Genomic DNA, 119044 nt, shown 5'->3' with positions numbered 1-119044 from the left:
AGATTCTATGGCTACCAAGATGTCATATTAAGCCAGATGACTGGAAATTTTGGTTTTAATTCTCTTCAGTCACACTCTTCTCCAATAACTAACTCCTTACTCCTCTAGTTTCAGTGCATGGCAGTATATATGTGAAACAAGTAGCAAAACCAACCAGAAGATAGTCTAATGACCAAATAGCAATTTGTTATTAGGTTTCATATTTGTGACTCAGCCTATGTATTTGGTACTAAAACATCACCTAGCTGGGTGTGGTGGTGCAAACCTGTAATCCCAGTGACTCAGAAGGCTGAGACAGGAGGATCACGAATTCAAAGCCAGCCTCAGCAATGGTGAGGCACTAAACAATTCAGTGAAACCTTGTCTCTAAATAAAATAAAAAATAGGGCTGAGGATGTGGCTCAGTGGTTGAGTGCCCCTGAGTTCAATCCCCAGTACCAAAAAAAAAAAAAAAAAGAAAAAGAAAAAAATCAACCTTAGGGGCTGGGGAGGTGGCTCAAGCGGTAGCGCGCTCGCCTAGCATGCGTGCGGCCCGGGTTCGATCCTCAGCAGCACCATATACCAACAAAGATGTTGTGTCCGCCGAGAACTAAGAAAAAATAAATAAATGTTAAAATTCTCTCTCTCTCTCTCTCTGTCCCTCTCTCTCACTCTCTCTTTAAAAAAAAAAAAATCAACCTTAATCTGATTTTCAGAATTATAGCTCCTTCAACAAATAATAGAGCTATCCTATGTGTTAGGAGCCAATTTGGACACTGGGGACAGCAGACTCAAGTTAATGAAACTAAACTGTCTTTATTAAGTGTTCTAGTTGGGAAATATATACAATGTACAAAGACAGATTATGTCAGGAAGCATATCACTTAGATTTCAACATATCTCTAAGATGTAATAATAATCCCCCAAATCTTAGTGACTTTCAACTACATCTACTTCTTGCTCATGTAATTTGAGGGTGTCAGAATGAATGACTCAGCACCATATGCCTTCTGGCTCCAGACTTATCCAGTTCATTGCCACTATAAAAGCTTCTGCTCAGATGTGTTCTTTAGTTTCACTAGCCAAAGCAGGGTTCAGGATGGGATGCAATATCCTTTGTAGGGAACAGTCAATGATTGGGAACAGTAATAACCAACTACAAGATTAGGTGACATGGAGAAAATGAAGGAGGGAAGGAGAATAAGGGGAACGTGGTATGTGAGGGCAATGGGGGTGGAGAAACAGGGAAAATGACAGGCTTAAAGGAGGAATTTGTGGGTTCTATTTTGCTATTGGAGCATGATGCATAGTCAAGAGTGCTAGCTATTTACCAAAGACCCATTATTACCTCATCTTTTTAGGTACGTTTCCCTGCCACTGTTAAAATGAACAGTGGCTATGCAACTGAATTCCAGCCAATGGAATGAGAACACAAGTGGTAAGTGCCATGCCACCTGGAATGGAACTAGATTCTTGGGCACAAAATGAAGTTAGCCTCATAGGGAAAAGGGACATCTGTTTAGGACTGTTAGTATACCTAGGACACATTGCACTTTGGGTCTATCATTAACAGCAGTTTAGAATCTCATACATCATGCTTCCTCCAAAAATATCCTTACCTGGCAAATTTATTTACAGAAATTTAACAAGAGGAAAAGTTAGAATGGTGACTGGATATGCTCAGGATTTCCAATTCCCAAACTGCTTATCAAGTAACAGTGATGTTAACTGCTAAAAATGTATCATGGACAGATTAGGACAACTAAGGCCAAGGCCATACTCTTATAATAAAAGTGGGTGAAGTGCCAAAGTGAGGGCCAGGGTTTTATGATATGTACTTACCTGGTAGCAACATCATTTATGGTGATGTTGATTTTAGTGCACTCACCTGGGAGAGACATGTGGACACGAGGAACAGGATATGTTAGCAAATATGAATTATGAGGGTGTTTTCAGGCATGTGTAAGATTATATGGGGGAAAATAATAAGGAAATCCTCATTAGAAAAGCAAATGGACTGAAATAATCAGAGCGGTGATAAGTTTGCAACAACCAGGCCTGTATTTAGAATTTACCAGATGAGAGAAGTGAAGAGACAGATTTTGAGGGTAGTGTGTGGATAGGTAGTAGGGAAGAAATGGTTTTCCCCTTCTGACAGAAAGCACCCTCAGATTCCATGTTTTTGAAATGTTTGCATTTTTTTCAACAAGACAGCAGACTTGCCACATAGTAATTTGTTCTAGTATTTTTTTTCTCCAATTCTTTTTTTTTCCTTCCAGTACTGGGGATGGAACCCAGGGCTCTGCACATTCCCAGCCCTTTTTATTTTCTAACAGCGTCTCACTAAGTTATTTAAGCTGGCCTGCCATAACCTCCCAAGTCGCTGAGATTACAGGCGTGCACCACTATACTCAGTTCGTTTCTCCAATTCTTTTTGATGTTTTCACATGATTTGTGAGACTATTTGCTAACAAAAGAATGTATTTTGGGTTGGGGTTATGGCTCAGCGGTAGAGCACTCGCCTTGCACATGCAAGGCCCTGGGTTTGATCCTCAGCACCACATAAAATACATAAATATAATAAAGTTAAAAAAATGTATTTACACTTTATAGCATGACATTTTACATCTATTCAACCTGTTTCCTTTTGTACTTATTGTTGTAAAATATATGGGAAATTTACTATTTTTAAACAGTATTAAGTATATTCACAATGTTGTGCAAGCATTATAACTATCCATAGCCAGAACTTTTTATCAATCCATACTAAACTGTTTCATCCTCCCTACAAATTCCTGGTAACCTCTATTTCCTGTCTCTATGAATTAGGCTAAGTACCTCATGTAAGTAGTTTCATACACTATTTATCCTTGTGTCTGGCTTATTTAATTTCACTGACTTTAATATGGGGGAAAGTGTACACTCATACATTGTTGATGGGACTACAAATGAGTGCAATGACTCTGAAAAGCAGTATGAAGATTCCTCAAAAAACTAGGAATGGAAGCACCATAAGACCCAGCTTGGATATATACCACTTCTTAGTTTATAACCAAAAGATGTAAAATTGTATGTTACGGGGGATGCAGCCATTTCAATGTTTATAGCAACACAATTCACAGTAACTGAGCTATGGCCAACCTAGGTTCTCTTCAACACATGAATGAATAAAGAATACGTGATATATATACACAATGGAGTATTACTCGGCCATAAAAAATGAAATTATGGCATTTTCTGATAAATGGATAGCTAAGAAAAATAAACCAGACCCAAAAAGTCAAAGGTCCAATGTTTTCCCTGATATATAGAAGTTAGTCCAAACTCAGGGGGCGGGGGAGAAAATGAGGGGGGGGAGATTCCATCAAAAGAGGATTAGTGGAATAGAGGAAGAGGACTGAAGGGGAGGAAAGAGGGACTTGATAAGGGAAGAACAATGGAATGAATCTGACCTAACTTTCTTGTGTACACATATGAACATACCACAGTGAATCTCACAATTATGTATACCAAGGACCCTAATTTAAAAAATCATAGCAGAAAGATCACTAGAGGGAAGGGAATGGGTAGGGAGGACAGAGAGAGGCAAGTACTGGAGACTAAATTAGAGCAAATTCTATTCCATATTCTTATAAATGAATCCTAATGTTAAAAAAAAAAGAACCAATATAAAAGTGAAAATAACTGAAAAAAAAAGAATTGCATCCCTTTTAAAGACTAAATATTCCATTGTATGTATGTATAATAGTTTTTATTTGCTGACAGACATACCTTTTGACTTTTATATGAGTTATGATGTACTGAACACTGGTGTCCAAGTATGAGATTCTCTTTTAATTCTTCCGGGAATATATACCCAAAGTGGAATAGGTATAGCATATAATAATTTGTACTGTTCTCCACAGAAGCTGCACCATATTACAGTCCCAACAGCAATGTGCAAGGTTTCTAGTTTCTCCATATCCTCACTGTTTTCCTTTTTTTAAAAAAACTAGCCATCCTTATGGGTATGAAGTAGTGTTTTCTTCTATAACTACATCAGGTGTTTCTCAATGCTAAATACCTTAACTACTAATATTAAGAAATCTCTAGGTGTCTAAATTGTTTACTATTAACATACAGAAATTCTGAAATAACAGGAATGTAGAGCAAAGAAAACTGCTATGTATTCCAAGGAGGGTGTCCTTTTGTCTCTATGTCCCGTTTACAATATAGCCTCTCTTGTTGCCTGGAATGGCCTTTGGGACTTTGTTAAGAGAGAGAAAGAGAAAATTTTTTAATATTTATTTTTTTTGTTTTCGGTGGACACAACATCTTTATTTTTTATGTGGTGCTGAAGATTGAACCCAGTGCCCTGTGCATGCCAGGCGAGCGCGCTACCGCTTGAGCCACATCCCCAGCCCCACCTTAAGAACTTTGTAAGCACACCCCAACATCAGGTTGTAGAAAAAGCCCCAGAAATTTAAACCTCCCTTATTTACTGAGAAAAGTGTAAGTGCAATCCTTCCATACCTTAAAAAAATCAGTAGTTTTCATCCCAATAACAATATTAATAATTGTAGGGGCTCTTTTTCAAGTCTAACAAGTTCACAGATTAATGGAATGCAATGCGTTAAGTAAAATAAAATTTGAGGCTTTGACAGTAATCGCTGCAGTTATTTAACTTTATTTTAAATACGAAAACTGTAAAACATAGTATTTATGCAAACACCTGAGGACTGTTCAAATGAGCACAGAATCTTCATACAAACAATTTGAAAGAAGATCAAGTTTAAGGAAGAATCTAGTCTTATAAGGAGTAACAGATGAAACAATCCTTTAAATAAGTGCATTCTTATCTGAAGTAGATTTGGTTTTCTAAAAAGAAAATGTACATTCTTGCCCTGGTGAATATTTTATTGGCATTTATAGGAAATACTTCTATAACTGATTCTCATAGCTTATAAACATTATACCAAAATTATGCAAAAAATAATAATAAACATATAGCACCATTTCCCTTTGAAAGTTCTAACTGATAAAATAAAGTCCAAAACAATAAGTCAGTACTAATGTATCTTTCAAAATGTAGCAGAATGGCTCAGAACTAATCAAATTAATTAGAAACATTGCATAGGATTGAAAACTTCCCTGTATGGAAACCAATCTATGGATTGTTTCTTATCACCTGAAGAGTAAGCTAGGAGGTACTGGTGATAGAAAATGATGCACATATTTTTTAAGGAATAAAAACATCTAACTATATACATAATTCATAATAACTCTGTGGCAGTGCAAAGTGCCATATTAAATTCAAAAAGAAAACATTTACTTATGTATACCTATAGGCATACAATAGTATATAAATATGGTAAAGTATCCACGAGGAATAAACACATACAATAAAATATATATCTTTTAACATTTGGACACAGGTATTTTGATAAAGAGATGTGAGAAATGAATGAGTACTTAATGTCCAAGCTTAGCAAAAATATAGAAAGTTTTAAAATAACAGGTATTTATTGAAAGAAATTTAATCTGACTCCATTTAAACCACACTTGTAGTATAAATATCTGCACAAAATGATCATTCTATCTGTCCTACTGTTATTATCAAAAACTGATAAGAACACTTTATGAAGCTTATAAGCTTTTTTTAATCTTTAAATATGAAGAAGTACCACACTGAGAGAGCTAATAACAGAAAGGAAAATAATTTATATGGCTATTCCCTTTCTAGAAACTGATAAAACATGAACAGAACACTGTAGAATCAGACCAAAATATTGAGAAAGATATGATAGCTACAAGTACATCTCTTCTGAGAAAAAATTCTTATGGATTTAATCTATGACATTTTCCCCTTTGGGATTTAGCTGTTTTGGTTCTACATATAAAGATTAAACAAAATCAAAGGTTTTTCTCTGTTTACTGAATGGAGTATATTTGTAAACTACACAAAGAAAGTAATAAAAATACAAAGAATGAGCTGCCAATTTGGGTATGTTAATACTCTCATGTTAAATGGTTTTTAAAATAGACTGGACTGTTAATGTAATTCTGAAAGAACATTTTGAAGAAATTTCTACAAAACAAAACTGCTCAAAGAATACTTTTTTTTTTTTTTTTTTTTTTTTTAAAGAGAGAGTGAGAGAGAGAGGGGGACAGAGAGAGAGAGAATTTTAACATTTATTTATTTTTTCTTAGTTCTCGGCGGACACAACATCTTTGTTGGTATGTGGTGCTGCTGAGGATCGAACCCGGGCCGCACGCATGCTAGGCGAGCGCGCTACCGCTTGAGCCACATCCCCAGCCCCCTCAAAGAATACTTTTAAAATTAAAATGTTAAATCAGTACACCTGAGAAATTTTGTCAATACACATTTTTTTCAATCATATTTTCCTTCTTTAAGTTTTTCAATGTAGTAACATAGCTTTAATGCTGGTCCCAGCTTCAGCCCCATATACTTCATCATCACATCACTCTTCAGTAGCAGCAGAGCCTTCCCATCAATTTCCTACAGAGAGAAAAAAATGATAAAATTAATTTTTTCATATTTTGTTGTTATTTATACATATGAACATGTAAAACAGAGAGCAGCTGTACGTTCCAGATATATATTCTCTGAATATGCATTTCCTGAAAACTATTAAAAATAGAATTTGTACAGTGAAACGTTATTTGATGATTTGTAAATTTACTTCAAATTTTAAGAAAAAAGAAATTTACCCTAGTATCTTTGGTTAGTGTCCTAAACATCAAACTATCTGATTTTAAATACTGTGCTGAGTAAAATACGACTATGACAAAGGGTCAAAAATTATAAATGGTAATTTCAGACAGTCATTAACTTTCTGAGAAGAGCTAGGAATACGTCAACATCAATGCAAACTGTAAATGTGCCATACATTATTATCTTTAGGTCGAATGCTAACCACTTAGTTGTCTAAAGTTAAGTTAGATGCCCAAACTAATTACCAATTTTCTTATAATATTAAAAAGACTATACCAGATTATTAGAGTACTAATTTTATTTGGAAGAAAAAACTATAAAAATATTACTTAATAGTCACAAGGCATCCTCCTAAAATTATTACCTTAATTACCAATTTATGCTATGGAAGTATATTATTTGGTAGTCATGAGATCCTGTTTAAAATAAAGGCATACTTAATCTTATATAGTTGCTGGATTTATTGGGTATCATAGTAAGAAGGCCACCCGGTTACAGATTGTAGTCACCCCCTCCTACTCATGGTCCTAGGGCTGAGCAGGGGGTGGGGAGGATCCTTGTATACCACAAACAGGGCGGTCCACCTGAAAGTGGCAATGCGGAATCATCCTCTTGAGAATGTGAGGCTGTTTAGAATATTAGGCACTTGGATACCCATTTAAAGAAAGACAATTAACCTACCATTTAAGGATCTAATGCTGGGCAAAATAACTTTTCTCTTAAATGGAAAAATCAGTTGATAGGGTTCCCCCACCATCCACACAACTCAGTATCCAACTGAAAGGCCTGCACAGAGGTCATTCAAAGGCATTACGGCAGCAGGAAAACCGGATCAAAAGATACATTACATGTTGCCTGAAGAGGTCGGCGAGGGGGCCTGATATCTGAGGATCTGTATGTTTCATAAACTGTATCACTTCATCCACAGACCAGGTTGAAGGGTCCTTAGAGAAGCCTTGTTTCAGGAAACTGGGGTCAGGTACAGCTATATAACTTGGAGCTTCAATGGGGGGGAAAAAAAACAAATCATACTTGACCCGATCATTATACTGAAAGAAGAGATGTTAGGTAGGGAGTAATGGTCTCATTCCTGGAACCTTCACTTACGTACCCAAGCAAGGACTCAAAACTCCAACTGTAAAATCTAGTAAAAGCCTACATTAAAGATGATCAAAACAGCTGCATAAGAGCATCCAATATGACCTCCCCCAAATGATAGCAGCTTCAGAAGCTCCCTTAAAGCTTCAAAAATCAATAAAACAGACCAAACAATCCAAGGCCTCTTTGGCCATGCAGCAAAAGATCTATTACTTGGATTACATTAGATTAATCTAACCTAATCCATTACACTGTTTCAATGAATTTTTCTCAATCTCTCTTTTTAATCTAAATTAGTTTTATTTTACTAGCTAAATATAATGGAAATTCCCCAAATTTACAAGTTTATAATTGTTTAAACTTATTCACTTTAATCAGTGTTTCAACCACCCCATTATCTTGGAGAACCAAATTAGTTCTTTTATCAAATCTCTCCTACATATTCAGTATGACTACTTTTTTGCATCACTTTAACTTTTTAGATTGGTATCTCTTGTGACTTAAACGTGAATCTGAATTTAAGAAAATAGGACTATGATCTGCTAACCTAAGTCAGAACTTTTTAACATTTTATTTAATTCCTCCAATAGATAATTTGATTGGAGGTTTAGATGCTTAATAAAGCAATAACTGAGACATGGAACAATTTAGGCACTCATATCTCAACATACTTTAGCTGTGCCGTTAACTAAATTGTATTGACATTTCTTTCATCCTAACAAGTATTCATTCACTTAAGTAAAGCAATAGACTCCTTAAAGACAATGGGTGATGATGATAACTGAAGAATAGTCAACACACATTTGATCTTTTTGTGTGAATTAGCCAAAGGCATGTCCTTTCTTTCCTATCACCTGGGCTATGAACAAGTTAGGAGCATTTTGAATATTTACCCAATGAAAAAGTAAAGAAAAACAGAAGATCATAATGGTTCATTTTTTGTGTGTGTAGCTCTGAATTTTATTACTTTTCTATCCAACATTCCAACTTTAACGTGAAATAATCTCTATACTAAAATATATCTCCTCACTACTTGTCAGAGAAAAGAAATTTTGCTGGGCTTTATCAATCCAGGTAAAAATGACGATGGTACAGGCTATGTCCTACCTAAGGCATTCTGATGATTTGGACAGAAAAGCCATCTATCATCTTTAACTCAATAATGACACATTATATAACCTAAAAAAAAAAAAAGAAAAATCACTGGCAAGGCTAATTAACCTCTAAATTAACTTTTTGTGGGGTTTCTGGTTTCTATCATTAGAATCCAGTATACTTATATATTAAATAACATGCAAGTAGTTTTACAGATTACTACAGATAAACTATATGTAAAGATACATTTCCTGGTATAAAAATAATTTTATATTAAAAAATAAAACAACTGTAAACTCTTCTATTTTTAAACTATTATGTAAAAGTAATTTAATTGGGACCATGTCTTCAAAACAATCAGAGAAGTTTACAAACATTACATTACTGCTATTCAAATAATTATATGAAACTAATTATGTGAAAAATCTAAGTCCAGTCATGCTTTTCTCCCAAATGGTTCCACCTAATATACACTGGGGTATCAATATTTCTAAAATAAATGTGAATTAATTTCCCCAACATTTTTACTAGATTTCTTTCATATAATAAAGATCAATTATTTTTTTCATTCAAATGATGGGCAAGGTAGGACAGGAGATTATAATGAGCATTACTGGCAATCAGGGTTCGTGAACTCAGCTTTAATCAACAGTTGGAGTAGCCTAAAGAAAATAATGGTAGTGACACAGTGACACCTCTAGACAGTTTCAAAGTAAAATGCTTTCTTGTTCTCTAGAAACACAGGCAGTGCAGTAGTTGAGTATGGCCCTGGAACCAAAGTGTCTGGGTTTAAGGACTGCCCCAGCCACTTTCTAGCTAAGGGACCTTACTCAAAGGACTCCTGAGATTTTTCATTTGAAAATTTTTTACCAGCACCTACATCTCACAGAATTCTTTAAGTGATATAATGTATAAAGCTACAGAAAATGTTACTTTCGTGGAATGTAGTGTCACATAGTGATGAAGATGATGATTTTATTACCATTAAGTAAATTATTAATAAGTAATATTATTACAACTAGCCTTTTTACTGCTAGGAAGACCAGAAGCTAAACTTCTCTACTTTGGCCAAGTAGTATTAGACAAACATTTGGAAGTGAGATAGTCAGCATTATAAGTAACCTTTTAGAGCCTTTTATTGAATCCAGTCTTCCAAAGTTCATACTTTGTGAAAATACTTAAAATTTCAGAGTATATTACCCCTTAGGGAGTAAACATTTATCTTTTGACTCTGAAAACAATGTCACTCTAAGAGACAATCTCCACAGGAAGTGGGGGATGGAAATGACAACATTAAATATGTAACAGCATGTGTGAAATGCAGTTGCCCACAGATAACATCCATGATAAAAGACAAGGGGGTTACTTGGTTCCCACTTTGTTCACTTAACCTGGCCTAAATGCCCATCTGGAGGAAAAAGGACAGGACTCTTATTCCCACCCTCACTCTCCTGCACTCTTTAACTCTTTAAAGGGGTATAGTGCAACAGCCATCTTTGCACATGGAAAGCTATTTTGACTCTTTGCAAATGGGAACAAGATGCTGCCCTGTTTATATATGTAGCATTGTCGTGATGAGGGAATAAAAGAGGATGGATGTGGAGAATGGAGAAATTGTATGGCTGTGGCAATAGGATGCTAGAACCTTGATGCACGAGTTGCACACAGGCTGGGACCAGGAAGGGTCTCAAGAGAGAGAACAATAGATCAGAAAGGAGAGTCATGAGTCCAGATTGTACCCAGGGAAATGACAAATTACAATTGCTCAAGAAAACCACTAATCTGAGAAGTTTCTATCAGAGACATGGTTGGTGATCCAGATCCCTAGAGACAATTCTGTGTTCGAATCCATGAGGATTAGTGCAACTATAATGATTTGGTCCTTACAGTGACATAAAGGAGAGAACTGGCCTCCCCGATTTTAGCATTTCCCCAGTATGAAACACTCTCAGGGGATACTGTTGTGTGTGGAATCCTCAAAGGAAAAGATAAGCACACTGGCTGAAAATCACTGTTTTTTTAATATACCTTCACTTTTCTTCTGCATTTGGAATTTATCTTCAGAGTAACTGCTCTTGGGAGATGATTTGGTCCCAACTAGTGTCGAACTTGAGGTGCCTGGTACATTCTGAGGAAAATTCTTGTAGAATGAAGTTTGCATAAGATTTCTACAGACAGGATTCAAAGAATCTCCTGAATTTAGTGATGAATTCTTGGAATCTTCAGGGAGATTTTCCTCTTTGGGCATGCCTTCTCCCTCAGGAGACAGTAATTCTTCTACAAAGAAAAAGACAAAGGAGATTATCTTTAGATAACCTTTGTACAGCTCAAATACTCTTAAAGGGTCAAAAATATCTTCATCTCCAACAACAGTTCACTTAATTCATGTTATACTGAACCACAAACTCCTGACACAAAGTACATGGCCATGACTTCCCTCCTCATCATTTATAATAATGGACACTGTCCTCAAAACCAAATTGGTTCTGTGAGGTCACCTATATTTCTCAGGGAAATTTAGTGTCTCTTTCCAGTCTTGCCACTAAAGCTGTGCACTCCTGACAAAATCATCTGTTCTTAGAAATGTAGTTCTTCACAACTATTTCGTTATAATATAATCATATATAACAGTTGGTTTCCAAAATCTGCTTACTTCTTGAGCAGTGAAAATTTTCACTGGAGAAAGGTACTAAGTTTTTCTATAAATCTTTCTAAAAATATTTTAGCAACATAAAATTGAATGGAAAAGGTTGTTACAAATTTTTTTTTCCTTAATCTAGTGAGAAGTAACAGCTGTGCAGGATTTCTGAAGGAAATACAGTGCTGAAGCTGCCAAAGTAATATCCTTATTGCCAAACTTACTTGGGCAAATATACTCCCTACCCCCAACACCATTACGCCAAGAACATACATAAGTGGTAGCAGAGGAATTTTCTTCTAGATCCTGGGATGTATCACTGCTATTTACCTTTAGAGGCATGCATCTTTGTTTTGAGCAGCTTAGGAGAGACAGGAACACTACAAGGTACAGGTTGCTGAGGAGATCGTTTGATGCTTTTCTTTCCTGTTATTTCCTCTTTCACTGTTTTTATTTTATAAAAAGAAGTGTTATAACTAATTACAGTACTCAATTATTTTCATATCAGCATAAAATGTTTCTAGACCATTTGCATACTATAACTTCATCAACAATGTCAATTATTTGAACGCTCAAGAATAACATGTGCTTACTTTTTCCTATTAAACATTTCCACTAGAATAATATTCAAGAGTACTTCCAGGAATGTCTAAACTTCATTTATTCTGGGGTCATCAGCTCTCTATAAATATTTCAGAAGACAGTGAGGCAACTCATTATAACGTATGTAAAGACCTTGAAAAATTGCTCCTATGTGCAAGAATAGTTAAGGGTTAAGAAAAATTAAATAAAAGATATGGTACAACAGAGGCATTATTTTGTAGACCAATCCTGAACTTGGGTTTCTCTTATAACAATGTTAATGCTTATTATTCAACCAAATGCACTTGTACCTAATGGAACACTCTTTCAAGCATGATTCTGGAAAATAAAGACACGTTATAGGTTAAGTATCTCTTATGTGAAATGTTTGGGAACAGAAATGTTTCAGATTTCGGAGTTTTTCATATTTTGGAATATTTGCATACACTTTACTGGTTAAGCACCACTTATCTGAAAATCTGAAATGCAAAACACTCTGTAATCTGAAACTTCAAGCACCAACATGACACTCAAAAAAGTTCTGGACTTTAGAGTACTTTATAGAGTTTTGGATTAGGATATCCAACCAATAACCTGGTTTAACCTCAAACTAAAAGGACCAATAAGGTATAATATAAATAAGTCTGATAATAGAACTCAAAAGGGAAAAAAGGCTGCCTTGAGGAAGTATGAAAGTCAAACTTCACTGGATTAAAAATTCTAACTAGGGTCTAGGCATGTCTCTCAAAATCATATGATGAACAACCTTTAGCAATCCAGTTTCTGACTGATTATCAACCAGTCCAGGAGAGCTCTTTAATACTTGAGTTCTATTTTTAATCATGGACCATAAAACCAACAGACAAAATATATTATATTGCACAACAAATACTATAGAATCTATCAATTAACTTAAATATTTAAATTCTAAGAAAAGAGAACTGGGGATATAGCTCAGTGGGAGAGCACATGCCTAGCATACATGAAGCCTTGGGTTCCATCCCGACCACTGCAAAAAAATAAAATAAATGAATAAAATTAATAATAATTAAATTCTAAGGAAAAAATAATTTTCCCCTATTAATGATAGAGAAAATTCTAGTACTAAACTATTTTTCTATAGATATTTGCTTATCTCTAAATCTTAGCAAAGTTCTAAAAAGTCTATTTTTTAATTTATAATATACTAATGCTTTCATTGTGAAAAGTATATGAAGATTGTGTATTGTCTACTATCTGGAGCTGAAACAAACATAAAATTGACCCTTCTGCTTCTAGATATTATAGTAAGCTAAAGTAAGAAAGTGTTCCTACAGGGATAACTAAGAAAAAGATAAATTTATTTTCAAAGTCATCATAAGAAGGCACTTTCAGGATGACTCATGAAAAACCTTCAAAAATCCATTCCTTAACAAAAACCTCCCAGTTTAACTAACTAGTGAACCATCTCTACCCCTCAGGGCACACCTGGAATGCAGCCTTTGAAGAGCTTCTTTAAAAGCCCTCTGTTCTCTCTTATGGGCAGAACCACAGCCTCTGGGACAGGAGTCCCCTATACTTCCCCTTTGCTAACAAAGCAATAAACCTTATTTTCACTTTTTCTCAAAACTGCGTTCTCCTACCAAATCAGCACTGGGGTAAGAATGGAGTTTTTAATATCAAAATTAATAAAACCTATCCAAATTAACTTTTAAAACCTCTGGAAATGAAACACCCAAATTCTACGGCATTTTAATTTGCCCTAATATGATCCCAATTACCTCACTTTCTACAATGGTCTTGTAAACCAACAACTTCACAACTACAATAGGTATGAAAACCAGCAGTCTAACAATCACTAGAGAAGGTGTGGAAGGAGACCTCTCCCAACAGGTACAGCCATGAAGACCCACTCACTATCTGTGCACGTGCATGCACAACTGTAAACAACATGGCCTGGTATCTACACACACATGTATGACCCTTTGGACAACGTGATGCTTTCAGTAACCATGTACGTATGTTTACCAAAGGAAAGGCAACACGGCACATTGAGGGCGCATGTGCTAAACCACATTTCTACATTCCCTGGCTCTCTAGTATGTCTCCAGCAGTATGCTGACAATATGAAAAATGTGCCTGGAATAACCCATGTCAGAGACCCACAGCCTTCCCTGGAGTACAAAGTGTTGAAGGGGCTCCATTTAAAAATATAGTTGGACTTCACTGAGTTCCTCAAATATCTAGGGCTATAAACATTTACTGGTCTTTATGTGTACCTTCTTAGGATGGGTAGAGAGGCCTTCCTGACTTGCAGAGAGAAAGCACATGAAGTAGCCTGATCTCTCCTAAAGGAAATCATTCCCTGATTTGGAATCCTATTCACCCTGGGATAGGAGAAAGGGCTGGCATTCATGCCGAGTTGGGTGTAAGTGGTGGCAAAGGGTTGAAGATCACCTGGAAGTTACATACTGCATATTGTTCCCAGAGCTCCAGGAAGGTGGAGTTAATGAACCAAACTCTATAAAGTTACAACTAAGAAAACTGTGTTAAGAGTCCCACCTGGGGGCTGGGGATGTGGCTCAAGCGGTAGCGCGCTCGCCTGGCATGCGTGCGGCCCGGGTTCGATTCTCAGTACCACATACAAACAAAGATGTTGAGTCCGCCGAAAACTAAAAAATAAATATTTAAAAAAAATTTCTGTCTCCCCCCCACCTCTTTAAAAAAAAAAAAAAAAAGAGTCCCACCTGCACTGGGACCACGTGTTGCCAACTGCTTTAAGAATTAGGTACAGCTCTACTAGACAGAGAGGGTTCTCCCCTTATGAGAATTTTTATGGATGCCCTCCTCCCATTATAAAGGGTATATGAGGAGATCTAAAGGAATTGGGCAACATTACTCTGAGACAGTAGGTACAGGCTCTTGGCTCGACCCCATGGATTAGTGAATAGCTACCAGTGAGCCTGACCACTGATGCCCATCCCTTTAAACCAGGAGATGCTGTTTGGGTAAAGAATGGAACATCCAACCCCTAAAGTCTCTTTGGAGGGGTCAGTTCACTGTCATTTTATCCACCCCTACTTCAGTGAAGGTGGCTGAGGTGGTCCCCTGGATTCAAAGCTGAGTGAAACCAACTTCTTGTGATTAGGAGTGCATTCCCGATCCAGCTGTACCATGCAAGTGCAAGTTGACCATCTGAAACAAGCAAACTGCACCCCAAGAGACTCTTGAGGACAACAACCCACTCACGGCAGAAGCTTGAGGAATCGACCACCTGCCAGGATAAATAGACTATTAGTCCTTTCACCATAATGCTTTTGCATTGTCACCCCTTACCCCTCTCTGGTATCACAGTCTTAGCCTTAATTTTCATCATAGGATTAACAGAGGCTGCTCCACCCATCTGGCAATGGGCTGAAAATTTTCTATTAGCAGTCTTTTACCTCCTTAAAAAAAAAAAAAAAAAAAAAATTTTTAGTTGTCAGTGGACCTTTATTTATTTATATGCAGTGCTGAGAATCAAACCCAGTGCCTCACACATGCTAGACAAGTGCTCTACCGGTGAGCCATAACTCCAGTCCTCATTTCTTTTATGAGAAATTAGAGAAAAAGCCCACCTAGTATCTCTATCACAACCAGAAACCTATTCTAACCTTGGCAGAGACTATAATTCAATGTCTGAATGTTTCTTCTTGCTATGTGTGTGGAGGAACTAATATTGGCATGGGGGGGGGCCATCAATGGTCAGGGGAGGCTAAAGAATTAGACCCCCATGAGCCCTATAATGGAACAATGTCTCCCCATTCAAATACTGGTGTTTGGTTCCAAAATCTCAATTATTGGAAAATATCATTTTGCCTGAAAGAGAAAACAGTTTAACATCTCAGTTGGAACATGTCTGGTTAAAAATTCTATAATGTAACTACCCAGAAAAACCAGTGGTGGGGATCCTTAAATCACAGAACGGAATCCTCACCCCCAATGTCAAATTTGTCTAACCCCAAACAGGCCTGGGACAATGCTGCCATAGAAATCAAACGGCAAGTCCCAGGTAGACTATACTGGGTATGTACAAGGGCCAACTATGCTAAACTGGCCCAATTCTGGTCTGGATCTTGTGTACTGAGGACAATTCAATTCACCCCTCCTTTTACCTCCTTCCATTACCCAGAGGGGAACAATTGAGAGTCCTAGGATATGAAGACCAAGGAGTATAAAACAATTAGACCTGTTACTTAAAAAAAAAAAAAAAAAAAAAAAAAACGAAACTACTAACCAAATAGAGCAGAATACACATTCTTCTAAAGTGTACCTGGAACATTTTAAAGCATGATAGGGAATACATATGCTGGGCCATAAAACAAGTCCTAACAAATTTATAAATACTGAAATTATACAAAGTATATTCTTTAACCACAATGGAAACAACTGAAATCAGTAATAAAAAGAAATGTGGAAAATTTATAAATATGTAGAAATTAAACTAATATTTCTAAGTAAGCAATTAAGTAAAAAAATTAATCAAAAATAAAATTAGAAAAATACTTTAAAGATAAATGAAAACAAAAACAACATCAAAATTGATAGAATATAGCTAAATTTGTGCTAAGAGGGAAATTTATAAATACCCATATTACTACAGATGAAAGAGCTCAAGTCTTAATCTAAGCCTTTCACCTTAAAAAACTAGAAATCAAGAGCAAACTAAATTAAAGCAGAAAAGGGAAGATTAATAAAGAGCAGAGAAAGAGTGAAAAAATAATCAATGAAATCAAAAGTTGATTTTTTGAAAAAGATCAAGACTGACAAAGTTTTAGCTATACTGACGAACAGATTAAAACTGAAGACTCAAAATTATAAAAATCAGAAATGAAAGTGAAGACATCATTATAAACTTTACGGAAATAAAAATATACATAAGGAAATACCATGAACAACTGTATGCCAACAAATTAGATGATGTAGGTGATATGGACAAATTTCAAAAAACAGAAACTACCAAACCTGACTCAAGAAAAAAAGAGGAAATACGAATAGACATAATTAGTACAAGTATCAAGTAAGCAATCTCCACCCCCCACTTTTTTCTTTTTTTTAAGGAATTGAACCGAGAGGGTCCTTTACCAATGTGTTCTTCACTTTGTGAACATTAAGCTATATTTCATCTGTAATTTTTTTAAATATAGTTTTTAGTTGTTGATAGACCTTCATTTTATTTATTTATATATGCTACTGAGAATTGAACCCAGTGCCTCACAAATGCCAGGCAAGTACTACCACTGAGCCCCAGCCCCTTTCTCCATCTGTAATTTTTCTCCAGACATTTCATAGTAAAATGTCTTTAAAATGACTTTACTAAAATATGCAAACACGGGATTTGTCAAAATAATATCTACTAAGAAGAGTATTTCCTTCCAAAATATTTTTGAGTCACCTATTCAGAAAATGTAAGATAAATGGAATACTATACATGAAATCTTAGGGAAAAAAACAAATCAAATTTATAATACAATGTATTCAACTTCTTTAATTGCAAGCTAATTAGAAAAACTAACAAAGGTGTTGTTCAAGTTCTTTTTCAAATAGCTCAATCAAGCTTTCTGTGAAAGGAAATTGAGATTAAATAATTAAAAATAGTATTATTTGGTTTAGGATTATAGCTCAGTGGTAGAGCACTTGCCTCGCACTTGTGAGGCACTGGGTCTGAGCCTCAGCACCACATAAAAATAAATCAATGAAAGTCTTGTGTCCATCTAAGAAAAAATTATATAAAACAAAACAGTATTATTTATGATTACTTAGTGTATTCTGTCAAATAGTAATCTAATCGTCCCAGGGACTGAACTCGGGGTTGCTTAACTACTGAGCCACATCTCCAACTTTTCTGTGTGTTATTTTGAGACAGGATCTTAGTAAGTCCTTAGAGCTTCACAGTAAATTGCTGAGGCTGGCCATGAATTTGTAATCCTCCTGCCTCGGTTTTCCGAGTTGCTGGGATTACAGACATGCATCACCGTTTCCAGCTTATCCCAGTTATTTGAATAATCTGAAATTCAAACATTCTGTGCTTAATTTTAAAAGAAAAAACATACTTTATTTACAATCTATCAAAGAATTTTCAAAAATCTTTCAGTGTGTAAATCATTGCCATTGTTTTTAATGCTCTGTGTAAAAAAAAAAAATCATGAAATAGTACTCATTTTTTTTTGGTAATTGTAGATGGATAGCATGCCTTTATTTTATTTGTTGGTTTTTATGTGATGTTAAGGATCCGACCCATTTCCTCACACGTGCCAGATAAGCACTCTGCCACTGAGCTACAGCCCCAGCCCCAAGAAAATGGTACTCACAACTCCTCTAACTCATGTTTTTTTTCTGCCCCAAATTACTCTTCAAATCAGAAAACCTATCAATACCCCCCACACAGGTAATCATTCCCTTTCTGGCCATCTTTCCAGTTCTCTTAACTCCTTGGAAGAAGAAAGGATGAGATCACAAGAGATCATGAACCTTCATTCTTTTTCTTGGCAGCTACATTTTATTGTTCCTATCACCATGTCATATAACACAGGCTGAGTTTACATATCCTTTCTCTCACAACTTAAGAGGTATCCACTTTGCAGACAGGGAAATAGAGGCTCCATAAATACTTTGTCCATGAGCACATGGCTAATTAACAGCACAATTTAAGATTAAAATTTAGGCCTGTCAAATTGTATGCCCTTTCAGGACATAAATTATACTGTAAGTAATGGAATCTAGTTCTGCCAAATTCCAATACTTGTGCCTTTTCCAATTCCCATTTCACTAGGTATACTTCTGCTAGGGCTTTGCAGTATCATATATTTATTTCAAGAAATTCATTGGGCAGTTACATAAGTGGCAAGAAAGTGGAAACAGGACTTCCATTAGGATACTGCTTTAATAATGCAGAAGGGGTTTAACAGGGTTCTGAAGGAGGATAGAGACAAATAAATGGAAAGGAAGGAACAGATATGACAGACTTCACTGAAGTAGAAGACGACAAGGTTTATGAACAAAGTGTGAATAACCAGGAGGACCAAAAATAGAAGAGTAACTTAAGACACCACCCAAGCTTCACACACAAATGGAATGCAAATTTAAATCCCTGGTATGGTACTCTATATTCCCCGAATTTCCAGCACCTGGTTGGAAAATCTTGTAGCTTCAATACTTGAGAACCTAGCTGCTCTTAGAAGACATACATAAAATCCTTCTCAAATCAGCAGAGCATGGTTGGCTTTCATGAGTCAGATGAAAAAGAACAAAGAACAGTTGCCAAAAGGCTCAGAAGGGCTTTCTGTCTCTTTCTCTTTTTTTTTCTCCTCAGTTGTTTATGGGCCATTTATTTATTTATTTTTAATGTGGTGCTAAGGATCAAACCCAGTGTCTCACACATGCTAGGTAAGCACTCTACCGTTGTGCTACCATCCCAGCCCAGAAGAGCTTAATTACTTTAGGGATCAAAAACAGAAAACCTGCCTCTGAGACTAAAGGACTACTTTACAGCCATGTTCTTATTCAGGAATCAGTTTGTGATTCTTATGGAAGAGAGAGAGGCAGCCCAGGCTCAAATGTTAAATTCAAGCAGATCGTTTTTTTTTTTTTTGAGAGAATTTTTTTAGTATTTATTTTTTAGTTTTCAGTGGACACAACATCTTTATTTTTTATTTTTATGTGGTGCTAAGGATTGAACCCAGTGCCCTGTACATGCCAGGCGAGCATGTTACCGCTTGAGCCACATCCCCAGCCCAAGATCATTCTTTTTTTTTAAAAAAAAAATCCTTTTATTTGTTCATTTTAGTTAAACATGACAGCAGAGTCAATTTTGACCTATTTATACAAACATGGAATACATCTTATTCTAATTAGGATTCTAGTCTTATGGATGTACATATGTGGAGATTCACTGTGGTATATTCATGTATGTACATAGGAAAGTTATATCAGATTCATCCCACTCTTTCTTATTCCTATCCCCACTCCCTTCCTTTTATTGCCCTTTATCTACTCCATTGAATATCTATTCTTCCTCTCCACTCCCCTTGTTGTGTGCTAGCACCCATATGTTAGAAAGAACATTCAACCTTTGGTTGTTTGGGATTGGCTTATTTCACTTAGCATGATAGTCTCCAGAGTCATCCATATAACAGCAAAAGTCATAAAGTCATTCTTCTTTATGGATGAATAATATTTCATTGTGTATATATACCACATTTTCTTTATTCATTCATCTGTTGAAAGGCACCTAGGTTGGTTCTATAGTTTCTTAGGATTAAAGTTAATAACTTCAATCTAATAGAAAATGTGTAACCAAAGAAGCCAAACATTAAAACCCATTACTCTGATTCTTAAGTTCATATCAAAAAGAATTACTTTCTCACATTTAATGAACAAAAATAACTATATATTATACATTTCCAATTAGTTTGCTTTGACTAAAATGTTTGAGGAGACAAAAAAAACTGAATTACACACTTGCTTAAGTTAAGCATACCATATAAAATACTAGTATAAAAATTTACATTATTTTCTCTCACCTGATTTATCTTTATCAAGCTCTGTAGGGCTATGAATATTACTCTTATAGGAGCTGAAAGGCTGGCTGCTCAAAAGGTTATCACACTGCAGGCTGTGGCAGAAAGTCTCAAGAAAGCGAAGAGCAAATGATGCACTATTCACAGGAGGAAGCTGAATGGAATGAGTTTCCCCATCAAAAGAGGCTATTTATTAGAGGGGGAAAAAAGATGTCAGTCATTTCCTATCAACTTAGGAAATGTACTATTAATTCGAAAGTTTTATCAATTCATAAAGGAATAATTAAAAGTTATGAAAGTTCTCTCAAACACAACAGCCTGCATTAGTAAAAAAATCTTATTTTAAAATATTCATAAAATAAATAAAAACAAATATTTTGATCTACAACACTTCCTTCTATTCCAAACATTCCATGGTATCTGTTGTGATATCTGATCAAACAATCATGGAAACCACAAGCTGTATCTTTTCTCTTCACGAGTTCTTGAGTCACATTTTTGTTTAAAGCTTCTTTAAGATAGATCAAATTGTTTTCCATACAAATTACAACTAAGATACTGTCATCAATCAAGAAACTCTGTTTGTAAGGAGCTTATCAACACAGACATATAAAAGGAAAAATCTTATCTTTTACCAAGTATCACTTTGACATTGTTTATATTTTGAAAGTAAACTTTCCAAACCACAGTAAGAAGTCTATAAATATATAACCATTGCACATATTCCATTATATCAGTGTAATAATTACACAATATAATAGAATATAAATATTATAAATAATCTGTTACAAAATCCTAGTCTCTAAACAAAATCAAATTTGGAAAAGAAACTGTAAATAAAGAATTAAATTAGTATACCAGTTATCACTTCTCCTCCACGATTATCTGGCTTAAGATATCCAAAAACAGTCTTAGACTGAAAGGCACAATCCACACAGGCCTGCACAGTCCGACGGAGCACCACATTTACAGGGCCTGGGCCAAAGTGGTCAGGTAGCTGCTGGATTCTCTTCGGATCCAGGTGTGGACCACAGTTTCCATGTTTGTTTATATAGACACAGACTTGAAGGGAAATGTGTATACAGATAAAACAATGAGACTGATTATTAAAAATAACTTTGTAAAAACAGTACATAATTACTATATCCCATGAGACACTTCAAAGGGAACTTAAATAGAGTTAATATCAATGATCTTTTCTAATAAAATACGTAAATAAATATATTTGTGTAGGCATTAAACATATAAAGAAATAATCAGAATATTTACTAAATTTAGAAGTTTGCCCAAATTAATAAAAATGTTAGGAGCATCCAAAAACAATTCTTCATACATTCCTATATTATATAAAATGGTACAAAGATAATATTTTTCTATTGGCTGGGCATGGTGGCACACGCCTGTAATCCCAGAGCTTGTGAGGCTGAGGCAGAAGGATCGTGAGTTCAAAGCCACCCTCAGCAATAGCGAGGTGCTAGGCAACTCAGTGAGACCCTGACTCGAAATAAAATACAAAACAGGGCTGGGGATGTGGCTCAGTGGTGGAGTGAACTTGAGTTCAATCCCTGGTGTTTAAAAAAAAAAAAGGCGAGGGCTAGGGTTATAGCTCAGTTGGTAGAGTGCTAGCATGCATAAGGCCCTGAGTTCAGTCCCCAGCACCACAAAAAAAAAAAGAGAGAGATTTTTCTATTGTAATTTCACATAAAACTTAAGAATTTCTTTACAAAACTGATTATTTTGGACATATCCCTTTCAGACTGAATTTATTTTAAATTATCAACATTGCACTTCAGTTGTATTTTCTGAAGTAATGTAAGGAATATGTATAATTAATGAAAATAAATAAATAATGTAAGGAATATGTCAGTAAGTTCTAAGGAAAAAGAGAAATTTATTTTGTTAATTAAAAAAACAAAACATTCCTTTATATGAGACAAGGTTGGCTGAAAAATAATTTAAAATAAACTTTCCTTAGTATAATAAAAACAGGATATATAAGTAATCTATCTATAATCATAGAAATTTCAAGTTTCAATAATTTTTATGAGAATAAAAAATGAGTCAACATATTCTGTAAAAACATGATAGTAGCTCATTATCAAAACTATTGTCTTGGGGCTGGGCATGTAGCTCAGTGGTAGAGCACTTGCCTAGCATGCATGAGGCACTGGGTTCGAGCCTTAGCACCACATAAATGTAAAATAAGGATACTGTATCCATCTTAAACTTAAGAACAAATATTTAAAAAAAAAAAAACTATTGTCCTGGGGCTGAGACTGTGGTTCAGTGGTAGAGCACTCGCCTAACATAAGTGAGGCACTGGGTTCGTTCCTCAGCACCACATAAGGAATATTTTTAAAAAATATTTTAAAATTGTAGATGGATATAATACCTTTATTTTTTATTTATTTATTCTTATGTGGTGCTAAGGATCAAACCCAGTGCCTCACATATTCGAGGAAAGCATTCTACCACTGAGCCACAATCCCAGCCCCTACAACTAAAAAATATTTTTAAAAAAACCCCTATTGTCCTCCTAAATCAGGAAGTAGATTTTTTAATATATATTTTTAGTTGTAGATGGACACAATACCTTTATTTTATTTTTGCGTGGTGCTGAGGCTCGAACCCAGTGTCTCATGTTAGGCAAGCACTCTACCAATGAGCTACAACCCCAGCCCAAGAAGTAGATTATTTTTAACCCATTAATGTATATAGCATAATTTCCATACATGTGAACAGTCTTCTTATTTCCAGGACTTCAAAGACATTGGAAATAATACAAAATAAAAGGTAATTTTATAACTCATATAAAAATTTTAATTTACCTGTAGACATCACTATTTTAGATGTCCCAGGAATGGCATCCTTATCATATGAACTACCACGGTCTCTGGACAGAGAACTTAGAGAAGCTGAAGATGTTGAACACAACACAGGAATACATTTCTCCTGTATTAAAAAATATATATACAAAATATAAATTATTCTTTTACAAATTACTAGATAACAGAAAGAAAACTATAGGCTCACAAAATTACCAGTTATCAGAAGTCCTCAAGATTGGATACCCTTCTGTGTACCATGAACTGCAGTGCTTTCTAAAACTAAGTTCCCCAGAGGCCCACAAGCTGTCCAGGTCAGGGGCAAAGAGAACAAGAGGCTAGGATTCTCCACCCTACCCTCTGCTCCAACTTAACATACTTTAGTCAAAAATTAGTTCACTCTGTAAAACCTGTTTTATTTTTTAAGGTGCCCTGTAAGACAAGTTTTTTAATACTCTGAAAGACAAGTCTCTAAATCTCTTTTGTTATGGTTTGATTGTGAGGTGTGCCCCAAAAGCTCATGTGTGAGACAATGCAAAGAAGGTTCAGAGAAATGATTGGGTTATTTACCAATCCTTTATCCAATCAGTGAATTAATCCCCTGGTGGGGATTAACTGAGTGTAATTGAACATGGGTAGGGTGTGGCTGGATAGGTGGGCATCCAGGGTATGCATGGCTTTGGGGTATATATTTTGTATCTGTCAAGTGAAGTCTCTCTGCTTCCTGATCATCACGTGAGTGAGCTGCTTCCTTCCCCCACACTCTTCTGCTATGAGCCTCAAGGAATGTAACCAGCCATCTATAGATTGAGACCTCAAAAACCATGAGCCCCCAAATAACTTTTCCACCTCTGAAATTGTTCTGGTCTTTTAGTCACAGTAGCAAAAAAGCTGATTAAAAGATCTTTCCTATAGGAAAAGTTTTCAGCAAGGCACAAAACCTTAGAAAGCAGTTGCTTACCCGCATTGTGTCTAGTCTACATTTCTCCATACTTTATACGTCAATAATTTTGACAAAATTACAAATGGCTTGCTTAAGTCCATACAAAATTATGCCTATTGCATATAGTAATCAGTTTCCTGAGCACTATTAAACATGATTAGTATTCTGTTTCTTTTACATCAACTTCCAGGGTTCTAGGAACTACTTTCAAACACTATTCTCTGACATCAGAAAAGGGATTTGTGTGCCTAGAAAAGGTAATAATAGAGAACATAATATTTAGTTTTAGTGACTTTTGATTTTTATTTTATAAACTTTGATTTTCAAATAAAAATACAAATACCAATATAAACACCTTAACATAAAGATGATACTGCCATTTTGTTCCATACAACAAATATTAGTTGAAACAAAATGGAAATGCCAAAATGTCTAAGGAATGCTGCTGAAATACTCAGCCCCAATAGAGCTTTTATTTATATTTAGAGTGCATTTCTACACAGGATATATTTGAGTCTTCCAGAAAAATCCATCTTGAGGCTGGACATGGTTGTACAAGTCTATAATTCCAGCTACTTGGGGGGCTGAGGCAGGCACATCACAAGTTCAAAGCTGGACTGGGTAACCTTTAGTGAGACCCTATCTCAAAAATAAACATTAAAATAAAGCAATAAAGATGCAGCTCAGTGGTAGAACGCTTTCCTAGGATGTGCAAGGTCCTGGATTCAACAACTAGTACAGCAAAATAAATAACCCATTTTGAAAATCTCTTAATTACACATGTTCAAATTTAATAAAATTATTATTACATTTTGGTCTGGGTCTACTATTTTATTATTTGTTTTCTACTTGTCTCCTTTGACTTGTCCTTTTGTTTTGTGGGATTATGTGACTACTCAGAATTCCACTTTGTCTATCTCTCACCTCAGGGGTTTATATCACAATTATTTTATGTAGTATATACCTATGCGTGATATAAACAGAAAAGGACTATAATTATTGTCATAGTTATATATAATTATAAAGAAATTAGGAAGGGGTAAAAAACCAAAAAATAATATTCACATTCACCTAGAGATTACCATTTTCAAAGCTACTCATTCCTTTTTAAGGATCTGGATTTTCTATCTGGTCTCATTTTCCTTCAGCCTGCTGAACTTCCTTTTAGCATTTCTAATACTGCTACTTTGCCAGTGATGAATTTTCTTAGTATTCTTTTGTCTGAAAATGTCTTTAGTTCACCTTCATCCTTTTTAATACTTTTTTTTGGGGGGTGGGGGCGCGGGGTGGGGGGGAGGATGAGCATGGGTACCAGGGATTGAATTCAGGGGCAGTAGCCCACAGAGCCACATCCCCAGCCCTGTTTTTTTGTATTTTATTTAGAGACAGGGTCTCACTGAGTTGCTTAGTGCCTAAACTTAGTATTACTGAGGCTGGCTTTGAACTCCGAATCCTTCTCATCAGCCTCTCAAGCCACTGGGATTATAGGCGTGCACCCAGCCTTCATCCTTTTTTAAAACCAATATTTTTATAGCCTTTGTTTCATAGGAAAGTATAATGAGAAAAATATTTTTCATAATAGCAACAAAAATCATAAAAATATGCAGAAATGGACATGAATAAACTAAATGTGTATGAATTATATAAAGATAACTGTACAACTATAAGACTCTTTTGCTTTACTGACAAATAAAAATTGTATACTTCAAAGTTTACCTTCATCCTTGAAGAGTATTTCTGACAGAATTTCTGGGCTTCCATGGTGTTTGATGAAGAATGCCAGATATTCAAATTTTTGTTTCTTTGCATGTATTTTTTCATTTTTACATTGCTGCCTTTACAATTTGTTATTTGGAGTTGGAGACAAAGCTCAGTGGCATAGCACTTGTCTAGCAAGTGTAAGGCCCGAAGTTTAATTCCCAACACCACATACACAAAAAAGACTTGCTCTCTGTGGGTTTCAACAGTTATTATATGCCTTGGTGTAGACTTTGTTTTTATTGTTTATTCTTGGTTGAGATTTTTATGTCTGTATATTTCTGTGAAATTTTGAGATTTTTTTCAATATTTTTTCTCCTCCGGGCAGTCAGTCTATCTACCTCCCCATCCTGGAGCTCCAACTACATATGGGCTACACCTTTGACGTTACCTAAAAGGTCCCCAGGGCTCCGTTTTCTTTCTCAATCTTTTTAATTTTGTTTCAGTTCTTCTTATTAAATAATTTCTATTCTATTCTTCAGTTCATTTACTCTTTCTTCTGTTTCATCTAATAAATTCTAGTTACTTCTGTCTGTGAACTTTTTACTTTAGATATTGAATTTTCAGATCCTGAAACTTTCATTTGGTTCCTTTATGTTCTTTCCGTTTCTCTGCGAAGGTGGCCTATGTTTTCAATCACTGCAATTGTGTGTGTGTGTGTGTGTGTGTGTATAATGTTAAAATCTATCAAGGACAGCTTTAAAATTGCCATTTTTAAAGTATTTGAAAGACTTTTATTGGTGCATTATGATTATGCATAATAGTGAAATTCACTATTATTTGCAAAAGCACATAACACAGTTTGGCCAATTTAATTCCCTAGTACCTCTTGTTAAAATTTAGACAAGAAATATCCGCCCAAAAAGCTCAAGTTAGGCAACGCAGTAACATTCAGTTAAAATCATTAGATTCCGACACCAATAATCTCACCAGCACATTAATAATCTCTTTGAAGAATTAATAATTTAAATGGATTACTGGGTGGTGACTAGGCAGATGGGACATGGATGAAGGAAATAGGTCACTTGGGACATGCCCCTCAGGAATAATATTTTGTCCCTGGCTCCTCACTCATTTGTTCTCTGTTTCTTGGCTGTCATGAGCTGAGGAGCTTTCCTCTGCCATGTCCTTTTACCATCATCTTGGGCCCAGAGTAATGGAGTTAGTTAACCTTGGAGAGAACCATGAGCCCCAAATAAAATTTTCCTCCTCTAAGTTTTTCTTGTCAGGTATTTTGGTTACAGCAATGAAAAGCTGATGAACAGACACCCCACAAATACCTCGTTTCCTCCCCTTGGTCCCAGTTTTTTTTTTTTTTTTAAAGAGAGAGTGAGAGAGGAGAGAGAGACAGAGAGAATTTTTAATATTTATTTTTCAGTTCTCGGCGGACACAACATCTTTGTTGGTATGTGGTGCTGAGGATTGAACCCGGGTCGCACGCATACCAGGCGAGCGCGCTACGGCTTGAGCCACATCCCCAGCCCCCCAGTTTTATTTTTAGTACCAAGGATTGAATACAAGGGTGCTTAACCACTAAGCAACATCCCCATCCCTTTTTTTTTTTTATTTTGAGACAGGTCTCAGTAGGTTGCTTACAGTCTTGCTACATTGCTGAAACTGGCTTAAAACCTGCACTCCTTCTGCCTCAGCCTCTTGAGCTGTTGGGATTATAGGCATGTGCCACCAACTAGCCCCTCAGTCCCAATTTTAAATTCTTGTTTGCAAGTTCCAACGTTTGGGTCATACTGATGTCTGTCTCAGTTGATTTTCTTTCCTCTCGCGAGTGTTTTCACTATAGTATGTCTTTGAATCTGGTTAATTTTGGATTGTATACCAGACACTATGAATGTTAATTTGTGCAGATTCTGGATTTTATTCTTTTCTGATGAGTGTTATTATTATTATTATTATTTTGCTTTAGCTGGTAATTATCTTTGTTGGAATTGAATTTTAAACTCTGGTCTTGCGCCTAACTCTAGCCTCAGTGCAAATTTTTTGCTTCCGCTAAGGTGGCCTCTGTATGACCCACACATGCTTGGAACAGGGGTTTGTCAGAGATGCTGGTAAAGTTTAAGGATCTGCTCTTGAGCTTGTTCCATTCCAATATCCGTCCATGCTCTTTGGCCGCCAGTTTTCCTAGCTTTTGTCTTCTGGTCTCCCCCAGGCCAAATAAACTGGATTTTCTACCATCAGTGCTGCCTAACATGTTACACAAAGTATAAAGTGCACCTAAATCAAGCCTATAAACCAAAAAAAAAAAAAGAAGAAGAAGAAACAACTCATTTTGTATAACAGTCCTTCTCCTACGTTAGTGTACCCCCTGCCATCAGAATGTATAGGCTTCTATTAACTCTCCAGTGTCTTTTACATAGTTGCTTTTTTCTATTATTTTCAGGTTTTAGAGATGTTTTCTTTGGGGTAATCAGGTAGAATTTAACTCCAGTACTACTAAATTTATCACCCTGACACATCCCCTTTCTTCCTACCAGTTTACTGAGGTTGAATTTATCTACAGTAAAATGCACTTCATATTAATTTTAAAAGTATACTATGTTTTAATGAACTGGCCCAAACATAAATATACCATGCAGTTACTTGCAAAATGATTTGATTAGTAAAATATTATAAAAAGTTTCAAATTTACCCAAGATAAGAAAGACCAATTTCTCAATAGCTATGTAAGGCCTTAAAGAGCCTTATATAGCCTTAGTTTATTGCTCAGGAGCTTCATCATATTCTTAGTAAGTTCCCAAACTGTGTATTATAAATAAAAAGGTACTACAGAGACCTATAATACAAATTAGCAGGAGATACAACTAACCTTTTTTCCTGAGCCCTTTTTCTTTGGTGTGGGATTTTTAAGAGAACTGCCCTTCTTGGAGACTGAAGTATGTCCAGGTGATTTAGTTCGACTTGATTTCTTGACCTGCTGCGTTGGTTGTACTATAGCAGTTTTCTGTGGAGACTGCATTGACTGCTGGGCCGCTTTGGAAGGAGAAGACTGTGTTTTTCCTATATTCTTTGCAATAGGAACTGAGAAAAACATAGCAACAACAACAACAAAAAAAAATTAAAGTAAATGACATAATTAAGGCATTATCTTCTTATTATTCAACAGAAGTTTATAATTCTTCCCAAAGGTTATTTATTGAAAATTATTTAAAAGGAAGTTTTAGGTACTTTAAGATTTCATGTATCAGGAAATAGTCTTAATACTTCAGGCAAAATAAAGAGGCCTTTATAAGCATAGCAAGTAATACAGTGAAAGAAAATTCTAGCAATTTACCTTTTAGCTACTTTCCATATTTTTTCTTAGCATAAAAAGTTTTTCCTTCAGAAAACACTACCCAATTATGCCATGTATCAGAATTATCTTGCACATTAATATAGAAAAACATAACAAAGCAACTACCTAGGGCTTTTTCTTCATCTTTCAGAGGCTTGGTGACTCCTTTGTTCTTGGTTTTTTTTTCAGCTTTAGTGAGGTATAATTGAAAAATAAAAATTATATATTTAAGGCTAGAATACATTATGTTCCTCTATGTATGCCAAATAACAAAGTTTCATGTACAATACAGACTTCACATTAATGTTGTCACGGAAAGGCCACTATCATACACATGTGATCCGTAGCTACTAGTTACCAGGCAGCTTAACCCAGAAAATTTTAATATTTTGAATAGAGATTACGTGCCAAGTTACTTTTGTGTATGTTCACAGTTAAATAAAGAGGTTTTTTTTTTTTAGTATTTATCCATTAATAATTTCATTATTGCAAAAAAATGAACAGTAAAAAGTACTAGTGCCAAATAAAAATGCAGGAAAAAATAGAGGAAGAGCTATGCAAGTGAAATATTTATACAACTGCACACAAATCACCTATTTTTGAGGGCTGCATTATACAACCCGAAACAATCTACTGCTTTACTCTTCTCATATTCAAAGACTGTCTATATAAACCTGACCTATGATAGAGAATATCTCATCTTTTCTATAGTCTTTTTATTTACCTTCTTTCTACCTCTTACCAAACGAAGAGGATGAGACAGTCTATTCTTGTCTGTCAGGGCAAACACAAGGCCAGTTAACTGCTACCATCACTTTACCTCTCATTTATAAATAGTTTACATAATATATCAGCTTCTCCCTACACTCATTATCATCTACTTTACACTCTACATTTCTAACTCTTTAAAAAATTTTAGTAACCTAACATATTATTTCTTCTTACACAATTTCCTTATCATCATCTTCAGGATTTTCCCCATCATACTACTGATTCTTCATCAGTCCTGACCTTATCATTTAAGATTTCAGCTACTCCCTGAAAGAGTTACACTTGAAAATTTCTGGAATTCTCCAGAGCAACCATGTCCCCTTTACTCTACTTCAAACTTCCTTATTGTCCTTTTGCTTTAAACCAACTGGCCATGATGTTCTCATTATGACATCTAGCCACAAGCTCCCTTCATCTTCACCCAATCCATTAGCATTATTGTGACTTTGCTTTACACCTTCTTTGACCTGCACCCAAGTGTCCACCTTCACCACCACCTCTAGTATCCCTTCCTGTTTCGCCTCTGATCTTTGATTATGTCCAGCATGTCAATTCCCACCTTACTGGGTGCCCATTATGCATTTTAAATCTGTGGATTTGACCAACCATGAATTGAAATTACTTGGGGGAAAAAACTGCATCTGTACTGTATATGTACAGACTTTTTTCTTGTCATTATTCCCTCAACTATTTATATCATATTTACATTGTATTTAGTATAAGCAATCTATAGATAATTTTAAATATGTAGGATGTTGTATATAGATTATATGCAAATATAACCCCAATTTATATAAGGGTTGGATTTTGGTATCCCTGGTAAGTCCTGGAACTAATCTTGAGTATACTTAAGTATGTCTGGCCATCAATCCACTAAAAGTAACATTCGAAATGTCCATGCAGAAGACCAACGGAATAGAAGACACAGAGACAAACCCACATATATACAGTTAACTCATACTAGACAAAGGCTTCAAAAATATGCATTGGAGAAAAGATTGCCTCTTCAACAAAAGTTGGGAAAACTGGGAATCCATATGTATTAGAATGAAATTTAACTGCTATCTCGCACTCTGCAGAAAATTCAACTCAAAGTGGATTAAAGACCTAGGTACTAGGTATTAGCACCTACTAAAGGAAACGTAGGCCCAACACTCCAACATGGAGGCTTAGGAAACAACTTCCTTAACAAGATTCCTAAAGTGTAAGAAGTAAAATTTAAAAATCAATAAATGGGATGGTATCAAACTAAAACGCTTCTTTATAGCAAAGGAAACAATCAGGAGCATGGAGACCCTCTACAGAATGGGGGAAAATGTCTGCCACCTGTACCTCAGATAAATCATCAATCTCCAGGATATATAAAGAACTCAAAAAACACCTCCCCCAAAAATAATAACCCAATCTATAAATGGGCAAAGGAACTAAATACATTTCTCAAAAGAAGAAATATTAACTGTCGACAAATACATGGAAAAAAAATGTTCAACATCTTTAGCAATTAAAAGAAATGCAAATTAAAACTACACTGAGATTTCAACTCACTCCAACCAGAATGGCAATTATCAAGAATACAAATAACAATAAATGTTGGTGAGGATATGGAGAAAAGGGTACAGTCAGTCACACATTGCTGATGGGACTGCAAATTGGTACAACCATATGGAAAGCAGTATGGAGATTCTTCAGAAAACATGGAATAGAACCACCATTTGACCCAGTTATCTCACTCATTGGTTTATACCCAAAGGACTTAAAATTTGCATACTACAGTGATGCAGCCACACTAATATTTATAGCAGCACAAATTCATAAGAACTAAGCTATGGAGCTAACCTAGATGCCCATCAACAGATGAATGCATAAAGAAATTTTGTTATATATACACAATGGAATGTTTGCCATAAAGAAGAATAACTATGACCTTTGCCAGTAAATGGATGGATCTGGAGACTATCATGCTAAGTAAAATAAGCCAATCACAAAATACCAAAGGACAAATATTTCCTTTGATATGTGGAAGCTAAACCACAACAATGGAGGGGGCAGGAATAGAAGTTCATTGGATTAGACAAAGGGGAATGAAGGGAAGGGAGGCAATAGGAATAGGTAAGACAGTAGAAAGAATCTGACATAACCTTCCTATGTACATATATGAATACACTACAGTGAACCCCACCATCATGTGTATTTGCAAGACTGGGTCCCTAATTGGAGTAAGGTAATTCCATGCATGCATAAATTTTATCAAAATCGACTCTACTGTCATGTATAACTAAAGAAATACTCACATGGGTTCACTTGCATGCCAGCAGTGACCATTAGAATCCTCTCACAAAAAAACAAACATACTACTCACACAGGTTCACTTGCATGCCAGCAGTGACCATTAGAATCCTCTCACAAAAAAAAAAAAAAAAAAAAACATAATAATGAAATAAAGAGTAGATCATAAGTACCAAAGGCAGAAATCATTCAGAGAAGTTAACTCAGCAGAACATAATAGGGGTGGGGAGGCGCATTCCTATTGTCCAGATAGACTGTCAGAAACACCTGGTTATCTACCTACATTCATTGAAGCAGGGTATCTTCTGTCCTTGTCAGACAATGCCCCGCCCTTCATGCCCCATGTCAATCCTGCCTCCCCAAGGTCTCTACTTACCACTCTTCTTTATATATTATCACTTAAAGAATCTCCCACTTTCCTACTGTGCCCCAAATAAGCATAAAAGCCCCTTTAGTCTCCCATCCCTCTCATTTTCAAATGTTTCTTTTATTTTTTTTTACAAACTGATTGCCTCAGGAAAAAGAACTTACAAAGGAAGGAAAACAAGGTCTCCAAGTTTTAGAGGCAACTGTACCAGTTTTATTATTTTTTTTTTTGAGGGTGGTGGTGGTGATGATGATGATGAAAACTGGACCTGTCTTTTTATATTTTAACCCTTGCTGGACCTTGCACCAATTTCCCAATTCTGATTTGAAGGCTTATCAGTTTCCTATTCATCTACGAAATATACCATCAGAGTACAAAACCATGAACAAGACCAGTCCTGCTGCCTTAATTTCTCCATTATTTTAACTCCTTAGCCTTCTTGATGACCCATGTAGATTTCTCTCTCAACAACAAGAATCAGTTTTACAGTTTTTAAAATGCCTTAAATACATAACAAAAGGTTAACTCCTACACAAAAAGAAATGATTCTTTCAGAAAAATGAAGATTTCCTTTGAAATAGCTTGCTTTTGGGAAGTGTGACAGAGCATTCACATTTGGGAAGTGCTGTTAGGTCTTTTCCAGCAGCTTTAAAAATTATGGCTGGACAACTAAACCAAAACCAAATATATTTAAAGGATCTATAGCTTTAATTCATTCCCGTGTTTCAAAACTGGGCTTTGATATCTAAGAAACAGACTTAAGACTTCATATATCTTTTCTAAAAAATACCTTAAAATGCACAGAATATTTTTTCTTAAAGTTACTGAAAACTTGAAAAAACATGTTACTGGGGAAAATTTTCCAAATACAATGGAAAAGTACAAAATTAGCTCCCTAATAAAAAAAATACAAAAGTCTAGCTAAAATTTAGGTTACTGCATACAATGCCCTTTTTTCTTGGCATACACTATAAATTAAAATAAGAAAATCTAAGTTTAGTAAAATTTAAATGGTTTTCCTACCTGGTTTTATAATTATCTCTCATACATATTCAGCCTAAAAAGGACTTCATAAAATGCAAGACTAGAAATAACAATTAGATTTAGAAGGGTTTAAGAATCTTGTTTTAAAAACATTTGTTTTCTACCTGCTGACCATAGAAGCTCTGTATACTATTCCCCTCAGCCTAGTGGTCAGGAGGATGTTCCCCCCCTTAAGACTATTTATTTCACAATTGTTACTCTCATATGCATGACATTATTCAAAATTACAATCTATAACCTTCAATATTTTCAGAACAAAGTTCACAATTGACCTAAAACAATTCCAATTGTTTTAGGTCAATCCATTAATTCATCTAACAATATATCAGCTTTTAAAAGCCACTTTATTTTTTTAAACCACAGTTATCTTATTTCTTTCTGAATGATTTCTTTAGAATGACTTTCATGATGATACTACTAAAAGGCATAGCAGTCACCACTACAAAACACATTAAATGTACTGCTATATTAGTAAAATAATATATACATTCTATATCATAAAAATACTTTTAATAAGTCTCATCTAATGCCAGTGAGAAAAAAACATTTACTTTTCGTATTCCTAAAAACTATTAGAAAAAATTTTTGAGAACAATTTCATTACAAACTGATGGTTTAAACGATCAAATGACTTACAACAGATTCTTCCTTTAAAAAAAAAAGTAAGAAAAACATCTTTATGTTACAAATAACCAAAAACTGACTTTTCCCTAATAACATAAAACAAATTTTTTAAAAAGTGACTATTCAAATAAAATACCAACAATTTTAACAAGTAATATTTAGAACAAAATAGAGAATTATCTGAGATAGCAAATTACTCAGATATTTAGTATACAAAAGCTAACACAAAGCAGACAATGAATTTCTTTAACTACACTTCAACTACAATATAAAGAAACTTTTGTGGTAATTCCTACCTTTATAAATATCCCAGAGATACAAGTTGTTGCTGTATTTACCATTAAGGTGATTTAGGTTCCAGATGATAGCCTTGCTCCTTACCAGGAATAAAACTGCATTTCTGGAGAAAGCCAGTCAACAACAAAGCCCATGTTGCCTGAGCAAGCCTGAATTTCTAGCAAATGGGGATGAAGCTATTTGCATTTGTTGGTTTAAGGGGGGAGGAGTGAGAGGAGGAGACTAAGGGGACTGCTAAAGTAATTCGAATATTGTCTGTGAGCTCTAGACAGTGATCATCAGTCACCTGCTCAAACTTCCTTCACTCCTGCCTTCAGAGAAGGATCAAAGGTTACCCTGGGTCAGAGAATCTGGAAAGAAGTGAGAAGACAAGCAAAATCTAACTGCCAACCCATTGCGTCTACAAAGTTATTCCCGATGGACTACATGTCCTAAAAACCAAGACATTTTAATAGTCTCAAGAGAACTTGTTAAAATATACTATAGAGCAAAACCAAGAAAGAAAAATCTCCAGGCTCTGTTTGCAATTATTGCAGCATTGAACTGGAATACTTAAGATAGAAAAAGGACATTTGTTTTTTTCAAGGTACCTCTTTGCATCATAATAGCCATCTCATTTGCACAAGCAAAACATTTGTTCCAAGCTGTTCATATGAAAAAGAAAATATATGCTGTTTTAAATATCATGGCTTTTGCATGAAACATTTGGGTTGATAGCATTTTTAACCATTTCATTTATACTAAACAAGTGTACTGAATATACTAAGAATATTCATATTTTATTATAAACTACATTAAGAGCAAAAATCTAAATGAATATTTGAGCATTTACTTCAAGTGAGACTGAAACACTTTAAAACTTTTTACAGCTTTGGTTGTATGTACCTCTTCCACTTCTGCCCCAGTACAACACAAAATGAAAAGTGATTCTGTATGTGCTTCCCAAAAGACAAATTTTGAAACTTTTTAGAAGGAAAATGTTTATTGCAAGAATGTTTTCAAATAAGACTACTATATAAAATGAACAGTAACATTTTTTTCTTAAATTTTTATTTCTTAGTTGGAAATGGACACAATACCTTTATTTTTTTATGTGGTGCTGAGGATTGAACCCAGTGCCTCATGCATGCCAGGAGAGTACTCTACCTTTGAGCCACAACCTCAACCCAACAGTAACATTTTTTTAAAAATTGAAAGTTCAGATTTTAAACCTACTTCTTAAAATTTTTAAATATATTTTTAGTTGTGGATAAACCTTAATAATTAATTTTTATGTGGTTCCAAGTATCAAACCCAGTGCCTCACACATGCTAGACAAGTGCTTTACCACTGAGCTATAATCTTAGCCCCTCCTTAAAATTTTAATTATTAAAAAAAAAAACTAAACCACACACAACCTGCATGCAAACATAAACCAGCACTCATAACAGTACCAAGATAATTCATTATGTTTAAGAAGAAAGGTTTCTATTCATAAAATTTATGTCTGAATTAGCAATAAAGAAAATCTAATTTGCCAGGTCTGTCAAATATTCTTTAATCAGAAAGTCATGTTACCACTGAATTTCATTTCTAAATTAAAGCTAACACCATGAGAGACAGGAGGGTAGGGTACCCAGTAAACTGAAGGATATTTATCAAGAAAAGAGTTACAGATAGTCACTTGAATGCCTTCGGTGTTACTGGGCAGCAATGTTTGGCTACATCTTCCTGATTCTAGATTTTCCCCTCCTCCACAGTTCCTTTGGACCAGAGGAATTCCTCTATACTCTTGGGAACCTGCAACTTTATACTCAAAGCATCTGGAAGTTTGCTGCCTGGTCTCCTTCCCAGTCTATGAAATCACAATTGCTTAAAGAATTGGGCTACAAGGTGACACTTCACACCAATATGGATTGTTAGTTTACAATATATAAATCTGAAGCTAAACTTAAAATTATATTTTAGAGATTATGTGAATTCAAACTTAAAGTTTGAATGTAGTTTTCAATAAAGTATTTAAGCACCATTAAAGGAAAATAAAACAGATTACAATGTAACAAATTATTTTTTCTCATAATCTGAGAAAAATTAACTAGGAATAATTTTTGAAAAATAATCTGCTCCCAAATTTTTAAAAAGACTAGCAATCTACATTTATTATGTTCATAAATAAATGTGGAAATAAAATAATAATATCTGGTTAATTTTCCAAAAAAATAATAATATCTGGTTAATTTTTTTTTTAGGAAAAAGAAAAAAATGTGAACTCTTTATATAGCTTTCAAAATAAGGGTAGTTCTAGTTCTGATTGCAAATTGCTGAAATCACCCTGTCTTGCCTCTTCATGGATTAAATATTTAGAAGGACTGGCTATAAATTTATGTTACTATATGCAAGACACATGAGAAGGGCAATATGAGAAAAATATAAAACATTACCTTACAAGCTATTTCTAAATATCTATCATTACTTAGAGGGAACTAAGGTTAAAAAAAAAAAAAAAGAGGGTGGAAGAACAAGTTAAAAACAGCAAGAGCAAATGTCCAATTAGAAAATCTGCAATAGGTCTTGTTTTTATTTATATATATATATATGACTCAGCCTCCTTCTCCAAGTTGCCAAAGCCACATTAGCACCCACGTTTCTTTCCACTGTCTCAAACACCCTGTATAGGTCAGCTGAGCAAACCTGATGAGCCATGACAGCATTAACCAGAAGCTATGGGCTTTGAAAGTTTGTAGGGTCATATTGAGAGCCAAGAGAGGAAACCCTAAATAAACCAGGAAAAAGGGCATACCACTTGTTGAATTTTCTATCCAAGTATATTTTTCCAGTGCATTTTTCTACAAATGATAAGTACAACAATTCACTATTTCTGATAATAAAAAGTTTTTACAAAGTTGAAGAAAAAATTTACATCTGGACATGTAGCTTAGTGGTAGAGCACTTGCCTAGCATGCATGAGGCCTGGATTCAATGGGGGGGCAGGATGGTACACATCTGTAATTCGAGCTATTTTGGAGGCTGAGGTAAGACTGTAAAGTTCAAGGCCAGCCTCAGCAACTTAACAAGACCCTGTCTCAAACTGAAAAATAAAATATAAAGGTCCGGGAATGTAGCTCAGTGGTAGAGTGGTAAAGGGCTTCTGGGTTCAATCCCTAGTAACAACAACAAAAAAGGAGGGCTGGGGTTGTGGCTCAGTGGAAAAGCACTTGCTTAGCATGAGTGAGGCCTTGGGATCAATCCCCAGCACCACAAAAAACTAACTAAATAAAATAAAGGTATTGTGTCTACATATTTTATATATATATATATATATTTTTTAGAAGATTTAAATTTTATTAAAAGGAAAAAATCAGTAAAGTTTAATTCCTTTTTAATGTAACATTAAATCAAGTAGCACTTATGGCTGCCTTACTATATTTAAGACAACATGCAACCGAACCATTTTCATAATTGATTATTTGAAAAAGTTTTGTGCCACACTCTTAAAAATCATGGAAAAGTAATTATTTAAAGGTTGAAAAACATTTCCAATGAATATAAGAAATTTGTGACTCAGTGGTAGAGAGCCTGCCTAGCATGCATGAGCACTGGGTTTGTTTGATCCCCAGCACCACATAAAAATAAACAAATAAAACAAACAAACAAAATAATAGGTATTGTGTCCATCTACAACTAAAAATTTTTTTAAAAAACTTTTAAAAAAAGGAAATATTCAAAAGAAACAAAATAGATGCTTTTAATTTATGAAATTAAATTAATTTACTCCTATGAGTGCCTACTGGAATTAAGTCCCTTTAATTATTTACTAGTCAAGTCAATAAATAGCTCTGTAAGTTAAAAAAGACATTATTAATAACACTATAAAGCAAATGACTGAGAAAGAAGTTTCACATTTATGACAAAGGTTGATATATACAATAAATAAAGCCATAAAATTGATAAGAAAGGGAATACTCTAAGAGGAAAAATGAAAAAAGGTTATCAACAGGCAAATTGTAAGGGAATATTAATGGTTAAAATACACGTAAAGAGAAAATTCACTGCTACTAGTAACCTATGAAATGAAAAACTTAAAATAACAAAAACAATAAAGGTAATTTCTGAGGTTGGCCAGAGTATGAAAAAACTACTTTCACTTAGTCTGAGGGTGGAGAAAGTGAGTATACCTTTCTGAAAAACCATTTGTCAGCTTTAAAAACATACCCCTAGGGCTGGGGTTGTGGCTCAGTGGCAGAGCACTTGCACATGTGAAGCACTGGGTTCAATCCTCACCACCACGTAAAAGGACCTTGTGTCCATGTATAACTAAAACAAAATATTTTTTTTTAAAAAATCCCTTACCCCAGCAAAATTAATGAATGGAAAAAGAGATATGCAAATACATATACATAGAAGTAATTATATCACCTAGTTTAGTAACATAAATATGGATATATTCTAAATACCTAACAAAACAGAGATTTTGTTAAGTCGTATGATGGAATGCATTTGTAGGAACATATTTTACATGGGGATACAGAAGCACTTCAACTTAGGATGGGGTTACATCCTGATAAACCCAATCTTAAGGTGAAAATAATATTAAGTGCAAAATATGTTTAAAACTGGGTATGATGGCACTATAGGGGAAGCTTAAAACTGGGTATGGTGGCACTATAGGGGAAGCTGAGGCAGGAAGATCACTTGAGCTGATAACATAAGGACACCTGTCTCAACAAAACAAATCAGTGTATTCAGAAATCCCTTTCAAGCTAAAACTTTCAAAGCATAATATGATACACAAATACATTCTTATTTAAAAAAATAAAAATAAAAAGGCCACAAGAAGATTGGGGTTGTACAGCTCTCACATCAACAAGGCCAAGTTCAATCCCCAATACTATTTAAAAAAAAAAAAAAGGCACAGAGCAACCACTATGGAAAGCAGTATGGAAATTCCTCAGAAAACTTGGAATGGAACACGATTTGACCCAGTTATCCCACCCTCGTTTTATACTCAAAGAACTTAAAATCAGCATACTATAGTGACACAGCCACATCAATGTTTAAAGCAGCTCAATTCACAATAATAGGCTATGAACTTTCCTATGTATCTTTATGAATATACAACCAATGAAATGCCACATCATGTGTGTAACTGCAAAGGGATCCTAATTTATATAAGTTATACTCCATGTAGGTATAATATGTCAAAATATATTTGTTGTGTAAATCTAAAAGGAAAAAATTTACAAAAAATTTAAAAAGCCACAGGATGGGCTGGGGTTGTGGCTCAGTACCCATAATAAAACCTATATGGGAAAACAAATTGAATAATTACAAATTTCTCATCTGAAACCCTGGAAGCCATAAAGAAGATATGTTTCCAGCACGTGAAAAGTGCTGGAAAAACTATCAGTCTAGAATTCTATATCTAACAAATATTCTTCAAGAATGAGGACAAAATAAAGACATTCTCAGAAAAACCAAGAAAATTTGTCATCCTCATTCCTAAAAGAATGGCCAAAAAAAAAAAAAAACCTCTCTAAGCAAGAAGAAAACAATGAAAGGAGCAATCTTGAGAATCAAGAAGAAATAACAATTGAAAGGGCAAAAATATGGGGCAAATACAATAAACTTTTTAGAAGGAAAGTTTTCTAAATTATGTTTTCTAAATTATGTTTGATGATGAAAGCAAAATTATAACACTATCTAATATGGTTTTCAATGAGTGTAGAGGAAATACTGAAAGCATTACACACAGGAGAGGGTAAAGAGACAAAGCAACATAAGATTTTTCAAATTTTACTTAAAGTGGGAAAATGTTCATTAGAGTAAGAACAGAAAAGGCAGATCTCACAATGTACTGAGAAGCCACATATTTTCCCATATTTTCCATTTCCTAGTCAATCCTGACTCTAAATCTGACTCTTTATAAAGAAGTCCACTAATCACATGTACTAAGTTCACCAATGACTATTTTCTTGCTTGTTGAATGTTTTCTCGTTAAAATATTTCCTCTCCTATTGTTAGGAGAACCATCTAGTAATTATCCTACATTTACGTACATTTTTTCTCGGTGTCCTAGATTTCTAGGCCTATTGACTCAGAACCCCTGGAATTGAGTTCCAGGGTAATGTCTTTCAACAAACGCCTCCAAGTGATTCAAGAGTGAGAATTACTGCCCCCCCATTCCCCTACCCCACCCTTGAGAATTACTATCTTAAATGTTGACACACAAGATTCTGTATCGATTCTCTTCCATTTCCACCTGGTTAAACATGTACAATTAAAACCAGACTCAAAACTTCCACCATTTGCTCTTATCAACAAAACACGTAAACTGCACCCTCCCACACACACCTATACTCCTGTCTGGCACAAATAGTATTTGTTTGAGTGCACACGATGACTCACAATCCTGTTTTTAATCAATCAGGATCTTTTTTTAAGGCACCATATCTGCATGTGCAGCTATCCAATGGACATGTGCATCTGGATGTCAAAATTTCACCCTGAATCAAGTTCAGCTCATAGTAAGAGAAAAAGCTAAAAGAATAGTGGTTTACATAACGTAACAGTTTATTCCTCTCCATTAACAGTCCAGAAAAGGGCATTATAGACTAATATGAAAGCTCTGCTGCATGAAGTCCTCAGGGACTTCTCATTTTCTATTTTATAGTGCCTAGGACATGGTCCCCACCTCATGATCCAGCCAAAAACCATATTCTTTAATTCCTGAAAGTAGGACATACTATCTGTACTTAGCAAAAATCATACTTGTAGGTTTGACTGCAAAAGTAGTCATTACATTCGTCAACCAAAGTGTATTACTAAGGGGAAAAAAGTACTGGAGGACAATAGCATTCTCAATCACACATTCCAAATTCACCTTGTCACAAACTAAACTCCTCAGTTTTTAGGATAAACAAATTTTACACACTGTAACGGGTCCACCCTACCTCTATTTACATTTGGCCTAGCAAATTCCTTCTCATGTCATGTGTCCTTTTGTGAAGCATTCCTTTATACAACCACCTTTTCCTCTAGCACAGATCAGAAGTCTTTGGGTCCCCTTCACACCTAGCACACATCTCTATTCTTGAATTGATAATTCTATATTATTTTTTACACACCAGTCCCTCCTGAGATTCATCTCTCTTCCACTATAAGGTAAACTTCTTGAAGGGATACACTAGGCCTTAGTTATCTTTGCAGCATATGAAACCGGATCTGTATTGTACTAGATTTTACAAATTCAACCACTAGTATCTACTTTCTAGAAATATGAAAGCAAGGAAATGATAAAAGAGGTACCTAATAAAAAAAGAACATCAAGGCATGCAGTATTGTAGTATAATAACACGTGACTCAAATTACAGAAAGTCTTACTAGCAGTTACAAGAATAGTCACCACTCTCCTCTACACATTTTTCCTATTCATTTCTACATCTAGCTTTTTTCTGGTATAAATACATTTAGTGGAGTACATTTTAATTATATTCACATTTAATTCCATTAATAGCTTCATATTAAACTTAGGCCAGTGTTTGAGTTCTATGCTTAGATCTCACTTAAATCTCAGCAGTTATTCCATCACAGAAGACCAATTTAGGCATGTCTAAAGGCCCTTGAAGAGTCAACAAGAAGTTTCAATATTTTGAGGACTTTTCTCTGAAAGAAAATATCTAGATGGTCACAGTATTCAACTTATTCAATTTAGCGTTATAGCCAATAAATAGTACCATAACTAAAATAACATAGAAATCTATAATAACTTTTTTAAAGAGTTATAAATTTTCACTTATGTGTAGATTTTACTTAAAACTATCGAAGAATCAATTTAACTTGAAAAACAGAATCAAAACCATTCAAAATGTGTTTTAAATAGCTGTTATGCCCAACTTTTAGAAAAATTGCCTTTGAAATATGAACAATGGAATATACCATGTAAAAAAAATTCCTTAGGGCACTAGAAATCAAACCCAGGGCCTTGTGCATGCTTAACACATTCTACCACAGAGCTATATTCCTAGTTCTAGTGTATAATTTTTAATTGAATAGCTATTATAAAAGTATTTGAACCACCCCCCACCCTTGACCAATGCTTATAGCAACAAGGCTTCAGTGGTCCAAATGAAATTTTTAGCTTTCCCATATTCTCCAGTGTGCACTGGAACTAAGACTATGATGTTGGAGCAGCCCTCAAGAATTCTAATCATAGCCTTTCTTGACTTCTAGTTCTCTTGCTTGAACAGTGATACTGCTGTTCTGGCTGCCACTCTAGTTAGACATGAAGTCCTAATATCACCAATGCTAACCACAATGCCACAAAAGCAGTTAGATCTAACTTCAATAAAAATGAATGAATGAATAAATGAATATGTAGTTATGTATTAGCTTACCACTATTTCCTGGTGGTTGCAATACATCTCCTGTTAGGCAGCACCACCCAACTGGAAAAATATCTCGACAATCATACTTGCACCAATAATCAAATGCTCCACTCCATCCATCAAAGGTGATATGAACTTCGTCTCCTCTTACATTTCCAATGGTTGCAGGACAGATCAAGTACGGGTTTTTTCTGTCAATAGCTTCCAGTTTCATCCCCACTTTAAAATTATTTATGGGTGGCTTTGGTGGTTCCTACCAAAACATTTTTTTTTAAGTTTTCATTGTTAAGATGTATTAAAAACCATTTGCTCAAGTGTATTCTCTTATAATACTTAGCACACAAAAAGTAAGCTCTATATTTATCAATTAATATGGGAAGAAATGCATTCTCACAGATCTGAAACTATGCTACACTTGCTTCCTTGATATTCCTCAAACTTTTCAGACAGCACCTGCATGACAGTTTTGACCATGGATATTCTCTCTGCTTGAGCACTTCTGTAGATATTTGCTTGGTTAACAATCAGATCCTTCAGGTTTCTGTTCACATATTACTTTTCATTTGAAACTTGCCCTAATTCTTTAATTTACTTAAAATTGTACAAAACCCCTTCCCCCACATGGCTCTCTGGATCCCTTCATACACTCTCTCCCCTCCCCTCTTTTTGCATAGCACATATCATTTCTTACATGTGTCCATGTTTTGCTTTTTAAGTTGTGTTTATTGACTGTCTCTCTTTACTAGCATACAAGTATCATAAGGATAGGTATTTTGGGTTGCAAATGAGGTGTCCATGTTAATGCAGTACTGTTTGGAGATAAAATGATAGGACTTTGAGAGATGTAACCTAATCAGTCCATCCTAGTTTCAGAATGACTGGGTGTTAACAGTAGAAAGGTGGGGTGTGGCTGGAAGAGGAGTGTCACTGTGGGCCTGCCTGAAAAGATACATCTTCTCTGTGGCCCCCCCTTCCCTATTTGGGCCAGCAAACAACTTTAATTGCCAATCCAGTAATTTAAAAAGTATTTTTGCCTTTTCATATCAGAGAAGACAAAACATTAAGCATTCCCATTAACACAATAAAAATATAAGTTGTTAGAAGTTTTTTATGACACTTACCTGCTTAAAGAAAGTTGCAGGTGCCATTTCAGATCCTGTCAGTGTTCGCAAAAGGAACATAGGCCATGATGATGCATTCATCTGGTAGCCTATTTTAAAAATTAGAAATCATGAAAAAAAGTCCCCCTGTGATACTATAGCAAGTTAGTATTTAAAAAGAAAAAAACAAAAACAAAACATGTTTCACTCATCATTCTTTTCCAGAGAATGACCTTCTTATCTAAGGACATAGGATACAGGCAAGAGGAGCAGATGCACCCTCCTCTCATTGTTACTATCCCCACTGTACTGTCTGGCAACAATGCTACAGTGGGGTTAGCAACTTTTTCTTGTTGGTACTGGGAATGAACGCAGGAGTGCTTTTACCACTGAGCTAAGTCCCCAGCTTTTGATTACAGGTGTGTACCACCACATGCAGCAAAACTCTATTTTAGAGAAGCTACTGGCTATGGTTTACCAATGAACATGTATATCTGTTGGGAATCCAAGACAGAGACTGAAAGAAGTTCCATTTTACCAATAACAACGCAAGCACAGGCAAAGATTTCAAAAGACTTTTACCCACCTTTTTCCCTCAAAGCCCCTGGTTTCTTCTTTTCAGAAAGACAGTTTTCTGTTGAACTCAGCAAATGTACATATACAGCAGTACATTTCATTGTATATAGATTTAATATACAAAAAACCAATGCTAATTCTAGTTAATTTAAGCATCTAAGAGAAGTATACTAGTATCAATAACTTACGCTGAATTGTATTAAAAAATAAGAGGGATTGATGAACTAACAAAAGGACAGAAAATGGATAGATAAGTAATAAAGCAAGTACAATAAAATGATAATGGTAGAATCTAAGTAGTGGGTATGGGGGTGTTCACTGTAAAATCCTTTTATGTATACTTGAAATTTTTCATAAAATGTTAAGAAAAAAGACTGCTCTTGCTTCAGCAATTTAAACATGATCTTAGAATTCGTATCAGAAGCTATCAAAATAGACTTGACAGTTGTCTTTGCTAGAGATCTCAACATGTGGCACAGGCAGCAGGAAGACAAGAGGGGGTGATAATTTTACCATTTTCTCAGGACAATATGTTTCATACAACACCTGCCTATGCCCATACCAGAACTGGAAAGAAGTTAGCACGTATCCTTGATGGATAAATGCATTAAGATAGACAGGCATATGAATCACTAATAATGGATGCATCAATAGGATAAAACATGCAAGAAAGTTAAGGTAGAAAAAGCCATCTTCTAATAATCCTGTACAAAAACAACTGCCATTAGGAAAAAATAAGTGTATGTACTTGATTTATTACTTACTCTTATAATAAATCAACATTACTGATATCTAATAAATAGCATTATCAGAAGAATATTCCATAACCATCATTCTCTGGTCCTTCTGCTTAACTTTTATCTCATCTTATCATGCACCAAGATTCTCCTAAAATTTTAAATCATCTAAAGTCATACACAAACTAAAAAAAAAAAAAAAACAAACCCACCCCAAAACAAAAACAGATTAAAGCACATATAAAAAGTTTTAAAACAGATAAAACTAATCTATAATATTAGGAAGTCTAGATGCTAGTTATACTTGGGAAGGGGTAGCTTATAACTTGGGAAATCAGCAGAAGTGGGCTTCTAGGGTTTTCTATTTCCTGATATGAGTGGTAGTTATACAGGTATGTTTGTTATAAGTTGTATACTTAGAATTTGTACACTTTGGTTTGTATGTCAAAAGGAAAAAAATCTTAATAATAACCTTTAAGATTTAAATAAACAAGGGCTGAGGTTGTGGCTCAGTGGTAGCATGCTTGCCTAGCATGTGGGAGGCACTGGGTTTGATCCTCAGTGCCACATAAAAATAAATAAATAAGGGCTGGGGTGGTGGCTCAGTGTTAGAGTGCTCACCTAGCATGCGTGAGATGCTGGGTTTGATCCTCAGCACCACATAAAAATAAACTAAAGATATTGTGTCCAACAGAACTAAAAAAATAAATATTTTTTAAAAATAAATAATGGCACTGTGTTCCATCTATAACTAAAAAATTTAAAAACCTTTAAGTAAACAAAAATTTAAAAAGGAAAACTAAATAAATTGTTATATTAAAATGAAAATTAAACTATTCAAAAGTGCATATAGACCAAACTGACACAAATTGTGAATTTCTATATACACTGCCAAAATAGATAGTAATCTATAAGTATTGTTTGTATTTTTTAAAAAATGATAAGTAATTTGAAAAAAAGAGAATGACCATAAATCTGGTTATGCATTTGAAATGCTGACCATTGTAATAGCTTTATTTTCTTTAAATAAAATGCAAAAATAGCTGGGCATGGTGGCACATGCCTGTAATCCCAGCAGCTTCAGAGGCTGAGGCAGGAGGATCTAGAGTTCAAAGCCAGTCTCAGGAAAAGTCAGGCACTAAGTAACTCAGTGAGACCCTGTCTCTAAATAAAATACAAAAAAGGGCTGGGGTTGTGGCTCAGTGGTAGAGTGTCCTTGAGTTCAATCCCTAGTACCCAAAAAATGTGATATGAAGAAAAGGCAAAAAATGGGCTGGGGTTGTGGCTCAGTGGTAGCGTGCTTGACTTGCACGCATGAAGCCCTGGGCTCAATCCTCAGTGCCACATAGAAATAAATAAATAAAAATAAAGATATTGTGTCCATCTACCACTAAAAAAATTTTTAAAAAAAAAGGAAAAGAAAAAACCCCCACATATACCCTAAATCATCTTATAACATATCTCTGACTAGTTTTTTTAAATATTTTAGTGCTGAGGATATAGTTCAGTAGGAAAGTGTGTGCTTAGTAAGTCTGAGGCCCTGGGTTTGATTCCCAGCACCACCCAAACATAAAAAAATATATTTTAAAAAATTTTTTAGATGTTGATGGACCTTTATTTTATTCATTTATTTATTTATATGCGGTGCTGAGAATCGAACCCAGTGCCTCACACATGCTAGGCAAGTGCTCTACCACTGAGCCACAACCCCAGCTCAATAAGTATAAATCTTAAACCAATTTTTTGGTGGGAAGGGGCAGGATGCTAGGGATTAAACCAAGAACTTTGTACATGCTAAGCACAGATTCAACCACTGAGCAATACTTGGAAGCCTAAATCATATTAGTTATATTAACAATTACAATAAGGTATTATGAAAATATACTGCTAAAAGAGTAACCACTATTGGGCACATTGGTGCATGCCTATAATTCCAGAAACTTGGGAAGGTAAAGCAGGAGGATCACAAGTTCAAGTATAGCCTTGGAAACTTAGGCTTGGGAACTTAATGAAACCCTCTCAAAATTAAAAAAAAAAAAATGAATAAATAAATAAATAAAAGAACTGGGGATATACTCCAGTGGTATACTGCCCTTGGGTTCAATTTCCTGTATTGCAAAAAAATAAAAATAAAAACCAATAATTACCAATCACTCAGAATGTAGAATAATCAAACTATATAATTTATTTTCCACATAGTATCATGGTGTGCTTAAATTTAAAAATTTTTGCCTTAAGTAAGAGTCACTATCTTTTTATCTTTTAAAGGCTTAGCCAAAATTGAGTGTTACATATTTGATATCTTAATCCCTTTACTTAAAGTTCCATCCTCTCCTCCTTTGTAAAGACCTAAATGTAAGTCCCCTAGTGAACTAGTGGTTAGGATTTGGAGCTCGCTCTCAAAGTTACTGACTCCTATTTCTCTCACTCTGATTTCTTCCCACTGTAGGTATAATGAAATTCTCATGTTTAGACCTGGAGTTCACCTATTGTTCATTTCATATAAAAAATGCTGAATGGCTCAATGATCAAAATTGAGAAGGCTATAACTCATACCAAATGCTACAAACTTCTTCTTCAGATGGGGTTCTTGATCTGAATGTGTAATCTAAAGCTGCACTTAGCATTTCAAGTTTGAAGATTTAGCATGAGCACTGTCCTGAAATGGGACTCTTTGGCAAACATATGCCAGGAGTACTCAAGTCAAACTGCACAACATATGGCATGGAGTTTCTCTCTCATCATACATTCTACACAGTAACCACCTGACTTGTGAGCATGCCAGAGAGATTTTTTAAAGGTCACTTAAAATTATTTCCACTAAATATCACACTAGTAAGAATATGTTATTTTTAAAAATGGTTTATTCTTACCCAGTGGAGGCTGAAGTAAGTCTCCTTCTTTTTCACATGTCCCAACAGGCTGTATGTCCCGGGAATCAACAAGTCTCCAAAAATCATTTCTGTTGTCACTGCCATCCAATCGTAAACGTAATCTGGCCCCAGTAATTCCAATAACTGTAGCAATACATACTGAAGTAACATTGCGAGGGTCACGAGCTTCCAATTTCATACCAACTTTGAAGTCATTTGCTGGTGGAATCTTAGACTATATATAGATAAAAATTTGTCAAAAATGCATCAACTTTAAGAAAAACAGTTATGTTACCAGAATACCTGGGAAACATTTTAAGTACAAGTCATAGCAGACAGTAACTGAGGTCAAACCTATCAGGGTCAAGAAAAAAATTTTCTCCAAACTCTCTCCTTGGTTTGACATGCAGTATAAAAACATTACCCATTGTTAGTCTTACTCATTTGCCCACATACCTAAATAGAACCTCTAAAATTCACCTAGAGGGGCTTTCTGAAGTAAGAATGCAATTAGGCTGTTCCTCTTGGAAAAAACCTACTAGCAGATCATCATTGCCTATGATAAAGTCCAGCTGCTCAGCACAGTTTAAATGTTCCCACACCTTTAACCTCATTTCCACACTATCACTTCCATCCATTTTGTGCTTCAAGCTACCCCAGGCTATCCCTCAATATTCAGATTCTTTCACACCCAGGTGCCTTGCCTCTGCCTCCCCCTCTTCCCAACAATCTCAAATAGAATGTCTTCTATTATCCTTCCCGGTATAAAGGTATCACACTTCTCATAATTATTTATTTACAAGTTTATCTTTCCCTCCAGATGGGCAATCATAAGGGCTTAGTATACCTGACATAAGAATAAATTATTTTTATTTTTGGGGGGACTGAACTCAGAGGCACTCAACATCTGAGCCACACCCCCAGCCCTACTTTGTATTTTAATTAGAGAGGGTCTCATTGAGTTGCTAAGCACATCACTGTTGCTGAGGCTGGCTTTGAATTTGTGATCCTCCTGACTCAGCCTCCCAAGGTGCTGAGATTACAGGCCTATGCCACCGTGCCTGGTTTACATTAATATAAAAAACATCTACAAAATTTTGGCATACCTGTCTGAAGCATTCTGCAGGAGCACTTAAAGATCCAGTCTCTTTCAAATATTTGTCCCACTGAAAATCATCTGGAGAAAACACATGTGCAAAACAGGGATGAATGAATATACATATACATACATATATATACATATGGTATGCATAGTAATTTTCAGAACCATCTGTTTTTCAGTTGAGAAAACTCTTTAAAAACAAATACTTCCTAAAGAGCAGATTCAAACATCCTGATCTACATTTGATTAGCAGCATGGAAATAAAAAAACAAGACAATTTCCTAATAATAATGACTCTGATACAACCCAGGTCCTTTCAATGTATTGAGAAGTAAAGCACAGTGATTTAAAAAATGTCATTAGAAACAAAGGAATTTTTGTAGAGTAATACAAAGTTTATTCATCTATTTAGATATGAATTTATTCAAGAAACATGTTTATACCATTTCATCCCATGAATGAGAAGGCACTTTGTTCTTCATGGGGAGCTGAAGGTGTGTAAGTATGTGGTCCAACAGAATTTTGCTCTTATGTTTCATGGAAAGAAAAAATTCTGAGAACCAGAGTAGTTTCTCAAAGGACTATTAGATCCAAAGTGCCAAGAAGATGTTAGTAGAGCAAAGCAGTTAGCTAATCATTAGTGTAGTCAGGTATACAGAATATTTTAATGATCTACATTTTCTACAAACTCTTAATGTCTGCCCCTCCCCATTAATAACATATCATAATGCCAGAGAAGATAAAAAAACAGTGTACTTAGCTGGCTTGAAACAATGTATGTTGCCTGACTAGTTAGACTATCAAAGGATAAATTTTATCTCTAAGTAAAACCAAAGTAAAAATTTCAGAATAAAATATAAGCTTTGACCTTTTCTATTGCTTAGCTTTTATATTTACAAGTTTATTGTACATATTGTACCAAAAGCAATAAGAGTTTATTTTAATACTAAGTAAGAAACAAAACCATGTTGTATTAAACTACTTTAAAACCTACCATTTTGCACAGATGATGTGCTTGAGTGAGGAGTTTTCTCTTGACTCTCCTTCTTGACTTCCATTGAATCTAACAAAAAAGAGAAAATAGTCAGCAATACCAAAAAAACACAGTATGAAGTTATTTTTTTTTAATATTTATTTTTTAGTTTTACGTTGACACAATATCTTTATTTTACATTTATGTGGTGCTGCGGATCAAACCCAGTGCCTCATGCATGCTAGGTGAGGGCTCTACCACTGAGCCACAACCCCAGCCCATGAAGTTATTCTTAATAGTAAGTTGTATTTTGTATAACTTCTTCATCTTCTGCATAGGTCTTACTATTTTCTAATAGTAAGTTTTAACTTTTATGACTAATACCCTCATCTTCTACATAGTTCTTACTATTCACTTTATAATTTGCCCACTTTATTTTGTTTACTATATGTCTCACTCTACTCAAATGAAAGCACCATAAGGGATTTATTTTGCCTGTCTTGTTCACTAGAACAGGGACTGGCATGCAGAATAAGCAAACATTTGTTATGAATGTTATAAACCAAAATAAGCTGATCCTTATAATGTATAAACTAAATATATCCTAATTCATTAGGCCCTGGGTTCAATTCCCTGAACCACAAAAATAAAATTGCAAAAAAAAAAAACCTTTCCAAATCAAATTTACAAGTCCTAGAAATAGTGTATGCTTCTGAGTATTCAAAATATCACAGAGAATCTAGAATGTAAGGTAATTCGATGAACTAGGCAGTTTTTCCTCTGTCTTAAGCTAAAGGTCTCAAATAGCCCTGGATCCTTGAGACCTCACCAAATCTAAGATACATCATTTCATCCACAGATATTAAAGTATCTCTGAAAGGACTTAAAAAAACTGAAGCATAATACTGCCATTATACTTTAAATATTGGTTAAAATGCCTTACTATCATCAAATGACCAGTAGGTGTTCATATTTCTCCAACTGCTTCAATTATTATAAGGGTATGTATGTTAGAATCACTCAATGTTCCCATCTAGCAATGGTTGATATCTCCCTATATCCTTTTGATCTGTAGGCTCCTTCTCCTCCTCTTTTTTACTTTTCCCTTGTAATGTTTTTATTGTTCTTGATGGCAATAAACTAGCTAGTCCTTTAGAGTTTTCTAATTAGAATTTTGCTGACTCCTTTCCCCTAGTATTGTATTCTTCTGGTTCTAGTAAATAGCCATGGATGGGTATTCCTAGACATTAGTTTATTAGTAGCTACAAAATGGAGGGATTCTAATTCTAGCATTCATTCTTGATTATCCAGAAAACATGTTTTTGTGTGTGGTAATAGGGACTGAACCCAAGGATGCTTTACCACTGAGCTATATCCCCAGCCCTTTTATTTTTTGAGACAGAATCTCCCTAAGCTGCTGAAACTAGCCTTGAACTTGTGATCCTCCTGCCTGTCTCCCAAATTACTGGGATTATAGTCATGTGTCACTGAGCCCAGCCTATCCAGAAAACTTCTGTAGAGAGAAGCTTCCTCTCTTCAACCACTCAATAACACTGAGGTACAGATCACAAAGGGAAAACACAAATAACATATTATTTTTTTCTTTATTCTTGAGTTTTCAAAATGATAAATTGGATCTCTAGCAATCTCCACGGATGACCAACAGATACCTTCATTTCATTTGTTTTTATATGGTGCTGAAAATCGAACCCAGGGTCTCACACATGCTAGGCAAGTGCTCTGCCGCTGAACCACAACCCCAGCCCCCAATAGGTTTTACTTGTGAATTTTTTTTAGTTTTGTTTCATTATGAATTCATCAATTTAAACATACTTTATATATTTTTAACAATTGCTGTTTTGGCCTTATTGATGCTTTGTCAAGTAAGTAATAAACTTCTTTTTTAAAAGCCTTTCAATTTTATTTCAATTCAGTATGGAATTTACCTAGTCAATTAAAAATAAAAACTTAACCAGCAGGTTTTTTTTCCTTCATAAATTGAGATATTCCCAAACACAACTGTGTATATATCCAAAGGATATGAATCAGCATGTCAAAGACATCTGTACTCCCTCGTTCATTGCAGCATTTCTTATAATAGTTAACACATTCAATCAACCTGTGTGTCTACCAGCAGGTAAACGGATAAAGGAAATGGGATATATACTCACAATGGAATGCTGTTCAGTATCAGAAAGGGAAATTCTGTCATTTGTGACAACATGGATAAATCTGAGGGTATTATATTAAGTAAAATAAGCCAGGCACAAAACAAAACAAAACAAATACAACATGATCTCACTTATATGTGGAATCTAAAATGTTGAATTTAGAGAAGCAGAGAGAAAAATGATGGTTCTAAGAGGCTGGGCTTGGGGAGATGTTTGTCAAAGGACACAAAATTTACATTGCACAGGAGGAATAATAAGTTCATGAGATCGATTGTACATCATGGTTACAATCGTTATGTCATGTTGATTAATGACAACATTTTAAATACCTGAAACTTGCCAAGAAAATAGATTTTAAGTATTCTTACCACTAATGAGAAACGAGAGCTAATGCATGTTAATTAGCTTTTTATAGTCACTGAACAAGTTATATACTATACCTCAAAACATCATATTTTACACCATAAATATATGCAATTTTTACCTATCAAAAATTAAAAAATATCAAATATGCAAATTAGACCTATCCCATAACAATATTTTGCTAACCAAAAAAGATCTAGGAAAAATGCTAAATCAGGATGTGGATAAAAGGGTCACCTGGGATGCTGGTGGCAAGGGCTCACCCCGTGCAGAAAGCCTCTTGTGCTCTGGGTCAGCCTGATCTCTGCTGCCATCTCCTGGCCAGTCGCTTAGCCCAACCACATCTTTGCTTCAGTAGACTCAAGATGACCTCTGCCTAGAACAAGCTACCTCTCCTTCCTCACCTGGCTAATTTCTCCTATCTTACCATGGTAGATGCTGGCATCATTTTCTTTAGGCTTTGTCCCTCCATTCCTCCTCTATATTCCCTATCCTCCCTTTCTCTATAACTGCTCAACTATTTTTCCTTCTTCATTCACTTTTCCTTATATATATTTTTAAATATTTATTTATTTTTTTAGTTGTAGTTGGACGCAATACCTTTATTTCACTTTTTTTTATGTGGTGCTGAGGATCGAACCCAGGATCTCACATGTGCAAGGCGAGCACTCTACCACTGAGCCACAATCCCATTCCTCCTTATATTTTTACTTGTTGTTTCTAGATATACATGACAGTAGGGTGTGTTTTGACATGGAGTGCAACCCATTCCAATTAGGATCCCATTCTTGTACATGATGTAGAGTTACACTGGTTGTGTATTCATATATAAGTATAGGAAAGTTATGTGTTGAGAGCCACAGCCAAAGGGGCCCCAGCAAACTTCCAGCTGCCAGCAAGCTTCAGACTGCCCCAGCAACATCTAGCTGATTGGCTCCTCTGCGGTGATGTTCATTGGGCTGTTTCCCTGCCCTTCAGACTGCCAGCTGATGATTGGCTCACAGCTGCCCCAGCAACATCTAGCTGATTGGCTCCTCCACGGAGCTGCTCATTGGGTGACTTCTTTGGCTCTGCCCACGCAACCCAGCCAATCGGCCTCAAGAGGAGGAGGATTGTGGGAGGAAAAGGCTGGTGTTGGGGAGAGAGGCTTGTGGAAGCCGGTGGTGGCAGTTGGGCTCTGAGGGTTTTTCCCTGGAGCTGTTTTGTTTGGCGTTTGTAGTTCTAAAAATAAAGTTAGTTTCCTTTTGACAAGTGGCTCCTGATTTGTGCCAAGCCAGACTTCGGCAGTTATGTCCAACTTATTCTACTGTCTTTCCTATTCCCATCCCACCTCCTTTCCCTTCATTCCCCTTTATCTAATCCAATGAACTTTTATACTTCCCCCCTCCCTACCCTGCCTTGTTATTGGTTAGCATCCACATATCAGAGAGAACATTCAGCCTTTTCCTGGGATTGGTTTTTTCACTTAGCATGATAGTCTACATTTCCATCCATTTACCAACAAATGGCATAATTTCATTCTTCTTTATGGCTGAGTACTATTCAACTGTATATATACCACATTTTCTTTATCCATTCATCTATTGAAGAGCATGTAGGGTGGTTCCATAGCTTGGCTACTGTGAATTGAGCTGTTATAAACATTGATGTGGCTTCTTAAAGAAGGACCTAAGAATGATAACTTTCAAAGTAACGGATCTACTTATTGGTTATAAATGGGGAACTCTTTTAATTATGTGAGTACTTAAAAAGGGATATATGGGCTGCTTTCTGTTTAAAATTATTTGATTTTTTTAAAAGTACATGCTTGTATTTACCTAAAAGTTCCACAGTAAGATTTTCTGAGAAAATGTACAGACATGACTCCTGCTCTAGAAAAATTCAATCTAATTATAGACACTACCCTAAACTAATATACTTAACAAAATTTAAAGGACAGCGTTCATTTAGCCAGAGAAAAAGTCATGAAAGATACAAGACTTAAAAGAGGAACAAGATTTAGCAAGGCAAATATGTGGAAAATATATAATGGAAAGGGAAACACAACACAAAGCGAAGTGCAAATGAGTGTGGCATATATACCGAACATTAAGCAGTCAAAATGGAATGAAGTGATTTTTAATCACTCATACCAGAGTTACAAGATCTGGATTCTAATCTTGGATGTATCACAAAATATTGTATAACTTGTTCACTTAACCTCCCTCAGTTTCAGCTTTCTCATTTACAAAACTAGGATAAGATATGATTGCCTCTAATAGTTATTCAGTTCTAAAATTCCACTTCTAAGCACTTAATATTTATTGATTAAAAGGCTTTATTCCAAAAGTTCAGTATACCACACAAGTAACTAAAAACATCATCTTTATATAAGTAAAGTCTACCTTCATTTGCTGTTTGTCCCATAGTATCACTTCCTGGTGTTCTCTCCTACAAGGGGGAAAAAAACCCACAATTAATGTCTCCTTTTAGTGTAATACAGTGCTGAAGGGTAGTAGTTGGAAATCAGTGATAGAATCATTATTTCCATCTCTTCCCCTTGAATAAAAATGATCAGATTAGAAGATCAATAGTTGGCTGGGGGAAGAGGGGGACTGAGGAGTGATTGCTAATGGACATGAGTAGGGGTATAGCATTTCCTTTTTAGGGTGTTGAAATGTTATAACATTAGATAGTAGTGATAGTTGTGCAAACTTGTGAATACACACAAAAAAAACTGAATTGTAAAAAAGGGGAATTTTATAGTGTGTGAATTATATCAACTTAAATATTACATGAGTAAAACAGTAAGTTGACAAAGTTGGTATTCAAACTGAAGCCTATCCCAAAAGCCCACTTCTATCATACTATGTTGCCAAGAGGTAGAAGAATCATGACTGTGTTGGTTAAACTTTTAACTCCAAAAGTCAAGTCCTCAAAGGTAAGTATTAGACTGTCCTTCCACTTCGAGAGCTAACCTAGTCAGAAATAGGCAATGAAGAAAATACAGTATAAATACTATAAAAAGATGTTATGTACATAGAAAAACCTAATGTGATAAATTATACCTACCCTCCATAACTCTGTGTGACTACAGTAAGAATATGATTATGTGTACAAACTATAGCTGATTCAAGAGACATACACTCAAGCCTCACATCCCTAAAACTCACTTCTGACATCTTTCTTTTACTAACAACTACTTTTCCAGGTACTTGGCCTACAATCTCAGATGTTTTTTTCCTTTTTCAATCCCACATTCATCACTGGCCAACATACTTCATTTCCCTATCTCCTGCCACATAGGGGTTTCATGTCTTCATGAACTTCTACTTAGTTTGGTACCATACCTACCTAGCTTGTCTTGTCATCAGTGTCTTTCTCTATCATAACCTACTTGATACATAATAGCAGACATAGTCTCGGCTGTTTTCTTCCTTCTCACTGGCTATGTAACTGAGCAAAAAAACAAAACAAAACAAAACAAAAAAACGTTTGTGGAACATATTTAAGGCCCTCTACAATTTCAAAGCACCCGCCATCTAACACCTACCACTATCCTCTGTAGTAACCAAAAAAAAACCCCAAAAAACTAGTTTTAAGCCAGACACAGTGGTACATGCCTGTAATCCCACTGCTTGGGAGGCTGAAGCAGGAAGATCACAAGTTCAAAGCCAGTTTCAGCAAAAATGAGGCACTAAGCAACTCAGTGATACCCTGTCTCTAAATAAAATATAAAATAAGGCTGGGAATGTGGCTCAAGGGTTGAGTGCAACTGAGTCCAATCCCTGGTACCAAAAACAAAACAAACAAAAAAAAACCCAAACACCTCTGTTTCAGTAACTTATCATATGGTTCTAGCTATGTGGTATACTCTTTCCTCTTCTGCTTCTTGAAATACTGCTTTAAGGTCTAACATAAATAAAATCTCCTTCTTGAAGCCTTTCATGTTCCTTTCTCCATTACCAGCATCTGTTTCCAGGTGTGATCTAGTTATATATAGAACAAGTATTTAAAGAATTTTTTTGATGTGTTTGGTGCTATGTGGATAGAAGATACACAATCTGCCATAAAAGCGAAAAATCTACGGCAAAAATATCAGCAAGCAGTTATTAAACAAAACAAAATACAGGCGTTAAAAGAGAGGTAAAAGTGGTGCTTTGTGGAGAGGTAGATAGAACAACTGACCAGGAAAATACAAGAATTCTCAAAAGAGAGAATCTTTAGTTCCTTAAAGATGACAATTTCAATGTTAAAATGCAGTGAGTTATTTGAAGGCACCACAAAAAGTGAGCCTGTATCCAGTACAATATAGCCTAAGGATTCTTTTAAGGTGAAGATAAAATCAAAATCAAAATCATTTGTCCTAAATACACTTTGTTTCACTATAGACAGCCTTTATCATTCTTCACTCAGGTCTATGTAGCTTCCATGTCTTACTACACTGATCATTAAATGTTAAATGAAATTATTCCCTTTAAGAGAATATGGGGGGGGTTGGGGTTGGGGTTGGGGGTTGGGGCTACGGCTCCATAGGTAGAGCACTTGCCTATCATGAGTGAGGTTCTGGGTTCGATCCTCAGCACCACATAAAAAGAAATGAATAAAATAAAGGCATCTACAACTACAAAATTTTTTTTTTAATTAAAAAGAGAATATCTCCCTTTCCCATGCCCCTCCGTCGGACCCTCCGGGCCCTCTCCCCTTCCCCCAGCCTGGGACCCCCTCTGTCCCTGGCCCCTCACCCCGGGAACCTCTCCACCGTGGGCGCAGCGCCTCGGCAGCCCTAGTCCGAGTCGTGGAGCAGCCGGCGATATCTTGGCGGAGAGAATGGGGGAGGGGGCTCCCCCAAAACTCAGAAACGCCCCACAGGAACCTCCAATTTCTGTCATCCTCAGAGGCTCAAGAAACAAAGTAATGGCAACTGCCAGACTCCTGCCACTGCCAGCAGAACACCAGGCTAAGGTGACCTTCGAGGATGTAGCTGTGCTGCTCTCTAAGGAGGAATGGGATCGCCTGGGCCCTGCGCAGCGGGGCCTCTACCGAAACGTAATGATGGAGACCTTCGGAAACGTGGTCTCACTGGGACTTCCAGGATCCAAGCCCAATGTCATCTCCCAGCTGGAACGAGGGGAAGACCCATGGGTCCTGGACGGACAGGGGGCTGAGAGCCAGGGCTTGAGGAATGGCCACTCAAACAACCTCAAATGTGATCGCACTGCAGTCTGTGTGCAGGACAGCTTATCTTGTCCGTGGGAATGCAAAACCAAGGAAGAGAACCAAAATACAGATTGGCCCTTAAAGCCGGTAATTTCAGATGAGGTAACAGTGCATCTGGGGAAAGCATCTTCAGGGAGCATCGTTCAAGAACATTATAACCCAGAGCAGAGCTTCTGCCTGCATCCAAGCCCTGTCGTCCCTGGCGAGGCTCGTGTCTCGAACAGAAGCAGGCCACTGACTCCACACCCAGAAGCTCCCAGTGGAGAGAGGCCCTACATGTGCATCGAGTGTGGGAAGTGCTTTGGGCGGAGCTCCCATCTTCTTCAACACCAGCGAATACACACAGGTGAGAAGCCATATGTGTGCAGTGTGTGTGGGAAGGCCTTCAGCCAAAGCTCAGTCCTCAGTAAACACAGGAGAATCCACACTGGCGAGAAACCCTATGAATGTAACGAGTGTGGAAAAGCCTTTCGAGTGAGCTCGGACCTTGCTCAGCACCACAAGATTCACACAGGAGAGAAACCTCACGAGTGTGCCGAGTGTCGGAAGGCCTTTACCCAGCTCTCGCACCTCATCCAGCACCAGCGGATCCACACAGGGGAGAGGCCCTATGTGTGCCCACTATGTGGGAAGGCCTTCAACCACAGCACTGTGCTGCGGAGCCACCAGAGGGTACACACTGGGGAGAAGCCTCACCGGTGCAGCGAGTGCGTGCGGGAAGACCTTCAGTGTAAAGAGGACGCTGCTACAGCACCAGCGGGTACACACAGGGGAGAAGCCCTACACATGCAGTGAGTGCGGGAAGGCCTTCAGTGACCGCTCAGTCCTCATCCAGCACCACAATGTGCACACAGGAGAGAAGCCCTACGAGTGTGGCGAGTGTGGCAAGGCCTTCAGCCACCGCTCCACCCTCATGAACCATGAGCGGATCCACTCAGAGGAAAAGCCCTATGCTTGCTATGAGTGTGGCAAGGCCTTCGTGCAGCACTCCCACCTGATCCAGCACCAGAGGGTCCATACCGGGGAGAAGCCCTATGTGTGTGGAGAGTGTGGGCATGCCTTTAGTGCACGTCGCTCTCTGATCCAGCATGAGAGGATCCACACGGGAGAGAAGCCCTTCCTTGCAGAGTGTAGCAAGGCCTTCAGCCTTAAGGCCACCCTGATCGTGCACCTGCGGACCCACACTGCCGAGAAGCCCTACGAGTGCAGCAGCTGCAGCAAGGCCTTCAGCCAGTACTCGGTGCACATCCAGCAGCAGCGGATCCATACAGGGGAGAAGCCCTATGAGTGTGGGGAGTGCGGACGTGCCTTCAACCAACACGGCCACGTTATCCAGCACCAGAAGGTGCACGGGAAGCTGTGAGCCTGGAGCCTGGTGGCTGCAGGAGGCAGCCTCACTACCCTCCCTCGGGGTTCAGTGCCACAAAATAATTGCAGGGAGAAGCACTGGGCATGTTCTTCCTGTGGAAAAGCTGCAGAACTTATGTTTTGTTTTCCTCAACATCCTGAAGATGTATTGAAGAATGACCGTGCAATCATAATGAAGTTTGGGTAAAGATAGCCATAATTCCTTGTCTCTTCAACATTAGATAATTCATTTGAAAGGAATAACAAAAGGAAGTTAAAGTAAAAGAACTTGTCCTAAAATACTCCCTTATGTTCCCAGTGAGGTTCTTTCTCTTCTGAAGATGCATGCCTTTCCTAAACAGTTAGCCAGTTAGCTGTGAAACTTAGAACACTGGACTGTTTTCAGTATTCTCTTGAAACACAGAAGCGCTGTGTGGATAAATTGATATACAACATCAAGGATCACATGACATCGCTGAAAATTGTAACTGTGCAAATACCTGTTTGTATGAAAAGAAAAAGAAGTCTAAAGATGTGTTCATTAGAAATTATGTAAATTAAAAAAAAAAAAAAAAGCTTTTATCTGGTGCTTTAACTTATCCAAGACCAGAAGGAATGTCCTGCCACTTGAGTAAAAATGCAACTAAAACATGGCTGTTTTCCTTAAGACCTGTAGACTTTGCATGCCAGAGATTCTGGATCTCTGGGGCCAGTTAGGTCCCAAGCAAGAAAATATTGCTGAAAAGATGATTCCTTGTTGCGCGCTGTTTTGTTTTGTTGGTACCAGGATTGAACCCAGGGGCACTGGACCCCTGAGCTGCATCCCCATCCCATTTAATTTTTTATTGTGAATAGTCTTGCTGAGCTGCTTGGGGCCTCAGCCTCCTGTGGTACACCACCACACCCGCAACGCATATATTTTTTTTAAATTCTCACTCTCTTTTACTAGCTCTAATAGTCCATTCTTGTACTCCAGTTGTTTGGGGTTTGTTGTTGTTGTTGTTTAACTCCTGGCTTAAGACAGTCTACTATTCATTGCTTGTGATAAATTTGGTTTATTCATAATTAAAAATTTGAATTTGTTCAGAAAAAAAAATAAAAATAAAAATAAAAATAAAAATAAAAAGAGAATATGATCATGAATATATATATTCCATTACACACACACACACACACACTCCATTAGCACCCTGAACAATCCTGATCCCAAATTAGATTCAAAGTGAACTCAAGTGAATATTCTGTAATATTCATCAAACTTTAATAAAACATTTCTTTTCTAATATTTGAAATCTATACATTTTATTAGAGATTTGTTTTCTCTCCTAACTCTCTCCCATGATTCCTATTTCCAAGTTTTTTTTTTTAGTATTTATTTTTTTAGGTGGGGTTCTTTATTTTGTCTTTTTTGGAACTGGAGGTCAAACCCAGGGCTTTGCGATTGCAAGGCAAACGCTTTGCCACTGAGCTATATCCCAGCCCTAAATATTTATTTTTTAGTTTTAGGTGGCACAATATCTTTATTTTATTTTTATGTGGTGTTGAGGATCGAACCCAGTGCCCCATGCATGCCAGGCGAGCGTGCTACCACTTGAGCCACATCCCCAGCCCCTATTTCCAAGTTTTATATTTGGCATATGCAAAGGTGTAACTTCTCACTCAAGGTAACTATTCAAACTGTCATGCACTATACAAATAAAACTGTATGTACAGTAAAATATTATATCTTCCTTTTTATTAAAAAAGGACCAAGTCTTGGAGGGGAAAATAAATCCCTAATGAGAGAATGGAGAATTCTATTTCAAAGAAAGCTTTAAATATACAAATGGTTTCTCTACTGAGCTTTCATACTACAAGAGCTAAACCATTTACACCAATTCAACAAAATAATCTTTTTCAATCTCATATGTATAAGTGACTTTATTAATAGACATGTAGATATAAATTTCACATATTAAGAGTTATGCTCACAAGAAACAAGGCAAGGCCTTATGCCTTCTGAGAGCTCCCCTCCAGGATTTTCAGGCTGTTTCCACACTGCTGTTAACAGGTACCAATCAAAGCAAGTCTTGTACGATACAAGACTTACCTGACCACCTCTCCTCCTACATTATAAAGTGATAGAGAATACGGTCCATACACTATTCTTCCTTGTTGTTTTCCCACAGCTAGCACAATGCCTGTACTTAAAAAGTAGTCAAATGATCACTGACAGTAAATAAAAAGTGACTAAACACTTGCTGCAAATGAATACATAAATCTGTATAGTATTATATAAGTAAAAGATTACTGAAGCAAAAACTGTTTGACAATTTCTTACACCTACTGTATACCAAATATTAAGAGTATGCTACCTACACTATTATATCTCATTTTATTTTCATGACTACACTGTGAAATATATGTAGATGCTGTTAGCCTTAATTTACACATGGGAAAAATAAACAATTTGGGTATTGACATAGCATTAGTACTAACATCAGAGAATAAATCATATTTTTTGGGGGGGCGTGGTACTGAGGATCAAATCCAGGAGCACTCTACCACTCAGGTGCATCCCCAGTCCTCTTTATTTTGAGACAGGGTCTCAAATTGCTGAGGCTAGCCCCGAACTTGTGATCCTCCTGCTTCTTGATTTTCCATGTGTAAATTAAAGCTGTTCCTTATCCTACCAAAGAAAGCAGCTGTCATCTACTAATAGCATTATCACAAAAGTTATATATTCTAATTAAAACCAAAAGAAACTTAACATTACCTTGGGCTGGATAACTTTGAGATAATTATTCATGAATATATTACTTCCTTTAAGATAGGAGAGCACTGAAAATAGTTTTTGACCCTTAGTGAACCAAAATAGCCTTGTGAATCCCTAAAAAATGGATTTTTCTTTTTTATACATTCACTATCATCCACACTCCGCCCCTCCAAATCAGAATACATATAAGTAAAAAAAAAAAAAGTCACCTATAACCCCACTATCAAATAATACCTATCGTTAACCACGTGTTGTATATCCTTTCAATTTTTAAAAACTACATATGCAAGCCCATATACAAAATATATTTGAACCCTTTTTAAATGTGCTTTCCAAATGAAATTGTCCATTATAAATTCATAAGGCCAACATTTTTAGCTAAAATAAAAACTGAACAATGAATAAATAAATGCTGCCTAAAAATTCATGCCTCAAGGAAAAATTCCACTATTCTCAAGTTTGATACAAAGCAGGACAAGTTATTGCTTATTTTGCAATCTAAAAAATTATAAAGACTGAAGTGTGTAAAATTTACTAGGATTTGGAGGTAATTATTTAATCAAATATTACTTTTTAAACTTTATTTATTTTTATGTGGTGCTGAGGATTGAACCCAGTACCTTATACGTGCAAGGCAAGCACTATACTGCTGAGCCACAACCCCAGCCCCTCAAATATTACTTTTTGATAATGCTGATCACCAAAACTTTTCACCATTTTCTATATATTTTTGTAGTTGTATGTGGACACAATCTTTGTTTGTTAATTTATTTTCATGTGTTGCTGAGGATTGAACCCATTGCCTCACATGTGCAAAGCTACAGCCCCCGCCCCTTCTATATATTTTTCATGTCTTATACTTTACTGTTTTAAAAAAGTATTAGCAGTTCCAATATAAAAAAATACACTTAGGATAGAGCTTCTTAAATTAAAAAAGATAAAAATATACTAGTTAGTTGGAAAATTTTATTACTCAATCTGAATGATTTCTCTCTGGACTTCCTAATAGTAAAAATGAAAAGAAAAACTTGGGTTATATTAATCTTCCTACAAGATAAAGGTACGTACAAATTCAACACGAAAGGCAAACATTTTCCTAAGAATGAATACTAGGAGGAATCTGTAAAGATCCTGATATTTAAAAAAAAAAAAAAAAAGTGACTAGGTGCTATTGGTGCATGCCTGTAATCCCAGTGGCTCAGGAGGCTTAGGCAGGAGGATCACAAGTTCAAAGCCAGACTCAGCAAAGCAAGGCGCTAAGCAACTCAGTACTCAGTGAGATCCTGTCTTTAATTAATACAAAATAGGGCTGGGGATGTGGTTCAGTGGTTGAGTGCCCCTGAGCTCAATCCTCAGTACCTGCCCCTTCCACAAAAAGAAATAGTGACTAAACAGAAACTATCATTTTTTTGTTTTTAAATATTTTCAGTTGTAGATGGACACAATACCTTTATTGGTGCTGAGGACTGAACCCAGTACCCTCATGTGTACAAGGTAAGCACTCTACCTCTAAGCCACAACCCCAGCCCCCAGAAACTATCTTTATCTATAATTTGAGAAAGAAATAAAAATGAGGGTTAGAAATATAGCTCAGTTGGTAGAGTACTTGCCTTGCATGTACAACAAGGCCCTGTGTTCACTCCCCAGCAACCCCCTTCCCTAAAAATGTTCTACTGTTTCTTTTACCATGTCTTTCAGTCACAATAAAAGGGTAGAGGGGCTGGGGTTGTGGCTCAGTGGTAGAGAATGCACCTTGTGCATGTGAAGCACTGGGTTCGATCCTCAGCACCACATAAAAATAAATACAGGTATTGTGTCCATCTACAACTAAAAAAATTTTTTTTAAAATTTAAAAAGGGTAGAGGTGACAGAGTAAGATGACCATAGTCTATTGGTAAACCTGAATAGCATCAACTAACCCACAGATGAATCCTCAGAGTGCCTCAAATAAATACATACTGGAGTTAAGAATATCTATACCAGATAGGCAGACAGCATAACTCTTTCTGCAAAAAAAATAGAAACCTGACATTCTAAAGATATACCTCACTTCCACAGTGCTAGTCTACAAGGCAAATTACAAAAAAAACAAAAACAAAAACAAAAAAACAAAAAACCTTATCTTTGCTCTTGATATGCTTTGAATTGAATTTCTTTGGCACTACAAAAGAGATCCAAAGTAGTTCTCCATATTACACAGAAGAGAAAATTTTAGTGTGAAAAAAAATTTAAAGCTTTTTTTGTTTTTGCCAGCATGATGAGTAATGCTTTACTAAATGCTTATTAGGAACAACTCCACTGAATTAAAAAACATTTAAATATAAATATAAATAAATATAACTACTTGGTTTGCAAACTATATTATTATAAAATTGACATGATAAATCAATAAATGGTACTTGTTTTAAACCATTTTCTCAATAAGATTAAATAATGTAAACAGTGACAAACAGCATAATCATTAAGCCTAAAACTACTATTGCTCTTACCTGATTCTGGAGAGAACTGTTACAACCTGTTTTACAGTGGTAGCACGCTTACGCAGCATGTGTGAGGCACTGAGTTTGATTCTCAACACCACATATTAACAAATAAATGAATAAAGGTCCATCAATAACTAATAAGAATTTAAAAAGAAAAAACTATTTAGCAAATTAATAGGTCTATAATTCTAAGATTTGGGGGCCTTTCAATTATTTTTCTGTTCATGAGTTTTCCCCTTTCCTTTTCTTTCTTTTCTCCTTTTTCCCCTTCCAGTTCTTGGTTTTGTTTTTTGAGAGAAGGCAGACTACACCTTGAGTCTCTAATTCTCTAATTAGAGATTTCTATCTGAAGAGTTAATAAGAACAAACATTTTGACAAGGATAGGAACTAATAAGCAAGTTTGACAGAAATCTCCCAGGGCTCTTTTCAACTTTAGGCCATTGATTCAATGTTATAAAATGGATATAAAATTTCAACTTGAGAGAGCATAAGAATCAGTAAAGCTGAAAAAAAAATAAAATTTGTGCCTAGAACAACAACAAGGTTTACTTCCATATTTCCCAAATTCCAAAAGGAGAGAATAATGTCCAAATTTAAGCATTAAATATTAGACTTGTTCACTGAACTTCCCATTTTGAGCTATTCAATTCCACCTTTTACAAAAGGTAAAGTGCCAGGTGTGGTGGTGCCCGGCTGAAATCCCAGTGGCTTGGGAGGCTGAGGCAGGAGGATTGCGAGTTCAAATCCAGCCTCAGCAAAAAGCAAGATGCTAAGCAACTACCCTGTCTCTAAATAAATGCAAAACGGGGCTGGGGATGTGGCTGAGTGGTCAAGTGCCCCTGAGTTCAATCCCCAGTACCAAAAAAATAAATACAAAAATAAATACAAAATAAAAGTAAAGTGCTTGTAAAAGCATTCAACCTTAAATGGAGACCATATCTGAATTTTTATTAGTATAGAAAAGATTCTCAATTATATTACATACAGATGCTCCTTGATTTACAAGGGAATTGCATTCTGATAAACCCATCACAAATCAAAAAAAAATCCTGAATTGAGAGCTGAGGAAGTAGAGTGCTTGCCTAGCACCACAAAATAAATAAATAAATAGATAGATAGATAGATAGACAGACAAACAGACAGATAGATCGGTTGGTCGGTCTGTCAGTCAGTTAGTCCTAAGTGGGAAATGCATTAAATGCTGGCAATACAGCAGTGTTTACTAACCACAAAATAAATAGATAGACAGACAGACAGACAGACAGATCAGTCGGTCGGTCTGTCAGTCAGTCCTAAGTGGGAAATGCATTAAATGCTGGCAATACAGCAGTTTTTACCAAACTGACTAACCTTTTCCTGATGACCAAAGTTACAGTAATAAATATCAGTACTAACACCCATAATATGGAACGAAGAGTTACTAGAATACCTCCCCCTTTCTGCAATCTGGCCTCTACCTTCCCTAGTGTCCTTCAATTGCTTTCCAAGACCCTAATTACCTTCAAGACATCAAACCTCATTTCAGTGCTTCAGTCCTCACTCTCCTTGACACTTCAGGAGCCCTTTGTGAAAGGCCAGTCCCCATTCCAGACAGTTCTCTTCTCAGGGCCTCAAAGTATGTGTAATTCCCTGGTTGTCCTACCTCTGTTATCCTTTTGTATCTACTATCTCCTTCCGTCCTAGTCATTGGTCTTCTCTAGTCATTTAGTCTTCCTCATGATTCTATTTTGTGGCTGACACAACACAACACACCTATGATGTTCCCTACATCAACCTCTCTCCAAAATTTCCTGTCTAGCCAACTGATCAATAGTCCAAATGCTTCATAACCACCTCAAATACCACATATTTAAGAAATCAAACTCTTTTGCTATGCAAAACAAGCTCCTCTTCTTCTGCTTAAAAAAAAAGTGTGTATAAATACACACACACACATCCATTCTATATGGCGAACTTGATTTGGACATCATCATTTTAAGATGGCACAGTTATCTAAATTCACATAAGTCAAAAAATAATTGTATGTTCCATTTTATGACATATCTGCAAAAGTAATCAGGGAGAAACTAAACAATGTTGCAACTTCATTTAAAAAAATTCTATTGGGGCTGGGGATGTGGCTCAAGCAATAGTGCGCTCACCTGGCATGCGCAAAGCTCTGGGTTCGATCCTCAGCACCACATACAAATAAAGATGTGTCCGCCGAAAACTAAAGAATATTAAAAAAAAAAATTCTCTCTCTCTCTCTCTAAAAAAAAAATCTATCTCTTAATTGGAAGTAATCAATATTAGGAAAGAACATTCTTTGTTTGTAAGGATTTATCAAATCAAAACTTCTGGGGGAAATTATGGTTTCTACAAGAGTAATTTTAATTATGTTTTAGTAAAATCTGCCCCCAATGAATTAGAAACTAATGTTTTTCTGTGTCAAAACAGATCTAAGAAAATAACTATTTCCAAGAATTTTTAAGTTATCTAAAAAATTATAAACTACAGGTTACAATAATTAATCACTTCCAATTCTAAAATGATTTATGTGGGAGCTATATATGTGGTTAGGAAGTATGTAATGTCAGAAAATAAGAGAAATGAAGGACAAATCAAGGGTTGCCAAAATCCCTGTTTATAGTTGTAAATTCCTCAGGTTTTAAAGAACAGCCACAGGCTAATTGCCCAAAGACCTGCTGCCCACAGACATCTGTGGAGGACTGGAGTTAATGGCAGGGCATGTCAATTTACTGCAGGCAGCTCATGGTGGGACATTTTGACAAAAGAACTGGATCAGGTTACAGCCTGTTCCTATTATCACCACAGTCTAGATTTATGGTTTTTAACACCAGTCCTAGAAGAAATAATGGAAATGATGACAACAACAATCCCCACTAGACAACAGACTGCGGAAAAGCATGCAATAAACCACAATCTAAAGTGACCAGAAAACTAAACATCCCTGACAATACTTCAAACATGTGGCAGGTGTCAGCAAATTACTCATTTAAATATTTGAATAACTTCTCAAAATCTCACCAGGAAAAAAAATTCCAAATTAGAGTTTCTAAATTAATCTAAAAACCAAGCAATATATGAATGCATTTATCATTATTGATTACTATCTGTGAATAATGATGTGAATAATGCTACCTCAGTATCAAAGATACTTTTGTTTTACGAAGTTAGTTTAAAACTAATTAAACCTGATTACTTTTCATACAAATTTAATGTGTATTGAAATATTTTTTAATAATAATGCTTTTCAAAAATTTTCAGAGAAAAAACAGCAAAGAACAAAAACAAAGGGCACCTATTTCCAACTGTATTCGGAGGCACTGAATACAGAGAACTGAAGAAATACATTTGATTCAGTTTTAATTTAAGAAATCAAAATCTTTTTTATGCCTTTATTTTATTTATTTTTATGTGGTCCTGAGGATCTAACCCAGTGCTTCACATGTGTGAGGCAAGCACTCTCCCACTGAGCCACACAACCCCAGCCCAAGAAATCAAAATCAGCTAAAACTGATGGAAGATAGGAAAAACGACCAAATATTAACAAAAAGCAAGGATTATGCTAATACACATGCTTAAATAACTATGTCAAGGCAATAAGTACATAACAAACACAGCTGTTTATTTGGAATTCTGCACTGGAATGACATCTTTTTGAGAATTTTTTGACATAAGAAGTTGAGAAAAATCAAATGTATATTCTAAAGACAAGAAACAAAGTAAGCCTCACCAACTTTTCCCGGAGAAAAGAAAATATCCTCAAGGAATGCCCTAGAATTGTAAAAATATATCTGTCCCTTCTCCAGTTTACAATGACACGTTACCACAAAAGGTGGGTACTCTATTTCCGCTCTTAGAACAGTTTGCTCCTATAAACCTAGGAAGGGGCAGAACCATGGCCATAAACACAAGTCATGAGTAGTAAGTAGTCAAACGCCATCTTCAAATGTTTCCCAGCTCTTTACACATAAAGATTCAATGAGCTTATATTCTATTTAACTCTTTAAAAACACCCTCATATAAACTATTATGGGAACAAAAAACTTTCACTTTTCACATTAAGATTATCCCCACTTCTTATTTAAAATCTTTCCATTACATGCCCAAAAAATGAAAGTAAAAGAAAGGTTTAGGGACATGTTTAATTACAGCATAAAAATTACCACTATTATTATTTCTATAGTTACCAAGGTTTACAAGATGCTAGACAACATAAAAGTAAAATAAAACTAAAAATGTCTTACTCATGAAAGTCAAAGAGCATATGCTCATTCCAAATCTTACACAGTTTCTAACATTTTCTCTAGTTTTCCCCATTTTAGGAACTACCACCTCTGCTATCCTTTTTATAAAAGAGATGCTACTGAAGTAAAGGCATTTCTATTCTTAGAGTAACCAAAACTCAAGTTAGTTAGAGCCTGGAAAACACTTTAACACTAAATTTTGCAAATATTTACATCATGGTATAAATTAATTATTCTATTTTTATCTAAGATAAATGGAAATGCTTTCTTTCATCTCCTTTTCCCAAGATAAAAAGATCATGAATATTAAGATTCCAAGCAGGGAAGGTAAACTTCAAAATCACCAACATTGGCCATTTTCAACATTTCCAGGTTTTCAGTTTCTGCAACCAATCGCAACAAATTCTAAGCTATTATATACTAATTCTCAGACATCAATAAAATGGTTCTGAAATTCTTAGTGAGCTGTAGCTCGCTCCAAACCACAAAATATCTCCTGTCAATGTCAGATCAGTCTCCATACGACTTAGAGCTCACAACTCTAACTCTGATAGCTGGCAGAGCTTACTTTATTCTTGTATATCCACAAAACCAGTAATATAACTAGGAGGAGACAGTGCAGTTTCCAAGTAGGGGAGCTAATAGAGAAAATAAGCTTGAAACTCCATGTACAAGTGGAACAAGAAGAAAAGCTAGTATAAACAGGAGGAGGAGGGCAGGCAGGGAACCTGGCAAAAAAGGGCTGGAGGTGACCAATAACTCAAATAACAGAGGATCCCTTGCACCCATCACCAGTGTTCCAGTTACTAAAATTACAAATCAATATTAGTCCAAAGAGACAGGCAATAAAATATCAAGTGAAATTTTCCTCTCCCACTCTTCAAGAGCTCAAGCTAAAACTGAGATTTGGATTTTCCTCATTTTCATTCAAAAGACTTGGTATTTACTCAGCCTTTTCAAGGCACTTTACCATTGTCAATTATTTCTCAGTGAGAACACAGGATTACCCTGACCATTTCAATTCGGAAACAGACACCAACAGCAAAGAGAACAGAGCAGGAAGAGGGGCTATAGGAAGCATCTGGGAGGAACAGGCAAGCAGCTAAAAAGGAACAAACCCAAAAGAAAATGAGAGTCACATCTGGCTTATAGCTGACCATCATAGCCCTTGTTATTTTTGAACTCAGATTTATGAAATATTTTCAAAGAAGAAAAGTACTTAAAATATCAGTAAATTAAAGGGCTGGCGCTGTAACTCAGTGGCAGAGCACTCACCTAGCACGTGAGGCACTGAGTTCGATCCTCAGTACTACATACAAATAAGCAAATAAAATAAAGGCATGCCATCCACCTAGAACTACAAATTTTTTTTAATAAATATCAGTAAGTTAAAAAAATCTAGTTATAGCCTAAACTACTTGGACATAAAAGTGTAGTTGCTTAACATTACAAAATACCCCATCTCCAACCCATGTATTGATTTCAATTTATACCAGCAACTCATTTTTCCCACAAACCTAAGCAATGTTATTCGTCTGATCCAGAAAATAACCTGTCATAAAATGTATAGTTTTATATAATCATAAGAGAAAAGGCACAAAGTTATGATCCCATAAGTCAGAAGTAACTCACAGAATTTTGTTTAGAAAATTATGACAAAAATACTGACTCTCTGAGCTTGCCCTTTAAATAAAAGGAATAGTTGTTCTACATTCATAGTGATTTTCTTAGTTATAACCTTGAAATATTCAAGAATAAATTACTGGTGGGAAGCCTTAAACACCAGAAACTAGCACACAAAACAGTAGGTAGGCTCTGAATAAATGTTCCTTGAACTGAACTTCATACTAAGGGCAGCACAGGTGCTTAATAAAGATGCACTGACTGAACCATAAATCCAAAGGACTGACCAACTGCCTCATAAGAAATACTAATACCATCTCTTTAAGACCTATTCCCATGTACTTTGTACATTTATGACATCATCCATTTTAAAGCATCCTCTCACACAATGCAGTACCAGTTACATTAATCTTTTCTCCCAAACTATCAATTTCAAAATAAATCGGGTTCTCTGGAGTTAAGAGGGAAAGTGCACAATATATATATGAAACACATTCAAACACTTCAAAGCTATTTTTAAGCAGTATTTAAGTCTTTTTTTTTAAGTTCAGACTATTTAAAGTTATAGCAGAACAAATACAAGACAGCAGGTGAGCGCTCATAAAGTCACTCTTTTCTCAAAAATCCCAATTGGACTCATTTCCAAAAGCTTATTTCCACACTCCTCCCATTAAAATACAAAATCACAACCTGAAAGAACATTCACCATTGGAAAAACGTTATTTAATAATTCAGGCAAAGAAATGGCAAGGAAGGAAAAATTGTCATTACTGAAAAACCTTCCCAAGCAGTTACTGGAAAGAAATATGCATGTATGAATTGTTATAATACAACTGCTCAACATAGGAAGTTGTACTCCACAGATGTACATCTTAAAATACTCTTTCCTCAAAACAGAAATATGAATAGCTCTGAAGACATTAAAATGCAGCAGATCTGAAATTGGGAGAGGAAAAACAGCATCTCCAATAATTCTGAAAATCATTTGATCATAAGCAAAACATTTTCCCGGCCTCAGTTTCCCTCTACTAACTGATCTATTCACTCCCTAAGTGTTCTTTAGTCACCCGATAGGCAAGCCTACGGGCTCGACTTCTAATTTTTCAGAACACAGGCAAATTTCAAATTGTAATGTTTTACCTTTAAAAAAATCAATATTCTTAAATAAGAACCTGTAAGCTAATATCCGAGCTACCCAAATACGAGGAGGAGACGAATATGGTTCAGCCATTGAAGGAAGTACAGAGCTGCCCAGGCGCCTGGGAGGAGGCCAAGAGGGTTCAGAAGGTGAAGCTGTCTATGGCTCACGGCAGAAAACCAACCAAATTCCCCTATACCCCTGGATCTCCTTCCGCCTCTTCCCATTCACAAGCACTACCCAGGTGAAACAGAGGCAAGAAATATAAGGAACCATTTCAGGGCTGTTTTTAAAAGGCACCAGCAGTGGTCCCTGGACTCAAGCCGTGACTCGGGGAGCGCTGCCGCCTCGCGGTCCCTAGAGAAGCTCGGAGCCCCCTCGCCCGCCATGCTGTCCCGCTTCACCTCGAAGGCGAACGATTGGCGAACCCAGTCCCCGCTGGGAGCCCCGCGGCGCGCACCTGGCACCGGGACCAGCGCCCGCTCCCCACCACAGGCGCATCCTTCCGGGCTGAGGTTCCCTCACAAAATCCAAAAGTTACCTCACAAGTCCCGGAAGGCGCGTCTGAACCTAGACCTAGCGAACTCATCCTGGCCCCTGAGCTCCGCCAACTATCCGCATAGTCCCCAGACCCCAGTCCGGCCCCACCTACCCCGAGGAGGTAGCAGCTAAGAGCGCTGTCGACAAGGGGGCGTCTGAGGGACCGCCGTCCGCCGCCGGAACGCCAGAGGCAATAAGGGCCCGCCGCCAGCAAAGGAGCTCCGGGAAAGTGTGAGGGGCGGCGCGAGCGCTGCTCAGGGAGGTTCGCGAAGCGCGCTGAGAGGATCAGAGGAGCCCTGGCCTCGGGGAGGAGGCCACCAGGGGAGGGCGACTGGGGTGCGGGGGCCCAGCTGAGGCGGGACGCCGGAGGGGCGTAGAGGGGGCGTTCCTCGCGCGGGACGCGCTGCCTAAGGCTCCCCCCCCTCCCGCCTCGGGGACAACGGTCAGGGTCCGGACGCCACAACTCTCTTTCTCCGCTCCTCACGGAGCCCAGAGTCACCACGCACCTCGGGTCTCATCCTCGACAGCAACGAAATTCTGTCACACTACTCCCCCGAGCCGGCACCGGTCTTCACACCGCCGCCGCCATTTTTGAGAAGCCGCGCGCGGAGCCGCGCATGCCCCGCAACCGCCACCGCCGCCCCGCCCCCGCCCCGCGACCGGCCCGCGTGCCCTGCGGTTGCCGCGAGCACGCCCTACGACCGCTGCCGCGTGCCAGGGGCTCCAGCAGTCAGCCTGCACCAGCGCGAGTGCGGGCAGTGGCCGTCAGTGAGGCACTGAGAGCCCAGGAAAGCCTTTGGCAGATTTCCCTTATCTTCTCCCACCAAAAAATATCAGTCACAGCGAATGCACTCAAGGCCCCCCCGGGTCTGCGTCAAGTTCCAACCCGAGAACTCGCTCCCCTTCAACTCCCAGTCACCACCTACCCTGGCCACCGACCCAAAAAACAGGCGCTTCCTTAGAAACTCAAACAAGTTCGAGCAGCGGAGAAAAAGTCGCTTGTTACAGCAGCTTGAGCAAAGCCACTCCTTCGCGGGTTGCAATACTCCCAGAAACAGCTCCCCCCCTCCCATAGGTTTTTGCCACGCAATCCCCTCCCAGCTCTACTTTCTGGAATAGTTGTTGCTTTCAACCCAGGCTTAAGCTAACGGATACTAAATTACTCAGAGGAGGAAGTCATTTGCTCACCGACTTGAAGGTGCTCAGAAGCGTACCCGAGAGTGCATTTTAGGGTCCTCTGCCCATCTCCCTCCTCCTGGGCCGAACCCATTGTGCAGGTGGTGTTCGTACCAATAGAGGGAGGAGGAAAGAACAGCACAAAATCCAGCAAACAGAAATTTCTGAGAAAAATGTCCATCCCTCGTGGGTTTGGATATAAGCAAATTTCAAATTTCTGTTTTAAAAAATAATACAATGTGCTATATTAGCCAAAAGTAAACTATTGGCAGGCTTTCCCTCTTTACAACTCTTTCTAAAGCTGGGTGTAGGTTTTGCATCCGTAATCGCCTTAATGTATAGAGCATGATGTGATTTTAAAATCATAATTCTGCAACCAGAAACTAAAACCAAAACTGAACCCCCTAAAAAGACCTGAAGAATATATCCATTTTCTACAATGCAAAATAAAATTATTTTCATCCACAACTTTTGCAGCATTAAACAAAAGCCAAATTAAAGTGGTTTCTAATGTATCTAAACAGTGCTGAATAGAACAAAATCAAATTTCTCTGATCTTGAATCCTTTAAAAATGAAAAACAGTGTCAAACTGAAGTAAACTTTAAGGTGAAAATAGAATGACTAGGTCAATGAGATGCAAATATTAGAGACAGATTTGGTCATATCAATTGTATTACATATAGAAGAGAATGTTTAAATGGTCTAAGAGGAAAGTTCAAAAATGTTTTTTAAAGCCAGAAAGCAAACCCTTAGTAACTGGGAGGGACTTGAATTCTTAATTAGTGGCTACTGTTCTAATCCTGATATAATGGAAACAATTGAAATTCATCTCTTCATTCTATATGTGAAAGATTTGACTTATCATGTATACCTCTTTTATATAAATAGATTTTATTAAATTGTAGGAATACTACTGACTGCTAAATTGCCTCACTGATTCCTCACTACTTTCTATATTTGTCTTTCTATGTGCTGAAAATCATGCTACTCTCTTTAGATAAAAATCACCAATATTCTCAGTGTTTTTTAACAACTTTCCTATGATGCTACTCTTCTTCCACTTTACAGATGAGGAAAATGATTATTCCTCACACAGCAAATAAGTGGTAGTTAGCTTCTGAACATATATTCGAACATTCCAAACTACCCCTTCCATCCTTGTCATCAATCATATGCTTTTCTTATACACTATGTATATGCACATAAACTTTCAATAATTATTTCCTTACACATCCTGTTTTTTCTCTTTTGCCAATAAAATTTGAGACTACTTCTTGATAAGGTTAACACAGGTCAGAACATCACTATTTATTTTACATTATATAGAAGTGTTCTGCTCATGGTATAAATTTGATAAATACTCTTGAATGAGAGACTGGATGAATATCTTCCATTATGATGTTCAATTAATTTTGCCTTGAAAATGAAAATAAGGACACTATTGGGACTGAAAGAGTAAGAACTAAGGCTAATAAAATCCAGGTGTTAATGATTTATTTTCCATGCAAGATTATCTGCTCCTGTCAATTTGCTCTTGACTCAGCACAAGACCTATGACAACCTTAAAGAGGATACATAGCCCTATCCAGTCCAAGTCCAGTGCAAAAATCTTCTTGTATCTCGAAAATGCATTTCCTTTCTATAGAGTTTAATACTAGTCAAACAGAATGAAAAGGTCATCTTTCCCAGATAAGCAATTTAATCTAGATTTTTATCAATATACATTTTTATACTGAAACAATATTATCTGCATACATATAACATCACAAGGGCTGGGGTTGTTTGTGGCTCAGTGGAAGAGCACTTGCCTAGCATGTGTGAGGCACTGGGTTTGACTCTCGGCACCAAATTTAAATAAATGAAGAAAATAAAGGTCCAACCCGCTTGAATCAAACTGTGAAATATGATGTATTAAGAACTGTGTAATGTTTTGAACGACCAACAATAAAAAAAAAAGAAAGAAAATAAAGGTCCATCAGTGTCTAAAAAATATTTTTTAAAAAAAGTTAAACGTTACAGGATGATTAGCTAAGGCTCCCTCTAGTTCTCCCACCTCATGATCTTCTTTTTCCCTAAAACACAGAAGCCTAACTAAGCCTGGCAGAGACTATAGAGATCCAAGGTATAAACTAGTAAGCAGCAATTGTGTTGTCACCTAAGTGAAAAAATCCAGAGTAGGTACTAAATTAGTAAATTAATTAAAATAGTAACCAAGTTTATAAACACCTTCAGATTCTTGTTTCTAACAAAATGCCCTTTCCCCTCTCATTAAACCAAGAGCACATATAAGATAAATTGGTTTTAGCATTATTGTTGGTTGTGATAAACCCATATTCCTAACTTCAAAATAGTAACTTCCCTGGAAAAATATCATGGGGTGAAGTCTGTGATAGGAAACCAGAGAAGCTAGCCTAACAGGAAGGCCATGGATTAATATAATAGACACAACTGCAATGGAAACCATCTGAAATCCCAGTTCATCATTAACTAACTATATTTCTTTACAATCTTTCCATGCCTCAGGGTTTTTGTTTTGTTTTATTTTTCATTTTTAAAAGGGGAAAAATGAAATCTGCTACACTTATGTCACTGATGAGAAAATATTATTCAAATTGATTAGAAAGCCAATAAAATGCCTGACATCTAAGTTGACTTTGGCCAAGTCAACTATTTTATAGACTAGGAAAACTGGCAAAACCTCAATGAACACTACACTACACCATCATTTCTCTCACTCAATCCCTCATTCAAACATTATGTGCTTGCTCTGCTCAAAGTTGGGAATACCAAGATGAAAAAGAAATTTGAATACTCCAAGAGCTAACACCCAGAAAGCACACAGACATGACAGATGTTTGAAGATCTTCAAAAGAACAGGATCTCTTATCTCACTCTTCATCATCTCACCAAATGGTTTTAGATGCACCCATACGAAGTTGTATAACCATATGATGGAACTGCAACTGACCACCTGACAAGTAGTCCTATGGACAATTAAAACATTTATTAATTTTGATTTTACACTTTCTGTTCTGGTTATTCTCCATTTGATCCAAACCTCATCCCCTTCCTTCTAGGACTTCAGCTCTGACAGTGGCAGTGGCTCTACAATGACAGCTTCTGGCAGGGGATCCTCTTTCACAGCTTTGGTCCTCGCTGAATCTTTGGAAAGGTGGCTCAAGGTACAGCTGATAGCTTACAGTTCTTACTAGGCCCTGGGAATCCTATGTGGTTCCTTTAAACCTACCTAATCCAGTTAAATTCTCTTCAAAATCACATACAACTGTACCTACTGTTCTTGCTGGTTCTTTTTTCATTATTGAAGCCCCAACCAACTATGGGGATGAAGGCCTCAAATATCTCTGTAAGGTCTTTGAGAACTTACAGACCATGGAAACTGTCTATAGCATTTAAGGGTTTCCCAACCTATCACATGCTGAAAAGTCACTATAATACCTTGAGTTATGAGTAGATAAAAATTAATTTGGAGAGAGTGTCTTAAGAGTGAATATAAAAGAAGATAGTCTATGAAAAGCACCTAGGTCCTATCAAGTTGATAACAATTATTAGTTCCCATGTGCCTATTTCTTAGGAGGGTAAAAGAGGAGACTTTTGAGCTGAGACATGAAGAATAATGAATTTGCCAAACTCATAGAGAACAGAACACAAAATAATGAAAAGTAATTGCAGGGTCCTTGTCTTATTAGGAAAGATTCAATGGGCCAACCAAAACACAAAGGGGTCAATCAAGATAAATCTGAGTGCCATGCTAAGGTGTCAAAACTTCATTCTATGTCAATGGGGAGTAATTAACGGTTGTACAGTAGAAAAATTGCAGAAACTGTCATAGACTGCACAACTTCATAGCTGCTGTTACATCTCCAAGAGTTCTGCTCATCTCTCTTAATGGAATTATGATCTTTACAAGAGCAGCCTGATATGGAACAAGAGGCTGTTAGTCCTCCAGCAATAGCCTTGGAGAACAACAGATGAACTGAGACCCTCTCCCCTGCCCCCCAGCTTCCCTGATGCTATGAGATAAATATAACTCCTCTTCCATATACTCCCTCGACAATGTACTGTGCGACCATCAGCCCAAAGTGATGGGGCCAAGCCATCTTGAATCAAAACAAACCTTTCCTCCTTTTAGCTGTTTATTTTAGGTAATCTGTCACATTCACAAAAAGCTGACTATCCCAGCTTTGTATTGCTATTATAACAAATTACCACAAACTTAGTGGCTTAAAACTGTTCTGGAGGTCAGAAGTCCAGCATGGGCAGCATTGCTTTTGGAAACTATGGAGAATCTGCTTCCTTATTTTTTCCAACTTCTAGAGACCACCTGAATTTTTTGGCTTGTAGCTCCATCATCATCCATCTTCAAAAGCCAGAAATATAGCATCCTCAAAGTTCTTTCTTTCTGACCTCTACTTCTATCATCACATCTTCTCCTCAAGCTGACTCTCCAACCCTCCTTTCCTTCATGAAGACCTTGTGGTTACATTGGATACAACCAAATGCAGGGGATGCAGCTCAATGAGAGAGTGTGTGCCTAGTGTGCATGAGGCCCTGGGTTCAATCCCCAGTACCACAAATAAATAAATAATATAAATAAATAAATAAATAAATAGCTACCCTCAAACTTTAAATCCTCCTCAGCTTCCTGACCACCTGGGATTAAAGATATGCACCACATCTGGAAAAATTAATTTTTTCATATCAAAATATCCATTCACTATTCAAATGTGAATTGTCCCATAAAATACACATTTTTACAGCTATAAAAAAATAAGGCCCACACACTGCAATTGATTGATATGATTTTGAAATGTCTTTTAATCTGTAAATTCCTTCCCCATTTCTTTTCTCTATTAATTCATTATTTGAAGAATCCTAATTTCCCATGTTCTAGAGTTTACAAATTGTATCCCCTGATTTAATGTTATGCCCTATTTATATTTCCTAAAAATTGGTGGTTCATGGGCTGATAAAAATCCCAATGATTCAGGAGGCTGAAACAGGATGATCACAAGCTTGAATCTAAACATTGGCAATTTAGCAAGGGATTAAAGCAGGAGATTTTGGGGGGGTGCGGGGTGGCTTTAGCAAGAAAGCTTCCTGGGTGATAGGTAATATATTCTTCCATTAGGAAGCACATAATGCTTGATTTGTCTTTCATTTCATGATGTCAACAGATATTAATGTTCAATGCCTTAGTCTCTTAGGGTCAGCAGTTCTCCAAGTTTATTTTGCAGTATCTGCCTCATTATCTTATCAAAAATGCAAATTATTCTTATTTTTATTTCTCCCCTTTATTTCTATATTGATATATTATAATTATATATCATAGTGGGACTCACAACAACAAATTTAATCAGTTTCATCCTCTAGTACCTACTCTTGCTAGCCCCTCCTCTCTCTCTCACCAGTCCCCTTCCTTACTATATTGATCTCCTTTCTGATTTTGAGATTTCCCCCCCCTTTTTTTTTTCCTTTTTTCTCTTTAGTTTATACATGTGAGAAAAAACATGTGATCCTTGGCTTTCTAAGACTGAGTTATTTCATCTAACATAATGCTCTCCAGTTCCATCCATTTTCCTGCAAATAACATAATTTTGTTGTTCTTTGTGGTTTAATAAAACTCCACTGTGTATATATACCACATATTCTTTATCCATTCATCTGTCGATGAACACCTAGGTTGGTTCCCTAGTTTGGCTACAGTGAATTGCACTGCTCTAAACATGGGATGCATGTATTGCTATAATATGCTGACTTCAGTTCTTTAGAAAAAATATCCAGAAGTTGTATACCTGGGGCATATGGTGGTTCCATTCCTAGACTTTTGAGGAACCTTCATGCTGATTTCCATAGTGGAAATTCTACCAACAAGTGTATGTATTACTTTTCCCCCTCATTCTCATAGCATTTTTTATTATTTGTAGTGTGGTGGTGGGGAACTAGGGTTAAACTTATGAGTGCTCTACCACTGCGCTACACCCCCAGTGCTTTTTCTTATTTACTTTGAACAGGGGTCTTGCTAAAATGCCAATGTGTAGATTCGATCTTGTGATCATCCTGTTTCAGCCTCCTGAATCATTGGGATTACAGGCATGGGCCACCATGCCTGGCTATTATTACATTCTTAATAATTGCCATTCTAACTAAACTGAGATGAAATCTCAGTGTAGTTTTTATTTGTATTTCCCTAATTGGTAAAGATGTTGAACATTTTTACATATATCTGTTTGTTGAGAGCCACAGTTTAGTCGGAATGATGCCTGGCATTTTGCTAGAGGGAATGGTTGAAAGGTGACCCTGCTCCAGGATTAGGGTGGATCTTGCTGCCTAGGCAGGGGCGCCTGCTACTTTGGAGTTCCGGTTGAGTTCTCATGGGGTTCCAGGAGAATTGGCACGGAGCCCGGTGGAGGGAGTGTGTTCCCGGGAAGTGTGTGTTGAGTGCCGGTGAGAGTTCGGGAATAAAGAGTTGCTGTTTGAACCTACAAGGCTTTGTGGCATAACTCAGAAAAAAAAATACAAAAAGCTAAGACAACTATTAGATACAGACATTCAAGATAGAAAAAGGGAAAAGAAAAAAGTTTAAAATCAAATATTGGATAAAATAAAAAGACAAGGAGATTATTAGTAATTTTTTTAAAAAGCCTATCAACTTTAATTTCTGGTGATGCAGAAATTAGAAGTCTCAGATGAGGGTGTTAAAATTTATAGACAAGAGCCAATTTAGAAAACGTTAAACTAGAAGGAAATTGGTTTAAAACCACATCAAAAAATTAAAAGGACTAAAGTAATTCTAAAAACTAAGGCAAAATGCTTTTGGAAGACTTAAATTTAAAAGGATCTTTAAATTTCCAAAGGATGCATATAGGATATTTTGGAACAACACCCCTGAAGAAAAATCAATATTTTACTTAACAGGAATCCCATACAATCCACAGGGACAAAACATAGTTGAAAGAGCTCATCAAACTATTAAAATGTACTTATCAAAGCAAAAAAAAGGGAATTGGAAAGGGGTATATATCCCCCAAAGATAAACTTAAAATAACCCTTTTTACTCTAAACTTTTTAAATTTGGATTCATCAGGGCTTAGTGCTGCTGAAAGGCACATGTGTCCAAAAAATGTACATAAGCCCAAGATACTTTGGAAGGATATTCTAACAGGACAATGGAAAGGTCCTGACCCAGTGATTGTCTGGAGTCGGGGGTCTGTTTGTGTGTTTCCACAGGGAGAACAGCAGCCGATTTGGATTCCAGAGAGATTAACTAAAGCGATTTCTACAAACCAAAAAGATGATGATTTGGCTCAAATCCATAACAGCTGATATTCAGAACTCCAGTTTAGCTATTCTTACATCTGCAACAGTGATTCTCCCACACCTGGAGGCTAATGAATAATGAACACCATTAAGGCCTATTTCAAATGTAAGAAACCTTGGGGCTTGCTTATGAGAATACCTTCAGACCTATTATGCAAGTTACAGGAAGAAGGATGGAATATCAAAAGAAGAGTCAAACCTAGGTGGTAACCAGGATGCTTTTTTTCAATATATATTTTATTATTGCCTTTTCCCACATCATGAAGTTTTATTTTATTTTTTGAGCTCATACAGACCTAGGTTAATGTTTTTCTGATCAGTTCTATTTTTTGACTGAGGAGTTTTTAAACATTGCGATGGAGATTTCACCTGTGTAAAGCTACAAGGCCCTTACTATTGTCTTGTGTTGTATGTTATGTGTGCACACTTCTGTTTTGTATTGTATGTCTATATGAGGAGTGCTCATAAAAAAATGGATCCGAATATTTTTTTTATTCACGTGATTTAAATGGTTTAATTTAAATTAGGTAAACAGCTGTTGAGGATTGTTTTTAAAGGTGGTTAACAGATCTGTTTGTTTACTTCCACCTTTCCTTTTCATTATATTTAATAATTCTGTTCAGGATAATGTAAATCGTTCAGAAAATTGTTTTCTTAGTGCCTGCTGAAATGTTACATAATTTTTTTTTAGCCATCATTGCCAGAATTCTTATCTTCATCCCAGTGCCTGTGAAGACAAAGATAAAACTAAGCTATAGCTTCTTCGATAGCTATCACAGTAAACTGTATAAACTGATGCATCAATGAATAATAACTCAACAAGTGATGCTCAATCAAGAAGTCGATTTACTTTGGGAGGAAATGGACATATTAATGGATTCCTCTGCTTTGAACTGCTTGAAGAACTTGCCTGGACTATGTATCACTTGCATGCATTGTGAACTATCTGTTGGTGCAGTGAATTGTGGTATTGCTGGGGTATCTTTGCTGATGGTATCATTGGTGGTACAATTTTTCCAAAAAGAGCTGTCATTTGGCTTGGTGCCGTGGCATTTTGCATCCTCCTCCCTTTCTGCTTATGATGGTCTAAAATTTGGGGGCCAACAGAGGTGAGGCAAAGAACCTCACCCCCCCCACTGGCACCAAGGCCAAATTTGAGGGCCAACAGAGGTGAGGCTAAGAACCTTACCCTCCCCCCACTGGTGCAAAGGCCTATCCACAAGTATGGCTGTATGCTGGACCAGTAGCCAATAACGGGTAAGATCCAATTACAATGGTACCAACCTAAGACAGGAGGCTGATGCCTTGAGGTCAGCTCATCCGAAGATGGGTAAGAACCATATGTAGTATTGGACAACCTAACAGGCTTGGCCCCTAAGCCACATGCTTGTTGTTTAATTAAATAGAAGGGGGGGAGATGTTGAGAGCCACAGTTTAATCGGAATGACGCCTGGCATTTTGCTAGAGGGAATGGTTGAAAGGTGACCCTGCTCCAGGATTAGGGCCGCTCCTGCTGGGATTCTCACTACTTGGGAGTTCCGGTTGAGTTCTCGAAGGGTTCCGGGAGAATTGGTGCGCGGAGCGCGGTGGATGGAGTGTGTTCCTGGGAAGTGTGTGTAGAGTGCCGGTGAAGAGTTCGGGAATAAAGAGTTGCTGCTTGAACCTACAAGGCTTTGTGGAGGCTGGGTTATTTGTGCCCAGCCAGACTGCGGCATCTGTTGGCCATTTGCACAGAAATGCAAATTCTTGGATCTTTCCCCAAACTCATTGAATCAGAAACCCTGAAGTGGGGTCAAGAATATGTTCTTTAACAAGTCCTCCAGGGAATTCTGATACAGAAGTATGGCTGTTTGTCAAGGGGTGGCAAACAGTGTCATTTAAGCCTGAGAATAACTTAAAAGATTTAGGCAAAATAAAGTAAGAAAAATCTCCAAAATACATTAAGATAATTCTCAAAAAAAGGCAGTTAGAAGAACAAACATATTTAAGTGAGGAACTGAAAAGGTATAAATATGGAATTAACACCACCCTTAGTAATAAACACACATTACAGAAATTCAAAGCCAAAGGCTTACCATTTTTAAATACTTTAAATAAATCTTTGAAATGACAGGGAAAGTTAAGAATGCTTTATCATCCCCCCAAAAAATCCCTAAGATTTATAAATTACTTTTTAAAATGGAGAACACAGCAACACTGATTTGATGAGAAAGGAATAGAAAGAAAAAAAGGCAATGTTTTGGATACTTCAGCATTCTGAGGCTTGAATTCATAAGACATAGCCAAAATTTAAAAGTTCGGTATGTTTTATAGCAGTACCTCTATTTCCAATGTCCCTGGTGTTTTTTGTTTTTTTGGGGGGCATAGGGGGTGGAGTACTGGAGACTGAACCCAGGGGGCTTTACCACCGAACTATATCCCCAGCATTTTTCTTTTTTTTTTTTTTTTTGGTCTTGAGAGAAGGTCTCTACTAAGTTGCTGAGGCTGGTCTTAAAATCCTTCTGCCTCAGCCTCCCAAGTGAGGGATTACAGGTGTGTGTCACCACTCCCAGCTTCAACCTACATGGTTTGTGAACACCTAAGGTATCTCATGAAAGAACTAGATAAAGCATGAGGAATCAGGGACCTGGGTTAAAGTAGGCTCTGCTCCTTTCTGTTCTGATTGATTCCAAGTGCACTGGACTCTAAACTGAATAGAAAAGAACCCAACCAGACCTAAGACCCTCTCAGGATTGTTCCAGACCATCTAGCTAAAGTCAGCATCCAGCATTGTAATGTCTGTACATGACACACAGTGTACATTCATTCCTCATTCAGGCATGACATATTTACTGACTTTATCATATGTCAGCTCTTGTGCTAGATGCATAAGTCTGCAGACAAACAAAAAATTTCCCCTCCTTTCTGGCTATCTAACTCAGGGCCTCACACATTCTAGGCAAGCACTTTACCACTGAGTAATATCCCCAACCAAGCAATTTTAATGTAAAGGTTATCAATAAAGTTAACACATTGCCTATAGACACAAATAGGTATTACTTGGAGAGAAAATGGACTCTCTACATGTTTATGTAAATGAATAAAATAGTCCTTCATGCAAAATCCTGTATACTTAATACACAGTGAAATCAGACAAGCTAACATGAAACTCACAGAGACTAATTTCCTTTCTTTTCTCAAAAAAGTTGTTTAGATCCTGGTTTTGGGAAATTTCTAACAAACTCTCCTTCACACAGTCCCAGCAAATTGTCTTCCTAATCTCCAGTGGTCTCAACAATTCTTCTCCTTCCAGTGGTGGGGACTATCAACCCACGTGCTCAAGAAAAGATGGAAATCTTTGGCTTTGTGAGATTCTCTGTCTAAACCCAAGTGTGAAGCAATTTTTTGTTAAATAGCATCAGCTAAGAAAGGGAGGGGAATATAAATATAAATAGGGGATATATATATATATATATATATATATATATATATATATATATATATATCCCCTAAGTTTGCAAACTTCCAAAGCACATCACACTAAAGATTTAGTGTTATGAACAATCAGGTCCTTGTCATCTACCCATTTGCTAGCACAGTTTCCACAAATAACAGGCAGGCACTAAAGTTTAATGAAATGTTTTGGCAGTGCCTTCTGGTAATCTAAGGCCCACAAGTAATATCTATTTGGGCCTGCTTTTTGGTAATCTAAGGAAATGAATGCAAATATTTTGGCGTGAACAGCCTTAAGTACTTTAAATTCTTTAAACAGTTGCCAAGTGTCCTAAATATGTTCTGTTTTCTGAATTAGACATTCAGGATTATTTTAGGGTAAATTTTTTCAACAAATATTTTAATAAATGAATTATTTCCCTTTCCTAAATATTAGTGACTTTAGAAAACCTTGCATGTGAGAAATAAACTTTAGAAACCAAATTGAAGAAATTGAGATAAATAAAAATTTCTTAGAAAGCATACTATAAAGACTACATAACTCTATTGAGGCTTGCAGGAATATCTCACATCCACTGTCTTTACTAGATGAGAATCCTATTTCTAAATCAAGGGTTTGAGAAATCAGCATAATTTACCAAGCTTAAATGATTCTATAGTACTTACTTTCATCAGGTTATCCTGAAGTATGTTCTCAATATGGTAACCACTAGCCACATGTGGCCATTTGAAAATAAATTTAAATTGACTGGAGCTGATGGTTAGCTCAGTAGTAAAGTGTTTACCTAGATGTGTGAGGCCCTGGGTTCCATCCCAGCACCACAAAAAAAAATTTAATTAATTGAAATGAAATAACATTAAAAATTCAGTCTCTCAGTCATACAAGCCACATTTCAAGTGCTGTGCAGCTACATCTGACTAGGGGCTACAATGTTAGACAGTGCAAAACATTTCTACCGCAAAGAAAGCTCTACTGGACAGAATTGTTTTATATCCCTGAAACTTAAAAGGTAGACCAGCAGCTTTGGCATCATCTGGGAGTTTGTTATTAGAAAGTTGAAGTATCAGGGCCCACATCAACCTACTGAATTTCATTTCAACAAAATTCCCAGTTTATTAGAGTGAATGTTAAAGTTTGAGAAGCATTGGTCTATATGGGTGTTTCCAAGGCCAGCTTGATCATAAGAATCACCTAGCATACACATTAATCACTCAGATTCCAGGGCCTTGTTGTAGACTCTTCAGGGAAAGTGCTTGAGAACTGGGGTCCAGTCAGGAAATAGGGATAAATGAATGAGTCTTTTTGTGCACACGTGCATGCATGGGTGTTTTGCTGAGGATCCAACTAATGTACTAGGGACTGAACCCAGGGTCTTGTGCACACTGGGGAAAACACAGAGAGGAAAGGAAATAAGCAAAGCAAGCAAGAAAGAAGAAAATAAAGGAAAGACAAGAAGAAAGAGAAAGACACAAAGAAAAAAAAGGGTGGGTGGGCAGGTGGGTAAGTGGGTAGGTGGGCTGGCTTTAGGAAAGATTTATATTATAAATTCAGGATAGAGAGAAAAGGAGGGAAAAGTCAAAATCTGAATGAGGGTCCAGTGTGTAAGCAGGAAAGAATGAATATGTGTGTGTGTGTGTGTGTGTGTGTGTGTGTGTGTGTGTGTACACACATACGTGGATATGCACATTCTTGGGGATTAACCTGGTACTGGGGATTGAACCCAGGGCCTGTGTACGCTGGAGAAGAAAGGAAGAAAGGAAGGGAAAGAGAAGGAAAGAATGAAGGAAAGAGAAAACAAGCCATAGGAAAGAAACAAAGACAACATGCAGAAAGAGAAAGGAAGGGAGAAAATAAGTGAACAGGAAAGAAAAATAAAAGGAATAGAAAGAATAACAAAGAAAGGAAGAAGAAAGAAGTTTAGAAGTGATTTTAGAGAAATCAAGATCCAGTCAAGAAATAGGAATGAGGTCTGGGGTTGTAGTTCAGTGGTGGCTCGCTTGCCTCGTACACAAGAGGCCCTGGGTTCGATCCTCAGGACCACACAAAAATAAGTAAATAAAAACAAAGACATTGTGTCCATCTACAACTAGAAAAAAAATTTAAAAAAAAGAAACAAATATAAATGAATGTTTTTCTTCCTTTTTATAGTAGTGCTTGGGATTGAATTCAGGTATTTGAGATTGAAAACAGGGTCTTGTGGCATGCTAAGGAAGGAAGGAAGGAAGGAAAAAAGGAAGAAGGGAGGGAAAGAAAAATGAAGGAAATAAGCCAACAGAAAAGAAAGGGGCAAAAAGAGCAATACATGAAGAGAAAAAGAGGAGGGGAAGGTAAGCTGCCTTTGGGGGAGATTCATAAATCCAGGATACAGAGAAAGGAGGGGGGAAATCAAAATCAAAATCAGGATCCAGTTTGGAAACAGCGATGAATGAATTTTGTGTTGGGAAGGTAATTGGGATTGAACTCAGGGCCTTGTATATACTGGAAAAAAGAGGAGAGAAAGGGGGGGGAGGGAAAGAGGGAAGAGAAAGGAAGAAAGGAAGATAACAAGCAAAAAGGAAAGAAAGTAAGTCAAAAAGGAAGGAAATAAGCCAACAAGAGAAAAAAGAAAGACTGGAAGGGCATGTGGGTGGGCTTTTGTGGAGATTTATATTAAAGGATATAGAGGAAAAAAAGGGGGTAGTGAGAACTGGAATCAGAGTCCAGGCAAGAAAACAGGACGGAACAAATTTTTGTGTTTGGTGTGCTGAAGACTGAACTCATGTGCTGGGGACTGAAACTCAGGCCATTGTGCTTGCTAGTAAAGAAAGAAACAGAAGGAGGGTGGGAGGAAGAGGGAAAAGAAAGGAAGAAAATAAAGCAACAGGGGCTTGAGTTGTGGCTCAGTGGTAGAGCACTTGCTAGCATGCATGAGGCACTAGGTTCAATCCCTAGCACCAAATAAAAAACTACAAAATAAAGGTATTGTTTCCATCTACAACTAAAACTATTTGGAAAAAAAAGAAAGAAAGAAAACAATAGTAAAGAAAAAAAAAGAAAGGGAAAGGAAGGAAGGGCAGACCAGTGGGCTAGATTGGTGAAAATTTATTAATGTAGGCTCCAGAGAAAGGGAGGAGGAAATAAGAATTAGAGTTCAGTCTGAAAATGTGTGTCTGTGTATTTTGCTGGGCACTGAACCCAGGGCCTTGTACAAGAGGGAGGGAAGGAGGGAGGGAGGAAAAAAGGGAAGGAGGGAGGGAGGGAAGGGAGAAAGGAAGGAAATAAGAATAAAGAAAGAGGAAAAGAAAAGGAAAGAGGGAGGGAGGAAAAGAGAAAGGTAGGGAATGGAGGAAGGGAAGGAAGGAAGGAAAAAATGAGCCAAAATCAAAGGAAGGAAGGAAATAAGCCACAGGATATACAGAGAAAGACAGGAAGAAAAGAATGACAGAAAGAAAAAGAAAGGCAGAAGGGAAAGAAGGGTGGGCTTTGAGGGAGATTTATAAATAAAGGTTATAAAGGAAAGGGAGGGGGAAGTAAAAACTGGAATCAAGGTTGAGTCAGGAAACAGAAATGAATGAATTGTTTTGTGTGTGTTGCTGCTGCTAGGATTCAACTAACGTGCTAGGTGTGCATGCTAGGAAAAGAGAGAAAAAAATATAAAGGAAAGGAAAGAAATAAGTCAACAAGAAAGGAAAAAACTGAAAAACAGGAAGAAAGAGACAAAAAGAAAGGTAGAAAGAAAGGGAGGGAGGGCAGGCACGCTGGCTTTGGGGGTGATTTATAAATCCAGAATTACAGAAAGGGAAGAGGGAGTGAAATTGGAATCAGGGTCTAGTCTGGGAATAGGCATGGATGAATATTTGTGTGTGCGTGTTACCAGGGATTAAACTTAGATACTTGGGAGTGAACACAGGGTCTCCTTCATGCTGGGGAAGAAAGAAAAAAGAAAGGGAGGGAGGGAAGGAATGGAAAGTAAGGAAGGAAGGAAGGAGGAAAGAAATAAACCAAAGTAAAGGAAGGAAGACAGGCAGGCAAAAAGACATACAGAAAAAAAAAAGGAAGGAAATAAAGATGACAGGAATGAAAAAAGAATTAAAAAAAAGAAAGAAATGAAGGAATAGAAAATTTGATCGATAGAGATAAAGGGAAGGGGGAAGTCAAAGTTGGAATTAGGATAGGAATAAATGAATTTTTCTTTTTCTCTCCCTCCCCACTTTCTCTGTTTTGTGTGTGTGTGTGTGTGTGAGAGAGAGTGTGTGTGTGTGAGTGTGTGTGTGTATGATTGAATTCAGGTGCTGGGGATAGAAAACAGTGCCTTGTGAATGCTAGGAAAGAGAGAAAGAAAGAAAGGGATGGAGGTAGGGAAAAGAAACAAAAAGAAGGAAATAAGCCAACAGGAAAGAAAAAAGGGAAAGAAACAGAAAAAGAAAGAAACCAAAGACGGGCAGGTGGGCTGATTTGGGGGGAGATCTATAAATCCAGGATACAGAAAAAGAAAGGGAGATCCAAAATCAGAATTAAGAGTGCTATCTAGAAAAAGGAATGAATGAATTTGTGTGTGTGTGTGTGTGTGTGTGTGTGTGTGTGTGTGTGTTCTGGAGACTGAACTGAAGGGCTTGGACATGTTGAATAAAGAAAGGAAGGAATGGATGGATAGGACCAACAGAAAAGAGAAGAAAGAAAGGGAGGGAGAGAGGGGGAAGATGAGGGAAAGGGAAGGGAAGAAGGAAGGGAAAAAATAAAGACAGGGAAGAAAAAGGAAGAGAGGAAACAAATAAAAGAATAGGAAATAAAGGAAGAAGAAGACAGGAGAAAGGAAGGAAGAAGGTGATTTGGGGAGATTTATAAATACAGGATATAGAGAAAGGGAAGGGGAAGCCAAAATCAGAATGAGGGTCCTGTCAGGAAACAGGAAAGAATGATATTGTGTGTGTGTGTGTGTGTGTGTGTGTGTGTGTTTTGCTGGAGATTGAACCCAGAGCCTTGTCTCTTTAGGAAAGAAAGAAAGGGGGAGCAGGACAATTCCAGGGGACCTGTAATCCCAGGGGCTCTGGAGGCTAAGGCAGGAGGATTGAAAATTCAAAGCCAGCCTCAGCAAAAGTGAGGCATTAAGTAACTCAGTGAGACCCTGTCTCTAAATAAAATACAAAACAGGGCTGGGGATGTGGCTCAGTGGTTGAGTGCCCCTGAGTTCAATCAGAAGGAAAGAAAGGAAGGAAGGGAGGGAGGAATGAAAGAGAAAAAGAAAGAGACAGGCAAAAGAAAAAGAAAGGGTGGACTGGTGAACATCCTGGGGGAGATTTATAAATGCAGGATACAGAGAAAGGGAGAAGTAAAAATTGGAGCAGGCTCCAACCTTTATACACAAATTAAAGAATATTTTCATGTGAGTGTGGAGCTGAACTCAGGGCCTTGTGTGTGATAGAGAACAGAGGATAAAGAAAGGAGAGAGAGGGATACAGAGGAAGGGAAGAAGGAGGGAGATAGAAGGAAGGGATAAAGGAAAGAAAGAGGTAGAGGAGAGTGTGAGAAAGAAAAAGAAAGAAAGGAAGAGGGAAGGGAAGGGAAATGAGGAAGGGAGGAAAGAAGGAAATAAGCCAAACAGAAAGAATGACAGGGAGAAAAGAATGACAGAAAAAGACAAAAAGATTAACGAAGGAAGGCAGGCAGAACTTTGGGAGAGATTTATATACATGAAGGATATAGAGGAAAGGGAGGAGGACATGAAAACTGTACAGACTTCAGTCAGGAAATAGGGATAAATGAATTTGTGAGGGTTGATGTGGGTGTGTGTGGTGCTGAGGATTCAACTAAAAAGCTGCAGATTGAACCCAGAGCCTCATGCATGCTAGGAGAAACAGAAAGGAAAGGAACGGAAGGAAATAAGCCAACAAGAAAGAAAAGAAGGAAGGAAAAAAAGGAACAGAACCATAAAGACAGGGAGAATGAGAAAGCCAAAGAGAGAAATAAAGAGAGGGAGGGTGGGTAGGTGGGCTAGCTTTGGGGGAGATTTTTTAAACCAGGATGCAGAGAAAGGGAAGGAAAAGTAAAAAACCTGAATCAGAGTCCAATTTGGAAACAGGAATAAGTGAATTTGTTTGAGGGAGATGGGGAGAGGTGTGTGCTAGGGATTGAACCCAGGGCCTCAAGCATGCTAGAGAAGAAACAAAAACATACAAACACAAGGAGAAAGAAAGAAATGAAGGAAAGTGAATGGGAAAGAGAGAAAAAGAAAAAGAACAAAACAGAGAAAGAAAGAAAGGAAGGGGAAAGAAATTCAAGGGAGATTTATAAATGGTGTATATAGAGAAAAAGGGAGGAAACTCAAAATTGGAATCAAGGTCCCATCAGGAAACAGGAATGAACAAATTTTTATTTATTTAATTTTTGGGGGGTGGTGCCTGGGATTGAACTCAGGTGCTAGGGATTGAAAACAGAGCCTTGTGAATGCTAAGAAAGCAAGCAGACAAAATGAAAAAGAGGGCTGAGTTGTGGCACAGTGTTAGACTACATGCCTAGCATGTGCAAGGCACTGGGTTTGATCCTCAGCACCCCATAAAAATGAATAAATAAAGTTAAGGCATAAAAAAATGTTGTATCTGTTTTTTTTTAAAGGGGGGGGAGAGAGGGAAAAGAAAAGGAAGTAAGGCAACAGGGAAAAAAGGAAAAGAGAAATATAGAAAGACAGAAAGAGAGGAGGGGCAGGAGGGCTGGCTTTGGGGGAAGATTTATAGAACCAGGAGAAAGGGAAGAGGAAGTCGAATCAGAATCAGGGTCCAATCTAGAAATAGGAATGTATGAAGTCTGTGTGTGTGCGCGCTACTGGGTATTGAACTCAGAGTCTTGTGCATGCTAGAGAAAGGAGGAGAAAGAAAGGGGAAGAAGGAAGGAAATAAGCCAACAGGAAATAAAGAGAAAGAAAGACAGAAATGAAGAAAAGAAAGAATTACAGACAAAAAGACACCAAACAAAGGAAAGAAGGCCTTTGGGAGACATTTGTAAATGAAGGATACAAAGAAAAGGAAGGGGAAGTGAAATCTAATCAGAGTCCAAAGAGAAAACAGGAGGGAACATTTGTGTTTTGTGTTGCTCTGTCTTTGGTGGTGCTGGACATTGAATTCAGGTGCTGTTGATTGAACCCAGGGTATTGTACATGCTAGGAAACAAAACGGGGGGAGGGGTGAAAAGAAAAGAAAATTACACAGGAAACAAAGAAAAAAGGAGGGGAAAGAGAAAGAGAAAGAAGGAAAGACAGGTAGGCAAGTGTGGAAAATTCTTAAGTGCAGGAACATAGAAAGGGAAGAGGAAGTCAAAATCAGAATCAGGGTCCAGTGTGTGTTGGTAGGGATAGAACTCAGGGCCTTATGCATGCTGGAGAAGATGGGAGAAAGAAAGGAAGGAAGGAGGAGGGAGGGGGATGGGAGGAAAGGGAAGAGAAGAGGAAGGAAACAAGCCAACAGGAAAGAGAAAGAAAGGAAGAGAAGAAAGAATGACAAAGAAAGGAAGAAAGGGTGGGTATGGAGATTTATATATGAATGGTATATCAGGAAGGGGAAAATAAAAACTGTAATCTAAGTCCAGTCAGGAAATAGAAATGAAGGAATTTGAGGGTCAGAGGCATTTTGCTGGAGATTCAACAATGAGCTAGGGACTGAACACAGGGTCTTGTGTGTGCTAGAAAAAGTGGGGGGGGGGGGATATGAAAGAAAAGGGAGGAAATAAGCCAAGAAGAAAGAAACAAAGGAAACAGACAGAGGAACTGTAGAGAAAGACAGGAAGGAGATAAAAAAAGAATGAAAGAAATGAAGACAGGGAGCTGGGGATGTGGCTCAAGCAGTAAGTAGCGTGCTTGCCTGACATGTGTGCCGCCCGAGTTCAATCCTCAGCACCACATAGAAACAAAGATGTTGTGTCTGCCGAAATCTAAAAAAAATAAATATTTTTTTTTAAAATTCTCTCTTTTTTAAAAAAAAAGAAAGAAAGAAAGAAAGAAATGAAGACTGGGAGGGAGGGAGGATGGGTTACCTTGGGGAAGATTTATAAATCTAGAATACAGAGAAAGGGAGAGGGAGCCAAAATCAGAATAAGGGTACAGTCTGGAAACAAGAATAAATGAATTTGTGTGTCGGGGGGTGTGTGTTGGTGGGGATTGAGCTCAATGGCTTGTGCATTTTGGACAAAGAAAAGAAGGAAAGAAATAAACGAACAAGAAAGAAAGAAAAAGACAAAAGGAAGAGCAAGGCAGAATGTCTGAAAGAAAAACAAAGGAAGAAAGGGATTTGGGGAGATTTACAGATGAAATATATAGAGAAAGGGAGGGGGGATTCAAAATCGGAATGAGGGTCCTGTCAGTAAACAACAATGAGCAAACTTGTGGGGTGATTGCTGGAGACTAAACTTGGACATGCTGGAGAACAGAGGAAAAAGAGAGTGAGGAAAAAGAAGGGAGCAAGGGAGGAAGGAAGCAAATAAGCCAGTAGAAAAGACAGGAAGGAGGGAAGGAAAGAAGGAAATAAGCCAACAGAAAGAAAGAAAGAAAGAAAGAAGAGAATAAAAGAATCACAGAAAAACAAAAAGAAGGACGAAGGAAGGACAGGCAGACCGGCAGGAATATTTATAAGTTAAGGATACAGAGGTAAGAAAGGAGGAAACGAAACCTGGAATCAGGTTCCAAAGAGCAAACAGAAGGAAATGAATTTGTGTGTGTGTATGTGTGTGTGTATGTGTGTGTGTGTGTGTGTGTGTGTGTGTGTGTGTGTGTGTGAGAGAGAGAGAGAGAGAGAGAGAGAGAGAGAGAGAGAGAGAGAGGGGTAGGTGGGGGAGAGAGAGATGTGTGGTCCTAGGGATACAAATAATGTGCTAGGGATTGAACCCAGGGTCTTGTGCATGTTGGGGGAGGGGGAGGAGAGAAGAAAGAAAAGAAAATAAGCCAAAAAGAAAGACAAAAAGAGAAAGAAAAAACAAAGGGAGGGAGGGTGGGCAGGCAGATTGGTTTGGGGGAATTTATAAATCCAAGTTTACAAAGAAGGGGGGTGTCAAAATTGGAATAGAGGTCCAGTCTGGAAAAAGGAATGAAGGAAGTATGTGTGTGTGTGTGTGTGTGTGTGTGTGTGTGTGTATGTGTGTGTGTGTGTGTGTGCGCGCGCGCGCGCGCGCGCCGCATGCGCTTATGCGCATTTTATGAGGGATTAATCTCAGGTGTTGGGGATTGAAACCAGGGCCTTGTGCATAGAGGTGGGAAAAGGAAGGAAAGAATAAAGGAAATAAGTGCACAGGGGAAAAAGACAAAAAGGAAGAGAAACTAAGAACAACAGAAAGAAAAGGAAAGAAAAGAAAATGCAATTTGAGGAAGATTAATAAATGATGGATATAGATAAAGGGAGGGGAAGTCAAAATCAGAATCAAGAGTCTAGTCAGGGGGCTGGGAATGTGGCTCAAGCGGTAGCGCGCTCGCCTGGCATGCGTGCGACCCGGGTTCGATCCTCAGCATCACATACCAACAGAGATGTTGTGTCCGCCGAGAACTAAAAAATAAATATTAAAAAAAAAAAAAAAAAGAGTCTAGTCAGGAAGCAGGAATGAAGAAAAATTGTGTGTGTGGTGCTGGGGACTGAACTCACATGTCAGAGATTGAACCCAGGGTCTTGTGCACACTGGGAAAGAGGGAGTCGGGGAAAGGCAAAGGGAAATAAAAAAAAAAGAAAGAAAATAAATCAACAAGAAATAAAATAAGAAGGGGAAAGAGAAAAAGGGAGAAGGAAGGCTTTTAGGGGAGATTTATAAATCCAAGATATAGAGGAAGGGGGGGTGCCAAAATCAGAATCAGGGTGCAGTCTGCAAACAGGAATGAATTAATTTGTGTGTGTGGGGGGTAATGGTGATTGAACTCAAGGGCTTGTGCGTGTTGAAAGAGGAAAGGAATGGATGGATGGAAGAAAGGAAAAAATAACCAACAGGAAATACAAAGATAAAGAAAATAGTAAATAAAGAAACAGAAAAGAAAGAAAGGAAGACCAACAAAAAGAAGAAAGGTGACCTGGGCACAGTGGGTGGCGCATGCCTATAATACCAGTGGCTCAGGAGGCTGAGACAGGAGGATCCTGAGTTCAAAACTAGCTTCAGCAAAAGCAAGGTGCAGGGGCTGGGGTTATAGCTCAGTTGGTACAGTGCTTGCCTTGCATGAACAAGGCCCTGGGTTCAATTCCCAGCAAACCCCCCCCAACACACACACACACACACACACACACACACACACACAAAAGCAAGTCCTAAGCAACTCAATGAGACCCTATCTCTAAATAAATAAAATATAAAATAGGGCTGAGGATGTGACTCAGTGGTCCAGTGCCCCTGAATTCAATCCCAAAAAAGAAAGTAAAGAAGGAAGGAAGAAAGGGATTTGGAAAGATTTATAAATAAAGGATACAGAGAAAGGGAGGGGGAAGACAATGGGAATGAGGGTCCTGTCAGGAAACAGGAACAAATGGATTTCTTTGTGTGTGGTGCTGGAGACTGAACTCATGTTTTGGGAGGTTGAACCCAGGGCCTTGTGTATACTAGGAAAGAAAGGGGAGGGGAGGGAGGGGGGAGGAGGAAGGAGGGAGAGACAGCAGAGGAGAAAGGAAGAAAATAACTGAATCCAAGGACTTCTGCAAGGTAGGAAATGAGAAAGAAAGAAGAGGGAGGGAGGGAACAGGGAGAGAAAATAAAAGAAAGGAAGAAAATAAACCAAAAGGAAAGAAAAAAAGGAAAAGAAACAGAAAAAACGAAGGAAGGAAAGGGTAGGGCAAGCACGCTGACTTTGTGGGAGGCTTATAAATGAAGAAAAAAGAAAAGAAAGGAGGAAGTCAAAATCAGAATCAAATGAAGGGGAAAAAAGGAGGAAGTCAAAATCAGAATCAGGGTCCAATTTGGAAACCAAAATGAAAGCGGGGGGGGGGGGGTGTTCACACTAGAAAGGAAAGGAGAAAGAATGAAAGGGAAGGAGGGAGAAAGAGAAGGGAGAGGAAAGAAGGAAGGAATGAAAGAAGTCAATGAGATAAAGAAAAGGTAAGTAAAGAAGGAATGTGGGAGGGAGGAATGGGGAAGGAAAGAAATAAGCTAACAAGAAAGGAAGGGAGAAAAGAATGAAAGAAAGGCAGAAAGGGTGTATAACCAGAGAAATGAAAATTTGTGCTCCATTTGTGTACTATGAATTGAAATACATTCTGCTATCATGTAGAACAAATTAGAACAAATTAATTAGTTAATTAATTTTTTTTAAAGAGAAAAAAGGCAAGGCTGGGGTTGTGGCTCAGTGGTAGAGTGCTTACCTAGCATGTGTGAGGCCCTAGGTTCAATCTTCAGCACTGCATATAAATAAATAAAATAAAGGTATTATGTTCATCTACAACTGAAAAATATTTTTTAAAAAAGAGGCAGAATGGAAGGAAGGGTGGGCTTTGAAGGGATTTTTTAAATTTATTTTAAATTTTTTTTTAGTTGTAGATGGACACAGTATCTTTATTATTTATTTTTATTTGGTGCTGAGGAAAGAAAGAAAAAAGAAGGGAAAGAAACATAAAGAGGAAAAAAAGAAGGAAGGGAAGGGTGGGCAGGCAGGCTGACTTTGTGGGAGATTTATAAATGAAGGAAAAAGAAAAGAAAGGAGGAAGTCAAACTCAGCGCCTCACATGTGCAAGGCAAGAGCTCTATCACAGAGCTATATTCCCAGCCCATGAAGGGGATTTAAGAATGAAAGATACAGAGGAAAGGGAGAGAGAAGTGAAAACTAGAATCAGGGTTGAGTCAAGAAATAGGAATGAATGAATTTGTATGCACAGTGTTCTGGGGATTCAACCAATGTGTTCAGGACTGAACCCAACTTTGTGCATGTTAGGAAAAAAGACAGAGACAGAAGCAAGGAAAGGAAGAAAATACGCCAATAAGAAAGAAAGAAAATGGAAGACCAAAAAAAAAAAAAAAAGGAAGGGAGAGAAGGTAGGCTGGCTTTGGGGGAAAATTTATAAATCCAGGATTTATAAATTTATATTTATTATAAAGGGAGGTAGAGTCAAAAATCAAGGTTCATTCAGGAAGCAGAAATGAGCAAATTCTGTTTGAGTGTGTGTGTGTGCTGGGGATTGAACTCAGAGCCATGTGTATGATGGAGAAGAGAGGAGAAAGGAAGAAAAAAGGAGGGAAAGTGGGAGAAAAGGGAAGAGAAAGGGAGGAAACGGGAAGAGAAAGGGAGGAAAGAAGCCATCAGGAAAAAAACAGGAAAAGAAATGAAGGAGGTCTGGGGTTGTGGCTCAATGGTAGAGCGCTCGCCTAGCGCAGGTGGGACCCGGGTTTGATCCTCAGCACCACATAAAAAATAAAAGGCATTGTGTTGTGCCCATCTACACCTAAAAATAAATAAATAAATATTTTTTTAAAAAAGGCATTGTGTCCAACTACAATTAAAAAAATATTTAAAAAAATAAATGAAGGAAGGATAGATTGAAGGAGGAAGGAAGAAGGGAAGAAAAGAAATAAGCTAAAAGGAAAGAGAAAGACCAAAAGGAAGGAAAGAAGCCGTCAGGAAAGAATGAGAAAGGAAGGAAGAGCTTTGAAGGAGATTTATAAATTAAGCATAGACAGAAGAGAGGAGGGAAGCAAAAACTGAAATCAGGGTCCAGTCAGGAAATAGGAATGAATTAATTTGTTCATGAAGGGGATGAGAATTCAACTAACCTGCTAGAGAATGAACTCAGGGTATTGTGCATGCTGTGGGAGGGGAAGTGGGGGAGGGAAGGAGGGAGAGAGAAGGAGGAGAAGAGAAAGAGAAGAAGTGGGGAAAGAAGAGAGAGGAGGAAGAGGAGGAGTGAAGAGAGGGAAGGGGAGGAAAAGAGAAAGAAAGAAAATAAACCAACAAGAAAGGAAGAAAAAACAGGTAAGAAAATAGGAAGTGAGTGAAATACAAAAAAAGAAAGAAAGCAAAGGAGGAGCTTCATGGGAAATTTATAAATGCAGGATACAGAGAAAGGGAGGAATAAGTCAAAATCATAATCTGGGTCCAGTCTGGAAACAGAAACAAATGAAGTAAGTAAGTGTGTGTGTGTGTGTGTGTGTGTGTGTGTGTATGTGTGTGTTTTCTGGGAACTGAACTTAGAACCTTGTGCATGCTGGAGAAGAAAGGAAAATGAAAGAAAGGAGGAAAGGAGTGAGAAAGGAAGGTGTGGAAGGAAGGAAAGAAGCCAATAGGAAAGAAAACAGAAAGAAAAGAGGAGGGAGGGAGGATGGGAAGGGCAGAAGGTTAAAGGATAGAAAAGGAAAGGAAGACAATAAGTCAACTGGAAGGAAGGGAAGGAAAGAAGAAAAAAGAAAGGAAAGAGGGAGAGGGAGAAAAGAAGAGTAAAGAAGTAAGCCAACAGGAAAGAAAGGAAGGAAGGAGGAGAAAGAAAGAAGGCCAAAGGAAAAAAGATTGTAAAGAAAAAGAAAGAAGGAAGGAAATAAGTCAACAGGAAAGAAAGAGAAAAAGAAGGGAGGGAAGGAAAAGAAATAAACCAAAAGGAAACACAGAAAGGAAGAAAGGAAAAAGCCAAAAAAGAATGAATGAAAGACAAAAAGGAAGAAAAGAATGACAGATAAAGAAGGAAGGAAGGAAGGAATGGTGGGTGGGCAGACTTTGGGAAGATTTATAAATAAAAAATACAGAAAAAAGGGAGAAGGACATGAAAACTGGAATCAGGGTTTAGTCAGGAAATAGGAATGAACAAATTTGTGTGTGTGTGTGTGTGTGTGTGTGTGTGTGTGTGTGTGTGTGTGTTGCTGGAAATTGAACTCATATGCTAGAGATTGAACCCAGGGACTTGTGCATGCTAGGGAAGGAGGGGAAAGGGAAAAGAAAAGGAAAAAAATAGGCCAATAGGAAAGAAAGAAAAGGAGACAAGGAAGGGAAGGAGGGTAGGCAGGCAGGCCGACTGGCGTTGAGGAGATAAAGGCAAGATACAGAGAAAGGGAAGAGGAAGTAAAAATCAGAATCAGGGTCCAGTTTAGAAACAGAAATGAATGGATGGGGGCTGGGGATGTGGCTCAAGCGGTAGTGCGCTCACCTGGCATGCGTGCGGCCCGGGTTTGATCCTCAGCACCACATACCAACAAAGATGTTGTGTCCGCCGAGAACTAAAAAATAAATATTAAAAATTCTCTCTCTCTCTCTCTCCTCTCTCACTCTCTCTTTAAAAAAAAAAAAAAAAAAGAAATGAATGGATGGGGGGCAGTGCTCGGGACTGAACACTGGGCCTTGTGCATGTTGGAAAAGAGGGGAAAGGGAGGGGGGGAACAAGTAAACAGGAAAGAAAGAAAAAGAAAGGGACAGAAGGAAAGACTGAAAAAGAAAGAAAATGAGGAAGGAGAAAGGGAAGAGGGAAGGAGGGAAGAAAGAAGGAAATATGCCAAAAGAAAATAAAAGAAAGGAAGGGAGGGAGGAAACAAGCCAACAGGAAACAAAAAGAAAAAAGAAAAGGAGGAAAGAATGACAAAAACAAAGACAAAAGAAGGAAGAAAGGAAGGGCTTTGAGGGAGATTTCTAAATGAAGGCTACAGAGGAAAGTGAGGGAGAAGTAAAAACCAGAATCAGGTTCCATTCAGGAAATATCTATAAATGAATTGTGGGTGGGGGTGCTGGGATCAACTAACATGCCAGGGATTGAACCCAGGGTCTTATGCACACTAGTGAAGAAAGAAGGAAGGAAAAAAAGAATAAAAGAAATAAGCCAACAGGAAGGGAAGAATGAAAGAGAAAGACAAAGCAAGGAAGGAAATAAGCCAACAGGAAAGAAAAATAAGAAAAAAAAAAAGTCAAAACAGAATGACATAAAGACAGCCGGACGTGATGGCCCACGCCTGTAATCCCAGCAGCTCAGGAGGCTAAGGCAGGAGGATCAAAAGTTCAAAGCTAGCTTCAGCAAAAGTGAGGTGCTAAGCAACTCAGTGAGACCTTGTCTTTAAATGAAATACAAAATAGGGCTGGGGATGTGACTCAGTAGTTGAGTGACCCCAAGTTCAATCCCTGGTACAAAAAGACAAATGAATTTGTGGGAAATTTATAAAGGCAAGATATAAAGAAAGGGAGGGGGAAGTGAAAATTGGATTTAGGGTCCAGTCTAGAAAGAGGACTAAAAAGAATTTGTGTGGTGCTGGGTTGAACCCAAGGCCTTATGCATGCTGGAGAAGACAAAGGAAACAAAGGAAGGAAGACAGGCAGGCAGGCAAGAATGGAGGGAAGGAAACTAACAGAAAGGAAGGAAAGGCAGGCAGGAGAAAAGGAAGGAAGAAAATAAGCTAATAGGATAGAAAAAATTAAAAAGAAAGAAAAAATAGAGAAGAAAAGACAACAAGAAAGAAAGAAGTGAAGGAAGAAAATAAGGTGAGAAAACGAAAAAAAGACCGCCAGCCAGGGGAAAAAATGACAGGAAAAAAAATAAAAATGGATCTGGGGGAGATTTATAAATATAAGATATAAAAAAAGACAAGGGAAGTCAAAATCAAGATACAGGATGCAGTCACAAAACAGGAATGAAGGAATCTTTTGTGTGTGTGTGTGGTACTTGGGACTGAACTCAGGTTTGGGAGACTGAACTGAGGACCCTGTGCATGCTAGAGAATGAAAAAAAGAAAGGCAGGCAGAGAGCAATGAAAAGAAGAAAGAAAGAAGGAAGCAAGTAAGCCAGCCAATAGGACGGGGCGGGGGGGGGGCAAAAAAGACTGAAAAGGAAGAAAGGAAATAAGTCCACAAGAAAGAAAGAAAAACACAAGACACAATGGCAAAAAAAAGAAAGAAAGAAAGAAAGAGAAAAACAGAAGATGAAAACCAGAAAGAAAGAAATTAACAAATGAAGGAAGGAAAGGATTTGGGGGAGATTTATAAATGCAGGATATGGAGAAAGAAGTAGTAGTGAAAAATCACAATCAGGGTACAATCAGGAAACAGGAATGAACTAGTTTTGTGTGTGTGTAGCTGGGGATTGAACCCAAGGCCATTGCACATACTAGAGAAGAAAATAGGGGAAAAGATAGGAAGGAAATTAGCCAACGGCAAAGAAAAACAAACAGAAAGCTAGGGATAAAAAAAGACAAAGAATAAAGGCAGAAAAAAAGGAAGGAAATAAGCCAACCAAAAAGAATGACCGAACAAGAAAGAAAGGAAAGAAAGAAGCCAATAGTAGCAGGGCCTGTAATCCAGCCGCTTGGGAGGCTGAGGCAGCAGGATCACCTCAGTTCAAAGCAAGCCTCAGCAAGGCGAGGAGTTTAGCAACTCAGTGAGACCCTGTCTCTAAATAAAATACAAAATAGGGCTGGGAATGTGGCTCAGTGGTCAAGTGCCCCTGAGTTCAATCCCTGGTAACAAAAACAAACAAGCAAAAAAAAAAAAAAAAAAAGACAATAGTAAGGAAAGAAAGAACAAAGGTGAGAGAGAAGGGAGGGGCAGAAATAGGAAGGAAAGGAGGGGGAGGGAAGACAAAATATTAGTATATAAACCAATAGAAGAAAGTAATAAAGACAAAGGAAAAAATGGACCAAAACAAAGGGAGAGGGAAGAAGGGAAATAAGAAAGAGAAAGAGAGAAATAAAGACAGAAACGGAGGGCTTTGGGGGAGGATTTATAAATGCAGAATATAGAGAAAGGGAGGAAGAAGTGAAAAAATCACATCAAGGGGCAATCAGGAAACAGAAACAAAGGGGTGTGTGTGTGTGTGTGTGTGTGTGTGTGTGTGTGTGTGTGAGAGAGAGAGAGAGAGAGAGAGAGAGAGAGAGAGAGATGTTGGAAATCAGGGTATTGCACAAGCTAAGGAAGAAAGGCAGGCAGGCAAGGAAGGAAACCAACCAACAGGAAAGGAGAAGGAAGGCAGAAGGAAGGAAAAAATAAACCAAAAGTAAGGAAAAAAAGGATAAAATAAAGAAAGGTAGGAAGGCAAAAGAAAAAAGGGGAAGGAAATAAGTCAAAAGGAAAAAACAGGAATGAGGGAAAGAAGGAAGGAAATAAATCAAGAGGAGAAAAGAGAAAGAAAGAATGAAAGAGAGAAATATAGCTTTGGAGAAAATTTTAAAAATGCAGGATATAGAGAAAGGAGGAGAGTGAAAATCACAATCAGCATGCAGTTAGGAAATAGCAATGAATGATTTAGGGCCTTATGCATGCCAAGAAGGAAGGAAGGAAGGATGGATGGATCTTTGGGGGAGATTAATAAACACAGAGAAAGGGAAGGGGAAATAAAAATTAGATTTAATGTTCAGTCAGGAAAGAGGAATGAAAGATTTTATTGTGTGTAGTGCTAGGAATTGAAGCCAGGGCCTGGAGAAGAGAAAGAAAGAAAAGTAGGCAAGGAAAAATAGAAAGAAGGTAACCAACAGGAAGGAAGGAAGGAAGGAAGGAAGGAAGGAAGGAAGGAAGGGAGGGCAGGCGAAAAGGAAGCAAAGAAGAAAATAAAATAACCAGATAAAAAAAAAATCAAGAGACAGAAAGAAAAACAGAAAGGAAAGAAAGAAAGAAGGGAATGAAGGAAATAAGACAACACAAAGAAGAGAAAAACAAAAAATTGACAGAGAAAGAAAGAAAAAGACAGAAAAAAATGACAGGACAGAAAGAAAGAGATTAAATGGATCTGAAGGAGACTTATGAATGTAGGATATAAAAAAAATGTAGGGGAAGTCAAAACACAAGGTATAGTCAGGAAAACAGAAATGAAAGAATCTTTATTGTGTGTGGTACGTGGACTGGACTCAGGTTTGGGGATTGAATCCAGGGCTTTGTGCATGCTAGAGAAGGAAATAAAGAAAGTAGGCAGAAAAGAAAGGAAGAAAGGAAAAGTAGGTAGGTAGGTAGAAAACCAGCCAAGAGGAAAAATAGAATAAAGGAGGAAGAAAAAGAAAAAGAAATGAAGGAAGGAAATAAGCCAACAGGAAAGAAAAAGGAAGAGAAAGTTATAAAATAAGAAAATAGAGAGAGAGAAAATGAAAAAAATGAATGACAGAAACCAGAAAGTAAGAAAGGAGGAAGGAAGGGATCTGGGGCAGATTTATAAACGTGGGATATAGAGAAAGAGAGGAGGAATTCAAAATCAGAATCAGGTTTCCGTCAGGAAACAGAAATAGATGAATCCATTTTACCCCTCTGGACATGCTGGGGGAAATTGGATTGGATTCAGGCCCTTGGGTTTGAAACCAGGGCCCTTGTGCATGCTGAAGAAAGGCTGGAAGGAAGGAAGACAGGGAAGGAAGTAAAGAAGGAAAGAAGCCAACAGGAGAGAAAAAGACTTAGAAAAATGAAGAAAGGAAAGAAATGAGCCAATAGGAAGAAAGAAAGAAAGACAATGACAGAAGACAGAAAGATGAAGGAAGGAAAAAAAGGCTTTGGAGGAGATTTTAAAGTGAACTATGCAGAGAAAGAGAGGTAGAAATGAATATTAGAAACAGGATCCAGTCAAGAAACAGAAATGAATGAATTTTCCCCCCGTGGTGCTGTGGATTGAATTCAGGCACTGACAATTGAATCCAGGGCCTTGCATATGCTAGAGAAGAAGAAAGGGGGAAAAAAGAGAAGGAAGGAAAATCATAGACAGGAAGGGAATAAAGAGAGAAAAAGAATAATTCAAACGGAAAAAAGAAAATAAGTCAACAGCAAAAAAGAAAGGAAGGAAAGAAGCCTTCAAGAAAGAAAGGAGAAAGAGAAAGAAAGAAACAAAAAAGAGCAAGATTTGAGGGAATTTATAAATAAATAAAGACTATAGAGACATGAAGAGGGAAGTGAAAATCAGAATCAGGATCCAATCAGAAAATGGAATACAAGAATTTTTTCCCCCTGTCTTTTTTTTTTTTTTTTTTTGGTACTGGGGATTGAATTTAAGTACAGGGATTAAACCCAGAGCTTTGGGCATGCTACAAAAGTTAGAAAGGGAGGAAGGGAAAAAAGAAGAGAAGAAAAGGAAGAGAAAGAAAAGAAAGGAAGGAAATATAGCATCAGGAAAGAAAAAGAAGATAAGCCAAAAGGAAGAGAGAGAAAAGGGAAGACAAAAATGACACATGAAAGAAAAACAAAATGACAGAAAGAAAAAGAAAGAAATGGTTTTGAACAAGATTTATAAATGAAGGACATAGAGAAAAGGAGAGGTAGTCTACACTTGCATATGCTAGAGAAGGAGGAAGGGAGAAAAAAGAGAAGGCAGGAAAATCACAGACAGGAAGGGACTAGAGAGAAAAAAGAAAGAATAATAATTCAAAAGGAAAGAAGGAAAGAAAGTTTTTTTGATGGACAGAAGGAAGGAAGGAAGGAAATAAGGCAACAATAAGGAAACAAAGAATAAAGGAAAAAATAAATAAAGGAGAGAGAGAGGGTGGGAAAAGAAAAGAAGGGAAGGAAGAAAATAAGCTAATAGGAAAGAAGAGAAAGAAAAATAATCATTAAAAAAAGAAGGAAAGGAAAGAGGGAGAGGGAAGACAGGATATAAGCCAACAGGAAAAGAGAAAGACAGGAAGGAAATAGGCCAACAGTAAGAGAACCAAGAATAAAGGAGAGGGAGAGAGGGTGGAAAAATAAAAGGAAGGAAGGGAATAAGCCAATAGAAAAAAAACAGAGAAATAATCATTTTAAAAGGAAGGAAAGAGAGAGGGGGAGAGGAAAGGAAGGATAGAAGCCCACAGAAAGATAGAAAGAAAGGAAGGAAATAAGCTAACAGGAAAGAACGACAGAGAGGGAGGAAGGAAAGAAGGAAATAAGCCAATAGTAGAAAAGAGAATAAGAAACAAAAATATAGAGGGGTAGGGGGGGAAGGAAAAGAAAAGGGAAGGAAATAAGCCAACAGGAAAAAAAGAAAGAAAAATAGGGAGGGAAGAAAGGAAATAAGCCAACAAGGATGGAGGGAGGGAGAGAGAAAGAAAAGACAGACTGAGTTATAAATATGAGATATAGAGAAAGGTAGAGGGAAGTGAAAATTGAAATCAGGGTCCAGGCAAGAAACAGGAATGAAAAAAAAATGGGGGGGGGGTGGTAACGGGATTGAACCCAGGAGTTGAGCTACACCCCAGCCCTTTTTATTTTTTTTTTTATTTTGAAATAGCATTTCTTTTTTTTTTTTTTTTTTTGGACTGTGTAAACATTTTACTGAGCGAAAGAAGCCAAACAGAGACAACATATGGTGTGATTCCATTTATATGAAATGTCCAGAATGGCAAATATACAGAGACAGGAAGAGATATTAGCAGTTTCCAAGGAATAGGGGAAGAAGGACATGGAAAGTGACTGTAATGGGCCCGGGGTTTCTTTCTGGGGAATGAAATGCTCTGAGATTAGATAGTGGTGATGGTTGCATGATCTTGTGAATGTACTGAAAAATCAGCCAATTTATACTTTTAAATACTGAATTCTATGGAACGTGATTTATATTTAAATTTTTATTTTTTTATTTATTTTTTTTTATTGTTGGTCGTTCAAAACATTACATAGTTCTTAATACATCATATTGAAATAGCATTTCATAAAGTAGGTGGGGCTAGTCTCAAACTTGCTATCCTCTTGCCTCAGCCTCCCAAGTGGTGAGTTGTGGGGATAACAGCCGGGCACCATATTGGTTTTCCAAATATTTTTTAGTTGTTGATAGACCTTTATTTATTTATACGTGGTGCTGAGAATCGAACCCAGTGCCTCACACATGCCAGGCAAGTGAGCTACCTCTGAGCCACAGCCACAGCCCCTAAATTTTTATTTTTAATTTAAAAAGAACCATTCTTTAGGCAAAGGGAGGGGGTTTACTAGTTAGCAAACTTGGGGTAACAAATAGCTACTGCGTAAACCAGCTGCCATTTCCAGGGCTGAGGGGAAAGAGTACAAGGTGCTAGAAACTTCTAGAAGCCCGCCGCTATGGCCCCCCCACCACCGGGAACCAAAGAGTAAATAACTAACAGCAAACTCAAAGGTGTAACTAATAGCAACTGCAAAAAGCTGCCGCCATTTCCAGGGGAGAAATGAAAGAAAGCGAACAAGAACGTGCTAGAAACTTCTAGAAGCCCGATGGCACAAACTCCCCATCCCGCCACCACCGATGGTGGGAAACAACTTCAGGAAATTCCCACTTACCGCCATGATGAGGAGAAAAAACACTGCAAGCAGCTGTGAAGAACTGTGTGATCCGCCCTTTGTGAACAGAAAGCCACCAGTTTCGAACTGGGACTCCCGTGGTCCGCTCTCCTACTGCACACGAAGCCAAGCCAATCCCGAGGCACAGGAACAGGAAATAAACCAACCGGAAGTAAATGTTTCACAGCCCCGCCTATTGATTTAATACAGAGCTAACTGGCGAAGTTGAAAAAGATTGGCCAAGCTCTGCTCCAGTATTATAAAGTAGGATAAAGAAGGGTGAGTTTGGGGCCAAGCATCAAGAAATTAATAGCCAGGACACTGGTAGTCATATAAACTTAGAGAAAGGGAAGCCAGAAAAATAGGACAACCTTGGAATTGTAAGTAAGAGGCTTTGGCCATCCATCAAAATCTAAGAACTGGAGATCCTTAAGAGATTCAGGGTTTTAAAATTTGCCCCCCCCCCTAGGGAAAACTTAATAGTTCTACCAGAATAGTAGTTACCCTTGGAGGATGGGATATTGATAAGGCTTGAGAGGGCCTTCTGAGGTTGCTAGAAATGGCCCATCTCTTGATATGCACAGTGATTGCACAGGTGTAGACATAGGTAGAAATCAAACTGTGCACTCGAGATTTCTTCATGGTATGTATGTCCTGTTTAAAAACTTTTCTAAAATAATGTTTCTAAATTTAGAAGATAAATTTTAGCTTCCTGAGTAAATTTGGAAAATAAAGAAAAGGGAACTTCTAGTTTCTGGTGTGGCAGGCCATAGTACTTAGAAAAATTGTCCTCATGAAAATAACTATGGCTTGTCTTAGTGGCACATGCCTGTAAGGTCCAGACCAGCCTAGGCAATTTAGGACACCCTATTTCAAAATAAAAAGAATCGGGGATATACCTCAGTAGTAAAGTGTCCCTGAGTTCAATGCCCAGTACCACCAAAAAAAAAAAAAAGAACAACAATAACAAAAACTCAGCTACAAATACTATATGAAATATTGCTTTTTAAAGACCTCATAAAAACATCAAAAACCTGATAAAATTATAGGAATCAGGGCTGGGGATATAGCTTAGTTGGTAGAGTGCTTGCTTCACATGCCCAAGGCCCTGGGTTCAATCCGCAACAACACACACACACACAAAAAAAAAAAAAAAAAAAAACAAGATTGTGAGAATCAGGTGAAATATAAAAGAAATCAAGAAGGAAGAAAAGAAAAGAAAGCAGAGTGTTTTGTTGTTGCTATTGTTCCTTTTGTCTTAAAAACATTTTGTAAACCACTAAACTGAGTGGTAAAAATATAGAGTATAGAGTCTAATACCAGATAAACACATCAAAGTGGGATGAGAATGAATTAAAAGTAAATCTGCCACTGCTTCTGTCTCCAGGAGTTTGCAGCAAACTTGAATAGGAGAGAATGGGAAAATAAAAGAGTAGAAAGCTTGTTAAATTTTAATCCACAGGTTTACCCATGGTAGTTTTGGGGAGGGGGGTTGTCACAGGCCAAATTCTAAAAAACTTCCAAGCCATGAATATAATTTCCACCATGTACTAGACTTCTAGTACACTTAAGCCCCTGGCAAAATAAAAGCGAATCCTCACTGGACAAAATTGTCTTCATCTCAGACTATCAGGGAAACCTTCCCACACAAACAATGTTCAAGAGTACCTACCAAAGCTCAAAGAACAGAATTAAGGGCTGGGGATGTGGCTCAAGCGGTAGCCCGCTCGCCTGGCATGCATGCGGCCCAGGTTCGATCCTCAGCACCACATACCAACAAAGATGTTGGTCCGTGGAGAACTAAAAAATAAATATTAAAAATTCTCTCTCTCTCTCTCTCTCCTCTCTCACTCTCTCTTTAAAAAAAAAAAAGAACAGAATTAATCAAAGTACTATGAACAAGAAGCTGCAGAAATTAATACCATGTATTCTCATTTGATTATCTGTTGCATATTATAAACAAACAAAAAAACTGTTTTTACTTTCTTTAAAAAAACAACAAATAGGGGTTTGGGGTTGTAGCATAGCGAAAGAGTGCCTGCTTAGTATGTATGAGGCAGTGGGTTCAATTCTCAGCACTACATATAAAAAGTAAAATAAAGGTCTATCAACAACTAAAAAATAAAAAAGAAATAAATTTGAAATTATCTCTAAGAAAGTAAACTATACAAAAAGATATATCTGATATGAAAAGATCCAAAGAGTTCAAGAAATGGAAAATATAATAACTGAAATGGAAAACTCAGATTAGACATTGATGCACATAAAGAAAGTTCTATTAATTAGAACAGGGGTTGGAAAACTGAAGCCTGAAGATAAAACATGACCCCTTACCTGTTTTTATGAATAAAGTTTGATCAGAACACAGCCACGCTCATTCATTTACTTAAAGTCTATGACTGCTTTTACACTAAAATGGCAGAGTTGAGAAGTTGTGACACTGTATGACTTATAAAGCCTAAAATTTTTGTCATTTGACCCTTTACAGGAAAAAAAAAATGCTGACCTTTGGGCTAGAACATCAGAAGAATTTATCCAGATTTAACACAAAGAGACAAAAAAATGTAAAATATGGCAGAAAGTTTTAAAAAGTAAAGGATACAAGAAGATAACACACACACACATACACACAAAACCCAGATTTTAGAAGCTCACTAAATCCTAAATAGACTAAATAAGAAGAAATTCAGGGCTGGGGATGTGGCTCAAGTGGTAGTGTGCTCGCCTGGTATGCGCGTGGCCCAGGTTTGATCCTCAGCACCACATACAAAGATGTTGTGTCTGCTGAAAACTAAAAAATAAATATTAAAAAAATTCTCTCTCTCTTTAAAAAAGAAAGAAAGAAACTCAAACCAATGACATCATAGAAAAACTCCAGAAATCCAAATACTGAAGAGTAGTCAAAGAAAAAAAGATAGATCATTTTCAAATGAGTAATAGATTGACAGATGACTTGTCAATAAAAGAAATCAAGCAAAAATCCTGAAAACCAGATATTTTCAATGTGTTATCAAACTACATAATTTCTATACCCATTGAAAATATTCTTTAAGTGGCTGGGGTTGTGGTTCAGTGGTAGAACTCTTGCCTTGCACATGTGAGGCACTGGGTTCAATCCTCAGCATCATATGAAAATAAATACAGATATTGTGTCTATGTGTAGCCAAAAAAATTTAAAAAAGAAAGAAAATATTCTTTAAGATTGAACATAAAGAAAACTGACAGAATGTGTCCCTTGAAGACTTGCACTGAAGTACATACTAAAGTTCCTCAAATAGATGACAGATGATCCCACTTTGAAGGCCAGAGATGCAAGGATTGAAGACTAATGAAACAATAAGTAGTTAGGTCAATCTAAATGAATATGATGCAATATAATAATATTTTGGGGAAGAAATATATATATGTGTGTGTATACATACATGCTTATGCTACCAAAATATATTTCTCACAGTTCTGGAGACTGGAAATCCAAGATCAGGGTACTAGCATAGTTGGGTTCTAGTGAGGGCCTTGTAGATGGCCACATTTTCTCTCACATGGTATAGAAAGTAAGCTATGGTGTCTCTTCCTCTTCTTATAAGGGTATTACTCCCATGATGGGGTCCCCACCCTTATGAGCTTATCTAAACCTAATTACCTCTCAAACACCCCATCTCTTAATACTATCATATTAGGGATTAGGGATTCAATATATGAACTTTGGGGATACACATTCAGTCTAAAACTGTTAGATATTACGAGAGAGACACAGAGAAAGAATGAAAATATTCAAAGTGATAACACATAAGTAAGATGATCATATTATTTTATAGATAGTTCAAGACAGTTTTGAGAGTAAAAATAGGAGACATTAGTAGTTCCACAGGGACAATAGGCATAAGTCAGACATTAGTAGTTCCACAGGGACAATAGGCATAAGTCAGAAAGTTCTACATTAGAACATAGTAAATGGAGTTAAGTGTCATACATTAAAGGGATAAGGTATGACATTTTTTTTTCTCTTGTAAATGGCATACTTACTTAAATTTTAATGATTTTTTTTTTTTTTAATGGTACTGGGGATTGAACTAGAGAGCACCTGACCACTGAGCCACATACCCAGTCCTATTTTGTATTTTATTTAGGGTCAGGGTCTCACCGAGTTGCTTACTACCTCACTTTTGCTGAGGCTGGCTTTGAAATCTGGATCCTCCTGCCTCCACCTCCCAAGCCAGTGGGATTACAGGCGTGTGCCACTGCACCCAGCTATATTTTTAAATATATTAGTGATTAACCTCATTAGCAAGCAAGAGAATGTAAACTAAAGCCACAGTGTTGTACTACTACAAACCTACCATATTGGCAAAAAAAGTTTAATTTGCAGGGTTTTTAAAAAATATTTTTAGATGGACACAATACCTTTATTTTGTTTATTTAATTTTTTTTATGTGGTGCTGGGGATCAAACCCAGTGCCTTATGCATGCTAGGCAAGCACTCTAGCACTGAGCCACAACCCCAGCCTCTAATTTTCTAATTTTCAGTTTTTTTTTTTTTAATAAGCACTCTACTGACTAAGCTATATTCTCAGTCCTGATCTGTAATCTTTTTTTTTTAATATTTTATTTACATTTTAGTTTTCGGCAGACACAACATCTTTGTTTGTATGTGGTGCTGAGGATGGAACCTGGGCCGCACCCATGCCAGGGGAGCGACATCCCCAGCCCCTAATTTGCAGTTTTTTAAAAGAATGATAATTAGCTGGGGGCAGTAGGTAGCGCACGGCTGTAATCCCATGAGCTGGGGAGGCTGAGACAAGAGGATCATGAGTTCAAAGCCAGCCTTAGCAAAAGTGAGGTGCTAAGCAACTCAGTGAGACCAAGTCTCTAAATAAAATACAAAATAGGGCTGGTGATATGGCTCAGTAGTTGAGTGCCCCAGAGTTTCATCCACAGTACCACCCTCCAAAAAAAGAAGGATAATTAAACATCAATTAAAAGGTGTTAAAAAAAGACTGCCAATAGCAGGTTTTGGTATTAATTTGGAGCATAGAAACTCTGATACACCTCTGGTAGGAGTATAAATTAGTATGACCACTGTGAAAACCACTTACATATTTCGTAATAAAATTGAAGATAAACCTAGCCTATGGCCTAGCTATTCTATCCTATGTATTTATCCTTGAAAAATTTGTGTACACATGGTATACTCAAGATAAATTTTTAAGAATGTTCAGAGAAGCATAGTTTATAATAGCACTAAACTGAAAACTCCAAGTTCAGCTACTATAAAGTGCAAATATATATTCCATCAATGGAATTAAGATAACAACAAAAATACATGTGGGTACACATGACTAAATCAATCAGGGTCACTCCAAGTGAATTTTGCCTGACTAAATAAAGACACAGACACAGAAAGTACCTTTTTGGGTTCAGTGACCGCTCCTCAGCCACAGGTCACACAAGGGTGGCAAGGCAGGCCTCTAACCCGGGTTTTATTCAGAAGTCATTCAAATGAGGTAAGAGGTAGGGTTACAAAAAAAAGTGGGTGTAATCCAACCCTATCAGGTGACGCCCACATTGCAATGGGTGCAATACCAGTTCAGTACCTCTTTATTCAGGACTTTAAAGGTGTGTACATAGCTCCTGTCCAGAGCGTTTCCCCAAAGCTATACACTGAGATATGAATGAAAACTCAAAAACATGATGTTCAGCAAAATGGAAGAGAGTCCATATAATATGAAGATTCCATTCTATAATACTCAAATTCAGGATACTATGACAAAATACATGAGATAATTAACTTACAAAGAGCAAAACTTAATTTTAGCTCACGGTTCTGGGGATTGCTGTCCATGATCATTGCTTTAGGACCCTGGCAAGGCAGTACATCATGATGGGAGCCAGAAAGCAAAGAGAATGAGGAAAAGAACAGGATGCCAAAATCCCCTTCCAGGGCATGCCCCAGTGGCCTAAGCACCTTCACTAGTGCTGAAAGGTTTCACCACTTCCCAATAGCACCACCCTCGGGACAAAACCTTTAACACACAGACCCGTTGGGGATACTTTTGCAAACTGTAGCACATACCTAGGGAGAAAATAAAAACAAGAGCCAGGGTTATGGCTCAGTGGTATAGTGCTCGCCTAGCATGAATGAGGCACTGGGTTGGGTCCTCACCACCACATAAATATAAAATAAAGATATTATGACCACCTAAAACTAAAAAATAAATATTTAAAAAAAAAAAACATGAAAAGCAAGGGCTTGATTATCACAAGTTAGAAAGTGCCTCTGGGGAGAAGATTGAGGGTCATGAGCAAGGAGGTTATATGTGGGGAACTTCTGTAACATTCTATTCTATTGACATGGGTGACAGTTACACCAGATTGGGGGGATTTTCCCTTTAAAATTAAACGTACACTTGTCTGATGTACATTTTTGTATGATGTGATACTTCATAATTTTAAAAAGTAAACATTGGAAAACACATAAAAGAAATATTCTCTATAATTTACCACTTGGGGATACTTAACATTTTAATAGATTTTTTCTGTTGTTTTTCTTTTAACATTCATACCCTTTTCACAAAATTCAGATCATAATGCAAAACTTATAAAATATAATTCAAGACAGTTTTCTCCTTAATATTTTACCTTGATTATTGTGGAAATATTTGAAATTGACCAAGATCAATAGTGGTATAGGCAGAAGACATTGATTGTATGGGAGGATGTGTGGGTGTTTGGCCCAGTACTAGACAAAGCAATTTTTCTGTTCTTTCAAGAAACCTGGGAAATGTGATGTCGTATAGAACAGAAAAAAACTGGCACATCATTTATATTTGGGTCAACTAGGACTTTCTAGACAGACTTAATCATTAACCCAACTAAGGAGAATACTTGGAACATTTGGAGAACAGTGAAAAGTTAATCGGAGGTGGAGTATTGAGGACAGAGGAAATGGCAGAAAATGAACCTGAAGTATTTAATGGGGCTGAATTGTGAAGGGCTTTCCAATGTCAGAAATACTGAATTTGAATTTATCCTATAGGTTACAGTAAATCAGGAGAGGTTTGTTTTCTGTTTTGTTTTTTCAGTTTACATACATAATTTGATTAATTATCTGAAAGCCCTATGAAATAAGCACAGTATTACCCCATATTAGAAATAAGAAAATGGAACATAGAAAGCTTAAGCAACTTGCTAGGGATGTAGCTCAGTTGGTAGAGTGCCTGCCTCACATGCACAAGGTCCTAGGTTCAATCCCCAGCACCACAAAAAAAAAAAGAAAAAGAAAGTTTAAGCAACTTAACCAAGAACTCAACTAATGACAGGCTGTGCAATGATTTACTTAATATTCTTCTTCATATATGTTCACATTTTTATGTACATGTGCTTTGAAATCTGTTTATCATTAATTGGAAAAGTAGTATATTGTTAAAAGGCAGCCATAAAAACAAATACTATAAAAATTTCAAGTACAGAAGCTTATCTGTAAGAGTCTAGACCTGAGATATGCTTTCTTTTTGTTAAAAGGTAGATGAGTGGATCTGGGATTGTAGCTCAATGGTAAAGCACTTGCCTCACACATGTGAAGCATGAGTTTGATCCTCAGCACCACATAAAGATAAATGAACAAATAAAGGTATTAATAAAAAGGTAGATTAGTGTTAGAGAGCTGCTAAAGTGGAAGAGGGGTTAGCGCCGCTGATACTTATTCCTTGAATTAATGAGGAACTAAAAGTACTGAAAGGGAGTAACTCAGTAAGTCAATGATATTTAGTGCTATGTCTTAAGATTTCCTGTAGTCACTTTGGTGCCGTGATACCCTAACCAACCTTTCCTTTAATACTATTCCCACTTCATACCAATGTGCCCTCTTGGCATGCAAACATTAATGCTGTTGACATTGCTTACTATCACTGAACCATATCAATTTTCTTTAGAAAGTTTGTTAGTTTTGAGCCAGCATGGTGGCACATGCCTGTAATCCTAGCAGCTCAGGAGGCTGAGACAGGAGGATAGCAAGTTCAAAGACAGCTTCAGCAACAGCAAGGCACTAAGCAACTTGGTGAGACTCTGTCTCTAAATAAAATACAAAATAGGGCTGGAGATGAGGCTCAGTGCTTGAATACCCCCGAGTTCAATCCATGGTACCTGAAGAAAAAAAGAAAGTTTATTAGTTTATACCTTTTTCAGGATGTAATATAGTTTATTTATGCACTCACCTACTGAAGGGAACTTTGGTTGCTTCCAGTTTGGGCAATTAAAATTATTACTGAGAGCTGCGGTTGTAGCTCAGTGGTAGAGTGCTCATTTGAACTCACAATCCTCCTGCCTCAGCCTCATGAGCTGCTGGGACTATAGGCATGCACCACTGTGCCCAGCTATTATGTTTTCAATTCACTTGGGTAAATACCAAGGAGGGTGATTATTGGATTGTATGGAAAGAGAAATTTTAATTTTGTAAGAAATTGACAAGCCACCGTCCGAAGTGGCTCTACCATTTTGCATTACCACCATCAATAAATGAAAGTTTCTATTGCTCTACATCCTCGCCAGCATTTGGCATTGTTAGTTTTTGAATTTGGACCACCCTTATTGATGTGCAGTAGTATCTCATTGTTGTTTTAATTTGCAAATGTTTAATAATATGATGGTGAGTGAGCATCTTTTCGTGTGCTCATTTGCAATCTGTATATATTATTTAGTAAAGAATCCATTCAGAATTTCTGACTATTTTTTATTTGGATTGTCACTTTCTTATTATTGAATTTTAAGAATTCTTGGTGTATTTAGGATAACAGTACTTTATTTATATATATATATATATATATATATATATATATATTGCAAATATTTTCCCCTTGTGGCTTGTGTTCTTATTCTCTTGACATTTTTTTATTTTTATTTTTTTAGTTATCAATGGACCTTTTTATTTTATCTATTTGTTTGTTTGTATATTTATATGTGGTGCTGAGGATTGAACCCAGGGCCTCACACATTCCAGGCAAGTGGCTTTACCACTGAACCACAATCCCAGTCCTTAACATTGTCTTTTGCAGAACATAAGTCTTTAATTAAGTCCATCTTATTAATTATTTCTTTCATAGATCATGCATTTGGTATTGTTTCCAAAAGTCATTGCTATACCCAAGGTCATCTATATTTTATATTATATTCTAGAGAATTTATAAGTTTGCATTTTTATTTAGGTCTATGATCCACTTTAAATTATTTTTGTGAAAGGTGTAAGATTTCCATCTAGATTATATATGTTTGTATATGTATGTATATATACAAACACACACACAATATGGATGTCCACTTGTTTCAACATCATTTTATTTTATTTTATTTTATTTTAAAGAGAGAATTTTTTAATATTTATTTTTTAGTTTTCGGCGGACACAACATCTTTGTTTGTATGTGGTGCTGAGGATCGAACCCAGGCCGCATGCATGCCAGGCGAGCGCGCTACCACTTGAGCCTCATCCCCAGCCCTCAGCACCATTTTAAATAACTATCTTTGCTCCGTTATATTTCTTCTTCATCAAATAAGTTGATTATATCATGTGGGTCTATTTCCGAGCCTGAGATGAGGCATGGTAGAAGGGCATGGTGGAGGAAAGCTGCTGTTGATTTTTCAGTTTGTTCAATATTTTACTTGTTAGGACAGAGTGACAACTTCCAAGCTCCTTACATCCCACACTGGAAACCTCCAGGAAGAGGTTTTTAAGCAAGGAAATTAGATGAACAGCTTTGGTTTTAGGAGGGAATCTATGAATGGTAGAGTAGAGACAGAAGTCAGATGACAAAAATATCAAATATAATGCTCTTGGAACAAACCAGGCCGGAGATAAAGACCTGGGAATAGAGAAAGTTCTACAAGATTTGGGGAGAGTGTGAAAGGGAAAATTCAGGATGCCAAGAGTGGAAAAAACAGGTTCAATTTGACTGAGATCTTAAGCAAAGGTACCCAAGTAGATTCAGAGAATATTTACTGAAGAGTTTTTTGATCACGGCTAGAGTTAAAATGTCAGTCATAAGCTGGTGCCTACCACTCCCCAAATTGAAGAGGCAGACAGGTAGATACAGAGAATAAACAATCTAATGAAGCAGAAATCTCCAGTGCTGGGGTAGGAATGCTTAAAGCTGTAGGAGAGGCTGGGCTCACCCAAGGAGAACACATAGTTGAGGAAGAAGAGGAACAAGGAAAAAACTCTGGGAACAGCAGTTATATAGAACAATATATGCCAAGTTTCATATCAATAGATAAGTAATTTTGGAACATTCATTATTTGCCTGCACCAGTTCAAGAACTGGCTAACAATCAAGAACATATTTTGTTATACTTTCTTTTTACATAACTTAAAAATCTTTTCATGTTCATTTAAAAACACATAAAGCGGGCTGGAGTTTTAGCTCAGTGGTAGAGTGCTTGCCTAGCATGTGTAAAGCCCTGGGTTTGATTCTCAGCACCACATGTAAATAAATAAAAATAAATAAAAGTCCACCTACAACTAAAAATATATTTTTTAAGAAGCAACAACAACAAAAAACGCATGAAGCATGCCGCTGTAATTTTTTTTAAATACCTTTTAAAAAAGGTACTAGGTGAGTGTACTAGGTGAGTGCTCTACCCACAACCCCAGCCTGCTACTGTAATTTTTGTGTGTATTTTAGAGTGCCAGTAAAAAAAAAAAACAAGATTTGTTTTTGTCAAGTTGGAGGTTTGTATGGAGGATTTTCTTTTTAAAATGCTTTGAATAGTGCTGGGTGCGGCTGCACACACTTGTAAATCCTAGGCTTGGGAGGCTGAGACAGGAGAATCAAAGCCAGCCTCAGCAAAGGCAAGGCGCTAAGCAACTCAATGAGACCCTGTCTATGAATAAAATACAAAATAGGGCTGGGGATGTGACTCAGTGGTCAAGTGCCCCTGAGTTCAAACCCCAGTACCAAAAAAAAAAAAAAAAAAATGTTTTTAATAAACTTTTAATTATATAACATTTAATACATTCAGAAATGTTGAATTAGCAGTGGTAAGAAAAGTTATTTTTGTCTTTTTCCCCTATTTGAAGGAAAGCTTTCAAAGTTTTTTATTATATTAAGATGTTATTTATGGGGCTAAAGATAAAGGTCAGTTGGTAAAGTGTTTGCCTCACATGCACAATCAATCCCTAGCACTACCAAAAAATCAAAAACAAACAAAAAATAGGTGTTATTTGCTTTAAATCTACTTTTTTTGTTTATCCCAACTAATCTGAAAAGTAGAAGCTATTACAGAAAAAGTGTTGTCTCAAGGCTGGGGTTGTGGCTCAGTGGTAGAGCACTTGCTTAGCATGCATGAGGCACTGGGTTCAATTCTCAGCACCACATACAAATAAATAAAATAAAGGTCCATCAACAACTTAAAAAAAAAAAGTGTTGTCTCATGGGGGAAAAATTATATTAGTTTTTGGAAAACCCTGCATTCATTTCTGATTCCCTCACTAATTGGGCAATCTTACTATTCAGCATTTCTTGTTCTACTTAAGAAAATTCAAAACACAATGAAATACAAAATATTACTATTATTGAGAAAAATTGATTAAAATAAGGACTGGAATACCAAGAGAATAATGATTTTTTAAAAATCTCAACTTTTAACATTGTTTCATTCATTTAATTTATTGAGCACATCTATCATGGAATATTAATATCGTTCAATTCTGAGGAGTTCAGAGTTTTAAATGGAAGTTAAGCAATTAAACTAATATATACAGAGGTAAGGACAATCTACTGTGAAAATAGTGGCAGATTATGACTGGGGACAGAGAAGGGAACATTTCAACTAGATCTTCAAAGAGAAACTGGAGTTTGTAAGGGAGAAAATTGAGAGATGATAGAAGCCACTGTATAATGGGCTAAGGAAAAATATACCAAAGTATTGTGGAGTTTGCAAGGACAAAGGAGTTTGGGAACTGGTGAGACATCTAATGCATATGCAAATGAGTATCTTCTTAGTATGTAAATGAGTACTTTTTGGGGAGAAAAGCTTACTCCTTTTGTAAAAGAACCATAGTCTAATCCTGTTTTCAATTGTGGAATAGTCCTAGTTGATGGAATGAAATTCTTTACAGAAGAATTCCAACTAGTACACAGGAATGATAAAACTATAAAATCACCATTTGACACTCCTAATGAAATAGCTGATGCAACTAATAATCATCAAGGGACATTAAAACCATTATAGGAAAGATCACCATGGAATTAGGCATTATCAGGGTGCCAAAGTATCACCCCACTGATTATTCACTGTTTCTGAAGGACAAACATCTTTACAATGAATAGGTCAGACTGTCATCACCTGCACCCACTGGTCAATATTAAAGGGGATAACAGACATTATATGCCTATTGATGTGAATCAAAAGGAAAGTGCATAGGGTTGCCTATGAAATACAAAATTCTCCAAAGTGTCAAACCAATCAAGGCAAGGTATAACTTGAAGTTTAAAAGAAACACAGGGGATAGAATAATAAGTTAAACACCATGATGAGGAAGCAACCAGGCTAATTCAGAGGATAGAATATTCCACAAGACAAAGAGCCTGGTTTCTCCCACAAGTCAATGGCATAAAACAAAAAGGAGGGATGACCTTAGCAAAGCAAGAGAGATTTAGATGTGTAGACCTTGTTTAGACTCCTGACTCAAATAAACCAATTATTTTTAAGTTTTTATTTTATCTTTATTTTATTTTATCTTTATTTATTTATTTTTATGTGGTGCTGAGGGTCGAACCCAGTGCCTTACATGTCCGAGGCAGGTGCTCTACCACTGAGCTACAGCCCCAGTCCCAAACCAATTGTTTTTCTAAGGCATTTTTGAGATTCTTTGAGAATTTGAATATGGCCTGGGTATCAGATGATTGTTATGGTTTGGACCTTTACTGTAACCCCAAAAGCTCATGTGTTAGGCAATATAGTAATATTCAGAGGTGAAATTATTACATTTTGAGAGCTGTAACCTCATCAGTGCATTTGATGGGCTAATGGATGGTAATCATAGGCAGGTGAAGTGTAGCTAGAGGAAGTAGGTTACTGAGGGTATGCCCTTGAATTGTATCTTGTCCCTGTTTCCCAGTTGCTATGAGCTGAGAGGCTTTCCTCCACCACTTCCTTCCACCATGATGCTTCCGCCTTGAAGACTGCTGACCATAGACTGAATCTCTGAAACCATGAGCCCAAAATAAATTTTCCCTCCTCTAAATTGTTATTATCAGGTATTCTGATGACAGCGATGCCAAGTTAACACACTGATGTTAAGGAATTATTGTCAATTTTATCAGATGTGCTAATAATGTTGTTATGTGATAAATCCTTCTTATTTGTTAAATAGGTGCACTGAAAGTTTTATAGGTTGAATGTTATAAGGTCTATTTACTTTTAAATATTTTACTTCAGTTTAAAAAGGAGAAGAAAAAAGCAGTAATGAAGTGTGCTAAACATTAATAGCTGTTAATTAGAATAATATGTATATCATGGTTTGTTACACTTTTGAATATTGAATATTTTGCAAATTTTTTTTTTAAGTTTTAGGGGCTAAGGATAGAGATCAGAGGTAG

At 37.1% G+C, this 119044-nt stretch overlaps 2 protein-coding genes across 9 annotated transcripts; one reads left to right on the top strand and one right to left on the bottom strand.

The window, feature by feature from the left end:
• Window positions 1-4625: 4625 nt before the first annotated feature.
• Window positions 4626-105574, bottom strand: Scml2 (Scm polycomb group protein like 2). Of its 8 annotated transcripts, none has more exons than XM_040292793.2 (17): window positions 105458-105574; window positions 55488-55533; window positions 50591-50659; window positions 49601-49671; window positions 48495-48729; window positions 44330-44418; window positions 43218-43461; window positions 29583-29645; window positions 28992-29203; window positions 23473-23596; window positions 21503-21706; window positions 20648-20830; window positions 13081-13116; window positions 11856-11969; window positions 10916-11164; window positions 7543-7694; window positions 4626-6478 (listed from the first exon to the last, which is right to left on the bottom strand). In XM_040292793.2, the coding sequence occupies exons 1-17, from the start codon at window positions 105461-105463 to the stop codon at window positions 6350-6352; spliced, it is 2226 nt and encodes a 741-aa protein (XP_040148727.1). In that variant the 5' UTR covers window positions 105464-105574; the 3' UTR covers window positions 4626-6349. The 8 variants fall into 8 exon arrangements, with proteins under 8 accessions (XP_040148727.1, XP_040148668.1, XP_040148930.1 ...); XM_040292734.2 differs by lacking the exon at window positions 105458-105574 and adding an exon at window positions 72946-73033; XM_040292996.2 differs by lacking the exons at window positions 55488-55533; window positions 105458-105574 and adding an exon at window positions 72946-73048.
• LOC144371789 (uncharacterized) lies at window positions 57920-59871 on the top strand. Its single transcript, XM_078035077.1, is given in 2 exon segments — window positions 57920-59013; window positions 59015-59871. Coding segments are annotated over 2 exon segments (1665 nt in total). The 5' UTR covers window positions 57920-57999; the 3' UTR covers window positions 59666-59871.
• Window positions 105575-119044: the final 13470 nt, after the last annotated feature.

Source organism: Ictidomys tridecemlineatus, chromosome X, assembly GCF_052094955.1.
Source record: "Ictidomys tridecemlineatus isolate mIctTri1 chromosome X, mIctTri1.hap1, whole genome shotgun sequence".
NCBI lineage: Eukaryota > Metazoa > Chordata > Mammalia > Rodentia > Sciuridae > Ictidomys > Ictidomys tridecemlineatus.
The sequence above is the reverse complement of the archived record's forward strand: the minus strand, read 5'-3'. Positions and strand labels throughout refer to the sequence as shown.

Bases quoted from the DNA above. Each gene is read 5' to 3' on its own strand.
- Scml2 (XM_040292734.2), bottom strand. The intron at 50,660-55,487 runs GTAGACTTTACT...CTTTTTTGTTAG, and splicing joins GGGACAAACAGCAAATGAAG to ATTCAATGGAAGTCAAGAAG. The intron at 29,204-29,582 runs GTAGTTGCTTTG...TGTTTTTCTCAG, and splicing joins AGATGAAGAAAAAGCCCTAG to TTCCTATTGCAAAGAATATA.